Raw genomic sequence first — 115,262 nt, 5'->3', positions numbered from 1 at the left:
CTGTAGCTTGCCTGTCTGTCTTCATAGCTGGGGAGTGTAAACCTAATGTAGCACTTGTTAAAGTTTAAAGGCTGCTAGTAAATGTCTCTGTTGGACATTTTTCTAAAGGAATAAGCATAAGCCCAGGAGCAATTACACTGCAGCTAACCAAGTCTCTGTGTGGTGATTGCTATCATGCGTGCTAAATGAACAAAACAACCTCTAAGCACACAACAGTAATCTAGTGTTCTAAAGCTTTCAAGTGTGGTAGCTGATGTTTTCTCTTTCCTGAATAGGAACTGAGGCAGCAGCACAGGACAGGAAACGTGTCTGATGTTGCTGACATTAAAATGATAAACAACAACAATAATGATATGACTCGTACTGGTGTTTTCCTCTGCTGCTCTGTCATCTTAAAGCAGGCTTTTTAATTCACTTAGCATTTACTCTCTGCCTCCCAGCACAACAGAGTACATTATGTCAGCACGGAGCATGTATTTATTAGACGACCTGTAGAAACGCAGTGCACAAGCAAGCAAGTGGACCTAGATATTTTATCAAATTATGGACATTTCAATTTCTGGCTACTTTGTTAATGTCTTCCTGGCCTCATCAGACTTGTGGTATAAATACCTGAACCAAAGTACAGTGCTTTGCAGATTTATTTGTAAATTCTTTGGAGAATTGAAGAAGTATAAATCTGAGAGAGCTATCCAGAACAGTGATCGCAGAGTTTTAAGGCGTCAGCAAGCTCCTGCTGAAATACAGAGTTTATCTGTTTCCTGAAGGAGCAAGTGTCACCATGTGAAGTTTATTTCTCACTGGTAGTAGATAATAGATAAGAAGATCTGTTAATGGACCAATGAATGATGTAAGTTTCAAATTTGTATGGTATTGATATTAGGACTGCAACTAATTATTGATTTTATAATCGATTAATCTGCTGATTATAAAAAAAAAACCTCACATTGGAGAAGCTCGGAACCTTTAATGTTAATTTTTTTGCTTGAAAACTAACGTAAATGATGAATTGAATACTTGACAATTAATTTTCTGTCGATCGACTAATCGGTTAATCAACGACAACAATCGCTTCTGCTCCATGTCTAAACGTTGATATTACTATCTATAATAAAGAGAAAAAATTAATGAATTAATAATAATGAATGTCAAAGTAGGGTAGAAATTCATATATCTTACTATATCCTATACACAATAATAGAAAAGATCCAACAATCTCAAATGATGGAAACAAGCCTCAAGATGACTAGTCCTTTTGAGAATTTACAGTTAAACATATTGATCACAAAATGAGTGCCAAGCAGTATATGAATGTTAAATGTTTCATAAACAGGCAGGCCATTGTGTGCCTTCACAGAAGCTTCACAAGTTATTGTATGTTCTTGTATATATGTTCAGAAACTGACTTTAGTTTTACACTTCAGCTTTCCTTAAATGTTAAATGATGATGATCAAGTAACGTGAAAAGTTTGACCTCTAAATGCTTTTGAAACCCCAGTTGAATTAGCCAGGAAACACCATAAGGGAGTAGTTCAGGTAACCTAGGGTGTATCCAGATTTGTGCCATTGTTGATAATCTATGCTAAACTAGAAACTGAAAAGATAAGAGAACAATATTTTGTTTTTCTTCCAAGGTGAATCCTGTCTAAATGTGGGAAAAGGGTGAACATATTCCTCGCACTGAGCTCCTTTCAACATCCGTGTCTTGTGAGCTAAAACATAAATATGTGTTGTATCAGTGTCTCCAGAGATGTTGGTGCAATTATGTGGTGGATTTTGAGGCTGTAGTGATGCAATAACCAACCAGACCAACCAGTTCACCAAGATGTTGTTTATGTTCTGCACTTCATGGCTTTAGACTAATCCCTTTGTTGTATCAAATAGTCTTGCGATTAAAGTACTCACTTTTTTATATTTGTCTTGGTGAATATGTTATTTAAAGTCATATCAATTTGGTGATTTTCCAACATGTTTTGAGATAACATTTTATTTCTAATTTCCAGTGAAATCAATTAAGAATCTTCATTTTGAGCAGGATACTAAAATAATGATTCTAATGTGATTATATGAATCTCAATGTTGGCTCAGATCACAGTGTAAAGAAGAACATTTTCTTGTCAGAATATATCCCACAATGCTTGATCTCCTCTCTTGAATAAGGATGCATTTTAAGCTTGAAACACTTTTAAGTATCATCCAGCGCAGCCTGCAGAGATACAAAATCAAGGTGAGCTCTGACTGACAGCATAACTGATGATTGATGAGGAGAATCATAATGGTGTGCAAGTTTATTTCAAATTATTTGATAAGAGCTGCTGCACTACAGAGATATTCAACTATATATGCATTAATCTACTCCTTGAGCCCATGTTCTTTATAGCACTGATGATATCCCTTATTATCTCTGTTTGATCAAAGAGACAATTTTATTCTTTCACATCTCTCCCGGCTCTTGTTTCTGCTCTGAAATGATTATACGATCAAATCAAAAGCAGCTAGGATCTGAATAAAAAAAAAAAAACATAAACAGCTTATTACTCATCTTCCAGAAAATCTAAGGTAAGGTGTCATTATTCTATACATCTCTGATTACACACACAACCTCATTAAAGCAGCTAAACTACAGCATACCAGACAATACAAACTACAGGAAGTAGGCTGAACTCTAATTGACTGCAGACACTCATTAAATAATTGCTTAAGTAACACTGCTAGGTAGCAATATTATTGTGTGAGAGCAGCATTCACAGTATTGTTATCCGATTCTTCCTTATGACTTCCAGTCGCCTACTACTTCAGCTACAAAAACTATTCAAATATCAAAATGTTGAGCTCTTTAATGACATTTGTGCTTGTATTCAACTTTTCTTACCATTTATACTTTTTAAAATATTAAGTTTTTTTCTTTTAACACTGAAAGTCAATGGAGTAATCTTGAAATCCTCTTCAGGCTTCTTCCGCTTCGAAATGCTACTCCTCCCACATACTTTCAACACATCATTCACATCATTCAAACTTTAAACTATTCACAAAACCTTCAGCTATTAGAAAATGATTTAGCTTTTTAATATATTTTTGTGTGGAGTTTGCATGTTCTTCCAGACTTTATTTGACATACTATACTATGACTTTTTATGACATTTTTCAACATATACTATGACTTTTTTATCTCTTTTTTCAACATACTATACTATGACTTTTTTCGATATACTATACTATGACATTTTTCGATATAATATGACTATGACTTTTGCTGCTGCTCCCACGACCCGACCACGGATAAGTGGACGAAGATGGATGGATGACTTTTTTCGACATACTACACCATGACTTTTTATCACTTTCTTTCAACATTCTATATTATAACTATTTTCGACATACTATAGTATGACTGTTTTTATCACTTTTTTCAACATACTGTACTATGACTTTTTTCAATGTGCCTTTTTTATCACTTTTTTCGACATCAAATACTATGACTTTTTTTATTGGAAAAGCTGAAAATGATTTAGCTTTTTGATATATTTTACAGTTTTTGTGTTATCACTGTTTAAGGTTCATGCTTCTTTCAGGATTTTTCTGCATTTATAATGGATGTGTATTGTATTATACTTTTTTGTGTGGACTTTGCATGTTCTTCCAGACTTTCTTTGACATACTATGACTTTTTTCGACATACTACACTATGACTATTAATCACTTTTGTTTTAGACATGCTACTACTATACCATGACTGTGGCTCAGTGGTTAGCACTGCTCCAACAACCACTAGCAAAAAGAAACTGCAGACTATGACCCTTGGTTTGATCCCAGTCCAGGCTGGACATTTTTGTGTGGAATTTGCATGTTCTTGCAGACGTTTTGACATATTATACTGTGACTTTTTCATGACTTTTTTCAACAAACTATACTACAACTATTTATCACCTTTTTCAACATACTATACTATGACTTTTTATCAGTTGTTTCAATATACTATAACTTTTTCTGACATATTATACTATGCCTTTTTTATCACTTTTTTCAACATCAAATACTATGACTTTTTTATTAGAAAAGCTGAAAATGATTCAGCTTTTTGATATCTTTTACAGTTTTTGTGTTATCACTGTGCTTCTTTCAGGATTTTTCTGCATTTATAATGGATGTGTATTGCGTGACTTGCTACTTACTTTTTGTGTGGACTTTGCATGTTCTTCCAGACTTTCTTTGACATATAAAGTTATATTGTTGCCATGTAACCATAGCAAAATAAAAGACACTAGTCTGAGGAGGATGGGATTTGAACCCACACGTGCAGAACACAATGGATTAGCAATCTATCACCTTAACCACTCAGCCAACTTTACCTTTTTATCACTTTTTTTCGACATAGTATACTATGACTTTTTCGACATACTATATAATTACTTTTTTATCACTTATTCGATTTACTATACTATGACTTTTCGACATGCTAAACTATGACTTTTTTCTACATTTTATACCATGACCTTTTTATCACTTCTTTCGACATACTATTCTATGTCTTTTTTTTATCACTTTTTTGACATGCTATACTATGACTTTTTTTGACATAATATACTATGACTTTATCACTTTTAACAACATACTATACTATGACTTTTTATCCCTTTTTTGACATAATATACTATGACTTTTTATCACTTTCTTGATATACTATACTATGACTTTTTTCGACATACTATGCTTTATCACTATTAACAACATACTATACTATGACTTTTTATCCCCTTTTTTCAACATATTATACTAAAACTTTTTTATCACTTTTGTCGACATACTATACTATGTCTTTTTTGATATACTATACTATGACTTTTTTCGACATATTATACTATGACTTTTTTCGTCATACTATACTTTATCACTATTAACAACATACTATACTATGACTTTTTAGCCCCTTTTTACGACATATTATACGATGACTTTTTTATCACTTTTTTCGACATTGTATACCATGATTTTTTTTCGACACACTATACTAAGACTTTTTAATGGCTTTTTTGACATACTTTACCATGATTTTTTTGTATCACTTTTTTCGATATAAAATGCTATGACTTTTTTCGACATATTGTAATATGACTTTTTTATTACTTTTTTAGACATAGTATACTGTGACTTTTTTGACATGCTATACTATGACTTTTTGATGTTTTTTTCAACATACTATACTATGACTTTTTATCACTTTTTTTTATATAGTAAACTTTGACTTTTTTGCCATACTATACTATGATTTTTTTCAACATACTATACTAAAACAATATTAGGATGAGCATTTATCTGGGAGAAACTGATAACGTTGTTTGAATCACTTATTCGATTTACTATACTATGACTTTTCAACATGCTAAACTATGACTTTTTTCTACATATTATACCATGACCTTTTTATCACTTTTTTCGACATATTATACTAAAACTTCTTTATCACTTTTTGGTAATTTTATTCGGGAAAAAAATTGAAAAAGTGTATATCAGCCGAATCCTGGATTCGGTGCCAGGATTCGGCTTCGGCCCAATATTCGGTCGATATTCGGCTGATATTCGCCGAATCCAAAGCAGAATCCTGGCACCAAATCCAGGGAAGAGCCCCAAAAAAATAATCTTTAAAAAAAGAAACTGACAGAGCCGACTGTATGTATTTTTAAAGTTTGAATAGAGTTTCTTGAAAATTCTAAATAACCAAACACAAACTCCTCCTCCTATCATGGAGACTCTTATTACTTACTGTAGGCCGTGTTGTCCTCTCTTTTCTGGACATGTCAAACAGCAGATTTACTGTTAGCCAATGTTATTCGGATGTGCACCAAGTAGTAGGCACACACTGTCAAAATATCTTGCGGAGTTTTCTAGTACTACTTTTTCATCACTTTTTTGACATGCTATATTATGACTTTTTCGACATACTGTACTATGACTTTATCACTTTTAATGACAAACTACTATGACTTTTTATTCCTTTTTTGACATACTATACTATGACTTTTTATCAATCTTTTCGATATACTATGTCTTTTTCGACATATTATACTAAAACTTTTTTATCACTTTTTTCGACATACTATGACTTTTTTTAATCACTTTTTTCGTAGCCGGCATCACAAAGCTCTGTAGCGGTTTAAACAACTAGTAATTGCCGCTCGGCGTCATGGAGCTCGTAGCTGCCGGGACCAGCCGGTGGTCTCCTAGTTTCATTAGATATCTTACGTTTTGGTGTGCATACATTTTCGTACAATATACGGACCCATTCATGAGAATGCGTTGCATATCTAAACATTTCAACCCCTATTTATTAGGCTAGCTACTCTTTATTTTGCATCCTTCATCCCTTTCCCACTTTTGTAGCTATTTATACCGATTCAGCTGCTTTCCATGATTAATAAAGTCTTATTTACGGATTAGTTGCCAAGGAGGACACGGAGGATTAAAAAACATGATGGACTCTTTTGAAGAGGTAATTCTTCACTCTATTTTCTGCGCGCGAAAGTCGCCGGATGACACAATCTTCTGAGCCATACTGAGAAGGTTTTGTGGAGCTGATATAGTCTTGATTATCTTAACTCATATGGCTTGAATGTAACGGACGGATTAATCTTTAATTTAAGCCTTAAAATGTTCCACATCTTTCATTCATTGTAATTCTTTTCTTACTTTTTGAAACAAATGAACACAGCTGATAAGATTTCCTAATCTGACCCACCCATTTCCCATTTTACCAACTCATTCATTACTCTTTCAGTTCATCCAAATAAAAGCCGGCAACAGTCAAACTGATGTTTTTGTAAAAACTGATGCTAAACTAAATATGAATACAATATTGGGATTATTTGGCTTTTTAAGACACATTTTAACCAGCAATTCAGTATAGCTGCAGCTATGTATGCTGTCATCAGACAGCTCTCCCACAGAGGGTTGCGCAACAGCGGAAGTTCTGGGAACCAGGAACTGCAGGAAAAATACACGAAAACACGGCACTTATGGTGATGTTCTGGCGAAGTGCCGCCTGCTAACCAGAGTGTACAGCTATCCCACCCTGATACTGATACACACATTCAGGGAAACATGGGAGGCTCTCAAAGCGTCGACATACCGGGTGGAGGAACTGAAGGCTACCACGTCCTCAGAGTAAGAGCAGTTTTCATGTCCCGGTGAAACGCATCTTTTTTACTGCATGCGACCATCTGTTAGCTGCTGGGACAGATGAAGAGTAGGGCTCTGCAGCTAACATGTTAGCACACTCGTTTAGGTGTATTATTATAATTATATCTGTGAGAGCGTATTAGCTAATTTGTCAGGTTGTTTTGAAACTGCATAAATGCACATGACTCGACATAGTAGTTATTCAAGCGTACGCAGTCGTTATAACAACATCAGATGATTTCCTCTTTATAGCCTAACGTTAGCCAGAATAACAGCGAAGATGGGTGTGTATACCTTTATTTAGAAAACCCTTGTAGTTATTATTGAAACAAAAAGGCGATGAACTTGCCCCTTTCCCGTTTCCATAGATCTCATTTTCAACATTCAAGTGTTGCTAAAGTTTGGACCTAAACAGTCAAAACCTTAATATATTGATGCTATCATGGAAGAATAAGAAAGCCAGCATATATTCACATTTGAGAATCTGGAACCAGATTAACCGGTAAGGAAATTTAGGGACCCACTGATCCGGTAACGTTACACTAATTCTGACTTTATTAAGGGCATTAAAGCAGTGGTCTTCAATATTTTTAAGCCAAGGACCCCTTAACTGAAAGAGAGACAGAGCAGGGACCCCCCTACTACGTATATTGTATAAAATAAAGTTGCATTTTAAACTGGGCCTACAATATAGTGTAGGTCTGCCTAAAATCTTTATACATACCTTTTTTTTGCATAGAATACTAAGCTATTAAAATAGCCTAATAATTGTTTGATTTTATAAATAATCTTTTATGTTAAACATACATGTGGCACAGTGAATTGTTAAAGATTGCAAATATGACAGAAAGTTAGTTTTATAAGTCTTACCTACTGCATCTTTAAGAGTGTATCTGTGGATGGCGTTAGTGACTACCTAAACTCACCTATGTAAACAGTGGGGATTTATATTTGCTATTTTAAGACTTTTTAATTTTTGAAAAAACTTTCAAAAATGAACAATAATTTGGAGGCCCCCCTGCATTGACTCTGAGGAACCCCTAGGGGTCCCGGACCTGTTGAAGATCCCTACATTAAAGAGATTATGGGGCGATACCGTGCCTGTCAATGTCATTATAAGATTCTGTGTGTCATCATGACAGACCACCAACTCAATTTGTAGTACCACAACATAATCCCTCATGTTACGTTAGGCTACATAAAAACAATTTTAATGAGTTCCATGTAGCTACAGATCTTATACAGATCATTAATGTAGAATAAAGAGAGCACTAGTGAGTGTTGGATCAGTAACCTACTCTGTATTGGCAGATACCTTGAGTTGAGGTATTGGAATTGGCCTGTGAGTCAAGTCTGTTTTGAATAAGAAACTGAATAGGAGTCTTTAGCACATTTGTCCAGGATTTCAGAGGCAAAGACTATGGAGGGATTAAAGGGCCATAACTAAATAAATGAGTAAATAATGTATAATTATATGATTCATTTTCTAAATGTATACATTATACATTTATACTTTTATTTATAATTGTATTTACTTTTAAACTTATTTATACATTTATACATTTATTTATTTACTTATCCCCTTATACTATTTATCAATAGCGTAACTTGCTGCAGGATACAAAACAAATCTGTCAACTTCAGTCATCAAAAGTCAGGAGGCGGGTTAAAGCTTCTGATTGGTGAATGAACGTGTTACAGACCCAGCAGGCTCGACTAGTCGATCGAGCTCGCCGGGATCGAGCTGTGAGTTTGGTTTGCACTGTAATGCTACAATCCAAAAAATAGAGATTCAGCAGACACAAGGCATACAATTCAAAATATGTATATTATGTTCTTTTTTTATGATTATTATTTTATTATTATTTAGTAATATTGTTAATACTAGACATTACTCAACAAGTAGATCCGACCAGGCAATCTGATTGTTAAACTAGACATTTAGGACATGGTCAAATCAGCATTCCAGCACCCTGAGAGCCATTTGAGCACACCTTATATAAAGTGATTCATCGGATTAAACCACTTGTTACAACGCTCTGGACTTAACTGGAAATATTTGGATCACATCAGCCGGTGACTCGGTGCTATGTTAAAAATAGCTGCTACATGTGAAGTTCGCGGACATACAGGAGCTAAATCTGTCGATGGAAACATATTTTTTTCAGCAGATATCTTAGTTACAACACGATGGAGCTAGCAAAGCAGTTCTGTATGGGATTTCCACGATCTCTACAAAGCTAAGGAGGATGTAAGGAGTTGCTATGGCAACAAGTGACAGCTGTGGCTGACAAAGCTCAACAGCCCGACCAATAATCACTTATACAATTACAATTCGGCACATCTAAACAAAATCAACAATAACCATCAACAGTCATACTTTTTAGGACATTAGCAAATGTCAGTCAACAACTTGTTACAGATTAAAAGATAAGTCTGTTGGTTTCTTCACTGCAAGTTTGCTCTAACATCAGACATTGGTCCAACTGAACTAATTGGATCAGTATACAATACAAAATATAATTTGAAAATCCCAATAACAGTATTTCAAAAATAATAACAATAATTCACTCTCATACAACAAACATTAACTAATTTATTATATCATATATATGTACACACATCAGGATCCCAAAAATTACACAATATATTCACAAAATACAATATTCTAAATCACAAATTCCAGAATGAACTGTCTCACTCTATTTAATCCCTCCATAAAAGACAGATGGCTAATACTTCACTGATCATACAAAACACTTTCTTTATAATAGTAATCTCTTCAAATGAAAACAATTATACATTATACCTTCAAAGTATCTCGTGACCACTTGAGGGGTCCTGACCCCCAGGTTGGGAACCATTGCTCTCAACCATTTGATTTTTGAGAGACTGAGAATAGGGTTGATGTCCCGACATTTTCAATCACCAGAGAAATCGATATTCGTTAGACCAGAAAAATGCTTTTCCCACTGTGGTCTTCAGCTGCTGTAGCCATCCACTCCCAGGTCCCCGTGTTGTCGTTCAGAGATGCTCTTATACTGGCACTGTTGTAATGAGTTGCTGATTAGATATTATACGAGCAGATTTGCTGGTGTACCTATCAAAGTGGCCACTGAGTGTAAACATCCAGCAGATGATGGCATTCCAGCATTATGATCATTTTTTTACTCTTTGTGTTTCTTCCTTACCTGCCTGATTTGTTTCCTGATATTTCATTGACTTTAACTGATACCTTCTGACCATCAGCTGTAATTATTCATCCCCTAGCTACATCTCAGAATTAACAATTTCACATTAGTGTCTAACCATATTCACTGTTTGTAAGGCTTTATTGTCCTATCTTTATGATTATACAGGTGCAAGAGAATTCCCCCGGTCACCGTGCAGGACTGGAGCCATTCTTTGATTTCCTCATTTCCATTTGTGACACTAGACTGGTAAGTTTACTAATATGACATTAATAAAACTTGCTGCGGCTATTGGACCTGATTTGGTGTGTTATGACAGATGATGTAAATATTTTGATATCTGATAGAACAAGGACAATGACACCCTAAAAGAGTTGCTGAAGATGAACGTGGAGAAGCCCATCAAGATACTGTTATACAGTAGCAAGACACTGGCAGTGAGGGAGACAACAGTCACACCCAGCAACATGTGGGGTGGCCAGGGGCTTCTGGGAGTCAGCATTCGCTTCTGCAGCTTTGAAGGAGCCAATGAAAATGTTTGGCATGTCTTGGTGAGTGCAGTCTGATGAGGAATTATCATGAAAGGTTGATAAATACTGTATACTGAGCATTGCAGATTTTGCAAAACATACTTTACATGTTTTATATATCTGTATTTTATACATGTAATTGCAAATTGTTCATTAAAAGTAATAAGTAACAAAGTGTAAAATCACATTCAAAGATCAACATAAATAAGCTTTTTCAGAAGTTATTGCCATCACCTAATATGTTTATACGTGTTGTTGGAGTTCAGGAAGTGGAACCAAACTCTCCTGCAGCCCTGGCTGGTTTAAGGTCCCACACTGACTACATTATAGGAGCGGACACCATCATGAATGAGGTACTTGCTTTGCAGATCAGTAGTAACGTTGATTTAAAGTTTGCAACAGGTTGACCCGCCTTGTATCTCTACTCTTTCAATAGACTGAAGATCTGTTCTCCGTGGTTGAAACCCATGAAGGGAAGGAGTTGAAGCTGTATGTTTACAACACAGATACAGACAACAGCCGGGAGGTGGTCATCACTCCAAACTGTGACTGGGGTGGAGAGGGCAGGTATGACAGTCTGAATTTTACTTGTGTTGCCAGAAAGCCATGGATTGTTTTCTATCAGTTAGGAATATTTTGGCACTTATGAAACCCTTTAAGAACGCATTAAACAGTCCTTTTGGACTGGCTAAGGCACATACAGTATGATGAAATAATGTTCCAGGTACAAATCTAGCCCTCAAACTTTGCTTCATGACTAACACACACCTCCTAAACATCAACTTTATGTGGCAAAATTTGAACAGGTGTTGGTCAAAACACTTTTCACAACTTGAAAAAAGTAGTATTGGGTTTTCATGTTTAATTTGCAGATATTCTTCTGTTTCAGTCCAGAATTTGTCTTCAGTTTGGTAATTTTCTTTTAGTTTATTTTCGGTTCTTGATTGAATTGTTAATAATTAATTATGATTTTAATAATGCATTTATATAAAGTTCACATTTATTTACATACATTTTACAATTAGCATTTGGATATTTTGTTTTTTTTTCTTCTGCATTTTATATTTATATAAACTTGTCTTATTTTTCCAGTTTATGGAAATGTATGTTGCCTTATTTTAGTTTAAGAACCTCCTTGCTTTTCTGAGTAAATGTTGAATGGAAGCTTAAAATTAAATGTAAAGTGAAAGATTGCTCTGTTTAATGACATCTGGGAAAAAGACACTGACTGGACAGGGTTTTATATTGTAGCATGCTATTAACCCGACAAAATCAAATTGATTTGTTTTTTAAAGTCACGTCTTGTCATTTGGATCCCTCAGAATGGAACTTTTTTCCTTTTTATATAATCTTTAAAGCTATAGTGTGCAACTATTTTATATTATTGAACGTCCATTACATTCAAGCCATTGCCAAATTAGTTGATACAAAGTGATTAAGCCTAACAGCTCCACAAAACTCTCTCTCTCTCTGTATTTCTCAGTATGGCTATGTTTACAAAATGGTGTAGCCTGGCCACTTTCGTGCGCAGAAGCTCGAGTGATGCGTTTTACGTCATTGCTGAGAAAGAACAACAGCAGCATTCAGCTTTGGAGATGAAGAGGACATAAAAAATATAAGATAATTACCTCTTCTTAAGAGTCCATCATGTTTTTTTAATCCTCCGTGTGCATCTTGATTTGATGGGTTAATAGCTGTTAGCAACTGTGTGGAGGAAGGGTGGGGGTGGCATCATGTGAATGCGCCGATAGTATTGTTGTCATTACTTAGAATTCCTTATGGGGGCGACAGAAACTACGCACTATCGCTTTAAGGCTACTGTGAAGTATTTGGACATTTCCCCTCACTGTATTTTGGTCTCTTTAGTCTAGGATGTGGGATTGGCTATGGCTACCTCCACAGGATACCTATACTGCCATTTGGAGAGGGCAAGAATATCAGTTTCCCTGCACAGACTCCCAGTGAACCAACTAAAGATGGCTTCACAGAGGTAGCTTGGCATCTTAAACAAAGAAATAATTGCTTCCAGATTGTGTGAACATTTACTGAGAGACAATGTAATTTTGGTTACCAGGTCCATCTCTCTGCTGTTATTCCAACGGTTCCAGTTGCTGTGTCTTCTTCTGCTTCGACTGGATTAGAGCAGTCTCTCGCCGGCTTGTCAGTCAGCTCTAACCTGACCGCTGTCGTTAGCAATCTACAGACAGGTACACTATAATATCTGATTGATCAAAATATCCTGTTTGAAGTGAGGTTGACCTAGCTTTACAATACAAGTTTTGTTAAAAATGGTTTCAGGAGCTCCTACCGTTCCACTGTCCAGTCACAGCCCCTCCTCACAAAGCGCTCCCTTGTCTGTCAATCCTGCTGCCACACTAACAGGTTAGTAGAAATCATTTTGGGAGGTTATAGCCCCCCTGGTGTGGTGCCAAAGCCAGCTACTCTGAGGCCAAACTTTCACGTCATTAGCCTGCTAACCTATAATTGTCTATTATTTATATTTGTTGCACAGGTTTAATGCCCTTCCCTGGAGGTCTTCCCCCCTTTCCTCATTTACCAAATCTAAATATCACCTTGCCAGACATGGGCCACGTATTGCCACCTGGAGTTGGTGGTTTACAACATGCAGGTACTGTTTTGTTCTCTGGGATGTGCTTGGGTGAGTTGTAAATTATCTTAAAAGGATAAGTCTGGTGTTATTCTATTTTGTTATTGTCCATAAATCCCATGAAAAGACCAAAACCTAGGATACATTGATTGTACTAACAAGTAGTGCATGTGTAGAACAAAGCATGGTATAAATCAACAACTATCAAAAACACATCAGTGAGCTACACTGTTGCACAGTGACATTTTCCCTCATAGAGATATACATGGGCACTGTAGTTTATTTTGATTTAATACCCTATAAAGCATTCTGCAGCTGTGCTCAGTAAACTAAAGTAATTGGTATTGTTTTCTAAAAAGCACAATGTTCTTACCCGTTTTTAAAGATACTATGTCTTCAGTAGGAACAAATGGTCTTATGACCACATTTTTATGGGATTTGTTGGATGACAATCATAGAAATACATATTATCTGTAGCTAAGGCTTTTTCTACTGAGACATTGCATTGTCAGATTCGATCAGAAATTAGTTAATTTAACCTTTTACATCAGAGGTATGTCCTTTCTGGGAAATGTAGCATAGGAATGATGGCGATTTATAGTTGAAATAATACTAGGTAGTTAGCTACCACATCTAAACATAGACAAGAACAATCAAAGCTATCACTAAAAATGTGGAGTATTCTACTGTAATGACTTCAAAGTCACCTATGCAGTAGTAGATAACAGTTTCTGTTGTGCTCCACAGGTCTTCCACCGCTCACCCAGCCAGGTGTGGTCCCTGGTCTAACTCTGCCTCCGTCTGACTTTGTTCTTCCCCCAATCACTGCTAATGCAGTTCCTGCTGTTACACTGGATACAACATATCCCTTATCCACTATCCAAATGAACAGTTTACTGACGAGAACCCCTATCCCATCATCAGTGGCCTCTGAATCAATAAATATCACAATGACTGCAGACTCATCTTAGCAGAGAGCACTGTTTAAGGTTGTCAGTATACTCTCAAGTCTCAACAAAATATAGATGGTCTATTAGCTGCACCACTCAGTTGACAAATTGCTCCTACACACTGTTACGATTGTTGTACAAGCTTAAGTATTTTGAGGATACTGAAACCTTGTGCTGGCATTCTCACATGAAGCGTGAATGTGTGTCCAGCAGCAGCAGTCTTGCATCTTAAAGTGCTCATATTATGCTCATTTTCAGGTTCATAATTGTATTTAGAAGTTATATCAGAATAGGTTTACATGGTTTAATTTTCAAAAAACACCATATTGTTGTTGTACTGCACATTGCTGCAGCTCCTCTTTTCATCCTGTGTGTTGAGCTCTGTTTTAGCTACAGAGTGAGGCATCTTACTTCTAATGGAAGTAAAGGCTGGACTACAATAGAGCTGTTTGGAGCAGTTTGTGAACAGTGTTTTCTGTTGGAGATGGTAAGTTCCTTTGGGGTGGACTTGGGCTTTTTCACTTTGTAAACCTATAAAGTGCACAAAAAAGATATATAACACAATAAAGGAAAGGGAAAAAGCCAAAAAGCATAATATGAGCACTTTAAAGCAGCTTGTTGATGGCAGTAGAAGGAAAATTACAGGAAACATTAAAACCTCTCAGCAGAGTTCAAATATTCTGAACTGAACAATTTAAAAAAAGAATAGTTCATAATTCAAAAATAATAGGCCTTTTTTTTTTTTAGCTTGGCTCAAAAACAAAAAAAATATAAACATAATAAATAATACAATATGTGGAAAACCGGTTACTTACACTGTAAGTGTGCACGTCAGTATCTTTGCATTTTTTCTGTGATTAAACTACCGCGGAGCCCTTGAAGGGTCACAATAAGAATTATTTTTCCTGAACTACTTTTGCGCCCCCTTGCAATATTTTTTGCAGCCATTCTAATTTACAGGAACTGTTGTGTGTTGGTCTGGTCCAGTTCTAACACAGGGAAATATGCATGTTCTACAAAAAGGAGACATAATTGGCAATTTCTCCTTTTAAAAAGGTTGAGCTCCAACAGTATACAGCCTGGCTGTGGTGGTAACGGCCAAGGCTAGGTCATCCCACAGCTACAGTCAAAATCAGTCTCTCTCAATCAGCCTTGGCAGCAAGCGTTGGGAGCTAGCTCAACTAGCTCTGCTAGTTATCTATCCAGCTGCAATGATACAGACCTGTACCTGAGATACACACAGCTGAGGGTGCACACACAGAACCAGCGATGATCTACTACAGAATACTATATTCATAATGCAGCTCAGCCTCTCAAAAAAAATCCCACCGTGACCTTTCAGTGGCTCTGTAAACTACTGAAAGTCTTCAGGGGAACGCGGGGTAGTTCTACTACTGGGGATTTTCCTTTAGAAAAGCAGTTTGCTTGCTGCAACCATTAAAATATAAAACTTCTGATTTTGTACAAAAAAATGATTTGTAAAGTGATATTACCTTGATTAAACTGATTTTCTATCTCAGCCTCTGGTCCCCGCTTTGTATACTTATGATCATCTCTGAAATGGTTGAGAGCATCCTTTGTACACCCTGTAACAATGCAGTACCAAATACAGCCACAGAGTGTCAGCGTATTCTCAGAAAAGGGAGACAAATGCTGGCAGATTGCACCCTTAAACGTACAGTGTATTATCAGGCGAGTATGAATGTTGACTTTAGAATGAACAGACTGGTTTTACAGTAGCATTCACTGGAAGAGAAAAAGATTTCCTGGCATTTATTATTCACTCTTAGTAGAACTGTACAATTTGTACCCAAAGTGGAACACACAGCCCTTAAACAAGAGCAACAAAGCAGCAAAATTAAACACTCCAGGAAACTAGTTTTGCATGGGGAAATTTTAACTCTTTGTACACATTACTGCTGCAGTTCAACATTTGAAAATTCACCTGTACAGCATATACAGTTTCCAATTTACCTGTTAATTAATATTCCTGCATAGGATTTTATACTCATTTTTCTACATTTGGTTACTTTGTGCATTTAACATAAGTATGTGGCCCCAACCTACATGTCACTAGAGGCCACTTGTATGCTACACATTACATTCTCATGGCTAAGTAACTCAAATTAAAGCCTAATATTTGTGAAAAACAAAAAATGTTGCCAAATTAATAGACTAATCTTTGTAGTTCTACATAAAGATGAATGTCTTCTCCTCACAGTAAATTAACTTCTAGCAGCTGAATCATTTGCACCCTGGCAGGACCACGTTATTCGATCTAAATGGCGGGCTGCCAAGTCTCCCTTCAGCCCTTTAAGGCTTTATCCATCTGCAACATCTGAACAGAGCGTCCAGTCACATTTTCTTCAAGGTACTTCGTCAGTTTCAGTGCTTTTATCGGACCCTCAAAAGATCCTTTTATCCATGTCCTTTTAAAACATCACCTCACTGTCCCTCCATTGATCAAGCCCTCATAAACAAGTAGAAGCCTGGCACAGGTCAGAGGAGGCCAGGTGAGATCTCCCCACTAGTGTCCTGCTCCAGCTGTTGCCGGCTATTCCTCCTCCCACAAGCCAGAGCCTCTGAGAAGCTCTGCAGGCGTGGGAGCAACTTGGTCAGTTTGCCTTTTTGTCACAGTACAATGTCACAGCATGGCTGTCAGTATGAGATGATACTGGAGGAGGCAGGTCCTGAGCCAGCAGCATTCATCTGCAGATTTCCAGAGGAGCTTGACCTCCGCATGTGAGGGAGCAGGTATGGGTCACTTCCCATCTGGTGAACGTCGATCCGGTCCTCCTTCCTGTATGCCAGGCACCGCCTTATAAAGGCCTGGAAGGGGAGGAATAGTATAAAAAGATTTGCAGGTCAATCAGGTGTTCTATTTTTTCTTTGATAATAAAAAAAACATTTTAAAATGGCTGTATCCATTTTGTAAGCAAGTTCACATACCTTTGCTTCATTACTGGAAACGGGCTTGACAGGAAATTGAACGTCTGTAGCTTTCAGTATGGTGTTCTCCTGCAGGATGTCCTGTTGTGACTGATTGTGGCCAAAAGGCTGAAAAAGTAGGAGCAGTGCTTAAGCATGCAATAAATTACAGAAACATTTAAGGGTATAATCTGAATTGTCCTCCTTACCTTCCTTCCATACAGACACTGAAAAAAGATAACGCCCACAGACCACACATCCACCTTATTGGAGATCTTTGGAGGTTCTTTGCCAACCACAAAACATTCAGGAGGCAAGTACCTAACCAGAACAAAAAAAAGTTGTTTAGTGGAAAGTAACTCAGCACATTTACTCTCTTTGTACTGTGATTAAGTACAATTTTGAGGTACCTACCTACCTACCTACCTACCTACCTATATCTATATCTATATCTATATATATATATATATATAATTAAACTACCCCACAGTACATACAAGTTAAACTTGGCTGCATTACTACTACAGCATTCAATTACTGCTTACAGGTTAATATAACACTAAAGGGACCTCTTTGCTTAACCAGTACCTTTACTTCTGATACTTGTTGATAATATGCACTTTTACTTATGGAGTATTTTTATAGTGCAGTATTGCTACACTGCATGTATACTGTATGTGTTGATGTATATAAAGGACATTTCTTCTCACCAATAAGTCCCTGCACCCTGTGATGTCAGGTCCATCCCATCAACGCCATAGTTGTCATCATCCATAATCTTTGACAGACCAAAGTCAGTGATTTTGATTTCCCCACAGGCTGTGCCGTCCACCAACAAAATATTGCCTTAAAATCAGAGTAAATGAAGTCAGCACTAAAGAAGAAATGGTATACCATAAATTGGATGACTGTTTCAGCCAACTAGATAACTGACACTCAACTGGCAAAAATCCACTATAGACCTTTTCAGTGGAATTCCATTGCTAGGCAACAACCTGGCCCCTTGTTAACATCCTGTCAGTTGATGCCATTCACATACACTGCAACAGGAAATCAACTTGGGTCCATTTAGAATGTTTACATCTGTGAAAAGGTCTATAATTAGACAGCGGTGTGTTTGTTAGTGTTAACCGTCATGAGGACTGTTCAACAGATCGACATCATACTTTCCTTGGCTTACTGCTGGAGATCAAAGTCCTGTCCTGTCAAATTTTTATACCAAAAACATTTAATTTTACTGTTAAATACTTAGCAGTTTTACTTTTTGTTCATGTTTGCATCATGACTCAGTCCAAATCATCACTGTCAGAAAGTTGTGCCACAAAACAGAAAAGAAACTTCCAGAGAAGTCAGGTAAGATTTCTGAAGTATATTGCCGATTTGTCGTTTGGCCTTAGCTAACGTTAGCTCAGCGTTCGCGTTTTGTGATTCTTGCTTTCGGAGCACAAATTAGAAGTTATCCTTCAGGGCTTTATTGCTATTTAAACCTAAACCATGATTTGTTTCCCCTGAACCTACCTTCTCCCAATAGCGTGGCCTACACTGTGACGGCACACACCAGTACATATCCGCATATTGATGTCCAATCCAAGATATATAAAATTAACTGATGCTACATTTTTGTTTTCAACGAATGATTGTGTTCTTATTAGCAACTGCCTCATAGCTCACAACTTGATTATGCACGTAAAGCCTAAAGCCTGGGTTACACCCCCTACTTGAGCAGTGTGTGTGCAACGGTTGCCATGTTTTCAGATTGGAGCAAATGTAGCCCGCAAGCAGTTACTGCTGTTGAATCTGTCTCAACCTTTTGCTGCAGCGTTTTTTCAGCTCCCCCTGCGGCCCCCACCACCGCAGCCTAAACGCACTAACCCCATTCAAAATGAATGGAAGGACCTGTGTTTTTGCCAGAACGTCCGAGGACCACCGCAGTCTATGTGAACGCAGCCTCTATGTAGAAAGATTGGTTTGACAGCAGCACCACTGTCAGTTTGGACACCACGCGTGTGCCGCAGCAGTTCCGTGAGGGAGGTGGTGTGGTTTAGGCGTTACCCTTTCATGTGTGTCCACTATATGCATATACTATTTAGTCTCTGTAACGTATAACATTTTTTCAAGTGTAGTTTTCAGTGTATTGACTACATCAACGCATGGTGACGCAGCACTGGTTGTCTCATGTCACAACTATCAGAATTTTTGGCTAAGATCTGGAGGACAATCAGCAGAGAAAGAGGCTGACGAGGACACTGATGCTGCCCGAGGCTACAGGTGAATACTCATGCTTTCCTATAACCCTTTCCAGCTGCACATGTATTTTGTTACTGTTTATTTTCCTCTGTTTGACCCTTTGTTTTAAAATGTACAAATAATCATTAACATATTGCTGATTCACCATTTTTGTCATTGGAGCCGCCTGAGGTTACAGGTAAGCTTTTCTATTAAAGCTGCCATCTATGCATGTACAAAATGTAAAAATTGTATTTCTGATAAATAGTTTTTATGCCCTTAATATACAAATATACCATATTACAGCTTCTACACCACTGAACTCCACAAAACAATGTCCCCCCACCACCACAACATATTTTCCATACTGTAAATGAGGATATGTGCCATAATGCTATATAGTGCAATAATATATTTATAAGATGTAAATAGCATTTTGCAAAATGTACAAAATGCCACTTCTTTCAATCATTTTTTTTTTCAAACATCAAATTTATCTGTATAATGTGCAATGACAATAAACACATTCTATTATTACTGCACCATAATGTGAGAGTTGTGTGTGCTTTTTGAGATATGTGCCATACACCTTTCGTCACATCCCTTAATTCACAGTTTATTCTGCTTGGAGTTCAGCCCTTTGCACAGGATACTTTTAAGGGGTGGGGTGAGAGTCAAGGGAGATCAGGAGAGGTTGGGGGTTATAGCAATGAAGAGGGCTGGGGTACAGGGGCAAAAGTCTCAGGACTGAGTTAATGTAAAGTAACTGATATTTTGTTGAATTGATGGGATGACAGTCATCAGTTGTCCAAAAAGGTGTGTTTACCTGGCTTAAGGTCGTAATGGATGATGGGTGGTTTGATTTCATTCAGGTATCTTAGTGCGTTCACAATCTGCATGACTATAGATCGTGCTTCCTTCTCAGACATTAGCTTATGCTGTTTCAAGTAGAAATCCAAGTCGTTGCCTTCGCAGTACTCCATGACAGTGCAAAACCTATTGAATGGAAAAAAAGATTTTATAAGAATTACGGCCCACATCTAACAGAAACTGAAAAGTGCTGGAAATGAAAAGTGCTGAAAGTGCACTAACGTGTCTGTGTCCAGTGAGAAGTAGTCGTAAAGTTTCACGATTCGGGGGTGGTCCAGCTCCTTGTGTATTCTGTACTCTCGACATGCATGCCTGTGAAGAGGAAGGTAATTGTGCTTCTATTAGCAACCAAAGCAATATTGTACAGAGTACTGCACCCACACTGACAGCCTGGCATTTGGGCTTATGGAGGAACACAAATACACTGAAAGTAAAGGATACCAGAACAGTTTGTCTAAGTATGTCACAACATTTGAAGCACTAATTACAGTATACTGGAGGTGAGGTTACATATTTTCACATGTGCTAACATACTTGTGATAGTTCTCCTTTTTTTCTTCTCTCCAGTTCTTGTTAAGTTGGTGGATTTTCACAGCAGCATACCGTTGCTCAATCAAGTCAAAAGCCTGCAGAACATATACACAAAAAGTTGGCTCATAATTGAAAAGCAACACCTGCTAAGAATATTATTTCACTTTGACACCTATCACATTAACATTTAATGACTTACCTTGTAAACTTCACTAAAGCCCCCTCTTCCTAGAAGGTGTAGTAGCAGATACCGTTCGTTCAACGTTGGGTGATCTTTAAATCTTTGGATGGAAAAAACAACACAGAAGACAATCAAAATAACATATAGACTGGCTGGGTCGATTACGTAAATGCGTCGACAAATAATTTGCGTCGACGCGTCACGTGTATAAAAAAATAAAAAACATAGCTGCCTCCAGCAACAGCGCAAGTATGGCTTCCTCGCAAGTTCAACAACACGGTCTTCTAAAGTGTGGGAGTATTTTACTCTTAATGCCAACAACAACGTGGTAGTCTGTAGACGTTGTAAAATGCATTCCTGAGTCAGCAAAACACCGTAAGTTCTGCTCACCTTTTTGTCCCTTTCCCTCCCAAGTAGAGTTTAGTAAACTGTGCTAAATCGTGTCTCCCCCATCTCTAGCACTACCTTGGATAACCAGGAAAGATTGTTTCAGATATCTCACGATTCCTTTATAACGTCAGTTCTAACAGCCCACGTATTAAAAAATTGTCGGGTTAAAATCGGGCTCAGGCTCATAATTCCAGTTAATGTGTCGTGCCGGCCATGCCGTGCTCGGACACAACGTGCACGGGCTCGGGTAGGGTCAGGCTTGATTTTTTTGTGCCCTATCTAAGCTTTACTCCCAAGCATGTGCGATTATCAACATAGTGACACGGAATGTGTTCCCAGTAATAGCCCAACGGTACGTTAGTCCGTTGATTCGTTTTAATGCCCCGCTATGACTTAACATTAAGCATCATCAAACGCTGTCAGTCGGCAGAGTTATTCTTTTGGTTTCCCATCATCATGAGTGACTCAATCGATTACAGACTGTTATATTAGAAACTCTGCAACTTGCCTTATGTTGGATTTATTTGATACATCTGATTTCATATGTTGCTAAAATTGCACTTTTACTGTAAGATTAAAAAGGGAGAAGAGCTTGGATGTTAAACAAGAGCTTATTCATTATTTTACCTACTACTGTTAAAAAAAAAAAAAAAAAAAAAAAAAAAAACAAATACAGGCTACTCTTTTTGCACTTGCTCTGTTTACTTTAAGTTTTTATTTTTGTATTCCTCCTGAAAGTGACTTTATTTTGTTGTTGGATTGATAGCCTACATCTGGCTTCAGGTTGCACTACAAATTAATTTTACTTGAACAGTGCAGTGTTAAACAATTTTAATAAATAGAGATATGAACCTTATTGAAATGTGTTTTGTGTAAACTGTTAATAATTGAGCAATGGGAAAATAATCGCCAATTTAAAAATGAATCTTTAGATTAGTCGACTAATCAAAAAGATAATAGCTAGATTAATCGTTTAGAAATAAATCGTTTGGGACAGCCCTAACATAGACCTACACTATGCATCACTGACAAATTCTTCCACATTAGCTTTGCTGTGCCAATACATGCCCAATGTGAAAAAAGCTGAGAAAGCTTCATGCAGTGAGCAGTTACTTAATATCATCACTAGGGTTGGGTACCGAAACCCAGTGCTAATATGGCACCGGTGCCAAAACGACCGGTATCTACTGGACCGAATAGCAACCTGGATTTCGGGGCCTCATTTCGGTGCCACTTAAATGCCTGTGCTGCTCTCTGAAATGATGTTAGAGGCAACAGAAGCATCGCTGCATGGGACGCTAGTTAAAATTACACTTGGCAGCAGGTAACGTTAGCCTACCGTTAGCTAGTAGCTGGCTTAAACACTGTTAAAATGCTGACAACTAAACGGTGTAAAGTGTGACTGTATTTCACAGTAGGGGATTCCAACACAAGGACGTACAACAGTGTGCAGCTGTCGTTGTTGGAAAACAACACAGACAGTACCTCATGGTGCATTCAAAGTTATTGTAGAATACTAGGGCTGCCACCTCTTAGTCGACTAATCGGTCGTTTTGGTCTTAGTCGATTAAGATTTCTTTAGTTGATGAGTCATTTTTTATGCTTATTCATGCTTAATTACTCATTTCCAAGAAACTTATGAGCACATTTCTGGTAAACACAAGATTTAAAGTGGTGCTTTTGCATGATTAATTGTGAAGAAACTCAGTTTTACAGATGGTTCATTAATTACATTTATATATTGTGCTTTTCTAGTCTTAACCACCTCTCAAAGAGCACAGCTCTGTCGATTACATCAACTAATCGATTAATCGACAAAATTATATAAGTGTTAGTCGACTAAGAATTTCTTTAGTCGAGGACAGCCCTATAGAATACCCTTTTCCCATCTAGTGATTGTTTGTCGCTTTAATAGCAATTTACTGGTGAAATAAGTTATTACATTTTTAATAAATCATTTAATTTTGACCATATGGCCTTAGCAATAAAAAAAAAAACTCTGAAAACTAAGTCAGCGACTGTCGTTTTGTGCTCATCCTTTTCTTTTAAGTATCGGTTCAGGCACCGGCACCGTTACGATTAAACGATACCCAACCCTAATCACCACTATGGATAAGGATACTGGCCTCGTGTGAACATCATGCTCCAATGTCAATGCAGTAACTGTCAAAGAAATTGATTCAGACTCACTGTGAGCTGTCTTCATTATTTATTCTCTTCAGCTCTCGAATGTGAAGGTTGCGCACTCTCTCCAGACGCTCCAGCTCCGCCTGGATCTCAGCTTCTTCCTATAAATGATTCATGCACACAAACACACAAATGCACAGAAGGAACTTCAGATCTCTGACTACAAGAACAGGAGCTCATCAAAACCCACTTGTACACAGCTGACTAGTTCTGTATTAAATATTAACGGTTGACTTAGTACAGAGTCTGTCAAGGGCTGCCTGTGATGCTTATTCATTGGGAAAACAATGAATACGACAAACTATAGGCTCGCTACATCCTTAGGGCCCTGACACACCAACCAGACGGGCCGACCGTCGGCAGAAAAGGCAGTCGGACTGATCAGTCGGGTCCCCGAGGTCCAAAAAATGCCTCAGAACACACTGCGGCGACGCCTCAGATTTTGAGCGGCTCATCCGCTCCCCATTTCCGGGTGAGTCCCGACTGCCCTGTCTCCGACTGAACATGTCGGGTCGGCCCAAATGAAGGCCGACGGCTCCTCGGACGGCCGACGGCACGGGACACACCGAACAGACTCGAGTCACGGACCAGGCCAGACGCCCGATTATCGGGCTGGTGTGTTTTCTATCTTAGGGTGATTCAAACAAAAGGAACAGTGGTTCAACTCAGGAAGCAGGAGAATCAGGCTGAATATGTTCATTATCTTCATATTGAAGACAAAGATTTGCTACGTTTAATAAGATAATGAATCCACTAGGATTTTAAACTTCTAATCTGTGTAAAAGCACCCATTATCCTTGTTATACACTGGGGCCTGGATAAATTGAGTAACTTATGAAATTAATAATTATAATAATACATAAGGTAATGTGTCTGTACTGCACAGAAAGACTAATTCCCCACCAGATAAAAACAAAAAAATAAATAGTTTTTAATAAGTTGTTGCTGAAGGTTCAGCATTGGCAAACCTTCTTGAGATGTCCAAGACGCAGTTTAAAGATCTCTTCCTGTTCATGGTACTCTGCTAGTGTCAGCCTTTCCAGGGTGAGAGAGATAAGAAAAAACATTTGCTTTTGTCAACAGCATCTACATGTTTACTTCGATTACTACATTCAGTTTTACTTACTGTGCATACAGTCCTATTACACTTGCTTTACAAGACTATGCAAAATAATAAGCCAAAACTACACTGAATTTTATACACAGCATTTGCCTGGGGAATGGCTGGTCTGATATCTGTGATTTACACAAGGACTGAACTTACAGTTGAGGTAGGCTGGGTTTTAGAAAGGGATCACTTTCTGCTCCATTCACTGCCTTGGTTTTGCGTTGCTTTGGCTCCAAGTTTGTAGTTGGGGTTTGGGAGTTGCTGGACGATGGAGGTTTCCTCTTGGCTAAAAGTTTTCTCTGCCTCTCAATGTCCTCTCTCTGTTGGTTTATCCACTCTTGCTGTCTGCAAATGGAAAGCAGGGCTTTTTGTTAGACGAGATTGGTACCAATTCCATACCCGTGCTCCCATACGTTTGCAGTTTACATCCATGTCTGTCCAGACTTACAAAATATTATATATGTAGTAGAATATTTTGTGAAGGCAATTTCTTAAAAAAGGTATTAAGTGTTTGTTTTTTTTACTGCAAAACATGAATGCTTCACACACATCTTCAACCCGGCAACACAGAAGATCTATACAATCACCACAGTTTTAAGATAGGCATCCAATAATTAATTCAGTATCTGACCAAATGTCTCCCCTTCGGTGCCTGAGTATGGCTTTGAATAATGGCCAGAAAAGTGTTTTTCAGAACATTTTGTTGTCACAGTGAAGTTGACCTTTTGGATATAAAATATCAATACTTAATTTTATATTTTATCCTAATTAGGACAACATTGCGAATCAGTTCATCCTTCAGTCCAAGTTGACATTTGTGCCAAATGTGAAGACATTCCCTTGAGGGAATGTTGCCACCTGTTGCCGTCACAGAGGTATAAAAATGTGCTTCACTGTGACAAGAATGTTTCTGAAAGAGTGAGTTTCTCTAAGGATAAATAAAAATATACTAATAACAAACAAATGTGTAAAACAACTAGAAAATAACAACATGATCAATAAGACACAATTTCACTAAAAGCCTCTTACTTTACAAGGTTTTGGAAGGCATAGCCATCAGTCCACTGTTCTGTGAATGACGCTCCATGTCTCACTGTAGTGAAGTGGCCTAAACGAAGTCTATCCTGCATGCTTTTCTCCCGACAGGCCTGCTTCTCCTGGTTGCTCTGAAGAACAATGCAAAATATAGGTTTGCATGGAGTGTTGCAAACATATATGTTGAGTAGGGATGTCACGCTACCAGAAATTTAGAATTCGATACCAATAGAGGTAAAGTTTCGCGTTTCTCAATACCCAATTCATTACCACAGTAATTTACATGTAACCTGGAGAGAACGTCAGTCTTCTAGACCCACAGCCCACTGCTCCGAAGCCTGGTAATATCTTCCATGAGTTCACCTAGAACTCCCAAACAGCAAGTATGTTAAGCCTGTTTCTTTCTGACATTGTTTTTTCACATAGAACTGGGCTGGTTAAAGTTAACGGACGTTATGCAGCGTGCTAACAAGTGCTAATATCAGCTAGCGTTAACGTTGGGCTCTTTGTGAAAAACAGCAGAGAGAAAAAGACTTACTTGTGGTTTGGAAGTACCAGGTGAACTTGTGAAAGCTGTTGTCGTAGATGTACTGTAAAGCCAGAGGCTACTGCAGTCAAGTGTCAGAGTGTGCACACAAATGAGGAGCTATTCCGTGCTGATTGAAGTTCTCTTTGGCATTTAGCGGCAGACTACAACACTAGAACACGCGTATATGCTGCCCCCCTCAGGTCCGGAAGAATAGCATCCCCCAGTACATCCGATACCTATGGTACTATAGGAAAATGAGTACCAGCACGTTTTCAGAATTTTGGCATTGACTTGGTATCTAAGTACCGGTTCTTGTGACATCCCTAATTATAGCGTTTATAAAAAGGGTTAAGAAAAACAATACATTTACCTTTTCTATGAGCAACTTCTTGCTCATGGTGATGCATTTATTCAAGCGTTCCTTATACTTTTCAAGTAATTTTTGTTGTTCATCTATCTGTCTCCTGAGATCACAGTTGGCCTACGAAGCAGACAAAATTTCTTTTTTAAAAAAAGTCAAAAAAAAAATGTAACATGATTTGGCAAACATTGTCCAATTTGTTTTGCATTAAAGTAACATCACACTCGAGCCTTCCTGCAATTAAACAGGGTAAGACCTTCTCCTTACCCTTAGCAAATCGTCTATTCTGCCCTCCTTCTTCTCAAGGTCTAGATTCTTAGTGCTTTCAAGGGCAGCTAACTTCAACACTGTGAGGTCAGTCTAGAATAAATACAACAAAAAGAAGTTGTTTAAAAACTTGCCCAGAAAAGACAAGCACATTACAGCGATAACAAAGAGCTGGTTGTGCCCTCACCTGAACAAATTTGACTGCTAGTTGCTTTGGATAAGTCATGTGGTCCCCAAAAGACAGACTTGTAGGAGAAGAGCTATTTTGTCTAACCTGCAACAGAAGAGGGAGCATTTCTTTGATGACAGGGCAACACCAAACGGAGCAGCAAGAGATTTTGAGTACAAGTTTTGGCATAACTTACAGCAATACCCTGAGCGGAGTGGGAATGTGAGTTCTGGGGTGAACGAATCACTGGTGGGAGACCTCTCACAGGACTCGACCCATTTCCTCCCTGGAACTAAAAGGTTAAGAGAGGAAAGGTAACATCACTGCCAAACATTTGATAACAGCAGAGCCACTAGTGGCCTCAGTGGTTGAAAGACTAACTTAGCACACATTCACTCAACATTTCCTTTCAATGTATGAAACCTCTGACAAAAAAAACTGAAAACTTACATCAAAATAATCACTTATTTTGGGTCCTCGCACAATTGATTTCCCTGTAAAAGGGAAAAGAATGTTGTTATTTATTAAAATATGTCAGAAATTGTGTAAGCAAAAGTGGAAATGTAACCAGTTTAACACAAAAACACTCACCTTGGCTGCTCTCTGATTGGATCTCAGGTTTCCTTTTTCTGCCTCTGGCTGCTTCGGACTGTTTCTTCTCTGGGGTCTGAAAGATACATTTTGTTGAACAATGTTTTTTTAAAACACTACACAAACTGAAGCTACCTTTGGGGACAGTCTAAAAAAAAAAAAAAAAAAATGTTTTTCTTATCAAGTTGACAATAAACGGAAGCATTTATTTCAACATTGAATCAAATGACTGCAATACGAAAGTACTACTAAAAACTACCATAACAGATTTTAGTCATAACAATAACAGATTTTACTTTGACTTATGCAACTGCTCTCATTGTAGTTTCAAATACGGTTTGTCCGGTCTTTATAACCACAGTGGTGGAAGATAAACAACAGCTCTTATCAGAAGAACTTATTTTTAAGATTTTATTATATACCTACCGAATAAGCAGGAGAACTACCTCTTTTCACATCTGACCCCTATTAAGTGAGAAAGACAAGATTTTTAGACAAGCATAAAATAGAGCAGCAACTGGGTATAACCAGCAGATTCTGTTAGTAGAAACAAGACAGGTGAAAACCTTTTACTACATCAGTACTTACAAATACACTTGTTCAAAAGAAGAGGTCTACGAGTATTCTTAAAAGGGTGAAATAATTAACAGCAAATTTGTCACAATCCTAGATTACTTATCACATGGCCTAGTATTCCACACACTTTATGACCACTAAATCCAACCAAGGCATTAGTCAACAGGTGCTGGTCTGATCAGAGTTGTCTCTTGTTAGGAACAATGTCACAAGGGAGTGCTGAGCAACCACAGTTTCCAGTTATGTATAAATAGCAGTGTGTAAAGGTTAAAATTAAAAATGCTACAAAATGCTGCTAAAATATGTTATTGTAGCCTTAAAAAGGGCATTAAGACAAACAGTAGCATTACTGAAAAATAAGACCGTTATCGAGAGAGCAGACATCGTATATACAACTCAGTCACACTATGACACATACAACCGTTAACATGCTGGTCTACTGTCCAGCTAACAAAAACTCTGATCTGGTAAGCCATTGTCACTTAATAATTGCGATCAGTTCTTATGCAAGAATAACATATTTACTTATCAACCAACTTGTTTATAATAATGATTTGTAACTAGTTTGTGCCAATAGGTTAGTGTACCTCTGACTCCTTGTCGCTTGAGGATCCCAGGCTTCCAAAACTGTGATTTGAACATTCATTATTGGTCAGACCCTGAAAAAAAGAAATAATTTTGAGTTGAGATGTGGACACTTAAAACTGTATTTTGACCAATTATTATGTACAATCACTGACACAACTAAATATTCCCTCACTTTGGTTCCTCCGCTTGTGCTGCCAGTGCTGCCCCCTGTGCTGCCGCTGACCCCGCCCATAAAGCGTGCCTCTAGCAGCTCCTGTCTCCGGGGGTCCAGGCTGTGCAGCTCCTCCATGGTGCCTGGGAAGATTAGCAATTCACAATATGTCTCAGTTATTCAAGGATCAGCTTAATTGAAGCCTTTAAATGCACCCACTCTAGAGCAGATGGCACAGTAGAAATGAGCTTGAGAGCAGAATTGTAATATAGGGGATTTTACATATACAATCTCAAACTCTCACACGTAAATAATATTAGTATTAATTACTCGTATAGTCCAAAAAATCTATGCCCATCGAAGCATATCAAAGACAGGTTTCACTGTGTAGTACTGAGGAGTTAAGCAAGATTTTCTTATGTTTACTCCGGTTATCACAACCAGATCTAGAATAAAGTCACCAACAAACAATCCATGATAACTCAAAATACACAGTAAAAGTCCAGAAGAAACAGGCATCTCTATGCCACAAATACTATTATCCTGAGAGTCCAAGAGCAATGTTTCAACTGCTAGGTACTGATGAATACTGTGCTCCTGGGGGACTGTTATGTGAGCTGCTGGGGCTTTAGTGTTGCTGCTGACTCAGAGGGGTCTGCCCACCAGACCTGTGATTTAATGAGCCAACCATTTTGAATCTACATAGAAATCAATTTAAATGGAGAACACATTGAGAAATGTTTCCTAATAATAACTACAAAATCCAAGCAGCTGGGAGTAGGGCATCCTTGTGGTCAAAGATTAGTTAAATAATGAATGTGCACCAATAGACAAAAATGCTAACTCTTAACATCCGTTTAAAGCCACACACCAATCAACTATGACATCAGCAGATTAGAGAAGACATGCTCTGATACCATTTAATACTGTAGATATATGTGATACATAAGATATATGTGACTTCAGCTAATCACTATGGAGGGGGACATCTGTGCAGTTAAGCAGTGCTCCAGAAAACTGACACAGAAATGACAGATTATGAAAAAAAACACAATCTTTTAGAACTAGGGAAACAATAACTGTAATCAGAATGTGGTTGTCTGAATAGCTCATTTAATTACATGTTTATTAGAAAAAACAAGTGTTCCTTAGAACACTTGTGTACTTTTAACTTCTTTGTTGACGTATGGAAATAAAACCTTAGCAAGAACGACTAAACAGAAAAAGCCATTCATTATATCCACAAAAACACTGTCCGCTTTAAAGCTTTAAACACAGGCCCACTTTAGTGTGCAACATGAAGCCACTTGAGAAATGCATCGTAACAGGTATACAGACATGTCAATAAATAATAGACTTGTGACTATTTTCCAGATCAGCAGATGATCCAGTAGGTGTCCAAAAAAAGCACATAAATGGCTCACATTATTATTATAGATATTACAGGGTTTCTGCAGGATCAGCAAATCTCATTTCATGCTTTTTCATGCCACTTTAAACTAATTTCATGCCCATGTCCAACTGCAGATACTTTCACACACAAATTGTAAGCATTCGACAATGCCAATTTTTAATATTTGAAAATCCAAATTTAACGGTCAGATGGCTCACAAGACGGTTTACAGTCATTAAACGCAACACAAAGTGCTTCACAAAATAAGAACACAACAGAAATACAAATATTTAAAACACTGTTCACTGAGCAGCTCGCGTCTCTGCCCCGCAGATCTCAAAACAACATGCACCGATAATTAAAAGTAATGAACCTATACTGCTTACGGCAGTAGGCAAATTCGCCAAAATCATGTCAACCAGTCCCAAAAGTTAGACTAACTTCAAGAAAGCACCGCCATCTGAACTGAAAGCTGGTACTGAAACAGGGTGTAGCCAGACTTTGGTTTCTAAGGGGGAATACCCTCTGTCCATTGCATTTGCATCCATTTGCAATGGGATTGTACTCCGGGTTTACTGTCGACGGGCTTTAACCAGGTTCTGAATAGTTCATCCTCCAACCACTTCTGCTGAAACTTGCATTTTCCCATTTTTCCGTCATTTGATATTTCCTCCGTTCTTTCACCAGAGCGTACACTCACACCATAGACAGTAGACTCACACTCACCGCACGTTGCATTACTAGCATCCGGTGTCGCGACTTCGTGCACGAGCCATAAATAACAGCCAATTAAAAGGTTCCGCCTGTCAACCATTACGCTATACTTCCGATCAAAATTAGATTTAGATGTTTATATAATCAAAATAAATCGTGTTTTTATTCCATCAAGTTTACATAATTTTTAATGCCTTTGAACGTCAAAGTTCATGCTTTTTCATGCCAGTTCATGCCTGAATTTTCACAAAATCTATTTAATTACTTTTCATGCTTTTTAATGACCCGCGGAAACCCTGTATTATACATTATTGTTATACATCTAAATCACCTCGTCAGTAAATCAATGCCATCCACAAAACCAGCTGCAAAATATAGTTATTTAAATAGTTCTTGAACAAAAAATGTATAGCCTATTTTTATTACCAATCAGTGTGTTTATAATAATAATTAAACTAAACAAGCAAAGGCTTGTATCTGGCTCCAGCTAACAAGCAATAACCCACCAATTTATACAATGAGAATTCAAACAGCAGCAGAGATTTAAAACAGAAGCCTCCACATTTTAAATTACCACCATGGCGCTGGTTTTGGATAAATTTAAGATACATTTTAGGATTTTTTGATAGAATGTTTGACTGACCGACCTTTCGGTCACTCGTCTGTCTTCAGTTATAACCTAAACTGTGCTACATGGGATACAATTTGTTGCCAAATCTTGCGATTAATGTTAATGTGCCAGATTTAGTGATACAGTTATGATTACCATCATACTCTGTAAACCATGTGACGTATTGCACTGAAATGCAAAGAAGTGGCAAGACTAGCAGAATGATATTCAATTATCAGATGCATATAATTGTCTAAAGATAAGAAACATGCATCATAATTAAAATCTGCATGCAAGTTATAATTTAAAATAATGATGTGGTTTACTGAAAGACATTTCCCTGTATTAAGACGTTTTTGCTTGACTGCCAACCTAAATCGTTTATATTAACCCTCTTGTTTGTTATCCACCACTTAATACAGAAGGAGTTTGACCATTTAAACTAACTTTTGCCAGCACACTTTTCCCTGATAACATCCAAGATCACATTAACAGTCACTACCCTCCCGTGCTAAGAGACACTTAAGTAGGTTAAAAAAATATAATATAATAGGACAAACCTTAGTAACAATCCGGCAACAGGTCCATTTCTTCTTCCTAATGCAGAGTATAGGAAGAGAAAATTGACCTGTTGTCTGATTGTTACAAAGATGATGGGTCTGTGGCTTCTATTCAAATTTGCAGTCTGTTTTGGTAAGAAGTCATCTACCGCAGTCATCCGTCCCGTACAACTAGAGGAACGAACGAGCAAGTCTATTTTGCGTTTTGAGTATATACAGTGGTGCTAAATATTTAGCCCTGTAATCACCAAGACATGCATAGACAGGTTTTCTCACTTCATTTGCAACTATTCAAATGAATAGCACACTTTTCACCTTAACACAGTTTGACAGGCAAGTATAACTCATCTAGTGAATACATGATCGGTATGATCAGTGTTTGCAGTTTTATCATTCACTGCAATATTCACAAGAAGCAATTGTTCTAGGCATTTAATCGACCAATACAAACGATAGTATTTAGAAGTCTAGCTTTAAAACCCTTCCTACTGCTACTTTCATAACAATATTGGTCTAGCTGAGATGGCTCCATAACCATATCTCACTTCCCCCCCCGAATGTTTATGCCAGTTTCACATCATAACCACAAATCAGATGTGTGGTGTTCAAGGATTTCCCTTTGTTTCAAACATGAATGCCTCTGTGCATAACTATTATCTATATTCAAGCCCCTGCAGGAACAAGTGGTTGAACCCTTATAACTCTTGCTGTGGATGTCATTTAACTCTGTGCTGCTCAGCAGAGTGACCACCTGTTTATGGCAGACACTTGGAAAGTCTTAAACATTTCTGGCATAAACTGGGTTGGATTACTTCCACCTAGGTTCACTCATTGACAATTTAAAAAAAACAACACAGACAACAGTCTCCCAATTGTCTATATTTAGCAGTGTCAATACTGTAGGTAGCCATCCATTGAGTAATGTAAATCAATGCATGTAACACTGATAATACAAAAAAAATTAGAAGTTACCTCAATGTCCAAAGCTAAGTAAAAGTCCAACATCTTTACAGTGTTCAGTGAAAACTAACGAGGGTGCAAGAAGGCATAATTGACATAAGTCACAACTACATTGGGTCACCAAAAATGATCAAATAAGCATAAGTTAACGTTATCTGATTGTGTGTGGATTAGCATGCTGCACAGCCCAAAGCAGCCTGTGCTGGTGTCCCCCTCACTTGTGTAGGGGCATCTAGCGTTAGATGATGGTTTTACTCTAAGTAATACTAAAAGGTCAAACAAGGCTAACTTACTACCATCCAGTGCAGCAGCATCTCTAGCAAAGGGCTATGTTAAAGACAATGACTACACTTAATGTTAGATACCGACCGTCATGTTTAAAGCCGATCTAAGACCCTTCTGCACCGTTAGAAGATGATTAACTTCAGTACACATGCACAGATATTGTGACCACTGTTGGTAGGGAAACATCAGTCTACTCTACACAGAAACACAGTGCGATACACACCTAACTTATCCGGTGATATTACGTTAACCATCGTCAAAAAACGTTTGATGTCTCTTCTTGCATTTACTGATCCAGTTTACATCCATCTGTAACTTGACTAGTGTTTAACGTTACTCCTATAACAGCAGCATGCTTGAAGAAGGATGAGCCGACTAACGTTACAGCAGTAGCTAAGCTTTCTGTTCTCGCAAAGGTTTATCGACATTGTGCACGTATTTGTCTTAAGGTTAACATTACTGCACTGGCCTGACCACAGCAATACTGTCCTGTCTTCAGTGCTAACGTTTCTAGCTAGCCAAACAGGCTCAATTGACTTTGGAGCCGACTCGTTAGTGTAACGTTAGCTAGGAAGCTGGTTTCGCCACCAAGATTTGCGTGGTCGTTTTAATACGATTTCCTTTCGTTCTACATAATAATGACCTAAACCGCTAAGTAGAAAAGACATGTACGTCTTAATACGTTTAACAAACCTTCCTGGGCCTTCACCACTGCCGCGGTATGTTGCTGAAAACACGGTCCGTGTTGGGGACGTGGAGAGCTGGGACCAAAGATGGCGTCCCCTCCAAACTTCCAATACTTTGGACACTCATCAAGCTACTTTTCGTGTGTTCGTACTGCAGCGCACACGCTAAATCTTAAACACAGGCTGTGAAATTAACCGACTGATATACAACTGCTGTTTTTACATGGGCACAGCGACTACCACTTGAGTGAAAGTGTCTAATTATTATCTGTTTTTAGGGCACAAACCTCCTACACCTCAGCAGTGCGTCCTGGCTCGAGGGCCACCTCTCCGTCTTCAAGTGGTTGTTGCCTATGAAACGTCATGCATCGTGTTCCATAGATATCTATGTCGTGTGCAAAATTCTTATCGCGAGGGTGATACGTTTTTCTCAACGTCAATAAAAACATGAAGAAACAAGTCCAGACATAAAGACTACCTTTAAATGATATACATTGCACACATGCATACCGGTTACCACATAATTTGTACACGTTATAGACTGGTGGAAAATGACTGTCAATTATAATGTTCAAAACTTAAATAATTGGAAATATCAGACATTTTCCTTTAAACAAATTGTTGGACGATATCAAAAGGTCGTGGATGCCCATTTCAGCCAAGAAAAGTAGTCAAATTCTGAATGCAAAAGTGAAAATGACATAATTTTGACCTGTTTACAATTTAGTAGGCTACATTACAAGTTTGACCTATTAAGTCAAAAGTTTGACCTATTAAATCAAAAGTTTGACATACTATCTCATAGTGTTGACTTAGTAAGTCAAATACTTGATTTGTCAGAATTCTGACTTGTCATGATTATTTTTATCATGCAAAAACTATCTAGTTTTTCTCCTTGTAATATATAGCATAACTGAAAGATACAAATAAGGAAACGTTAATTTTATTCCAATCATAATCAAAGTTTTGCATGTTTAAAGTCTAATACATGTTCACTGTATTTCCCCCCCATGAAGCTAACACAGTTCTCTCAATCTAGTCAATATACTTATCTCGTGGATATTAATACAGTGATCTACAGGATATAAAACCAGTTAACACCACAGCTTTGTTTGACATGTTTTGTTAGTTTATTCGATACAGTTTTGTTGTACACATACTCCTTTGGTTCAGGATTAAATTAATAAGCAGCAAAATATAAAAAAGGCATATACTGTAGCTCCAAATTATATGGTGGGGTGTTAGGATGGTGAAAGTGGATATGATTTCCTGTACTTGCTCTGCATCCAAACCCGGTGCATTACAACTTTCTTCCCTCTGTTCACTTGGAGTCGTCTGTCCTCCAGATTCTGTATTTCTTCCAGTCCAGCATTGGAAAATAAATTATGAACCTCATCTGTAAAAATAAATACAAAAACCTAGTCAGTAACCAGAGCTGTAGCCAAGACTTTTTAAATACTGAGGACATAAGTCTGGGGACTTATGTCCTCAGTATTTAAAAAGTATTTTAAGTATTTAAAAAGTCTTTCCCCAGAAAAATTTGACCAGACACCCAAAAAAAAAAGAAATAAATTCTCAAATTGTTTTGTTTGGATTTTTTTCATAGAATAATTTTATTCATTTAGTCAACTGTTCAGATATACTGTATTATTTGTAGATTTTATTTCCCAAGCTGTTTTTAAAGCCCTTTGCTCACTGCCACAAGTGAAATACAAATGGGGAATATCATTGAAGATCTCATGATTCAGAAATACCTTTAGTGAAAAAGTATACGCATGTTCCATCTCCACGTGTGTAGAAATTCTCCGATAAGCACCGCCCTGAAAATGTCACAAAAATTCCACACAGAAGGGTATACAGAATATACAACAAATAAGGTAAATTAGATAAAATGGCTATATTCAGGTGTGCAAGGCTCACCCTTCTTAAACCTGAGTTGTGAGAAGTCATATCTCCCATAATCACGGAAGAGGAATATCCCTCCATGTTTCAGGTATGTAGATAGTCGGTTCAGAGTTCCTTGCATTCTGTCAATTAAATGTCAATTAATGGAACAATAATGGTGTATGGATGCTAATGGAAAAAATAAAGGCTGTATGGGAATTTATTAATTAACAAACTACTAAACAAGTAACGGATTAGAAGCTGACATTTCTCTGTATGTGGACAGTGCTAAGGTGCCAATGTAGGTGCATTTGGTAATACTACAGCCTACAAATTAAAACATGCTTCCATCCCTTGAATGTCAAGCAAACCTATACAGTTAATATGTTGTACTCAGTGACATAATACAGTTAGATTTATATGTTTTTTGTAATGACATTCAGGCAAAGCCTGGGACAAGTGAAGGTGAGTCAGGGGTGTTATAGGGGTTGTGGAGGCGTCCACAGAGGGGTCTGGCAGGTAAGAAATGATATCAGGCTGTCATCTGTCATTTAACCTTCACCTACCGCTCCGGATGAATGGAGGAGAGCACAAAGACTGCGAGAATAACATCCAGGCTCTGATGAGGGAAGGGAAAGGAGGCCATCTCCTCACAAATGTCATGGACAAAGGCATGACACACAGAGTCATTGTAGTCTGGATGGTCCTATATGAGGAAAATAAAGTAGGCTAGATCCCAAACTGTTTTATAGTCACACAAAGTACATTTCCAAATGGTAGCCTAGACACAGATTTTGGCAACTGTGTGCAACTATTTATAAGATATATTGATAAAACTGGTACAGTTTTTACACACATTAACACAGGCCTGAAACACACACACATGCTCAGGACCTATACATGCACTAATGGAGTGATGTCAGAGGAAGGCTGCCCATAAACAGGTGCCCTGACCAGTTGGGGGTTTGGTGCCTTGCTCAAGGGCACCTTGGCAGAGCCCAGGAGGTGCACTGGCAACTCTCCAGCTACCAGTCCACACTGCGTACTTTGGTCCATACTGGGACTTGAACCGGCGACCCTCGAGTTCACAACTCAACCCAACCCACTGGACCACTGCCACCCCCATAATATTTAATATTTTTATTATTTTTAATTTACAACTAATTTCCCCTTTCTCATTTGCCATAACTTCTCTATGATATTCAACATGTCTTAAATATTGCAAGGGCACTGAAACTTTGACCTTTGCACTCCTTCTGTTAAGTGGCTGCTTATAAGAAATGTACTGTACAGTATCATTTTGCATTAGTTTAAGTCAGATTAAAATATAAATGTACAGTATCACAATGACTGCTGCTATAAACAATCCAACAATCCAAATCCAATTACTTATCTTGAGATAATGACTTGGTATTTAATTTATTTATGAATTAAATATTTTAAGAAAGGGGCACCCTGGTAGCTTACCTGGTAGAGCGTGTGCCCCATGTACCAAGGCTCAGTCCTTATCACAGCGGCCCAGGGTTCGATTCCGACCTGTGGCCCTTTTCTGTCTTCCCTCTCTCTCTCCCCCTTTCCAGTCTACAACTGTCCTATCAATTAAAGGCCAAAATGCCCCAAAAAATAAATACATATTTTAAGAAAGTTTCTCATTATTTTGAGAAAGTTTCTCATGTTGAGATACTAAATCGTTATTTTGAGAAAGTTTTTCGTTATTCTAAGACACTAAGTCATTATTTTAAGGAAGTTTCTTATTATAATGACTTACAGGATTTTTTGTCATCACAAGGCCAAGCTTTCTTGTTTATTTTTTTACCGGTGGAAATGGGCTTCAATATAAAACAGATGATTAGTTTAAATTAGAGTAGTTATTTGCCAACCCCAAAATAAAGATAATTTACACTCAAATGACTTTAAAACCTGTGCAAAAAATATTATCTACAAATGACCAGATTCTCTTTCCTGCTCCTTCACATTTAAATTGATTGATTCAGCTGTATAGCTGAATCATAGGTAGAGCTTTGAGTTATTCTGCAGGACTTTGAAGTATGCACATTGTGTGTGGGAACAATGGTCTAACTACAAAATCTAATTCGAATTGTCATTCTGGAAAGCTCAAAGATTGACATTAACAACTCTTTACAGTGAATACATTAAATGTATTACTTCATCAAAAATGAATGTAATCTGTCTAAACATTTTAGCAGTCTATTATATGACTGTAATTACCTTTAACATATTGTCCACATGACCACAGTAAGTACTATAAACACATCACTGCTAGTTTGACTTTTTAAGTATAACTGATATTAGTCATTATTGCTTTAGAAATGTATTAACCTCATTACAGTATATATGTGCATGTTAGTACTAAGCAAATTTAGAAAATCTTACCTTGACCAGCTGAATGGCACATGCGGAGAAGTCACAACAGTATAAAAATGCGTCTGTTTCTCTGTGAAATAGAACAGCCAATTTAACAACCATCGACTAATTACAAATACAGTCCAACTGCACATTTATTTTCATGGAGCTCTTATCCGGATTATGCACTGAAGCCAATATTTTACCTTAATTATTGCCTATTGCCAAAAATTGTACAAATGCAATCTCTGCTTATACCTGGAAAAACTAATTATAAAGATATTGCAGAAACAGGAAGTATAACGTGTTAAAGGGCCTCCTCTGGTTCAAACTAAAGGCTGAGGTGCTTCCCAATACCAGCAAAATGTTACTCTTTTCCTTCAACACTGTCTTTACCCAGAAACTGATTTTAGTATACTGGCCATTATTGTGTGTCTTTAAAATGTTTTGCTTCTGTAAACATAGGTTGCACTGAAAATTGACCTATGATCCACACTGATGATGTTGAAATGGACTTTAATGGAATATATGGAAACATCTCAAATATTTACTCACTTTATGGAATTAACGATGGGAAATACACTGTTACCCACCCCACATCCAACCTGTGAAGAAGATTTGTTTTTAGTATAGCAGCTAACAGCATGCTACTTTTTATATCACAACTGTATATTGGTCCACATGCAACAATCTATATTAAAAAAAAAATTGAAATTGAAATAAATACATGTGAATTTTGAAAACCTCCAAGATCCTGAAAGATGCACGCTGGCCAGGGAAAGTAGTAGTCTGTATGGCATCTTCAATTGTTTCTAGTGCTGCTCCTTGACAGGACTCTGTCTGGGGATTTGAGGTGTCTGTATTTCTGTGATAGTGTGTGGGACCATTGTTTTGCTGGTGTCTGGTCTCATTGTCTATGCTGGATCCAGAAGGTTGTGGGTATGACGCCTGCTGATCATCCAGACACCTGTTCATGGCTTGACTTTTTGCACCGGAAGGAAGCAGTTCTGGGAACTCTAAAAACAGCCACTTGCGATCTTTAAAGAACTTATCCTGGTGCATCTCGTAAAACTTGTCCCAGTATTTGGAAGCCTCTGTGTCAAATTTACCTGTGTGGAGAGGATTTCAGGATAATTTTACAAAGGTTAGTCCCAATCAAATTAAAATCTAACTTAAAAAATATTTTTGCAGGAATAAATTCTTGCCTTGTTCCTCTAAAGGAATTTGTATAAAGGCATTTTCTTTTGCCTTCTGCTGTGCATTTTCTTTATCCTCTTCTGTCCATTGCACATGATCCCTAAAATATAAAGCATTACAAAAGCAAATTAAAGTAAATTTAACATATAAATCCATTGTTGCGTTTTAAAGTTAGAAAGCTCTCAACTGTAACCCCAAATTTCAGCTCAGTATCATTAAAAGTAGGCACACCTATTCTGTAATCCTACTATCCTACTGTCTCCATACAGATGTGTGACAACTACTACTGTACATCACTGACCACATGTTGTGCTTAAAGATGTCATCAGGATTGGTCAGAATCCGTGAACCCAGTGGAGCTGATGGTCTTCCTCCTGTGCCTTTTAGTCTTGACGACAATCTGCTGTAACCTTTAGCCAATTTGGCCACAGAGAAGCTCCGTAGTTTATGCATTTACTCTGTAAAAATGCAGGAAGAGTAATATATTTTACAATGCTTTGACAGTGCACCTATGGCTAATAAAGCTCATGGGAGCTGGTGCTGTGATATGCAAACAAAATAATTGAATTACTCTTCTAGCAATATTTTGCTGCTGGATATTGTCATCAACATCTTCACGTTTTTTTTTTTTTATTATATGCATTTTATTTTCAGGAACAATTTTCAGTTTATTAATATATTCAAGCAAAAATGACACAAAGAACCATATATTAAATAACATTTTTAATATGCTTTTTGCTTATGACAATCTATCAGAGCAGCATTTCTATGTTGTTTTTTTGTTGAGAACAAATTTCATTTTGTATTCCCCTGCCCCATATACAGCAACCTAAGGAGTTGCTATTCTAAAACATACAGTTTAGGAATCCTGATTTGTTTTGGTTGTCCGAAGGTAATGAATATGAAAGACTGAATACAATATATATATATATCTCCTGTTTATGTTTTGGCAAGATTAATATAAGATTAAGACAGAACTGCCTTTATCCTTGACTGTTTGCCTATATGAATTGGATCTTTTGAGATGTTTTTGAAATGACCTCAATGACCTGCTGGTCTCTCAGTTATTAACTACAAACTTAATTCTGGGGATCCCAAAGTTAGCTAACAAATATCAGGCTGAAATTTGAAAAAATGTGAATAAAATCATGCAATATTCATGTGGAATATTTATATTTGATGGAACTGTCCAGCCAAAGAAACAGTATTTTGTTTGAATATTTCAGTCGATGTGCTTCAATAGAGTTGGAAACTTGGAACAAGCCAATACAGCATATATTCATAATACAGTCAAACAGTGTGAAATAGAATTATTTTTTCGACCTTAAAGCTACTTCAGGGAAAATAAAACTAAATGTTGAGGGGTGGTTTTATAACATAACGTAACGTCAACGTACCAACGGTCGAGAAGAGGGCGCTAATGTTACAAGACGGATGCCGTAGAAGAAGAAGGGAGTGGAAGACTAGAAATATGGAGCGGCAGAGGCGGCCAGCTGCTAGCATGGGCAGCTGATGCGATATTATATTATTTGTCCGCTAACCTCTAACTGCTGACATCGATTATTTGTTTCACCCCGGGGCAACTAACGTTAACGTTACCCAGCTCTACCAACGCTAGCTCATATATAACGATCCTTGTACGACTTTTAAACGAAGTAAACGAGATATCGAGGTTGCTCTAGCTCAAAAGTGCTAACTTTAGTTAGCATTAACTGTTAGCTGTTAACTTTTCGTGTTAGCTAGCTAACGTTAAAGCCAGAGAAGAGTTTCAGTAGTCTCCGGAAGATGGAGCTCGGTGAAGGGTTCTAACTGTATCACTACCTCGGACTGGGAAACCACAACGTCCTTACCTGGCTCTGTAAGTTCTTGGGGGTCAGCAGCTCAGGTTGTTGTCTCCTGTCATGCTACCGGACAGTCAGCTTGTAGAAACAAAGTGCCACCTGCTGATGGCGCCGTACCGGAGAAAAGGAGCCGTAAATGCTACTGAGCTGTTGAACCGGAGGAGTAGAGGTATCAGCGATGCTGGGACTCTGATCAGACACAATATGAAGGTCCTTAGAGGTATCCTCCTCCAGGTAATAGTAAAAACGGTCTTTTAGATATTCACTGTAGCTAACTGATTTAAAGAAATGTTTTAGTTACTAACATATCTTCTTTATTATTGTTGTAGGACAACAGGGATTTCATTAAAGCATGGAGCAAGACCTCAAAATCCACAATAATGTATGAGAGTGGTAAAATCTATTTTGAAAATTACCAGAACTGCTACAGCTGGTGAGTATAAATAACTAACTTTAGTCTTCAGCACACATACAACAAATGCCTTATAGCAGATAACAGATAAAATGCAGCATCTTAAAAACTGGCATAAAATAGTCACATAGTAATACACTAATGTATCTCTGAAGAAATCAAAATCTGAGAATCACTGCAGGACAGCTGTGAGACGCATTTACTTTCTAAAAGAAAGTGATAATTCCACGCCATGATTTAATCTAAACCTTGCAATTCACGAACGATTGCCATCTTTTATGAATTTAGTGGCAGGCCTTGTCATTCGAGACTCAATACATAGCTTACCAGATACAATTTCACCCAGTTTATTAGTATCATCTACTAAATTAAAATTGGCGTTGTGTGATTAAAACAGCGTGAAAAACCTGAGTTTACATCGTCATGATGTTTATGTACATGTAGAGCTGGGCGATATAGAGAAAATCAAATATCACCATATTTTTGACCAAATTCATCAATGTCGATATTGCCGCAATATTGTAGGGTTGACTTTTGGTGGTTTCACAAAAAATGTACACAATAACATTTTAGTTAAATAATCATCAATAATGTGGATATAATGACTAATATACAATATAACGATATCCAAAATTTAAGATGATATCTAGTCTCATATATCAATGTCAATATAATATTGATATATTGCCCAGCCCTATGTACATGTATAGCTATGTGTGTATGTAAGGGACACAGAACAGAATAAAAGGTTTTACCCTACACACAATGAGTGATTTAAATCTTCTGGTTTCAGTGTTCATTCAGAGCCTCAACTTCTATACAAACTGCCTAAGAGATCAAAATTGGAGAAATTTGAAGATGCCTTGCTGTGTCAGAGCCCACTTGTAAGTGATATAAAACAAACTAAAGGTGAACTTTCAATAACCAGATTTTAACAACCCAGGTTCAGATTGTTGTTTAATTTGTCTCGTTGACAGGACAACACATTAACCTCCCCCTCTGATCATAAACCCAGCCTCTTGGCTTTGACGGCCAATAACTGGCTGTATCGCCTTTCAGCTGAAACGGGAGAAGAGCTGCAAAGAGTTTACCTCTCTTCAAACCATAAGTTCAGGTATTGTTAACGCTCTGAGTTCTATGTTCTCAAAAGGGAGATTAATTTCCTATTTTCGTTCATTTAAAAACTTTAACTTTACTCTGTTGTTTTTGGTAGGTATCTTGGCTGGGATGTTTCTCAAGAGATGTTTTATGTTAAATCTGTTCAAAACAAAGATACACTTTTAGCCCGACAGGTAAGTTTTGTGCCTTATTGAAGAGTGACAGGGCACTTTATTAAGGGTATTAAAGCATAGGATCTTGCTGTACATGGCTTTTTAGCAGTTCATGAATTTTAATTGTCGCATTGCATAAATCTAGGGAAATGGATATAAAATCTTGTAATGAGTCAGTGAAAGAATTTAGGTATCACTAGTTAATGATAATGATGCCAAAATGCCAATTACAATTTCTGCAAGGTGACATTTTTAAAACCACACTTTTAATTTGCTGGTTTTGTTCTAAACCCAAACTTGTTCAATTCACAATAATCAGGAAATCATAAAAAGCATTGAATCCTCACATTTTGAGAGGCTGGAACCAGGGAAAGTTTTTCATTTTTGCTTAATTAAATTACTAAATTGTTTCCCTTCATTGTTTTTGTGGATCGACTAGTCGACTGATTAACTAATGATTTTACTACTTGTCCAAAATCTCTGATGTGGAAAAGAGATGACAATAACATTTTCCTTTTCTTTTTTTATTTACAGGCAGGTATCACTCAGAACACGGTGATGCACCTGGCCATATTTCATGTCTTCCCCTTACAAGTTGTAGGCATGTTGGAGATCAACAAAAAGGTATGCAGATTTGATTGTAGTGTTTTTTTTTTTTTTCTTTTTTAAAGGTGCCCAGAGGATTGATATGTTATTATTAAAATGTATCTAAATTTTATTCTTTCAGGTATTTGGGAATAGTGTTACCGATGTTGTTCTGTCTCAAGGTGTCCTTGTGGTGTCTTACAGCAACAAGTCAGTGAAACTGTACAGCTTTAAGCACATTGTACAAAGGGTATGTATTTTTTAATCCTTAAGGTGCTGACACACCAACCCGATTATCGGCTGTCGGACAGTCTGGCGAGGTCAGTGACTCGAGTCTGTTCTGTGCCGTCGTCCGTTGGAGGAGCTGTCGGCCTTAATTTTGGCCGACCCGACATGCTCAGTCGGAGACAGGACAGTCGGGACTCACCCGGAAATGGCGAGCGGATGAGCCTCTCAAAATCTGACAAATCTTTTAAACTGACCTGTTGATCTGAAATGAAGACAGATTCAGCAACTGTATGGCCTATTTCTCGCTTAAAATGTTTTCAGAAACACGTTTCGGTGAATTATTTTAGTACAATATGAGATCGTTTTCTAAACAAGCCGCCATGACAGTCTGGCTGTGAATTTCTGGAGAAAAAAGACCCACGTGACGCGTTCGTTCTATCAGCTGCCGGTTTTCATTTTCTGGGAAACGATACATTTATATAGTAATTTTTTTGGACCTCGGGGACCCAACTGATCAGTCCGACTGCCTTTTCTGCCGACGGTCGGCCGTCTGGTTGGTGTGTAACAGCTATTAAACAGCACACTGTTGGGCACCTGGGTAGCTCACCTGGTAGAGAGGTTTACTCCTCAACGGTTCAATTCCGACCTGCACCCCTTTGCTGCATGTCATTCCCCCTTTCTCTCCCTTTTCATGTCTTCATCTGTCCTTTAAAAATAAAGGCCTAAAATGCCCAAAAAATAATCTTAAAAAAACTAAAACAGCACACTGTTGATCAAGATAAAGATTTGAATCAGATTGTATAACATTGCATCAGGAATACATTTGTTGATTATTGAATATGTGGGAATATTTGCATATTCAGTGTTTTATTATGCTTCTGGCTCATCCTGCTGCTTACAGCTCTGTGTATTTGATGAATATTTTCTTTGTTTTCAGTATTTGACAGAGAAGTTAACGCTTGGAAAGCAGAGTTCACTTCTTGGAGGCAAAACAGTGGGAGATGTTCCGTTTGGTATCCCAGTAAATATCCAGATCACAGGCAAGTCTGTTTTAAGGCTAGCAGGTGGTATCAGATTTTAGTAAATCTACTTGGCCACTGTAGGAAGGAATGTTTCTTTATTACAAAGTAAATGTGCTAGGTTTTTTTTTTTTGTCTTATTCCGTAGATTGTCCTCCAGTGCTTTTCGAGGTGTCATGCACTGATAACAGTGTCCAGATTGGAGGCTACCCGTGGCACTACATCTACACACCACTGCATAAAAATCACAAGGGCACTCACCACATCTGTTCACTCAAGGACAGCACTATGGTATGTTTAAAGAATCCTTTAAACTTCAAAAACACATACACTAAAATATAGAGAAATATCCCCAGTCTTGTTGTGTGATGGACTACCAAAGCCAGAGGTTATTGAAAGTGTCAGGGTAAGAAGGGCCACAGGTGTTTGTGACAGGCTTTGTATCTAGCTGCTAGACAGAGCAGAACCAAACCTATAATCACTATTCAAAAGCCTCAGACAATGGTCCAACTACTTTTGTGCAGATCTTTTCTGCATGTGTACTGTAACATAAGCCTATGTCGGTTTTGGTGTCTTTGATGACACTGCTCACATGTATTTCTTTCCAGAGACAATTGTCAGCAACTAAGGTGCATGTGTGAAAAAAAACATAAAATCACATTTAAAGGACAATTCTGCGCAAAATGAACCTAGGGGTTAATAACAGATGTGTACCCACTCTGTCATTCTCTGGGACATGTTTTCATGCTAAACGAATGTGTTTGTAGCTTGAAACAAGCTAGCGCGGACCGCTGATTAGCTTACAACGCTAGTATTCGGGGCACAGGGAAAGTAAAAACAAATCACTATTTATAACAGTAAAAAGGCTCAAAATATCACCAAACTTCGACGGTAGCATAAAGAGGATCCCTAAATGTTAACCGAAGCATTGAGAACTTTGTAAGCGTACAGACAGTTTATTGAAAAGAGATTATAAAGACACTCGCGTTCATGTTTACATACGGCCGCCGTCTTGAAAACCAGTCATGACTTACAGCTGGCGATGCAAACGTAAATCAAAAGCAATTTGCTCAATATATCTGAAATAATCACACCGATGTAAAACATAACTTGTCTAGTGTACTTACTCAGTGGATAACTGTCCATCTGGTCCCTCTCTCGTAGCCCTTTCATGGAGCTCCCGCAGCTCTTCGTTCAATAAACTGTCTGTACACTTACAAAGTTCTCAATGCTTCGGTTAACATTTAGGGACCCTCTTTATGCTACTGTTGAAGTTTGGTGATATTTTGAGCCTTTTTAGTGGTATAAATAGTGATTTGTTTTTACTTTCCCTGTGCCCCGAATACTAGCGTTGTAAGCTAATCAGTGGTCCGCGCTAGCTTCTTTCAAGCTACAAACACATTTGATTAGCATGAAAACATGTCCCAGAGAATGACGAGTGGATACACATCTGTTATTAACCCCTAGGTTCGTTTTGCGCCGGAATTGTCCTTTAAGCTGCCGCAGTTGCCAAAACACAACAAAAAAGAGAAAACCATTTGTGGTATTATTAAATGAAGTATAAGTGGTATATTTAAAATGAAAAAGTTTCTTTGAATTATTCTCAGCATCAGAAAACCCCCAAAAGTATGATACACACATTTTAGCAGACACCTAATTATTAAACTGATACAGTACCTGAAATTTGTATCTTAAGTATGGTTCAAATCCAGTTTCACGTCACAAAAACACTTGTTAGTAGATTTAATGTGGAAAAGAAATTATATTTGTCTTGCCTGCTAGATTTTCTTTTTGATTATTTTCAAGAGGAAACCTGGTTATAGTTATGTGCTCATGGTACTATGTGTAGTTTGCTATGCAATTAATAAAAGTAATAATAATGAATAATGCATGTCCTAGTTAATGTGATACTTTTTAATTTGATGACATTAGGCAACAAATGGAATTCAAAACATGAACTGCTACTCTCTGGAGAGTGATGGGATCTTCTTCCATCCTGATGACTCAGGAAGAATCATTCATGTTGGACCTGCCACCATAAAGTAAGTACTACAGTCAACTTTTACATAACAAAATGAAAACAGTGGTGAAGTATCTTGTGGTGGTTTTCCTTATCCCTTGTCACTAAAAGTAACAATAGTATGTTATTTGCTGCATATACATAAAGTATGATATATATATTTTTATTTTTTTATTTTCTTATTATACTGGACATGTCCATTGTTTGTTTTTTTTTCTTCAAGTGTCCTTAAAATATGTGGTGAACTAAACAATGGTTTGCCATCGAAGGTACTTGAGGATTTCTCTATGACAACTCATCGGAACAGCAATGTAAGTGTCATGCTGGCCTCACTACAGACTTAGTTTACCTTGCTCATGAATCAGCCTCATGTATGTATCAAGTGTATTGGTCAGTCAGTCTTGGTGCGGTCCAAATTAAATGTTTCTGTTTTACATCTACTTCAGCCTACCTCACAAGTCACTGTGACCTCATCAGGCCGCACAGTGAAAAAACGATTTCGTCAGCTGGATGATGACCCAGATCAAGAGGTGCCAAAGTGATTTCGCTTTTATTATTGGTCTTTTTTCTTTTTATAGGATTTATTTCCAATAACATAAGCATTATCCTTTTAAAATGCATAATTCTTCTGTGAGTAATATCCGAGACATCACAGCAACACAACACCGGATGTAACAAGTATTACAACTTGATTGAAGGCAAGAACAATTTAGAATTAAAGCTGCAAGCAGCGATGGACGGGCCCTCTCTCATCTGCGCGCGTCGGGGTCACCGGCGTTCGCCGCTCCTTGCGACCGTGCATTTGTGCGGCACTCAGACACCGCAAATCGTCACCAATGAAAAGGGAACTCCCTGCTGCGTTCAATGATACCTCACACAAGACTCTACCTTAGATGGGTCAGCATTTATGAAAGGGGGCGTGGCTTGAACATAGGGGGTGGGCCAAACCATCACCAATGAAGAAGTAACTGTCTGCTGAGTTCATTGATACCTCACACAATGGTCAACATTAAATCGTTCAAATGTTATGAAAGGGGGCGTGGCTTAAGCATAGGGGGCGGGCCAAACCATCACCAATGAAGAAGCAACTCTCTGCTGAGTTCATTGATACCTCACACTGGTCAACCTTAAATCGTTCAAATGTTATGAAAGGGGGCGTGGCTTAGCCATAGGGGGCGGGCCTAACCATCACCAATGAAGAAGCAACTCTCTGCTGAGTTCACTGATACCTCACACAATGGTCAACCTTAAATTGTTCAAATGTTATGAAAGGGGGCGTGGCCTAAGCATAGGGGGCGGGCCAAACCATCACCAATGAAGAAGCAACTCTCTGCTGAGTTCAATGACACCTCACACAAGACCCTACCTTAAACGGTTAAAATGTTATGAAAGGGGGCGTGGCTTTTTCATCTTTAAGGTGTTGGGATGATAGAGACCAAGTTGAAGTACATCGGATGAAATCTCTAGGAGGAGTTCGTTAAAGTATAGCACCTTGACTTTTTGGCCTACTTCCTGTTGCCACTAGGGGGCGCTATGACTTTAAGTAAATATCGGCCTTTATTTGTCCTCAGGGTTGGACTCTTATGAATCCTGAAAAGTTTCGAGCCAATCGGACAATGTACACTCGAGTTACACCCACTTCCTGTTTCGGCGGCGAAACGCACAAAATGGCCGCCCCGCCACGGCCATGCCCTATGACGAAAAGTTTTTCTTTTAACAACTTTTCATCTTTAATGTCTTCAGATGGCACAGACCAAATTTGAAGTTGATCGGATGAAATCTCTAGGAGGAGTTCGTTAAAGTACGACATGTGGAAATGGCCAAAATCGCACTAATTTCGAACTTTGAAATCAAAATGGCGGACTTCCTGTTGGGCTTAGGGTATGGCTTCAATGACGTTTTTTGTACATCTTGACATGATACATATGTGTACCAAGTTTTGTAAGTCTACGTTAAACGCACTGCAGGGGCTCAATTTTTTTAACTTTGTAGGGGGCGCTAGCGAGCCATTTTTGCGCGCCTATTCCCGAAACCCTTAAAATACGTAAATTTTCACCAGACTTGATGCGACCGCCAAATTTGGTGAGTTTTTGAATATGTTAAGCCCCTCAAAAAGCCAATTCATTTGCCGGGAAAAGAATAATAATAATTCCTTCAGTTTCAATAGGGCCTTCGCCGCTGTCGGCGCTCGGGCCCTAATAAAGGATAAGCAGAGGTACATTTTAGTCCATTAGCCAGCAGTTTTGTAACACTGTTACTCTTTGGCCTTTATAAATAACTTTCAAAGCAACTAGATGGGGTTGCCTGGGTAGCTTACCTGAGGCTCAGTCCTTGCCGCAGCAGCCACAGGTTCAATTCTGACCTGCGGCCCTTTGCTGCATGTCATTCCCTGTCTCTCTCCCCCTTTCCTATCTTGATGACCCAAGTTTCTAGGGTCATCCTCCCTTTTGAGTTTGACCAAAATCAGACCAGTGGTGACTGATACACCACCTGAGAAACCGATGACCGCAGTTAACAGTTAAATAACACAAGTTCAAAATGAAAAAGTCAAACATGATTGTTGTGTTTTTCAAACAGCACTGTTTTCATCAGACCAATTAAGGAGTGGTTTCCAAATGTGCATTTTATTCAATGTGCAGAAAGTTCAGGATGACAGCTTGATTTCTAAAATAAGTTTTATTGTGCTAACAACTTTCGAAAGAACTGTCTCCATCTTCCGGCCACATCGTTGTTGGCTGCACCTGTAACCACTACTATACGTTATACATTTATGTAGCAAGGTGAAGTTCAACTCGAGGTTAGTGAAGACTAGTGTAATAAAGTTCAAGACTGGTGATGCAGACTTCTCAGTTAGTGGCGCATGCATGCGTACAAGTTTCAGCTGCTGTAAATCTGCTCTTTGAATGCCTGATAAGTAGCAGGAAATGGGGTTACATACGTATTTGGCAAAGGTGCCCTTATGGATACATAGAACTTGGCACAGCTTCACAACAATGAGCCTTTCAATTTTACAGACTTTTCGTATGGTGGAATATGAGGATGAGCTGGACCTTTTGGCAGTGGTGGTAACTAATGGTGAGGAGGGAGAAGGCAGAGCTCACATCCGACTGCATGACAACCAGAGTGGGCAGTTACTGCGGACGGTTGATCTGGTGGAACCTTGGGACGAGGTGAGTGACCTGAGATGAATGTACCAACGTTAAACTGAAGTTTGTGTATATAGATTCATTGGTGCTCTTATATTTTGTTTCAGACTTATCGACATGAGTTATTCTTTGACAAAGACACAATTGTTCATATTGAACAAAAGAACTCCAACTTCTGTTGCCATGTTTACAAACTCAAGGCTGCCAGTAAATAAGTGACATTTACTTTGTAAGATTATGTAAATATTTGTTTCCAACTCATGTTTTTTGTTCAGCTATTCTGTGTGTAAAAACACATAATGCTGTTTTTTCATATTTGGATCACTGCCATATATTTTGTGTGAATTACATTTGATAATCATGGTTTGTAATTGATATCATTCTAAGTTTCTGAACTGTATATGAACATGTTCTGTCTTCCTACCTATTACCTACATATTACATTATTTACACTCTTAATCTTTCTCTTAAATTAAAATCTTTTATTTTTGTTACTGTGTATTTCTGCCTCCTTCTTTACGTCATGTCCATCCAAATATTAAGATATTCCAAAATTGCTTCTATGTAATATGTATGAGTTTATCATCTACTTGCTTTCACAACCCACAGTTCTAATATGTTAGTTTAAACCATAAATAAGGTGGTAAAACCTGGCTATTGATTTGAAATTGTAGGTTTTGTATCAAGCTACAGATATACCCAAATGTATGTTGAAGGCCCTGACAGTAACGTTGTGTAAGTTTTTTTTCTGCCAAAAAGTTGTTGTAAATAGCAAAAAGTAATACTAATAGGACCCCCCCCACCAAAATAAATAAACACATTAATTAATCAAGAGCCCTCTTTTATAAGTGTTCTGAGTTTAGAAAAATAAGTGATAAAAAAAGCAAATGTATTCAGTAATACAAGAAAATGGTCAAGAACATAGTAGTAGTAGTAGTAGTAGTAGTAGTAGTAGTAGTAGTAGTAGTAGTAATAGTAAAAACAACTTAAGTAAGAAAATGGCCAAGAACATAGTTTAGTAAAAATATAACTTGTAAGCAATACTCAAACGCATCAGCGTGTTAGTCAATAGCACTGATGCAAGAACATGCACTGCTAAAATGAGTCAATTTTGTCAGAGAAAGATGCAGCGCAAACAATTAAGGCGCTTCCTGGTCAGAAGAAAAAACTTGCACAACGTGCTTCCTCCACATAGTCACAGCTCTGGGTCATGTGACCGAGGACCCTCTCAATAGCAACCACTTGAAGTTTAGTTGTGAAAACAGCTGCTCCGGTCAAGTCGCTCCGTTCTGTTGCTGCTGTTGTGTTGTTGACACTGATAACGATGGAGAACTTGAAACAGTTCCTGGTCGCTCTGTCTGCCGCCGCCGCCGCCGGAATTGTCTCCATAATATTCGTGCTAATATGGGTTCTCAACTATAAAGAAGGTTTTGCCTGGGATGGAGGACTGGCTGAATTCAACTGGCATCCGGTCCTGATAGTTATCGGGTTTATTTTCTTCCAAGGAATAGGTGAGAGGAGTCTTTTCAACAAGGATAGAGGGAAAACGGAATGTGGATGTTGTTTTTAAGGAATGTAAACAACTGAAAGAAAGTATTGCTCAAGGCCAAGCTACACAAGGCTCGCTTTTCCGAGGATCTTATCTTAGGAGGAGGTTACTACGTGTGTAAGTGCGTAATAAATAGCCTACTGTAAAAGTGTGGTCCACCAACTAAACCCCCACTTAGCGGTCATTAGAAATTGTTAACTTATTGGATCGTATCGGCTAGTGTATTATAAGTTAGTCTGATAATAGCTACGGCTTAACATCTAGATAAGCAAATTGCTCTCAAGGACTACAGCAAGCATGCACCTAGAAAGTAATTTATATAATAGCAATAGTAGTGCTTTCTTAAAGTGGTTACCCACAACTACACCTTTTAACCTTTAAATTGTGCCTGTCATACATGCAAATATCACTTAAACAATGTAATGACAGGTTAGCCAACTTTTTAAGAGAAAAAAAGATGTTTAATATTGTCAAAATGTAAAAATATGCATATTTGCATTAAGAATTGTCTGAATGACACTGAGTTACCTTCTCTTGTCTAGCCATCATTGTCTACAGACTCCCCTGGACCTGGCAGTGCAGCAAACTGATGATGAAGTTCATCCATGCAGGCTTGCACTTACTAGCCTTCATTCTTGCTGTCATAGCTATGGTGGCTGTTTTTGACTTCCACAATGCTGCCAAAATCCCCAACATGTACAGTTTGCACAGCTGGCTGGGCCTGACAGCTCTGATACTCTTCTGTCTACAGGTAAATAAACCCCTTTTTATTTTAAAGTATTTAAAGTAATGGATAATAAACAAAGGCTCCTGGTTTTGTTTTGCAGTACTGATATTGCTACTTGTAGAAGGCTACATTATGTGAACTAAATGAGTTTTTTTTGTTGCATGTTTCAAACCACTGCACCTTTACCATCTTAATAATCTTTAATGGAGCTCTGGACTGGTTGTAAGACAATACATATAGTGTAGGGTGGTATGTCCCTAAAAAACAACATAGTCCTGGTGTTTCCAAAAACGCCAAGTCATAGTGAACAACAGCCTCATTTAGTACAATATCTGATAAGTGGATGTTTTTTTTTCTACTTCAATGAGCAGCTTGTTCTTGGAGTTGGCATATACTTGATACCAGTTACACCTGCATCCTGGAGAGCAGTGTTTATGCCCCTCCATGTCTATGGCGGTCTTTTACTCTTTACCAGTGTAATAGCTGTGGCACTCATGGGCATCACCGAGAAACTCATTTTTGGCCTGTAAGTATTAACAATAAAAATAAATAAAGGCTTGTAATAGCTTGTAAAAATGTACAAACCAGTTTTACAATGTTAATGTGCTGCTTAAGAGTGGGCATAACAGATTTTTTGTACTTCATTACTAAGGAGCAACCCGAAATATAAGGACTCTCCCCCAGAGGCAATTTTCGTGAATGTTCTGGGAGTCCTCCTAGTGGTTTTTGGAGCTCTTATCCTCTGGATTGCCACTCGAACATCTTGGAAACGCCCCAGTGACCAGGTCTTGCATACTCTGCATACCATTGGGGAAGGTGAGGACAGCAGCAAAGTCGGTCCAGTCATGTCTCAACTATCTGATGGAACTGATGCTGCGCCCTTTGGGGATGTCAGGAGGAGGAGTAGTAACAAATTAGATGATCAGGCTAACTGATTACAAATTAACTAACTAGGAGCAGATACTGTATCAAGTGTTGAATGCATGTACACCCAGTCTAAACTGGTCAGAGAAAGTAAAAATGAAGAAATCTATTTTTGCTGATCTTTTCCATACATAACTGTATCTCTTGCACCTTAAGTATTTAATTTTGTTGGCATTTTGTTGTTTGCCATTTATTGTAAGTGTATGTAAATAATGGTGAGCTACTTCATAACAAGATTCAGATAGACCTTTTGTATTGTGATATCTGGATTTTTAAAATATGTTCACAACCTATCTACATTTTACAATGAATATTTGCAACTTCTACCTTGCATCGTACAGTCCTTGAATATTTATGTGTAGAGAGAAGATGAAAAATATTCATACAATAGAACACAGTCAATAATAATAAAAAAAAAGTAATGAGCACCAATTTGTGGTTGTTTATCACATTTGACATTAGTGCTCTGGTTTCTTGTTCCTGTTCTATTAATGCCTCTCAAAGATAGATAGATGGATAGATATACTTTATTCATCCCGAGGGAATTTTTAGAACATAATAGTGTAACATTCATTCACAATATCAACCACTATCATTAGGTAATATGTCCAAAGACTTGTATAGACACTATTAGTGCTTCTTTTTGGCTCTTCCCAGCTCCCGTAGTTGTGTTGGCAGCCCGTTTGTTTTGGCTGTGGTTGTAGGCATTTGGTGTCAGGTCGAAAACCTGCTTTAAGGTTTGTAATCTACACATCAGTGTAATGTTAGCTGTAGTATCACACACTTGTAACATTGTTTTGTATTCGTCGCTGTGTTTGTAGCCCAACGTGCTTTATTCATTGTGCGGTCAGCGAAGTTGAAAGCGTATGACAACACTCCGGACCATGGTCCGGTTGACTGTTGTAACGTTAGCTAGCTGCTAACCCAATCAAGCTAACGCTTCATCTCTAACCATAAAGGAAAGATTGGATTGAGAAAGGCACATTTTTATGACCCGAAAACCCCTTTTTTATTTTTATTTTTTACTTTGAATTACGTCAAACTACGTGTGGTTGAATCACTAATTATCTAAATGTACAACGAGGATGGCTAAGCTAGCTATGTAGCCATTTATAACAAGGAAGGCTAGCTAGCAGCGGCACAGGCCGATTGAGTGCTAACGCTGCGTGTTTTCTATGAAACTACGGTGCGATTAGTAAAATTAAACATCATATTAACATGTAGAAGGCTTGTAGTTTGAACGCGTATACAGCAAGCTGATAAGGACCAGGGAGAAGTGGCTGAACCGGACAGGATAACCCCATGCTAAGCTAACCGGGTGTGCACAGTTGTAGGGTGGGGCTCTCTTGTTAGCCAGCTGACAATGACTGGTCAGCTGTGGCTGCTACATGTAGAGTATTAGAGTATCTATGTCCCCAAACAGCTAAACTCACTCAGCTGCAGAGAAGACAGAAAAGACTGTTGGATGGTCATTTTAACTGCTATAGAGGTGAGGTTGGGTAGCTAAAGTTAGCTGTCACCATTGCTGCGCAAGGTGGTACTGAAGCTGAGAGCATCAGCTGTCAGGTACCCATACCAGTGCGTTAAAAAATAGTATAATATTATTTTTAAACTATACTTATAAATAAAATGGATGTGATATGATTGCTAGCATTGTTGTATGACCTGGCTCAGGTAAACACTTTGTAAAACAAACAAATGCATACAGAGAATGGATGCCATAGAACTTCCTTTTATTATCTAGTTTGACAGTCAGCCATGACGGGAAAAGAACAAAATATAAACTAAAAAATTAAACTTTTTTTTTTTCAGGGCTAAATTAAGTGGTAGGGTTCGGTGCATGAACTCGCATTATTCGCGGATACCAGCATTTTAGGCATTATTGGAGGCATTTCCTATACTAGGATCGGTATCGGAAACACTCTAATACTTAAGTCTTAAAAATACGATTTTTTTCAATGTACTCTTATTGAATAAGAAAAATAAAAATATGTTTGTATACAGCTGTGGCATCATGTCTGACAAAAGTGAGCTGAAAGCAGAGCTTGAAAGGAAGAAGCAACGCTTGGCACAAATCAGAGAGGAGAAGAAAAGGAAGGAGGAGGAGCGCAAGAAGCAAGCGGTATGTTTAACATTTTGTAAATGCTTTAAATATTCTCTGATATTAAATACACAAATAAATATGGAGAGTAAACAGCATCAAAACCATTAATGGCTCAATGTGATAAATGATCTCCCCGCACTTAATTTGTTTGAGTATTGGTAGTCCATACGCTGCAAGTAGTCATTGAACATTGTACAATAATCATTGTACATATGTATGTGTAAATGCATGTGTGTATGTTATATGTATTTATACACTTTTTTATATAACTACTTCTATCTATACATAGTAGTCAAATGTTTATGCTTATCTTGTTCAGCTTTGTTGTCCTTGGTTTTAGCCGAATGTCTATTTCTGTGTATGTACTTTGAGAGCAACAAAAAGCTGGAGGTGCTATGCTCACACATACTTGGCCATTAAAGCTGATTCTGATTCTGATGGCCACTATTTGTATCTGAGTCAAATGCAGTGACAGACATACAAAACAGCTCTTACAAAGATTTAGGGTATAGATAATAAGTCATTTATAACAACTGGTTTGTATTTGTTAAATTCACTTGTAAATGAGATGCCGACCAGTTGACATTTTATTACAAAACTAGCTGTGAGATGTATACAACATTTAAAAATCTCTCTAATGACCCATGTTGTGTGCATGTTGAGATGCAAAGTAACATTAAACTTGTTTTAAATTCACGTTCTCAATATCATAATTTTGTCATCAAGGATTTCATATTTGGGCTGTTTTAATGTCATTTTTTTGTATAGCCAATACATTTTACATTGATCAGCTCCTTCATGCTGCACTTGGCATTTTCTATTCTTGGACACTAGTTAGGTATTCTGGCACTAAGTGCAATTAATACAAATTAGTCAGTTAATTAGTATGTTAAAATGTGCACAAGTCTGTCAGAGCTAGAAATCAGAAAACTTACAACAAGTTGAAGTTGTTAACAATTATGTTTCCAGGCGGACCAATTGAAAGATGCTGCGCAACACCAGGATGATTCTGACCTGGAGAAAAAAAGACGTGAGGCTGAGGCTCTTCTACAGAGTATGGGCATAACCTCAGAAGCTCCTGTTGGTATGTTTTACATAACCTGTTGGATTGTACACATTTACTTTAGAAGTTAAGCTTAGATTGTTAGAGCACTGACATGTTGCTAACAGCAGGGGGCAGAAGAGATCCATAAGAAAATCCTCATGAGTCTCACAGGATGCAGACAAACCAGAAACAGAAATGAAAAACATCAGTTTTTTCTGTATTTCTTAAGTAAACATTAACAGTAACATTAATTTAATAAAGACAAAGTTAGTGTAGTTGTGTTATTAAAGCTTCTTTGCATGTGCTGATCTTGCCACAGCTTAAGTTTGTTACATACAGACTGATGTGTATATTTAACTTGCTTAATGTCAAGGCTTTACACACATCACAGCATGGTAAATAACACGTAGCCATCAGGAAATCTACATTAAGATTGATAACATTCAGCATGGATGCATTTGTTCTCTGTTGTGAATATCTTGGTGTCTTCACACTGTAACAGATGATTATTTCCTGTCTCGCTATGTAGTCCCTCCTCCCATCTCTCCAACTACCAAATCGGCGGGCACACCAAGTGAGGCAGGGAGCCAAGACTCTGATGGAGCCGTGGGACCCAGGTACACACACACACACACACACACACACACACACACACACACACATACACACACACACACACACACACACACACACACACACACACACACACACACACACACTCTCTCTCTCTCTCCTCAGCAACAGTTTGTTTGAGTAACACAATTTCCCCCCGCTTCTAGTACAGTACATTACAAGTGTGGAAACAATGCCAACATCTCTATTTATGAAGAATTAATGACAATCGCTCCACCTAAGGCAAACATGTTTATCTGTTTTGTGCTTTATTGAGCTTTACATCTCTTCTCAAAACGTTTTTTTGTGTGCTCTGTATGTGCTTAGCTATGCTTATGCCAGGAAGAAAGTGATTTCAGCGTCCTTGTCACAGCCGCTCAAGCCACTTAAACTGCAGATGCGTTGTACAGCAAATTAGTTCGGAAGTATTTAGAATATTGCTTAGAAAAATGTCTCTTTTTGCTTTTATAAGCTTTGCATCACTTTCAACTCCAGACAAAGGCTGTGAATATATTTAAAGCATGATTACACTGAGCAAAAGCTAAAATCCTTTAGAAAGTCTCGTACCATTACAGTGAATAATGAAAAGTTCATGCCAACTGAGGGCATGTTTATTTAATTTGTGTGCCATTGAATTAGGACAATCCTAAATTAACAATAAAACAGCAGGCTGTTGTGATGCCTGGGGGACTTCTTAACCCCTAATTAGAGCCCCTTCCCTGGGCTGAAATTCAAGCTCCCCCAGTGTCCTATCAGGCTCAGGGAGCTGTTCCCCCTACGTGTTGACTCATTTCCCTCACCAGCATGGCCATTTCCTACACACATGGAGGTCATGTTTTCTCCCTGAGGCTTCTCTTTCTCCCTCCCTCTCTGTCTGCACAACACTCAGAGCCTTTGGTGTGACACAGTTCAGACTATATCAGCCCCACAGGCTGCACATTAGACCCTGTGTCATCTCACTCTGAGAGGCTGTGTGTCCATGCATTTTAAGCAGATACATTCTTCTATCTCTGAGCTTTGTGCAGGCTGATATTTTGCTTGAACTGAGAAAGATCCAGTTTTAAGTGTATTTTGATGACATGTAAATTTAACTGATTTGTGACTTAGGATCCAATCAGCATGTTGTGTGCCATAATGCTAACTTTTTTCCTCTCCTCATTTGTGCTGGCTTGTCTCTCTCTCACTAATGCTGCCTTGTTGCTGTGACACTAACCAGGACTCTGCACTGGGACTCTGACCCGTCCACTCTTCAACTTCACTCTGATTCTGAGCTGCGGTACTGGACACTCTCTTCTCTCCTTTCCTGGTCATTTTCCCTTCTCTCAATCTATGGCATGATTACTTTGTCTTCCAAAGTCATTATTCAGTTAATGCAGTCCAGGAAAACAGTCAAGTCGTGCATGCAAGAGTGGTCAGACAAAACCTTTGAATTGATTCACAATGGTTGTTAAACTAATCTGAAGTCTCTGCCATCCCATAAAACACTCATTTACTTACTTTGATTTCACTTGCAAGGAGATGAAAATTGTTACAGAAACAGATGAGCACAGTGATAGTAGAGTTAATGTTTTGTATATTTTTTTCTTTGTGTTAAAATCATTACATTTTTGTGGTGAAATTGAGCTGTGCAAAGTTTGAGTTGTTCTGTGCTTTTAGGCGTGGAACTCCAAAACTGGGAATGGCCAAAGTCACACAAGTGGACTTTCCTCCACGTGAGACTGTGTCCTACACAAAAGAGACCCAGACACCTGTCATGACTCAGCAAAAAGAAGGTGATTCTCACATATTACATAAGTAAACTATCAAAAACTGGACAAACCTCCTGTGTACATGAACCTAACTCATTGAATATATAGATGCATAAAGAATGTAGTGGTCCACTAAAATGTATAGCTTCTTTGCTAACAAAGTTTTGTTTTGCTGCAAGAATGGTACATCACTTATGGAGAATTCTTCATAACAGGGAAGGCTGTATCAGTGGGTAACGGAAGTGAACAACGAGTGGAAAAGATTTGATTTGAGATGAAAGTAAAGAAAAAATGAGGCCCAGGAAACATAAGAAGTCAAAGGAGAGATTAAAGTCAGACAAGCCCTGCTCCTCTGAACCTCACAACTAACTCCGCTTCGGTATAATTAATGAGCAGGATGAGAAAACCAGTGACAGGAAGGAGAAATGCGATTGAGGGGGAAGATATGAAGCGCTGCGCATACGACTGCTTACTGCCTCTGAAGCATGTCGACATGTATGTAATTGCTGCACTGGAGCTTTTATGCGGTTGGCCAAAGAGAATATTTACTACTAACACCACGTGTTGAACACATGCTCCATAAAATATGCAATACTTGTGAGTGTGCTGCTTGTTCTTGGTTGATTTATGTAATAACGTGGCCAATAATGTGCTCAACTGAAATCCTGATGAGGTTTTTGTTTTGTGTTCTTATTTTATTTTTATTTTTTTTTCCAAAGAAATATCAGAACAATCCTACATTACCTCCAACCGCAACTCTTGGAATGAGTCTGTCTTTTTAGCCATTTGCTCAATTTATTTGCATCAGCTAACACATCTTTTTAAGCATCCTTAAAAGCCTGGTTAGGATTTTAAACATTGTAGGGATTGTTTGTTGTTGTCCCATCAGGTGATGTTCAGTAAATCCGGAGGTGGCATGCAGCATGAGCAAGATGAAATTATGTGATTTTGTGGAAAACTATGAGCAGAACTAGTGAAGGATGAAGAGCATCCCCCTGTTCCTCATCGCTCTTTACTCTGGACTCTACTGGGCATTGTAAAACTGTGTTAAACAACAATGGTTTCTGCCAGCTGTTCAACACAAGGCCCCCTTCCCCTCTCTGCCACTATGTAATCATTTCATCAACTCCCTCGCTTCCCTGTCTTCTCCCTTCACCGAACAGGCACATAACAAAACACACTCAGTGACATTGTGCATTTTCACACCATCACTTCTGGCACTCGATGAGACGGCATCCCCTTCCCTGCTTGCTCCTCTCGGCGCATTTTTGATGTGTGGGGTGGCGTCAGACCTGTTCTCTGATTGAGCGATTTATCATGTTGTCAAAAGGAGGTAACGGCGCAGCACTCTCAAGGTCAGCAGGCGGTGGCATTAGAGGGAGCGGCTGCCGTGCCCCGGCTGCTGCAAACCGAGGGTTCCCACACTGTACGCAAGACATGTTGGAGAAGGGAGTTAAAGATTTTGAACATTACCTGTCCTATTGACCCAAAGAAAGCCGCCTGAACAGTCAAGAAGAACCCATCATCGGGTTATATGTGGTTTGTTATTAATGCGGACAGCATTGCGTAATTTTATCACATAAGATGAACTGGACAGTCTTTGAAATCTCCTCTCAGATATCTACGTCTATATCTATATATCTATGACAATTCTGACATTCATTTGCCTTAATCTTTATTTGGGACAACATAGATGCATTTTTTTCAATCAGTGCTATTCCATCTGTAGGTAGTTTGTTGATTTAGGCCACCAGATTGATGAATTTCTGTGCCACCGCTGCAATATTCCCAGACTGCACCAGTAGGTAATATGCAGCATCAGTATGCACTCCTCAACAAGAGGCTATAATTATGGAGTAAGATATGGTTGGAGGTTGGGGAGTGGTGTGTGTGTGTGTGTGTGTGTGTGTGTGTGTGTGGGTGGAGTGGTTGGTCTGCTGCAGCGTTTAAAAAGGCTTGTCAGGAATATGAGTATGTAGAGCAGTTTAGTAAATCTAATATTTAATTGAATGCGATTGTTTTAATCACTCTGAATTCAGAGGCAGGTCAAAACTTTTTTTTTTTTTTTTTATCACAAAAGCCCTTAATGGCCTTCTTGTTTGAAGTGCCACTTGTAATCTTGGTCAGCCTTTATGCACTTGATGATTAGTACTGTTAAATATCTATTGTATCCCTCTGTCATACAGTAGCTAATCATTTCAAATGGAACATTTAGAATATTCTTCTTTTTTCTGAGTGTATGTGAGTATTTGCACCTTTACAACCTGTTTTTGTTCTCAATCTCATTTAACAATATAATAAGTTTGTATATATCTGTGGCAGACGTTTTTCTTCAGTAGGAGAGTGCTGGTTTTGGATTTCTGCTTACCGTTGGGCTGCTTGTGGTCTTTAGACCTCCGTGTCATTAGAGACGTGTAACCATGCTGAAGACGTTGAAAAGAAAAGACTCCTGTTTCACAGATGACTAAGTCTCGAAGAGTGTTATCAGATTGACAGAAGTCTGAATGCAGATGTCTTTGTATTTATTTGCCTTGCAGCCTTTTTAAATTTGCTACACTACTACACAACAACAATGTTGATGCTGTGCCACATGGAAAATGGTTGATCACAGTTTTGAAGTGCATTCTGTAAACTGAGGCTGGAGGTACTCTGTTTTTGGAAACAAGAAATGGTAGTGCACATATTTGTGAGTGTGTGGGTGTATGTATCAATAGTGTTTTGTCTTCTGTGGTTGTTAGCCTTTGTACAGGCAGGCAGAGGATAAAAACCCTGCTGCACGTGCTGAAGTCAGACCCTTATTATGCAGGGACATATAGAAAGTGGAAGACACCTGCAGCGGAGAGCAAAGGTCATTTTATACTTTGTACATCACTGGCCGCATACCATGTTTGCATTAATATATTGTCCATTGACTAAGAACCGCCCGCCCCCCCCACCTCCCTCTCTCCTGTCTTGCTCCCCCCTAAAAAGCTTTTATTTCTTAAGTGATACAAAAGCCATAATTGAGCCTGCTTTGAGAGGAGGTGTCAGGGTATGGGACATCGGTGATCCGGGTGAATTCTGTTAAATGCAACCCCCCACCCCCACCCACTTCCACCACCACCCACCATCGCTAGGCGCAACTACCCCCCCTACACATCCCCAGCAGGGTCACCAGGATCACTAGCTTTTCTCCAAATGGCCATTTTGGCTGGCAGGTGCATTATACCCTTTATTTTCAGATTGTCTATCTGCTCCTAATGCCTGGCAGGTTGATTGCTCTGGCTGCCTCACCAGGGAAAGGGCTGACGAGCACAGCCGGGACTAGCTGAAAGACAGTGATTACTGTTTTCCTTTAAGCCTGATTGAGGCCCTTGAAAGGAAAGATTTTAACCTTCTCCTGTTGGTTGCAGAGTATGGCCGTACATTGAAATGGCTTGTGTCATCAACCCAGTTCTGTAAACTCATCAGTGTACCCAATAACCTTCTTCCCCAAACCTCCATCTGAGAAAGGGGATAAATCACTTTATGGACAAAGTGACAGATGACATTATCATTTAGATTATCCCAGTAGGAAGGAACTTCTGGCATGCGGTTCTGTCATCTTAGATTAACTATAAGGCTTATACCAAGATAAATGCTTGAAGGAACCAGGCGAGTATTTTCCCCTCTCCTTATGAATCTGTTTTGTCCTGCTTTTGCTATTATTGTTTACATTGAAGGCATAGGCCATATACAATCACTAAGAGATGTGTTTTGAAAAAGCGCGTTCATCTTCTTTGAGGTAGAACCGGTGTGCAGTTTGCCAGCTGGTCTGGCCTGTATTTTGTCGCACATTCTCTGAGGTTGAATAGGAGTTGCAGGACCTCCTGCTAGGATGGTAATTGCAGAGGCTTGCTGTTCAGTGAGAAGCTTGTCTCGGGGCAGCCAGGCGGAAAACCTCTGTGCCATCCCCATGCCACCTCTGAAGAGCACAAGACAATCCCAGCATCACCATCTGCTTTTGCACCATGCCGTCATCTGGCCAGACCAATGGAACTGGCCCGGGCAGCTGCTCCACACCCTCTGCCCCGCTGCCCTGTGGCCTAGAAGGGGGCAACCTGCTACTGGGACACAGAGGAAACTGCTACACTGACAGCTAGACTTTCTATTGAATGGCTAGAGTCTCATTAACAGTTGGGAAAGCTGGGGGTCCCTATGACAACAAGACACCCGCTGCGCTGTGTCCGTTTAACACAAATGACAAACTTCCCCGCTTTAGAGGAGCAGGTTCCTTTTTGAAAGGCAACATTGTGCTGACAAACCAAACAAATGCAAGGCAGAGATACAAAATCACTCTTTTGCTGTGCCTATTATCACTGGGTGGAGCTTTTATTGGAAAAAAGAGAAAATAATGGAGGTGAAAGATGTAGTGACCAAAAGGATGAAACGTTTGTATGGAGGCACAATCGTTCGTTACGCGAATTTTGTTACTTTAAATTTGATGTTTACATTTGAAGCTTGGTCAAAAATGTCTGCGTAGGAATATGTTGATTCAGAGACATGGTGTTTTCCTAACTCAGTGTATTTTCCAGTGTTTAACATAGTTCACTTTCTAAACAACAGAGGAGGAAGAAGAGGAAGAAATTGCTGCACCTCAACCAGTAGTGGAGACTCAGACAGAAAAACCGGACCAGAAAGAGGAGGAGGAAGGTACTTTACTACCACTGATGATACATAAGTTTACAATACAAATTGAGCCAATATATATTTTTCTATGGATTTTCTATTATAATTGTTGCAGCATACAAAGATATTTTTATTCCCGTAAAGCAGTCCATCAAATGCATTATCATAATTGCAATGAGCAGCAGGGATCTCTACTACATTTTAGTGTGTTTGTGTTTCTCTTAGTAGCACCCCCCCACGAGCTGACTGAGGAGGAAAAACTCCAGATCCTGCACTCCGAAGAGTTTGTGAATTTCTTCGACCACAGCACTCGCATTATTGAGCGGGCTCTATCAGAGCATGTGGACCTTTTTTTTGACTACAGCGGCCGTGACCTGGAGGAGAAGGAGGGGTAATAATTGGACAACTAAAAAACAAACATGGTCATTGGTTTTTGAAGTGTTTTTATTGATGTTTGGTGCTTTGTTTTCCCCCAGTGAAATCCAGGCCGGAACAAAGCTCTCCCTCAACAGGCAGTTCATGGATGAGCGCTGGTCCAAGCATCGTGTCGTCACCTGCCTGGACTGGTCCCTCCAGGTCTATTTTTTTTTTTTGTTTTTTTTTACAACTTTTTGTAATTAAGCCAACTGTTGAACACATTTCTCAGAGCAGCATTTGGAAGTTGTTCCCAATTATCAAAATGTCAATCCTAAAAAAAACAATTTATTGTGTTAGTAATATAGGCATAAGTGTTGCTAATTGGCTGTTGAAACAACTTAGCTTTGCACAGCCATAATGCTTTATGATTACATGGCTTGAGTTTGACAGCATTTACTTTACGCCACAAGTCCCTCAGGAAAAGTAAGTTATGTCCCACACATTGTCACTCAGTCGGGGGCCATAATGATTTGTTTCCTCTGGTGTCTAAGGTCATTTCATGCATGATTCTGCAATGACTTTTGACATTGATTGAACACCAACTCTTTGTTCACAGTATTTACCAGCTCGGAGCGATATCCATACCCCTGTGATTTGAAATTCTGAATTAACAAACTATAGATCTCAGATCAAGTATTATAAGCAGCAGAGGTTAATGGTTTGTTTACATCTGGGTAGTGTTTCTGTAGTCATTCTCTGCTTGTTTTTAATATGCGCTTCAGTGAGTTTTAGATTCTCAATTAGTTGCTCTGTTTTAGTCCACCGCTGTTCCTCTGAGCAATCTCAGAAACGTAGCTTTTTCTCCAAATTATGAAGGGAATTAAAAACCCAATTTACTAAAGTGCTTAAGGGGGGGTTGGGCTAATTAAACAAGCCATAAATCTTGAGGAAAGGTTACTCATTCTTTAAGGCATTCAGCAGCACCACACAGTGCAGGCGAGGCTTTTCCACATGGAGTCAAGCCTGGGGGGCATGTCTGCTTCCCCTCCGACATTCATTTGGGCTTATTTTTTTCTTTCTGTCACCAGTATCCTGAACTCCTGGTTGCCTCATACAACAACAACGAGGACGCTCCTCACGAGCCAGACGGCGTGGCCTTAGTATGGAACATGAAGTACAAGAAGGCCACACCGGAGTACGTCTTCCACTGTCAGGTACCCAAAGCCTCTCTGCTTCTTTCTCCCACCCCCTCCCCATGTCCTAACGGTTGTGTGTGGAACACCGCCAACCAACCCCTGTTTGCTCCCCCGTCTCTCCTACTCCCTGCCTTCATCCACATTGTGAGTTCACCATACTGGCATCCACCTCCACCACATCTTTCCGCAAACACATGTTCGTGAGGCGCCGGAGAAGACCTGTGGTGCAGGAGTTGAATGGAATCCAAGCGCTGCAGCAGGATTAAGTGTGTGGGGCAGGGCTAGTTATCATGTGAATCCAAACAAGGGCCCTGTGTTCAGACAAGCTAGCAGGGAGAGCAGCACAGCTCCTCCGTTCTGCCCAGCCTTATTATAATGCCTGCCCTGAGGCTCCTTCACCAAGACAAGTTGAGTAGAAACACATGTTGTTGCCGCCAGAGCGGATGTAGATGCAGGCGTATTGCTCAGATGAATAAAACTGAACAGAAGTGAGAATGCAGTTTTCTCCGTGCCTCAAAGTCGGCTCATAATGAGATATTCCTGAACCATGCGTCACAATTTTTGTCAAGAAAAGTCCCTTTAGAAAAAATATTGAGCTACGATTGTGATAGGTGAAGCGATGAATGAATACAGTTCTGCATTATGTGCATCTTCATTATTACACACTGACAGTTTATTAGGTTATCTTAACTGTCCTGCATGAAGGTTATAACATTTAGTTTTTGTTGCAACAGTCTTAGAGAGTTGTGCCTGCACAAATAAATGCAGTGGACACAAACTACATCCTTCAAAATGATCATACAGTTGAATCAACACCTATCTTGGGCCTGACATAACGGTATTTCTAAAGACCCATCGCCGGGCTGTCTCTCTATAAACATGTTCTTTTTCATCACTAGAGAAGCTAAACATTGCCTAACCCTTTCTCTATTTTAACCTCTTTCTGACAGTCTGCGGTTCTGTCGGCTGCGTTTGCCAAGTTCCACCCCAACGTTGTGGTGGGGGGCACATACTCAGGGCAGATTGTACTATGGGACAACAGGAGCAACAAGAGGACCCCGGTGCAGAGGACTCCCCTGTCAGCAGCAGCACACACGGTACACTAAACAACCAACACAGTGGGCTTATACTATATTCTAACACAGCAGAAGAGTAAAAATGTCTCCCTCATTCTCTTTGCAGCACCCAGTGTACTGTGTGAATGTAGTTGGCACCCAGAACGCCCACAACCTGATTAGCATCTCCACTGATGGCAAGATTTGTTCCTGGAGTCTGGACATGCTCTCTCAGCCACAGGTAATATGTGTGTGTGTGTGTGTGTGTGTGTGTGTGTGTGTGTGTGTGTGTGTGGGGTGGGGGGGTGGGGGTGGCTGGGGGGGGGGTACGTGGGTGTGTTCTCCTATGGGTGGTCAGAGGAATATTTCCAAATTACATAAACAACTCAGGGTTAAAGATTTAACCATACAATTGTGAATTGCTATGTTAATAATACATCACATTTTAAAGCTTTGAGTTTTTACATTTTGTGTACTTTCTGTCTCTTCAGTCTCACATTCTACACACTTCATGTCCCTCCCTTTCATACTAAATGGCAAACATTTTGGCTAGACCCCTTCTTTTTAGCATTCCAGTTTGGTATTTCCCCTGACTTTTTTTCTACAACTCATTTTTCACTATCAAGGAAATTAACTTTGCTAGCTGTGTCATTTCATCGGTGCTGCCAAAGACCTCAATGTCAGACTTCCATTTTTTATAAAGTGCTAGTTGAATTTAGATTATATATTAATAAGCTGTCAAGTGATTTTTATAGGTTGTGCTTGGCAGAGTGTGTGTTAACATAAAGCCTGAGCAGGGAGCTTGTTAAAGATGTTGTTCCATGTTGCCTCCCCTCCACAGGACAGCATGGAACTGGTGTTCAAGCAGTCCAAAGCTGTAGCTGTCACCTCCATGTCTTTCCCTCTCGGAGATGTCAACAATTTCGTGGTGGGCAGCGAGGACGGCTCAGTCTACATGTCGTGTCGTCATGGAAGGTGTGTTCATAAGCAAACCGCGGCCCCCTGGCGTCCCTCCCGAACACCGCCAGGAAACTAAGGCGTCTTGTTAGGCCCACGTCGGACTGAGTGTCAAATAAATATAGCCCACTCACTTCCCAGTGCAACGCAAATCCAACACTTGATCTCCTGCTGTTTGAGGTTTCACTCCTGCCCAGTCATCCTGTTTTTCTTTTCCGCTTGTCAGTTGTGTTTGTAAAGGTCGCTCAACATAAACAGGGCACACATGCAAGGGAAACAAATCATTTTTTCCCTGTCCTTTTTTTTCTCTTCTCAGTATGTTACTCTGGGTGAGAGAGTTTGTTTACAGTCAGCCTTCCCAGGGAGAATTAAAACTGCAGTTCATTCCACAATGTTCTCATTTAAGACACTGGGGCTCCTCTCATGGTGGTTGGCCCTCTGGTAAAGAAGCAAAGAAATGTGGCTTAAATCAGAGCTGCCACTGAGTAGCGTGTTAGCCCCACAGTAAATGTCCTGCAGTATGCCCAGAGACCACAGAGAGGGGATAGCTGCTAAGTTTTGCACAGCAGAATCACCTCTGTAATTGGGGGAATCATTTTCCACCTCATTTACAATGGTATGATACTCTCATCGCAGTTAATAATGCATAAGCATCACTCATGCTGAGTATTTACCTCTCTACGTTAATTATCAGGGCCTCAGTTGATGAACAGCTCTGCAACATGTGGTTGAGGGGTTGCAGGGCACTTTTGCCACCCTGCTGGTAATAACAAAATGATTAATGTGCATATGTCTGTCAGAGGTATCTGTGCCTTCTTCCATGCTTAATGTAATGCCCAAATTATTTAAACACAGGAGTATTAACTGTTTGGATTTTCTTTGTTTGTTCCCTTTATGCATTGTACAGGAATCTATATTCAAACTGAAGGTTGTTAGTCAACATCTGCTGCTTTTGAAAATTAAATTTCTCATGCTCAATTTAATCTGTCAGTACATTTACATTCACTTCTTACTTCATCTTCTGTGTGCTCCACAGCAAAGCAGGCATCAGTGAGATGTTTGAGGGCCACCATGGGCCCATCACAGGGATCCACTGCCACACAGCTGCAGGGCCTCTGGACTTCTCCCACCTGTTTGTTACCTCCTCTTTCGACTGGACTGTCAAGCTGTGGAGCACCAAGGTTAGAGCGAGATCTAGAAAACCTCAGGATTATTTGATTTGGCTAAAACCCATCTGTGTGTAAGAAAAAGTTTCCACCCTCTGTGTGTTTTGTGTCTCTACGAGGTTCCATATAATCCATCTTTTGTTCATTTTCAACTGCAGTATAGTTCAGGGTAGTTCAGATTTTAGACCCTGCTTATCCAAAATAACTAATTTGTTCCCTCTAATTTAACAAGCATAAGAGTATAACAGCATAACAGGCTATAGGAAGTACATCCCAGCTATCAGGACAATCTGGGCCTTCCATCATATTTAAGACTGCAGCCACTTTGTCCAATCCTTTATCATCCATTCCTAATAATGCTATGCATCAGACCTGCACTGCTTCTTCTGCACAGCCTGCTGTTAGTACAGAGGCTGCTGCCTCTGTACTAACAGCAGCCTCTGTACTAACAGCAGGCTGTTAGTACAGAGGCTGCTGCTGCCTGCACTCCATTTGAGCAGGTTAACGTGCCCTTACTGCTGTAGAGCACAGCCAATACTAACACGCTAATGTTTATCAGGTACTGTTTACCATCTTAATTTAGCAATTCAAATAGCATTCAAAACAAACTTTTTTTTACCTTTTATTTATCCAGGTAAGTCGATTGAGAACAAATTGTCATTTGCAACAACAACCTGTCACATTCACACAGTTACACATTCATACCTGGAAGCTGCCCAGTACAACCACAATCTGATCTGTTCCACTGGAGCGGTTGGGGTTAAGGGCCTTGCTCAAGGGCACCTCAGTGGTGGTAATGAGGGAGGGATAGGCGCTGCTCTTTCACTTTCCCCACCCAGATTTTATTGAACCGACGACCTCCCGGTCAAAAGCTCACTTCTTTAACCTTTAGGCCACCGCTGCCCACATAAACTACAGCTGATAAGAATGTCATTAGTTTTGCAGGTATTTGATCATAAAGCAAAAATATTTTACAGATTCTGACCTGATGGTGGCACAAAATGAAAAGTTTACAATTTATCTAGTGTGGAAGTTTTGTGCCAATCCATCAAATATTTGTCAAGATATTTCTATGTATCTATTCTTCTATTGAGAATGTGCCAGATGAATTAAAGCCATTTTAAAATAATTTTCTTAAAGATGAGTGTCTTGGGTTCTTCCTGGATGTCTGTCTGGATTTGTTCATGCCCCCTACCAAAGAGCACTGTCTTTTGTTCACTGACACTAATTCCAAGAAGCTCTCCAATCTCTTCCGTTCTTCATTATTTGTCATGATACTTTGACTCTGGACCAAATTGGTGCAGCCATCCCTTCAGCCTCATCGCTAGCATAGCTAAATAATTAGGCAGCTTGATAAAGTTTTAAAAATGTTATAACCTGAAAACATCATCAAATATAGTATTCACTTATTATATTTGATCATCTCTATATATCATATGGTGATATCTATGTTTAAATACATAGACCCATACAGAAAAAAATCTAAACTCTAAAATCATATTTTGCAGAACAACAAGCCGCTTTACTCATTTGAAGATAACTCGGATTACGTGTATGACGTCATGTGGTCTCCCACTCACCCTGCTCTGTTTGCTTGTGTGGACGGAGTTGGCCATCTCGACCTGTGGAACCTCAACAACGACACCGAGGTATTAACATTCTGACTGATGGCATACACGTATTTCACCACATTTAATTTTAGTTTTCCTTTACATCTTAAGAGGAGATGTGTTTTTTCCTGTAGGAGAGCCACACTCAGCATGTTTCCACTCTTCTAATTGGTGTTTTATGGCATTGTTGTTTTAGGTTCCTACCGCCAGCGTTACAGTGGAGGGTAACCCGGCGCTCAACAGGGTCAGATGGGCTCATTCTGGCAGAGAAATCGCTGTGGGAGACTCTGATGGACGAGTTCTCGTGTATGATGTTGGAGAGGTGAGCAGGCATGATTCTACTTTTTACCATCACATTTTTCTTGAGTGCTCTTTATTGTTTTTAGTCATAATCACTTGCATGTAGTTGCAGACATGATTCAGCCTCTTACCTGCTATAATTTGTCCTGTCGTGATTAGTGACTAATTGCACAGCATCAAGTGGCTTTAACTCAAAACGATTCTTTACGGCTTGAGTATGTTATAGAGCCATTGTCCATAAATAAGCGTACATGTGATCTTGTGCCACCGCAGAAATATTGTATTTGAGATTTTAGTCATGCCTCTGTTGTGCCCCTATCCCAGCAAACTGCGGTTCCACGAAACGACGAGTGGACCCGTTTTGTTCGCACGCTGGCAGAGATCAACGACAACAGAGATGATGCAGAGGAGCTGGCAGCTCAGCGCCTGGCTGCCTGATCCATTCGCCATGGAGGCGATATTTAAGGGACCAGTGGTGCACTTGTTAATATCAGCCCTGATTTTGATGGAAGGAAAAGATGTAATGACAACATGACTGGAGGAAATAGATGAAGTTTTGATCAGAAAGAAGTATGGATACCTTTTGATTTCTTAGACCTTTCTTATTTGGACAACTCTGCCTTCTCATATAGCTGGACCGTCACCAGTCTTTCTTGGATTAACACAAGCGACAAGGCTATCAACCTCAGACACTAACATGAGGTCATATTCACGAAACACAAACCAGTCGTCCTTTATTCAACCAGGTGCCTTAAACTTTTATTTTAATCTTTGATTGTAAAATTCTACCTGTCTTCATTTAGGGCATGTTAACATGAGCCTCAATTTTGAGTTTTTTGAACCAAATAGGTAACACTCATAGCTGAGCTCCATTTCCACCAAAGCTGTAGTAAAGCAATCACATCTTTAAACACCCAGGAATGTAAACTTATAACTGTAGAACCATGTTGTCATCTCCGTTCCTTTGAGACTTGATAACCTTAAATATTCACTTGTTTGTAAAATACTAATGTTTCTACTTTCTGTATTGTAATACTGCACGTTTTCACTTAATCAGTGCAGCTGGTTAGACTAGAGATAGTTGGAATATCCTCAATGCCTAAGAAGATGATCATGTATGCTGTAACTGCTCAGTAATGTATGTTGACAGGATCTGAATGGAGATCGTTTGTTTCCTGAAGAATCTCAAAGCTTGGTGAAAACTGAGAATATACTTTTCACACAGTAGAAACAAACAGTCTGAATGATTTATTTCAATAAAATACAATAAATACATTTAAATTATTTCCCGAGTCCCTGGTCATGATTTCAAAATAAACACTTTTGAAAACATCTGTACATCCTTGTGTCTCTTAAGTTTAACTGACACATGCACACCAAAGCTATTGCACACCAGAAAACGCAGTTACAATCCTTCGTCATGCCATAATGTCCCTCTGTGGAGAAGTACAATATGTACAATAAAGTTGTGCAAGCTATGCAAAGAAAATGCAATAAAGCCATACTCATGCAGCATTTAAAGTAAGACAACCGCTCAAATGTATTTAATTGAAACGTGGCTCAATAAAACCATTTTGAAGGAAACATAATGACCGGAGGAGCATGCAGCCCTCACAGCCACGATGAGTTAATACATTATGAAGCCTGTGGCTCCGTTTTGGGCACCGCTGGTTTGATTGTCCCCTCTCCAGGAGGCTTGAACTTGGGCAGGTGCAGACCAAACTTTCTCTCCACGCCAGCAAAGGTTGCAGCAGCCAGATGGTAGCCGCCTACATGGTCTGCAGTCACAGAGGGAAGGTCCATCAGGGGTTTCAGAGTGGGCTCAGACCCGGCAGGGCGACTGAGGAGAGAGTCAGATTAGGGTAAGATGCATTTCTTGACACTGACGAGAGGCACGTACTTGTGCAAACCGTGTTCAAGTACTTACTGTCCTCCGAAGTCCAAGTAGAACCATCTCTGTAACAGTTCATATGTCACCAGGGTTACACCAAACTGCGGTGAAGATCTGAAGACGCGAGCTAATGGAAGATAGTTTGAAAATTACAATGTGGGATTTAATATTCTTGTGGTGCTTTCTCGACAATTACAGCCACCACAGCGAGCCTCATTTCCCAGTGATGAAACAACTTAATGGACTGTTGAGTGTGTGTATATGTGTGCATTTACCTCCTGCACCCTTCCAAAACGCCCTGAAACCTTCCTCCTTGAGGATCTTCCTGAAGCAGTCAATGACTCCGCTGTATGTCGTCTGGCCTGCTCTGGCCGCCACCTGGAGCCTGGTCTTGATGACATCAGCAGGGGTCACCAGCGAAGCCGCCGGTACACCTTAGGAAATGTTTCACAACAGATAATGAAGTGCTTTCACTATGCACACATGGGTGCCACATCCTGACATCCCTGCTGCAGCACCATGCAGGGCTTGAAATGGAGATATATATATAAAATATAGCTGTATAGTGTGATATGACAAAAGCACTGTGTATATACAGCCAGGGTATTGTGAGATTCAACGGATGGAGAAAGCAAAAACGAGAGAAAACCAAAATGCATTTCTTGGAGCACAAAATGTGACACATGGGCGCCCAGATATTTCAGTTGGTAGAGCGGGCACCCATATATAGAGGTTTACGCGACGCAGCGGGCCGGGGTTCGACTCCGATCTGCGGCCCTTTGCTGCATGTCATTCCCCCTCTCTTTCCCCTTTCATGTCTTCAGATGTCCTGTCAATAAAGGCCTAAAACTGCCCAAAAATAATCTTAAGAAAAAAAGAAAATGTGACACATCACACGATTAATCTTGGATGTCCACAGACGCTGAGCTTTCCAGATGTTTGTTACCTGCAATAGCTCCAGCAGTGAGCAGCTGTAGTGCCCCAAGCCTTCCGTCCTCGTCTGCCAATTTCTCCTTGGTGTGGGCATAAACAGGAAAGTAGATGGCGGAGAAGGGGATGTCACGCAGGAAGCATGCTTTGGCTCCCTAACAGAAAAAAAGATACATTTGAAATATATATACACCATGACCACAGTCAGTCACGGGCAGAGGCAGTGGTTGAGGAGGTTTGTCTTGAGGATTAAGTGGTCTGGGAGCCGTCTTATTCAACCTACAGGGGGGCTTAAGTGTTGATGATGGAGCCAAAGAGCCCCTAGGCAAAGCTGCAGTGCTGGGCCTCTAGAAAGAGATCCATCACACATGCACGCACGCACGCACACACACACACACACACACACACACACACACACACACACACACACACACCATGGGCCCCAGTGTGCTAGGTTCTTCTGCCAAGAGGAAGTCAGCTTTTTTACTTTTTAACAAGCCACACACTGTCTGCTACTCATTAAAATATGGAGTATGAACACATGACTGGAGCAGTAAGTAAACCCACAAGGATCTGGAAAAGGAGCAGTAGCAAAGCGTAATCCCTCACTAATTTGCTGTTGGTTGTTGGCCGCAGCTCCTTTTTGCATGTTTAACGCTGTTTTGGAAAATTGCAAACAGTCAGCAAAAAGACTGTTTGATCTTCAAATTTGTGATTCTGACCTCCATTATGTCTATGTACACACACACACACACGTTTGTTCAAATACAATAGTATTTCATCTGTGCATCATTACAGGAAAATAAACATCAAATCATATGTAATATACAATTCTTGTACAAAGGTACTGTATTTTACTTTTATGTTACTTTACTCTTTTATTTAACTCCATGTAAGAGGGAAATATTTCACTTTTTACACTATATTTACTGTATTTGACCGCTACAGTGATTTGTTTTGCTGTTTATTATTTTTTTTTAAATGGTTATCTTTAAAAAAAGAAGCATTGTTAAAGATTAAAGTACCCCGGGCTCCCATATATAGAGGTTAACTCCTTGACGCAGCGGCTGCGGGATTCAACGCCGATCTGCGGCCCTTTGCTGCATGTCATTCCTCTTCTCTCTTCTAAGCTGTCCTGTCCAAATAAAGGCCTAAAATGCCCAAAAAATCATCTAAAAAAAAAAAAAAAGATTAAAGTACCCAACACTATAGCTAAAAGTAAGTCCTTAACCTATTACCACATTAAAATGCTTTTTTAAAGTCAATGCACCATTAATAATAATCCAATAAGTACTTTTACTTACGTACATTGTCCTGATAATACTTCTGTACTTGTTTAAAGTGTTTTTTTGCATGGAGGAACTTTACTTGAGATGAAGTGCCATTACATTGTGGTATTGCAACTCTTACTTAAAAGTAGAGCTCACATGTTTAGTTGATTAATCACAATCAAATTAATCTGCAATTATTTTGACGAATTGTAGTTAAAAGTAATTCCATTTTAATTGTGTGGATTTGCTGTTCTTTGTCTTTTGTGAAAGTAAATTTAATCTCTGTTTGGACAGCTGATTGGACCAAACAAAACATCTGAAGACGTCACCTTTGGCTTTAGGGAAATTGTGATGGGCATTTTTACCTTTTCTTATTTGTAAATTCATGTCTGAAAATGTCTTCCACCAAACTTTCAATAGTTACTATAAACACTGAGGTGAACAATACATAAACTCCCCATGTTTTTTTAGTATTGTGTCTCAGGAACATAAGAGCACCTTTCACTGCCCTTGTATGACAGTGAACAGAGGTTGATGCTGCAGACGTAACAGTGCTGCAGAGGTGCTGACCTACCTTGTAGAGGCCAAAGAAACCCAGGTCTCTCACAACACTCAGGGCTTTGACCCTGGGGCCGGTGGTGATCTCTCCAGCCACCTGCAGACGGATCTTAACAATCTCCAGAGGATTGGTGAAAATCACCTGGGAAGCTCCAGCCTGCAGGATGCAACAGGACAAAGAAACAGCTGATGAGGGTTTTTTTTCTTATGTGCAGATTTAGGTTTCTAAGATTGAGTGAGGTTACACATCTGAGGGGTGAACTTTGGGTGAACACATAATGATGTGTAAGCATTTCTCCTTAGTAGAAGTTTTCTAATTATCTCAGTAAACTTCAGCACAAAAGACACTTTTTCCCCCGATCTGATTTCATATAGTAAGAGAGTGGCCTTGACAGGAGGAGGAAAAAGCAGGCATTGATAGAGGAACAACTGGGGTCAGAGTAGAGCAGGCTTAGGGTGAGGAGAAGCCCCGGCTCATGGTTGGAAGGCTCTGACCCTGGCACCAGCCCTCTGCCCCCTTGCCTCCCCCGAGGCACCTCCTGTGGCAGGGTGAGCGGCCCAGCCTGGCCTCGCCCCGCACACTTCCCCAATTCACCCCCATTCCCAGGGGAGAGCGCTGAATCACCCGGACGGCTCAGGGTCCGGGCACGCAATGCCCTAAAGGCACGGCACCCTCTGACTCAAGCACATTTATCACCCTCCCCAAATCTAATCAGGCCCCAGGATGGCTGCTGGTGACATTCAGGGCAAGGGTCTTATCTGTAAACATCCGAGCAAAGGTCTAAAAAAAGCTCTAGCACATTTAGTCATTTTCAAAGTGGAGGGGGAATATCCGCTGCTGAAGATTGATGCATTGGTCCCGTCTCTTTTATCTTCTCCAGTTCTCTCCTCTGATGGGAGCAATAATTTAACAAGCTGTCAGATTAACCAGACTTTTAACTTTTATCAAACAACATGAGGATATCATCCAATTCATATAAACAAAATAAATCTACATGCAGGCCATAGAGGGGATGTATCCTGAGCAGGTAACATTCTGTATTGGAAACATCATCCTCGTTGTCCTGTGTGGGGACCTGCACTGTGACCACGCCTCAGGTATGTCCCGCCTTGTCAAACTCAATCACACTGAGCTAGACCCAGCTTCATTCAGGACCCTTCAGGGCCTCTTCCTACAATTACACCCTGACAGAGGTCACGACCCCGCAGACCCCGCTCCTCTGTGAGCAACCTGCGGGCTCTGCTGCAAAGCCGGCCTGTTTCACTTCACCACAGCCAGTGGAGAGGCAGAGTGAAGGAATTACATCTTTAATCTAGTGCTGCACTCAAAGGATGTTAGTACATTGTAATTTGGCCAAGATTTCTTTTAAAATGTCCAATTCAGAGGATTAAAGGATGAAAGTTAACTGTTAACGGTTAGTCATGTAGGATGCCAAAAACATTGTGACATAAGAAGCTGAATAATTATGATTTCTCACACAAACTAAATAAATAAGTGATTACTGATGGATTTTGTTAAAATGTGAAGCAAAAAGATTTTTTTTTTTTTTTTAAATTACCACAAAATAATCTGTTAAAATGTGTCTTTGGCTGAAACGCAAAAAATAAATTAGTTCAGTTCACCTGACCTGGTATGATTTTAGGGTGAAAACATACAAAACTTGTAAGTATTTTGTGTATATAGTCAGTGTAACTAAGTACATCTACTCAATTACTCAATGTGAGGTATTTGTGTATTTCCAATTCAAGCTATGTTATTACTTTACTATTATTACTCTACTACAATTCAGAAGAAAAGACAATTCCACTACACTTCAGTATACTTATCCTAGAGTTTTAGTTTCTACTTACATACAAAACATATGAAGAGCTTATAAATCATGATGAATATTGTTACAGATTAAACTACCCAGTACGTGAAATAGTGAAAACCTCGACCAACTACAACAATTAAATGCCACTTACACATTAATGCACCAGAAATAATCATCCAATAACATAATATATAATACTATAACACTCACAGGGGGATTTTCTTCTATGTTATGAGTACTTTTACTTTTGATACTTTAAGAACATTAAGCTAATAATACATAATAGTGACATTCTCATTGCAGTATTGCTACATTTACTTAAATAAAGGATCTGAATACGTCATCCACCGCTGTATGTAGTCATTTGATTTGCCTGTTAACAAACAGCTAACAAACCTGTAGGTACTTAAACATTTATATCAAAATGTTAAACATTCAACATCCAATATGCAGTATCTAAAATGCTTCCATGTAGTTTGATTTATCCTGTACTTCCTGATAAGCTAAAATAATTACCCATCTTATACTACAAGTGAACAAGCAAGTTGGTTGTACACAAACATTTCTATTACAATGTAGGAGTTAAATTAGTAGTAGCATTAAACTTGAACAATATAACAGTAAAAGACTAAAGATTAATAAAATAATAATTTCCACATTAATTACTTTAAATCATGTATATTTTTCATTAGTTGTAGGTGTTTTTTACTTGGCTTTGCGTTCATCTACAGACTGAATTTAAAAAGATCACTAAAGTAATGCTTACACATCCACCAGCGAGAATCTCTGCAGGCAGAGGGATGGTATTATCTTGTGTGGTGAACTTGTCTCTGATAAAATCATTCATCTGGAAAAAAAAAAGAGGGAAGAAGACATCAAGAAAAAAGGCAGATGAGACACAATCCCAATCTTGATACCAGGGCATTAATGTTAACTTGTGGTTGCAGTCACATCTTGATTGCAAAGAGTGTGTTTCTTCTGCACTCTATGCATGTTTTTTATTCACAGTGAATCATTTGGAGCAACTTTCTGAACACTCTGAGCTACACAGTGGAATGACTTGCCGTGAGTTTGATAGCTTTCTCCGGGGCAACGCCGATGAGCTGCGGGAGCAGACCTGCAAAATATTATTCATAGATACCATTAGAATACCTGACAGAGAGCGAGAGAGCCAGTCCAAATGAATGCACATGTTTTTATCTTTGCTGACTGAATACATCCACTGACAGCTAGAACAATGTAAGCTGTCGGGTTCTCGTGTGCGTAAAACAAACCCATAAATATTTACAGATGTGGCTGATACATTTGATGCACCATAACACAAAGGTTCCATTGAAAATGAACAAAAGTCCAAAAATATGACACTGCTGGTGCGTATGGGATCAGCATTGTTGAGGCCTGATCCCACTGTTAGTGGGGAACAGAGAGAGCTGTGTGGTCACAGACAAGATCGGGGGGGGGCTGGGTGCTACGGTGGCGATAACCGCCATACTGTTTCACCGTCTGTCCTTCATCAGGCCAGATAAACTTCTGAAGGAGCTGCTGAGTGACCGCTGCTGGTATGCAGCCAGAAAACAGCCGAGCGTGTCTGTCTCGGAGTCAATCACCCTCTTATCATGTGCAAGTAAGGAAGAAGGAAGGCAGAGGGAAGCAGATCAGAGCAACAAAGAGCTGCAGTGGTTGAGGTAGCAGTAGATGGCAGTCTTGACTTCCTTCATATGAGCAGACCGAGGGTAGAAGTGTTGTATATCACTAAGCCTTCAGCACCATTATCACTCTCCCGGGCAGAGGCACATCAGGCACTGCTACTACATGAATTCTGCTGGTCATTTTCCTCGGGGAGCTCTCCCAGGTATTGAGATAATGAAAACGCGACCCCTGAGTGTTGCTTTATTCACTGCTGAACAGGGAGGGCAAAGGTTTCTGGTATCAATTAGCAAACCATGCTGCTGATATTAGCACACTGACAACTCCTAATGCTTTCCCATCTGATGGTTTGTTTTGCACGAGAGCCATATGTTGGCCTGCACACAGATTTCCTTTTAAGCACTATAAAATCTGTAAAGAATTACCTCTGTAGAATCCGAAGAAGCCCTCATAACGGAGCACTTTCTTCGCACAGTCGAAGCTGTTCTTGTACATCAGTTCTCCTACAAAGGAGCCTGTGGAGCGTTGGTTCTGCATGCGCGTCTTCACCAGGTCGATGGGGTACACAGCCGTGGCACCGGTCGCTACAAGACACACATTTGTCACTGGTAAAAAATCTTGGTTTTCTAGAAACTTTAGGCAGCGTTTCTGAGCACGTTGATAACTTACAACTGTGAGGATTAAGGCCTGAACTAATAATTCTTTTTTATTTGTTGATTAATTGTTTTGTCTATTAAATGTCAGAAAAAAAGTTTTTTTAAAAAAGCCCATTAAATTTCACAGAACCCAAGATGGCATCTTTATCTTTATCATTATTTGTCCAACCAACAGTCCAAAGCTTAAAGATAATCAATTTAATATTATATATGAGAAAGAAAAGAAGAAAATCCTCACATTTGAGAAGCTGAAACTGGTGAATATTTGGCCTTTATACTTGAAGAATGACGATAAAGTTAATTTTTATATTAATTAATTTCCTGTTGCTCGACTAATAGATTTAATAATCTTTTCAGCTCTAAAATAGAATTTTTGAGCTCTTGGACAGTTCTCTTGGTGCATATAAGCCATCTTGTCACCCTAATTCATTTGTTATTGTCTTACACACTAGCGTTGTACCATGATAATTCTGCAGATATGTTTGGGGAGTGGTCATTTAATGATCACTAAGAAATAAATAGAGGTGTGTTTGTGTATAAACTATGAACAAACTGTTATTAAGCCAAGAGTAGGAAGTCTGGTAACTGTGGGAAAACTGTTTTGGGGAGGCAATGCTGCAGCAGATTGCACTAAACTCCTGCTCTCAGCTTTACTTGCCTTATCTTGTCTGACATCAAAGGCTGCTGTAATGACTATTCTCTCAAACATGCAAACAGCTCGGTCAGCACAGAGGCCGGGTGAGTAACAGCTCATTATCGGCAATTTCACCACCAGCCTCATAATATATACTGTGTGTCGTTTGGATCCTGCCTGAATTGGCCACTGGTGAAGAGGATTTCATGTTTGGGGAAAGCACACACACACACACACACACACACACACACACACACACACGGGGTCAGAGTGTGTTCCTATCTGAGGGGCAGTTATGTCAGACGTTCCTTGTATCAGTTCCTTCCAGTGTAATTAGACGGAGATTCCAGAGAGTGCGGTTCCGGAAGATTTGTGTCATTCCAAAGCTCCGACTCCAACGACAGCCTGGAGCCACCGGTGGCACGGCAGCACAATGCTGGAGCCTCACATCACAACCCCTCTCCCATGCAGCACAATGGCCGGCCCCGGGGCCTCAGAGCGGCAGTCTGGCCGGCTAAGGTTACCCCTCGGGCGGGCCGGGGGCTCTGCTGCAGACATGTCACTCACCTCCAGCGATTGAGCCCAGAGAAAACCTGTAGCCAGACTCTGCAGCCTGGAGCCAGATGGGCCGAGACGTTTCGTGAGCATGCTGTATAGGAGAAAAAGACACCAGTGGTCAAATTAATCTGGAGAAAGACGGGAGGGGGGGTGGGGGTGGGTGGGGTTCAAAACACTAACCATGAATCGGCTGGCTATTAAACTATAGCGAACCAGATACATTGTGGAAAGAAAAATTCTATAGTACTCAACATTGGAGGAAGGCGATGGAATGTCATATAACGTCTAATTCATCATCAGCCAGTATTAAATATCACGGACAGACCAGCTCTGATACAGTAAATGACTGTGTGAACCTGTAGCAGAGTTTTCCACAAATGCTGCATGTGGGAGGCTGCAAGCTAAAGGTTTTATTTTATTTTAACAACAAAGTATATTTTCTCTCTTATCTACTTGATCTCTGGATTGGTGTTTGATGTTGAAAGCGGAGCCCCTTTGTTTTCACTGTGGTGCAGGGGAACAAATTAGCCCCACTGGCCTTTTCCATGTACAGATAAGTATCTACATGAATAGTACACAGTCCGAGTGAGACTCTGTTAAAGTATGTGTGTGCATGTCGAGGTAGAGAGTAACTTCTCCCAGACCAGATGAGTAGAGCAGATCAGTCTTTTCCTCTTCCCAGATGCTTCCACCGAGGGTTGCATGCTAACGAGAACGAGGTCTTGATCAAAGGGTTTAAACAATTAGCCTACTTCCACTAAAGGGCAGGCCTGAGAATTGCAGCATCCCCCCAAAGGAATCAAGTTCCAGACCTCTGAGGGAGTCCCAGGAGCATGAGTGGACTGAAAGCTCTGACCACAGCCTGATACAGAGCCGTGTTATCCGGTGGAGGCAGGAACTATTTTGTTCTCCCACATCCACCTTGACTCCCACTCCCCTCCTGCCATTAGCAGACTTTTCTAAAGGCTCCTAAAACTCCTCAAGCCCCACACTGATAAAAGCCTCTTATTAGCGCCTAAGATGTGTGATTCAAGCTCATGTGTATGTGCAGCTATACTGAATAAAAGGGGGAGAGCCTTTCATGGAGAAGTGCAAGGCAACAATCCATTCCTCTTCTATAACTACAGTATAATTGGTGTACTTTTATCTGGGAGTTAAAGTAATGCACTTCACAAGGGAAGAAAAAACATGGGCACTCTGCTAATTCAGCAGTGGAACACTCCCTTTTCAGCACCTTTCTGAGAAGGAAGCAGAGAGAGAAGAGGAAAAGGCTTTGATAAAAGGCAGGAGGATGTGAGGTGTATTAGAGGAGTCAATCAGGCTACCTGTCTCTGGACCTCTGCTAGGTGGTATGGCATGGCTCCTTCCTCCAACGGGGCTATCCTCTCGATGTCTGCATGGTTCAGCCGCCTTAACACACAACAGCAGGGGAGGGAGGGAGTTAGGCCAGGAAAAAGCAGAGAGTTCTGCATCTCCTTTGAGCAGCAGCCAGTGATGTAACATTTTCCATGGGCTTTTTACTGGCATATAACTTGAAGTTACTGCAACTTTAATTTAAGATTATATAAACAACAGGCAAACAAAGCTGGATGAATCGGGATGAGTGCCCGTGGCCCAACAAGTAAATGAAAGAGTTTTGTTACTACATTTTTGAGACACAAATATTCCCCACTGGCATGATGCATCATAAAGTCTGTATCCATGTTTTATGTTTGTCTTGTAAATCAGCCAGTGGAGCCACTGTTGTTAAACCGAATGAGCAATAACTTTATCTTTACAGCCTATAAACAGACCTGCAATGTATTTATTCCATTCATGGTGGAATAAAAAAATAACACGGTTTTGTATAAACGTTTTGAATTGAATTTTGTGCCTTTTACACTGAAAGTCTACATATGCCTGTAATAAATATAAATATAAATAATTCAAATTTTTAAAAAATTCCTTTTAAAATATTTTATGGTCTACAGACATATATGAGACACTGTGTAAAAGCCCCACATCAGCACTTTCAACTGGCTCTCTCGGCTTCTTTCTACGTGATATATAAATAAAGCTATGTTACCTTAAATAAAACATGTTCAGTGTATTCACAGATAAAGGTACTTTATTGTCACATACACATACATGTAGCGAAATTCATTTTCTGCATTTAACCCATCCATCAAGGAAGCAGTGGGCAGCCATTTACAGCGCCAGGGGACCAACTCCAGATCTGAGCCAGTGCCTTGATCAAGGGCACTGACTGGAGAACCTAGTACATGTTTTTTGATGGTGGGGGAAACCAGAGCACCCAGAGGAAACCCACGCAAACATGGGGAGAACATACAAACTCCACACAGAAGGGCCCGGAACGACCTGGATTCAAACCTAGAACCCTCTTGCTGTGAGGCTACAGTTCTAACCATTGGGCCACCATGCTGGAGTTTGTCTGATTAACAGAGGGTTAAAACTTCTGGAGTGAATCAGAATCTTACCCAGAGTGAGAGTGGAGACCAACGAGCTGGTACAGGATGTCAATCTCCATCGGAGTGATTTGACCAAACTTATTTGCAACATGAACAAACTCCTCTACAATGCAATAAAGAGAAGAGAAAATTAAAGGATGCAAACAGGACGGGAAGCTTAGGGGTTAGCCATGTCAGGGATTTTCTACAGCAGGCTAGTATCAAATAATATTTGCAAACACTGTTGCTTGTTTTTTTTTAGTGTTATTGTGGATGCTTGCTGCTAAATAGGATATTTAAAGGGGATTACAGAAATATATTTAAAACCATTAACTCAATTCTATATGTGCCTGGAGTACACTAACTGAGCATGCACTCTCTCAGCAGCACCCTGTGCCACTCTTTTATATGTGTCTTTACTGTTGCCTGCTGAGAAGCTCCATTGCCATCAGGTGGTGTTTCTCAAAGCAAACCTAATGGTAGTTGTTGAAGGAGGGAAAGAGTTAGTTATTCACTTCCCCCACAAAACCTTCCTGTCAGGTCCAAGGATTGCAACCTTCGGTTACAAGCCTGCTTCTCTGATCTCAACTACTGCAATGATATACTTTTGTGTGACTGACAGATGACATGTGAGTTTTTGCTTTACACTCAATCTGATGTTTGGTAATACAAATAACAACAATTATTTGCAAATACTATTTGCCTCAAATCTTTTCTAGAAGGAGGTAAACTACAGGGAGAAAAAAGAGGAACAGTCTACAGTTTACATCTCAATGGGAAACACAGTTAGGAGCAGATGTGACTGACAGTACCACTATCAGTTACACAGGTCTACATGTAGGAGGTGATCTGATTACCAGGTTAAAAATGTTAATTTACCTTAGTAATTTAGTTCTACAGTAAATGTTCCCTGGGTGTTCTTTCACACCACTCTGTCAAGAAAGTTAAGACATCTTAGCACAGCTACATTTTATATTACATAGGAACATGACTCATTTCAGTGATGTAGGTCTCAGGTGTACCTTTGGTCACAAGTGTGTCTCTGTGAGTGCCGGCGAGGGTGCTGTAAATCTTGCGGACCAGCTCCATGTTGTTGAGGAGGGAGTTGAAGGCATTGAAGTAGGAGAAGCTCACCATGTGGGAGGTGCTGCCTCCTGCAGCCTGGAGAAAGATCCAAAGTATATCAATGCTTCTGTATGGGAAGACTTCGGCTGGATCGTATTATATTCTCTTTAATCCTCCTTGCTCTGCAAAATGGCTGCAGTGCTTGAAAATATAAATAACTAACATCACGGATGTCCAAGCTCACTGTAGACCCACTGGATCCTAATAAAAGCCCCTTAAGACAACATTGTTAATGTTACAACATTGTTACGGCGAACTTGTTAGCAAACAGTAACTTATTTATACATCCAGAAATAATGGGGCAACATTATCTTTATTATTCATTTGGAATTGTGTTTCAGGCCATTTGATGAACTCGCTACCCTTTTGGTCTCCACCAATTCCTGAGGGAAAAATCTGGCTCTTTAGCTGTTAAATGCGCCACTAAGTTCCCCAGATAGCGGCTAACTGTGTCTGTCTGTTGCTGAGCAGATAGTGTACCGTGGGTTTTTAGAGGTTTTTTAGCTGAAAAAAGCTGCCTGATGTGGCCAAAAACAATGTTATGAGAGCGGTGAGAGTGAAACAAAACACTAAAGTTGTGGGCCGGAGAGCTAAACAATGAGCTGAAACTTGCTATAAAGTTCTGTATTAGAATCGTTTTTGATTATAGCCGCTTCAAATGTTAGGTGTGTAGAATTTTTTCTTAAACTCACTGAAACCAGGTTCTCCTCTACAAATGGAGTCAGCATGTGGTGTCTAATGGTGGCCATGATGTCGCTGAAGTCCAAGGCAGTGATGGTGCCAATTTTCTTCTTGTCTTTTTGTGCAAATGCCTGGCGGGCATGCTCCAACTGCAGCTCCTGCAGCAACACACACAAAGAGAATAGGTCAAGCTGTTAGCTGACAAAAGAGGCAACAAATGTGTTTCTGTGATGAGGAGCATTGCATTACAAGGGAACAGAGAAATAGAACTTTCGAGGATGAAAGTGTAATAATGTCAGTGTTGGACAGATGTGAAAGTCATCAGATGTGACAGTGTTAGACACTGGGTTTTGTAATCACCACCGTCTCTCTGGAGACTAATGGAAACCATGTCCCGAGAAGTCTGATCCCGGAGCCGAGCCAAGTTGTTGGTGAGGCGGCCGGCAGGTGTGTCCGCAGGAAGATGATTTAATATGACAAGCATGCAATCAGATGGGGATGTGGGGGAAGGCTGACCTTGGGTCAATGTCTGCTGTCAAAGCTCATCATATACAACCAGAGGATCACAGAGCAACGTCACTGCAATATTCAGCTGATACTTCATCTTTACACTCTGGTTCTGATAACCTAATCAGTGGATTGTTGCTGGAAATTCATTCTCACAATGTTTGCCGATTATATTGTTGAAATTCAAAACTCATGATGATTTGTCTTACAAACATTATAGTTTTCAAGCCTACAAATGCTCTACCTTGTCTGCACTCACTGAAGTTTCACGTCCAGCCAAATACTGCAACAACCACAAGGTGGCAGAGCCAAGACTGAAAATCTAAAATCTAATCTACACATCTGATCTGTACTGTTTTGTATTTTAAGTAATGCTCAGTTACAAAAAATGAAATGTGTTTGGACATGACAGAAAAACAAGACAATAATAATGATTGATGTAAATTTAATCCTGCACACACAAGAGTCCTTGGTGTAACGGTGGGAAGCCCTAGTCAAGTATGATAAACCACAAAGTGCTCTGAGGGATCCCACACTGCAAAGCAGCCTGTCTAACTCTCGGACCACCCAGCTTCTGCCTAAGACCACAGCCCTCGACTCCAAATCTGGTTCCTCCCCGAACGTACTGCTGCTGCTCATTTAACAGCACAGAGGTCTCAGTGAGATAAAGCAAAACAACAACGTTAAGTGTCTTAATGGCACACTGGGCTACTGCAAACCACTAGAACAGCTGAGGAGATGAAACACTAAAGATGCAACACCACAACTCTGTTTATCTTAAGAAATCATATATGGCATGTAGTTCAAGTTACGTCATTACCATTTTGTCCCTCAGCAGGATGAAAATGCCTCACCACGGGATGAAGGTGATCATTATGAATGGTTTCACATTGCTTGTCTGTGACAATTGGCACAAGTTTGTCAAGCAGCTAAAACCGATGATTGTATAGATCAAATATATACCTGCAGAAACTGGGTGAACTCTGTGTAGCTGAGGTTCTTGTTTCTTTCATGGCCGAAGTGTAGCCTGATGAACTCACAGTCCCAGTTGAAGGGAATGTGGTGATGAACTGTGGTCTGGCTGAAGATGTCACGTACATTCTCTGGAAGAGTGAGACATGAGTGAGCAATAACATGACACAGAGGGAAAAACATGCAAGATGCAATTGTAACATCCATCTCACGTCATCATTCCATGTGTAGAGAACCTTGTTAAAGTAGAGGAAATAGTCCATTTGGACTGCAAAGTGAATAGGCTGTTTGACAGTCCCACTCCTTTTACATTTCAAGGGTTTTGAGTCCATCCAGGAAATTTTTTTTATAAGCACTGCCCTCAATTTCAGTCTCCTTTATGGAGGCCCATTGCACAGACAGAGTATAGCAGCATCTTCTTTGTAAGACTCTGTATCTCTTGGTTTATGACATGCTGGATTTATTTTTCTGCTTGTCAGATGGAGCTGGTTATAATGTGATGTTCCTCACAGCTCGCTTGCTGTCCTGCCTTGAGATGAGACTTGCTGCTAGCATTTGTAATAATGTTTAAACTACACTGTATGTATATAACATGATGCTTAGTCCCCTGCAGTTGAGCATGACATACAACCCCCACACCAGTGTTCATCTCCATGTGCAATACATACCAAATGAGATGTTCCCTGTGCCAGTCTTGTCAAACAACTGAAAGGCTACTATGAACAGGGCGTCCGGGGCACATAGGACTGACTCAAAGGCCTGAAACTCCTGGAAAGAGATCAGTCTGTTTGGACAAGAAAAAAAGAGTGCTATAAGAACAAAGTATCTTTGACACAATTACCAAAACCAAATTCTGAAAAAAAACTATAATTGATTAAAATACTGACTGACAAAAGGACAGCAAGCAAATGCAGTAATGTGACCATTCACCCTTTTTTCAGTTAAGCTGATTATTGATCTTGGAAACAGCATTGGACACATTCATTTCACCAACACCAACAAGGTCCATTTAGCAGCTCTTCTGGAGCTTTCAATCATATGATCTTCATCGGCATTACTGGATTTTAAATTGATCAGCTGTAGGTGTAAAACTGATAAAGATACCTATTTACTCTAATCACTTAAATAAATAAATCTATTTGGCACCTACTACACATGTTGGTGGCACACTGCTTCAGTTAATCTGAAGAATATTTAATCAATAGAGCACAACAGGTGGGCACTGGGAAGAACACTGATTATATACCGATTATAAGTGGGTGTCAAAGTGGCCATAAAGGTTAATTGCTGCTTGATCATGTGATATCCAGATGGCTTGTTCACTTGAAAGTACCTTAAGAACCTGGTGAAACAGGAACACACGGTTTGCTTTGTAGTAAATACCCACAAAAGCTAAATTCACCTGGTTCTAAATGGATGGAATCCCAGGGGCGCAAATTAGTTACAAGTTTATTGGTGCAATAAATGTACAGGAATTTATGACACAAGTTCAGGAAACAACATAACCTATAATGACATAATGTACATACATTAAACACAACATAATCCTCACATAACAGCAAAAAGACACTCCTGTGCACTTCCGTTAGTAAAGATTGACAAGCTTGTCGTGTTGTGTAATAATGCCCATTCATGTACTGTAGTATTGTGCTGACAGCATGTAATCTGCAAATTCCAGTTTCGCTTGGTTCTTACATTGCTCTCAAGACAACAAACTATGACGTGTAATATTTACTTTTATATACATTTAAATAGCAGCTACTACGAAACTGTCGCCACTGCTGGAGAAATGCCAAGATCATGTTGTTTACCAAAGGAGATGAAAAAATATGATGGTCAATGTACAAAGAAATACTAAGAGGCTGTTTTTGACCAAAACAATTTATTACAGCTGACACTGGGAATTTAAGTGTGAGGAAACCTGCACCCCAAAAATTCAAAACGAGGTCTACAAAACATTCTTTGAGGAAATACAGACATAAACAGGAATAATCTACATGTATTAACATACCTCTGCATCAACAGAGGATTTCCACAGCAACTTCCCTTACATCACTGTAGGCACTCACCCATCTTTAGTCGTGTCAGCCACTCCAGCTATCAGCTCCACAGTTTTGGGATTATGCTGAGGCTGTGCATGCAGACCCAGGTAACTCTGTACAAAGTCCCTGGGGGTCATGTAATGCTCTCCATCCTCCACCACTGTGGCATACTGCAGAGGAGACACAGACAGAGCTATAAACAATGTGGATGTCTCGTAACATATGTGAGTTTGGATTAGCAATCTGTAGGGTAGAACATCCATTGTGTGCATAGAGAATGATGTAGAATGCTGAATGCAAACAGAGATGAATCAACAAGTCTGTTTTTATGGCAGGTCTCTCGATTGGTATCTCTTTTCTTTGTGGCAAATAAAGTATTGTATACAGTTTTCTATGTCATTGCATATAGGTCTCAGTTTACTGGAGCTACACAGTATTTTAAATGTATACAATGCTTTCCTGTATCCAATCATGATAGAATGTATTAAAAAGTATCAGACTCTTTCAAATCATTGTCATCCTTTGACTTCATGTAGGGCAGAGATACATGTCTCCTTGCGCTAAATACGACCATATCCATGTCATTAACAGATGAAGGAGATTCACTATTACACTTAAAAAGACAAATATCAGATACACAACTTGATAGATAGTGCATGCTGTGCCCTGCACCTTTATAAATATGTCCTGCAATATATAACATGATTAGTGTTTTGATGATGGGGGAACAGTGTATAACTGTGTTTTAACATGTATTTATTCATGGAAGTACTACTCAGAGCCAGGCTTCCTTTTCCAGGAACAACCTGTTCACACTCACACAGTTACACACATTTATACCTGGAAGCTGTCCAGTACAATCTAATGGCTCCACTGGAGCATTTTGGGGTTCAGGGTCTTGCTGGAGGGCACCTCTGGGATGAGCAAGTGTTTCTCTTTCAGTTTCTTCACTCAAATTGTATCCTGAACCGGGACCCTCCGATCACAAGACCACTTATCTAACCTTTAGGCCCCCGCTACCAAACTATTTAAAATCAATATATATCATAATGCCATATGATATATATTGTGATATACTACATTTTCAGAAAATTAACTCATTATCCATTTGTGGATGCAGTCAGCAGATGAGAATGATTTTATTTGGCTAATCTAGTGATTTAAATGTCTGAAAAATCAAGATGCTTCATCGCATTAATGTAAAAATCCTGTGAGTCTAATATTAACGTAAATCAGTTATGCTCATTGATTTGCAATGACCTGAAACAACCAGAGACAGTAGCTCCTGTCGTGAAAGGATACTTAGGTATAAACGGTACAGAAACATTTCGGACAGTTAACAAATTTCAGTTGTCTCACAGTATATGATATCGTCATAACACCTGAACCAAATTTGAAATGATGAAAATGCATAACACACAGTAACAATAACTTAATCAATAAACATCAACTTGCAAGCTTTGTGTTGTGACTCTGTTTCACTTGACTGGAGCAAAAACATGCACAGCCAAGACAGCGCTGTGCTAAACCTGAGATCTCAGTCAGGCTTTAAGACATAAGGGCATTTATAGAGCCTGGGTTGGGTTTCAAGTCGGGAACAGAGATAGCTCTGGAAACACATGGGCCACATGAACTGGCAACAGAAAGGCCACGCTCATGGGAGTGTGAACTTAGATAGAGAGAGCATGAGATAAACAGAGAAAGGGTGTGGGAGGAGACCTTCATGTGTGTATTTAAGTGTTTTCAGGGCTACAATTCAATGCACTCTGCTGAATTAATGTTTTTTAGTGAAAATATTAATTCCAAGCAATTTATTGCCACATTACTCCATCACATGATTTTGTGTATCCATTTACCCTCACAGTAGGCATCAAGTAGTTCTTAATCAGATTATACAGGCAGGCAGAATGAGCTTACAGTAATTAACTCTTCCACCTGAATATGCATTACAAATTAAGCAGTCCTCTTATAGTGGAGTCAAGAGATGTGGAGGGACCATAAGCTGACTTGTACCTAAAACAAAGTCCCTACTTTCAGGAACAAGTTTATACTCCAAACAAGAGATTTTGAAGGGTAGTGGACAGAACGTGATGAGAAATCCAATGACATGCTGAAGATCAAAACACACATGAAGTCAAAGCGAGGGCGAGATTCTCTCTTGAAGCAGATCCAAAATTAGTAAAAGCATCTGTGTGACCTTTACTGAACTGTATCCCAATGGACACCACACAGAAACTACTCACTGACTGCAACATGTTAGTAGACTTGTAACACAGAGTTTCTGTATGTTCTGTGTTATCGGTTAATGCTCCAAATGTTTCGGTTTTTGTGAGTAATAGCTTACCTTCAGAAAAATAGTCTTCAAGTCATGGGGGTCGGCTCTTTTTGTTGCTTGCACCTATAACACACAAATTAGAATTTGCTGTAAAGAAAATTCAGAGTCAGATGATGCCTACAATTAAGGATAGCTTCTATACCATATGTTCAATCTGTTAATCAATAAACTGAAGTTCAGACTGTCACTGATTAGTTGTAAGCAAACGATCACTGACGACTGTAGCAACAACAACAGCAACAACACCATGCATGTGAAAATAACCGTAAATAAAACCGCTTCAAGTCAAGTCTCTCTCATTTACAAATGCAACAGAGGAAATAAATTACAGTTGTCTCTGCGAGGCCGGCAGTGATGCGCCTATGTAAACATGCAGAAATACAAGAATGGGGGACTCCGCTGCATTTAGCCAAGAGCTTACACCCACGCGTCCGCACAGACATGCTGTCCTCCATAGCCGACGGTCACATTACTGCCTTTAAAATTAATATCTGATAAGAAATATTGACGGAGTCACCTTGACCGCCATGCTGGGTGTGACGTCAGCTGCCGCGGACTAGCGCAGGCGCTGGGCAGGAGGATGACAGCGAGCATGACAGGACGGCCGAGGTCTGAGACACCAAATATATATTTAGCCAAGTATTGTCCTTTTCTGTCAGGGCGGTGTTTCGGACGAAGAGCTGCCGAGACACAGGCTCCGGACAGAGACTTGGTCATCAGATGTGTGTTACAGCGTTTCCTGTCTGCTCGGGTCACACGAGGACACGGCTCACTGATGCGTTCACTAAATGTGTTCCGAGTGATGTAACCTTAATGGTAAAAAAAGAAAAAGGATTTAACTTTTAAAAAACTACGAATATTTAGCTTCAGAAAATGAATTGTAGGACTGTGACTTATATTTCCATTAGGCTATCCATATCAGATTTTTTTATGTCGATCGTTGTTTCGTCCATAAAATGTCCAAAAAATAATTTGCCATAGTGACGTTTTCACTTGTAGCCTATTGTTTAACCAACAGTTCAACCGCCTAATAATTCGGTTTACGATAAAAGAGAGAAAAATAACTATCCTTATTGTTTCAACTCTAGTAGCAAATTTGTGTGATTAATAAATTCAGGTAGGCTGTTCGACACTATAACCAAAATATTTACGTCATGACTTAAAATACATTGATTTAATCGATTTGTTCCTTGTTATTTTGTTGTGAGCAGAAAGCAGAAATATGTTGGACATCAGTTTTGCTGAATCAGGCCAGGAATAGCTATTTGAAATTCAAAATATTTTTAAATTGTAGTCCTACTTAAATTTATAATGGTGTGTGTGTGTGTGTTTCTTTTCTCTTTTTTATATTTTCCTGAACTCAATTTTTATACTATTTATAGACTAGCAAATTTAAAACAAAGTAAAACAATGGCTAATCTGTTTATAACAGCTATCAGCTAATATAATGGAGTATAATGCACCATATTTCTGTTCGATATAGTCTCACAATGTAAAATACAAAATGGGCACCATGTGTTGAGTATGTTTGTTACTTTCCACCTCTGCTTACAAATTTTGGCTGTTACATTTAACCCCACTTACAGCATCGCACCACATCATATGCTCACTTGTGAAATGTGGAAGTGACAGTGTGTGTCTTTTCTTCTCTCACTACACAATATAACATTCATAACCACCAACCATATGATAAATGGCCAAACCATTCTACCACCTGAGCTACTGCAGCTGACCTGCATGTAGGGCTGGGTAACGGTACTCAATACCTTTAAGGTACCTTTAATGTATCAAGTACCTAATAACCCAGTACCAAATAGTATTGAATCTTCTCCAGTCAAACGACTTGCATGGGATCCTTTTTGTACCCGGATCTGGAAAAAAAATACTATTTGTATGGTTTCGCCCTCAGCCTATCACCACAAGCGTTCTTCTATTTAATGCGACATGTGATTGGCCCACTACTGCACGGTGTAGCCTATTTGATGGAGTTGCCAGTTCAGCTTGCAAAGATGCCACCAAAACGTTCGAAAGTATAGCTGGGAAGGAGTGGTGGTGGCATTGTACGCAACTGAATGTTTACATTCACATGATGGGTATTGAACGAAGTAGAAAAATAAGGTATCAAATGAAGTACTCTATTGGAATTGGTATCGGTATCACTTTAAGGGTACAGATATTGGTACTGGTATCGGCACTGGTATTGTGATTTGTTAAACGATACCCAGCCCTACCTGCATGTAACACATCCATGCGTCTGATCAAGCCAATTCAGACAAACAGCTCAAATTTATAGAAAATGTCTACCAGAGAATTGACTGCACCAAAACTGTTTTACACTACAACATTGTTTATTTACTTCCTCTCTTGTGTAATCTTCTAATTCCCTGCATTTGCAGAGAAAAAAATCCAAACAGCTGTAGTTTAAAGTTCAGAGATCAAGCAGCATGTATTGCCTCCATGCAGACACAATTTGTTGCCTAAGGATTGTAAAATGTATGGTATTGTTCAGGAAAGGGATAATCTAGTGCTGTCAATGTAGTAGAGGTGAAATTACAGTGGCTTAGACATGACTGGGTAGGTCATTTACTGGTGCACCTGGAGGACCGAATAGCTGATGATAGCAAAGCATCACCCAGGCTCAAAGGGATGTTCACTATTTCACTTTCCCCCAAAGAATCAATTTCTGTTTATTTTATTAAGATATCACTGTAGTCTAACCAAACTAGTTTCTGAATGAAGAGTTTCTTTATTCTCACTAACTTTTTCAAATGATGTGTGATTGTATCTAAATGTGTTGTTTATTGCACATTTGTATAACAATAGAAACTATATTGTAATTTCACTTTGTTTTTTAATTGCTATAAGGAAGGAAACACAACAAATCACTGCCCTGACTCAGCAAAAACAGATTTTCGCTATAGCTGTTGTCTGCTGCATCAAGCCAACACAAAAAAATGACTTATAACAAAAAAAATGTAATTCTGTATTTTAAGTACCAAACTTAACTGTATCTTAACTATACATTTTTTTAAATGACTTGTCTTTCTATGACCACAATGTCCCTAGCCTAAAGGTTTATTTGTTGCCTAAACACAATAGCCAAAAATAATTATGGATTTTTGGGTCTGATACAGATATTTGAGAATTTTGAAGTATCCCTTAAATTTGGTTATTAAATAATTTTGACCAAGATATCTAGGCTACTGAGTGACATTTTATAGTAATAAATAAATAAATAAAGTTATCAGTGCTCTCAAAACTTGAATCATGCTTTGTCTGGTCAGAGTAAAACTGGTTGAGCATCACCATAAAATCCTTTATGTTTGTATTATTTTCTATTTTATAATTGTATTTTGGTCTATTACATAGAGTAATGTAATTAGCTTTAACTATACCAATAATTTGCCTGAGTAATGACACTAAATGTAAGCTAGGCTTACATTTGTAAGGATGTATAACACAACTATTTAGCAAATAACACAATATTTTGTATTTTGTTTTAATGAATGGGGGTAATTAGTGTATAAGGGAGCCATAATTTGACGTGTTGGTGTTAGCCTACCATTCTTTCTTTGTCTAAATCATGTTAGCAAATCAATTAAAGAATCCCAAGATATCCCTGTTTAATCTATTTAAAATGTTGACATTTCAGTGTGTATTTCAGAAAACAAAGTGGGTTGATGACTAATTGCTAACAGTGGCGATAGCCTTATCGATTACTAATGTTAAGTCATATATTGAGCAAAAATACCAAAACATTCAATTTGCTACTCCATTTTATGTAGCTGTAGGCCTAATAGTTTTTGGCATGTCTACTGCAGTTTATTGTAAATTATCGGCCAACGTGTAGCAAGACAATATATTTGCAGTGAGTACATTTTGGCTTGTAGGCCTATATTGGCCTGGACGCTTTGTCAGTCTGAGGCTAGCTCTAGAAGATATCACTTTGGGCTGAATTGTTTTTCTGGTCTTAAAAACAAAACAGCTAGCTAAGCTAATTGATTAAGCTAGTCAAAAAGCTAACAGCTAACTTATGTTAACTCAATTTGTTTGTTGCTCTATTTGTCAACATTTCAAAGCTTTTATTCTTATTCTTTTTCCTCACTTCTTACTCCTCACCTCTACTTCTTACACATCGAAAACCTCCAGTCCACAGCGCCACACCGTAGCACACTCCTTCCACTACAAATCGTCGACGTCAATACATTTCTAAATTTGTTGACATAGATGTTAAATACACTTTTTGTGGAGCTGAGACGGAAACTGTCACTTCCCCGCTTCATGTGTTTTGGAGAGACATAGAGAAATGTGTTTATAAGTAGACTGGACACTCTATAACAATTATGCCTAATTATTACTTATTTGAATGAAGTACTTTTGAGTTACATGGACAAATCGTATACTTGTAGTTGGTAAACTGCACATAAGTCCTTCACTACAGTCATTGGTCCTTCCCAAATTTGTACATCGATACATTAACCCTTATGACAAAAAAAGTGAATGCAACGCAAACTGTTATATTTTAAAGAATTACTTTCTGTAGCCCCTAAGTAAGTTATATTGACTTATTTATGGCTTTGTTTATTTATTATGTTTAGATACCTTATGTTTTATATTTACTTTTTCATACATTATTTGATTAATATGTAGTTTTTTACACACTGGAATATTTAGGCCTTTAGTAGGATAAGAATACTTCTTTGTTCAAAAGTACCATTTTTATAACATTTTGTGTAGCAAGTCGTTTGAGCCGTTAACAAAAAAAACTACATCCTGTTTCCTCGGAAACACAAGGACCCGGAAGTCGCCCTGATTCCGCGCGTCTTTTGGGACAACACAGCTCCGCACAACAGTGTGTAGAAATGGCGGGTAAGTGGCTAAGCGTTTTCATGCTTTAATACTGCTGTCTTCGTTTTAGCGTTGTCCCCGCTTAACGCTCGCTGGAGTTGTAAACTGGCTTGTCATCAGTTCATAACATAGCTAGCTTAGCTAACGTTATATTGCAAAGCAGCAGTGGGGGCCTGCCTGCTAACGTTAGTAGCATGCTATCAGGCTGTCAAAGCATATTGTTTGTGTGTTTATAGAACGTTAACGCTTGGATGGAAAGTTGAATGTGTACCTTAGTGTATGGATGGATAGATGCTGGCATCACGTTACTTACGTTCGCTTTGATGCCTTTTCTCACATAACTACTCCTTCATTTTAAAAGGATCACTGGTAGTCCATCCTTGTAACGTAGAGTAGCTAAAATTGGCAGAACACAGGATCTAGCTAACGTTATACTTTTGCACGCCATTATGACCGCAACACGTTATGTTAAGTTACTCCATGCATGGAGTAACTTAACATAGAGTGCACAGATGAAGTGTAACTACAACTTGGGGTTACTGTCTATGGGTTAAGGGGGTTAAAGAGTCCACAAGTACTGTGATTGGTCAGCATGGGCTGCTTGTGTTTTCTCCTGCATATTTCCGATGACAGAATAATGTGTTGATAACATCAGGCATGAGTATCTCAGTCTTCTCCAGCAAAGCCATTTCTAATACTGTTAAAGTCAGGTTGAATCTACACAGTTACATAATAATAATTTCCTATACCAGAGTAGCCATTTATGGCACGTGTCATCAAATGTCAACTGTGTCTTCACTGTTTTATATTAATTATATCAGAATCTAAGTACAGTTGCATTTTCTGATAACATTTGTTGCAGAATGATCTCCTGCTAACTAAACTTTTGTGATGTCTTAAGCTTTAATTTGCTTTTCTTTTTAAGAAACTTGCACCACTGTTATTGTGCAGCAAGAAACACATTAAATAATTAAACTCTCAATATGTAATGGAGAAGTACAGAATGGTTCTTTTGAAACAACTAATGTTTAAAAACTGACAAAAAAACTATAATTATAAGATGGTTTGTGTGTTTCCTCAGGAGTAAATACTATGGAGAAGAAACTGGCTGAATACAAGTGTGACACAAATGAAGCTATATGCTTAAAGCTGGGTATGTTTATTTTTGCTTTTTTATGTTTTGTAAATTAATATTTTAATATGTATATGTAGAGTGACAATGTTTTGTGGAATTAGCTTCTAATTTTTCACTTAAATTGGATGAACCCTGTCTCCTCTCAGTTCGCTTTCCAGAGGATGTTGAGGATGATGGCATTACATTCCACCCCGAGTACAGCCACCAAAGTTATGGGGACGAGTGAGTATTTGTTGTCAAAACGTTTTTCGATTTGTCCTTTTTTTAATGATCACATAGCTTTCCCTGTGCAAAGAAGGAAATGCCTCATTTTACATTCATCCAAATATTATATACACATTTGAGCTGCTAGGTACACCCAGTTTAATTATTGGACTTTTAGCATACACCAGGAAGCAAAGTGGCTAATGTGCTTTGCCCAAGCCCACCTTCATGGTAGTTTTTGAAACTGTTTAAATTTGGCTGAAAAGAGTCATGTGTAAAATGTGATAGCGGTGTAATGTCAGTTTACAGTTCAGTTAAATACGTGATACATGACTCATAGTTCAATTCACACACAATACTTAAAAAAAAAGTTTGAATGAAAATAAGCTTTGACAGTAGAATAATTCATTCCTTAGGCATGAAATGGAAACAAAAGTTTTAATTTCAACTAATAAATAAACAATAGCAGATTTATTTAAGGTGCTGCATACTGAGCTGGTGTGGACAGTAGAGATGTTCCGATACTGGTATCAGTATCGGCTCCGATACTGCCTAAAACGCAGGTATCTGTATCGGGAAGTACTGGATTTTATGCACCGATCCGATACCATGTAATAAAGCCCTAAAGAAAATCTACGTTAAAGTAGTTTATTTATGTTCTTTTTCCGTTATAACTGACTGACAAACTGGATAATAAAAGAAAGTTCTCTGGCATTCATTGTTCATGTTTCAAAAAGAGTTTAACCTGAGCCAAACTGACAACAAAGATAGAAATCATATCACATTCATACAGGGATAGTAGTATACAGTTGTTAAAACATAATAAAATATATGATACACTGGTATCGGATCGGTACTCGGTATCGGCCAATACGCAAGTTCAGGTATCAGAATCGGTATCGGGAAGCAAAAAATGGTATCGGACCATCTCTAGTGGACGGTGATATTACGCAACTGCAGCCTAGGCGACTGTGTGCTGAGGGTCTGAGTGCCAAGCTGTACGCCTCCAAGATTTTGTAACAACGCGGACACCATGTTGTAATGATTGACTACAGAAGAGAAGTCTGTCCTTGGAGCGGCTCTGACCGCTTTGACTGCAATCAGTATGAACGACCAGACGGTTCGCTACAACCATGCGCGCAAGAAGCATGAAACCCGTTTAAGTGTGACCTGAATACTTAGAGAGAGAGTCCGACGCAGTCAGTCCACATAAAACACCCCGGGGCTACATTCATTTCCAGCTAACTTCATGGTGAACAATAAGGCCAAAACAGCATCATATGTATGTATGTATGTATGTATGTATATATATGATGCTGTTTTGCCCTTATTGTTCACCATGAAATTTTATTTTATTTATTTTTTATTATTATTTTTTTTAATTATTATTTTTTTTGGGCTTTTCTGCCTTTAATGGACAGGGCAGCTAGGTGAGAAAGGGGAGATAGAGGGGAAGACATGCAGGAAATCGTCACAGGTCGGACTCGAACCCTGGGCCTCTGCGTCGAGGTATAAACCTCCTATGTATATGTGCGCCTGCTCTGCCAACCTTGCCACTTACCTATCTATTTCAACCGAATATTCTTAGTCTAGCTCAGCAAAAAACACCGGATCCTGGTGAAGCAGGGAATTTGATTCAGTAACAGCAACAGAAACCAGCTTCTCTGACCTTTTTAAGCACCTTTCTGTCTCTGTAACCTGCTGAACCCATAGAGTATGTGCCATCATGTTTGTAATCCTCAGAGCAAGCCTGCCAACACTACAGATTTACAGAAATCATGTTTCACATATGCTTCAGCCTACTCGTGATTTTTTTCAGATGTGTTTTCTCAGCCCAGTTAAACCTGCCAATATCAATATCTGTTTCATAGTTAGTTTTGTAGAGGATGCAGGGAAGTTTAGCGTCAGGTATGCAAAGGTAAAAACGTGTGAACATTAACAAAGGTCTGTCTTGCATGTTATTTTTGTCCCACAAAAACTGTAAAAAGATTTGCATTATAACCCTAATGTGATGCACAAAGAGGCTTTGGTACTTACGACATTATTGGCAGTGACACCTGTGTCTGTGTGTAGGCTTACAGTAGCGTGTCGTTATGCTCTAAATTGCATTCCCAAATTAGTCAAAACTAGGATTGGTTATTTTTGCACTTGCTGCAATCAGCTCAAAGGGAACTCAGTAATTGGGCCATTAATTATTTCAGCAAGCGTAATTGCAAGTAAAGCTCAATCACACAGTTGCATAATGATGAAATCTATTTTGCCATAAACTGCCAGTGATGTAGTGGTGAAAGAAACAATGCAACACGGTGAAAAAAAGTGGCCAGACCTTCCGTAAGCATGTATTATTCACTCCAGGTGTATATTTAAAACATTTTATTAAATAGGAATACTCAGATGTTTGTTATTGTCACCCTAATATGAATATATCCTAGACTGCACACTAGATAAAAAGCTGTTCTGTTTACAAGTTAGTGTCCTATTCATAAAAACAGTAACCTTGCTGATTTTTAATGATTCAATTCACTTTGTCTGCAGTGAGGTCGCTTTTGGATACAAAGGTCTTCAGATACAGCTTTTCTACACTGCTGGAAACCTGAGCACCCTCTTCAAAGTGAAATATTCCTCAAAAGTCACGGAGGCATTTGATTGTGTGGAGGTATGACATGCATTTCTAGCACCCTTAAATGTGACTATTAGTGCTGTGGCGGGATCACTGCTTACTATACAGACATTTTCTTATTTAATGTTATTGTAATGATGATGGTTAACCATGTGGTGCTAATTGTCTACCACTATAAACAAAATATGCTTTAAAGGTCCAATAGATAGATAGATAGATAGATAGATAGATAGATAGATAGATAGATAGATAGTGTTGCAGCAGCAAAATATCAGACACACATCACACATACAGAATATACATGAAGTAAAATGATACATGAAATAATAATAGGATAGAATATAAGAACAAATAGTTTAAAATATCGACAAGTTGGGAATAAAAACTCTACAAATGTTTAACTAGTATTAATAAAGCTGTAGGTAAACAAACCTATTGTGCAAGTTGCAATTAGTGCAGTTGTGATGTCTGAGTCTTATCTGACACTCAGTGAAGAAGTGTTAGTATTATATAATAGTTTGATTGCCTGCAGCAGGAATGCTTTCTTGTAGCGGTCCGTGCAACATCGAAGCTGTCGGAGCCTCTTAGAGAAGGTGCTCCTCTGTTGGACCAGTGTGGAGTGGAGAGGGTGGTCGGGGTTATCCATGATGGCTAACAGTTTGTTCAGTGATCTCCTCTCCACCACAGCTTCAAATGTGTCCTGTTTGCAGCCAATAACGCAGCCAGCCTTCCAGATCAGTTTGTTCAGTCTGTTTGTGTCACTGGCTCCGATGCTGCTGCCCCAGCTAGCTATACTGACAGCTAGCGTTTAAAATGGTTACCGCAGTCCAAATTCAAAATACTGGATAGAGTCTTCTCCCCCGGCCCCTCCTCCCCAGTGTTAAAGTTCACGGGGGTTGCCAGGTTGCAAACGCTAAACCCAACGTCCCACAATGTCAATGTTAGCTAGATGCTAGTCTCGGATTGCCAGACTTTAACGTTACTCCACAGCACAGCGGAGTTGCTAGATGCTGCTATGTTCACGGCCACTGAACAGAAGCGGGGGGAGAATTTCGGCAGGGCGAGATTTTCGGTACTACTACTTTCCAGACCCCGTTATACAGCTTGTCTGTACACTGTACATTAAACATTATGGTTGCATGCCAGTTTTTAACAAAGTGGGAATCATACTGTCCAACATATAACCTTGAGGCTGGCGATGGTTACGTTAGCCACAAGAATGTTCCATAACGTTAGTTGTAACTAACTTGAGTACTCTATATAATTTAATAATTAATGAAGCTCAACGCTTATCTGTTTAGGAGGAAATTAGTGAACTGGGCATCCTTTTAGGCTCTAAGCTGTCTCCATCTTTTAAATGGATCTCCAATATTGACCCGTGTTTTACCACGTCTCTGGTTACACAACTGTTTAGAAAGATGCCGAGTTTTTTTTAGGTCGGGTAGAATGAATCTGTCTCTGTAAATCCAGTTTGTTTGGTTGCTGCTACTATCGCTGCAGCCAGTTGTTTTTGCTTGTTTGCGTTTCATGTCTGGGAACTCGGGTGTCAAAATGGGCAGTTGACAACAACACACAGGCCAAAACAAATACAGACATTCTGTCCTGGAATGGAAATTTCAAAGGAGAAAATACTGGCTTTAGCATTGTTGTCAGACAAGATAGTATTTCAACTTAGCATGTTTCCTTAATATCTGATGACACATTGTTGTCATTTTTTATTAAATACATTAAATATATTACATATTGGACCTTTTAAACATGCACAATAGGGTTGGATGATTGTTTCTATTTTAATATTGTCCAATCTTGGTTATTGGAGATCACTGATGGGCTATCCGACAGCCAGGGAGCGGCAGCGTGGCTCAGTGTCTGACTGAGCTTTGTAGTAATCAAAGCTGCAAGCGATACAGTTAAAATTACGTGAATAAACATTTATACATTTTAAAAAAAAAAAATCTATTTAATAGCAATGTCTTCTCTTTTCACACAAGCGCTCCCTTTCAAAAGTCTGTTCCGTTTAACAATAACTTATCTTTTAATATCATAATCCAAATCATATCCATAACGTTAACTACTCTTATGGAGCACAAAGCAAAGTTTTGGTGAGCAGGCATATAGAGAACGGAGATGTGGGAGGTCAGAAACGAATGGAAAAGAGACAGCAAATTCACTTGTCACTTGTACTGATTAACGAGGCTCTGCAGGTGGATATGCCGCTCCACCAGAAGCCATTTTCTCATATAAACTCCAGACCATGTCCAGAGAATCGGGTCCGCATATTGTCCAGAGTTGCCCTTTCACACATGTAGTCTCACTTAGGATTTAAAGTTCACTCGTCACGTTTGCTTTGTTAAAATGCCTTAATATCAGTGTAGAAAAAACAAACAAAAGTATATATATATATATATATATATATATATATATATATATATATATATATATATATATATATATATATATGAGATCTGATCACCAAGTGCTGTTAAATCATGAAGCTGGTACCAACTCAGTCTTTGTCAGGTGGTGATTGTGTGATATCACAAACTGGAAAACAAATTCTTTTTAGTTAAAGCCACATGACATGATGATGTGGTGCTGTTGAATTGTACTGCATTTAGGGTTGCACGATATTGGGAAAAAACTGACATTGATATTAATAATACATGCATGTTCCTTCCTCTAAATTTCAGGTTGCGGTCGACTAGCAGGGCCTGCTTTGGTTGTTTGATGAATTGATCAACATTGATTGTGATTGGTGGTTGGCTGTGCATGCAGAGCCTGCATGTTACGCACTAGCAACAAACTGTGTATCCAAGAACACTTAAATCAGTGTAAATTACGTTATATCAGACACAGACTGCTGTTGTAGATAAGTGTTAACGTTTCCAGCGTCGCGGCTCCGAACCATAATGTTAGTTGGGACAGAGCCATTGTTTCTTTAGGGTAACTTTATTAGCTTTAGCCTGGCTTGTAGCAGCTTTCTGCGGTGAAAAATGGCCGTGAGATGTCGTGATTACATTGCATTAATCAGGTGATTTAGTTTGTCTTTGCAGTGAACATAAAAAACTGACTACTGTAGCTTCACTACCCATGGAAAAGCATGTGCATCACTGCATCAGCGGCAGCTGCCGCTTACGGTACTTTTCTACACACGGAGAGCCTCACTTCCCTTAACAAACCCTGTCGGACTAACGTTACGTCACATACACACGTTGCCCACATGGCCACCTGTCTTAAAGGAGAAGGGTCGGCCGGTAAGCGATATTACGAATCCCACTATGGCCGCGCCATGTCAATAGCATTTATTGGCCAGGCGTCCATGCTTACGCAAGGTAACGTAACCCCATTTGTACAGGTCCTATCCCCTGACCAATCGGCTATCCTAACCTTAACCACTCAAGGTCAAATGCCTAACCCCAACCAATCGAGCTGCTTCGTAGGGCAGGTCTTGGCGTGACCATAGTGGGATTCGTAAATTTGCGGCCAGTAACAATCATGTAAAAGGAGAACGGTGAAAGTTTACTTTTTTATCAAGCAGCAAAGAAGTTGTAGCATCAACATCGCAACGTCCTGCGATGTGACTCTCGTGCATGTGCACATCACGATGTAGACGATGAAACAAAATATCGTGCAGACCTAACTGCATTATAATGAATGTTTATAATATTTACATTTATTTCATTTATACATGTATTTACATTTATATCTATAAGAATAGACAAATTATTAGAATATTAATGTAAAGATTTGTTTTTACTTTGAAAAAGTAAAATCTTTTTCTGATGACCACTATGATTCAGCATTGTGAATCAGTAAAAAATGGAAACAAAATCATTTGAGTGTAGTTGTGAAAATGCTAGTTTTAATATCCAGTGTCACATATGTGTGTTTTTGGTAAACTGACAGCGGGTGACGACCACAGTGAAAATGGAACAGGATTTTATTTTTATTTGTCAAAATGATTTGAAAAAACTCAACAGCACATGAAAGTACAGCAATAGACGTCCTTAATAATCTGAAGTTTAGTAAATCAAACTGTAACTTTGACAGACAAATACAAACCTAACCTAACCCTAATGTATGACCGCATGATTGTGCAATCAATTATTCTTTACGGGGAGTAGATGAACCTAAGGTAGTCTTTTTTTGTCTGCAGTTTTTGGTACCAGGATGTTGTTTCTTCACATACTAAAGTAACTTAGAGCCTCTGTGGGTGGTGACATTATTCTTCTAAGAGATCGCCTGTTTTGTTAGACTACATCTCAGCCCACTATAGCCCCCTGTGCCATTACACTAATCCTACTCCTCCCTGTCGGAGGAGAAGGGCTTTAAAAAGATTTTGTACGTGGGGTCTAACGTGAGGCATTGATTTTTAGTGGTTTGTGTGATTGAATCAGCAGGAGGAGTAATGTGACACGGTTGGATATCTTGTACATATATTTCCAGGAGCGAATTGTTGCTCAAGTCTTCAACAATTGAAATCGTTGAGGTTGAATATCTGTATACGGATCTTCAGTAGGTTTATGTGAGATTTTATATGTAATGATGAATGCATTAACTTTATTACTCTGCTAAGGACTTGACAATGAGTTGTTATGTTCTTGTGAAAGTTAAACTGCTTAGTATGTAAAACATTCTGCCTTTTTTTTAATTGCCACACATAATAATTTACATATCAACAGCCGGTATTTGGACAAAACGGACAGTAAAGCGAAATGCTTTAATGTCCTGGTAGCTCCTTCTAGAAGACTTCACAAAAGGCCGCTGCCAGCTTTGAATATTTCCTGAAGCTGTCAATGCGCACCAAACACGCAAAACGAATACAAGAATTAGCCAGGGCCCCTATTGAGGTCAGATGATTCAACTCTGGGACATCTGTCCTGTCTGGAAACAGCAGGGGCTCCCCCACTGGACAATGTGGCCTTTAACTGGTGGTAGTGGGAGCAACTTATAAACCCGCCTGGATTTTTTGTTTTCTGTGGATGCACTCAAATTATAAATAACCCCATGCAACAGCAACGGTTCCTTCCGCCAGGCATTCAACATAACTTTCATCTCTGGTATCTCCCAAAAAAATGCCATGGCAACCAATTGACTGTTTATAAACCGTAAAGAGAGCCATTAGACTTTTTGGGAACATAGTTTGAAGCTGATATTCAAACTAAAATGTGATGGCTGGCTTTACTGTGTGCCACTACTTTAGTGTTCAGCGTTGACCCCTGAGTGTTCACCTTGCTAAGGGTTTGAGTGCAGCTGGTGTAGAGGTAGCGAGTGAGGGGAGCAGCAGAGTTCAGGCTGCATCTGAAGAGCGTTTGTCTCTGAGTGCATGTGGACAGTCGGAGTGCGGTGCAGCTGGTGAGAGAAGAGAGCGGGAGGCAGAGATGGAGTTTATGCAGCTGCCACGTTGATACAAGACTCTCATCATCACATCACCTTGTCCCCTTTAAATCAGCCAAAAACACTGTACTGCTGGACCTCTCACAGAAAACACTGATTTTTAGTGCCAGACCTTTTGTACACATGGGCTGGAAACTGCTGAATGCTCGTAGTAGTTCTATGCCATTATTTCTATTACATTCTTAATCAATGTGGATGTCTAAATATGCTTTAACTTGAAAAATTATAAAATACTTTACAAATAATTCTAAACTAGACTGCAGATTTTGAATGTAGTATGGTCTTTGGAGTAGATTAAAGAGATGAAATAACACCAACACTACAAATTAGATAGTTTGTACTCCCTTTGTGCTTATTGTTAGAAATCAAAGACATTAACAAAATGTTCTAAAGGTACTTTGTTAAGTTATATTCATGCCAAACTAAGGCATTTATTCTGGAAGGCTCTGCAATTTAGTGTCTAGTATGTAGGAGAGTGCTCGGGACAAAGGGACTTGTTTGTCCATGGCCTTTTAAGTATGGTCCTTTTCCTTAGAAATGTGGCTGAACAATTACAATGGTTAAGAGGCATTCAGCTGCAGGTGCATTACTTCCAGTTAGATATTAGCTGATGTCTGGGGGTGGGGTGGGGGGAATTAGCAGTATGTTGTATTAGCCTTTTGTAGTGCATTTTGCTCAGACCTTCTTCATTTCCCAGTTTTCAATGCTGAGCAGCAAGGGTCTCTGTGCTGAAATAATGCCCATCACACATGTAAATGGTGTGAAAGGGCTGCTTAGCAAAGTGTTCTCATGTCAATCCTTGTGGAAATGGATACAATGCAAACATTACAGCTGAACTAACCACAGGTTGCACTGAGTAAAATGTCCAAGGGTAGGGCCCCTTTGTCTCTGAGGCTCTTTGAAAAACGCAGGGGCAAATTCATTTGATTGGGTTCATTTGGCAGGATTAGAGGAGAGGCCTCTATTATGGATGCCCCAAAGGTTTGTTAAGTTGGGATCAATTCATAAGATTTTATTTCCCAGTGAGAAGCAGAAATGCGTTATATTGTGGCAACTTCATCACATATTCATGGTTTAACATAAGTAGTAAATGTACTGATTTAAGTGGTCTTTTCACTGGGGAGGGGGGGAGAGCGCTGCTGTCGTATCTGTTCAGCTGACAGTTTTAATTGCCTAATGGTTTTCTTTTCATTGGTACAAAATGTATGCCTCCAGTTTTATTTTATAGGATGTTTTGCACTTTTTCACCTCTTTCCCAATTTAAGAATTTTTTTTTATGAACATACAATCTGTATACAAAACAAGAAGCATCTTTTTACATTTAAATACAATACCTCACATACCATACGTCTTTACGTATTAATGGAAATAAGTCTTAATAAGTCAACCTATGCTAGATTTTCTTGATCTGTTTGTTGCACAACTAAATTCATGCACATTGTGTCATCCAGCCGGATGATATCGAAGGGAAGATCCGGGAAATCGTTCCCGCTGGGTTCACCTGCAACACTGACGACTTCATTTCACTGCTGGAGAAGGAGGCCAATTTCAAGCCCTTCGGCACCCTGCTTCACACATACACAGTCCACAGCGAGGAGGCAGGAGAACTCACCTACCAGATTCACAAGGTACAGACATCACACTTACTGTCTCACCAAAGATTTTAATATCAGTTTCTAAGTTTTTATAGTTGCTGCTGCATGATTTAATGGCAGGGAAGAGGTTTAACTCTCAGCCATATCAGAAGTTTGTTTTTGCCTTATTTGCCCCAGGCTGATATTACCTGCCCAGGATTCCATGAGTATCACGAGCGCCTGCAGACCTTTCTCATGTGGTTCATAGAGACTGCCAGTTTCATCGATGCAGACGACGATCGCTGGGACTTCTTTCTTGTGTGAGTGCCCTCCTTAATTGACATCATACCCCCCTGCACCCTCCTCTACGCCCACCCCTAGCCTAAAGCCTTTATTGTGTCATTGAAAAACAAAGCCCCCCTTTGTGGCGCTTGTGACCAATTACCAGGCCAGTTTGATTATATTTCCTCCATAGGAGAATTGTTGATCAGGCAAGAGCTTCCTTTGTGCCAAAAGCCCTTTTCAAATTTTTCAGGGGCAAGAGCTGAATTGAATACTGTTGTCTTTTGAAACACTGAACAATGTCTTAACAGTAAAAAGAGCCTCTGCCAGTGTTTTCTTTACCCTGGCAACTATTAATACCGACAATGGGGAAAATGGACTGAAGTGATTTTGAGGAGCTCAGTCCCTCCTCCAACCCCTTCTCTTCCTCTAAGTTGCAGTACTCCAATTAAGTGCATAATGTATTCAGGTTGTAGCAGGTGTACCAATCGGGGCCTGGCTGCTCTAACATGCTGATGTCTGTGGGGTGAAGGGTGGGCACGAGAACAGAGGGGCTAAAATGGACACTGCATGGGAGTGTGCCTGTAATTGACCTGTTTGCCTTTGTGTTTCATCTGCAGATTTGAAAAGTACAATAAAGATGGGGAGACTCTCTACGCAACTGTTGGCTACATGACAGTTTATAATTACTACGTGTACCCAGACAAAACCCGACCACGTGTAAGGTAATTGCTGGGGCAGCACGTGCCTTCCCATTCTTTTGTATGAAAAAGGAGTGGAAAATTATACATTTCTTTATCCTCTTACCAAAGAACCCAAATTACTGGCTTATATAGCCAACCATTCAACCAGATTTTGTTTCATTACCAAACCGGGGTGATTTGTATCTGAAAACAACTTTATAGATAAGCTTTTGATGTGATTTGATTTGTTGCATTGATGGATCAGGATAACAATCTATTATTTCTTGCTTTGACTCAGAATTACCACTCAGATGCCACATAAATTTGTTTTGTGACTAATTTTGAACAAGCCTGTTTCCTCACTGGCTCTATGTTTGCATGGATGTCTGCCCTTTAACTAAACAGCCAAATGTTGATCCTGCCTCCATTCCAAGGAGAAGGCCATGGAGCTCAGCTTCTGGAAGCAGTTCACAGATTTTACTGCAGCCTGCCCAAAGTGCAAGACATCACAGGTGAGCATCTTGGTTTTTGTTTTTTAAACAGCATTATACTGTGTTGAAGAAGGCGTGGGTAAACATTTAATCTGAGTGAGAACCTTAATGTCTCCCACAAACAGTTTAAATGATTTTTCTCTGCAGTTGGTGGATCCAGGGGTTGAGTTAATTTAGAGGGCTGGAATGTATACCAGAATGTGCTAAGGCTTTATTCAAACTAGTTGGATTGAAAAAGTTTCTTTGCATGGACCCAGAGGATGAATACTAAAGAGGCATCCTTTGAGAGAGGAATCCCTTTCAAGAAAGAACTTAACATTTAGCTGTTGAATAGGCAGAACGTTCCTGCTAACAGTTTGTTTGGCCTCAAGTAATATTTATTCATTGTTGTTTGTAAGTAGCTTCTTGAAAATGTTTTTAAAAGATTTGAAATATTTCAGTTTTTGCCTTTTTTGTGTCGATTCAAAAATCCTTCACCTGCTCCTCCAATTTAATACGCTGACCTCAACAGGGCTCCAGACTAAGTTTTTGCCTTGGTCGCACTGGTGCGCCTAACTTTTTTTATTTAGGTGCACTAGCACAAAATTTAGGTGCACCCAAATTTTTCCTTGCGTCGCCATTAACGCCACAATTTCATGGTCACCTTTTTTTCACGCTCCATATACATTCATATATATATATATATATATATATATATATATATTATTATTATTATTATTATTATTATAATAATAATAATAATAATAATAATAATAATATATATATATATATATTATTATAATATATATATATTATTAATAATAAAAAATATATATTATTATTTTAAACAAGATTAAGTAGTTGGTACATTTTTTTTTTTTTAATTTGAAGCACAATTATACTGTAGGCTACTCAAAGTCTTATAGCGGGTCCCCCCTTGCTGTCAAATGCCCCTCAGATGGCCAACACCTGTAATTTGGCCTTCTTCCCCTTTGGCCTTGGCTAAACCAGCCTGCCACACTCCCTAGCATCAAAATTCTCCAAACTGGGCCCCTCCCATTCTTATCAGATCTTCCACTAGTCCAGGACTATAAATCATATCTCTGTATTTTTCGGCTGAATGGCGATACACAATATATATCTCTATCTCTAATGTATATATATTTTTACAAAGTGGGCTAAATGTTCAGTTTTAAGTCAAAGCCACTTTTCACAAGCTCTTTTATTAAAATAGATGTGATTAAAATAAAATGCAAAGACAGGGTTTCCTGCCCAATATGAAAATATACAGCTGCAACACATGTAAATTATCTGAAATAAATAGCCTGGGATATATTTAAAAAAATATATCTCTGAGAAAGCGCCTTCACTTGTTTTCAACAACAATAACAGACCCGGATAGCCCAGTAGCTCATATAGGGAGAAAGGGGGAGTACGATGGACTGAAGCGTATGCTACTCACAGAGTACGGTCCAGCACGGGTCGAATGCGCTTTGGCGGGTCAGCGGCGTTACATACATCTTGTGTATGAAATGTCTGTATCGTCCCTGGCTGCGCTGCATTTTTATGAACGTGGCTTGGTGGCATGATAATGTGGCCATGGGTCACATCTCTCGCCCAGGTCCAGCAGGCTCCGTCTCACACGCTATTACTCAACGAACTGAAGTTAGTTCCATTCAATAACTTCTTCTGTTTTTCGCCGTGGCGGCCGCAATAACAGAGAGTTACCAGCGGAAACACTGGTACCAATACAGGTTTCCCTCTCATACTTAATATACAGCTGTGTTATTAACAATTAAACTGTAGACAAATGTCAGCAGTTTGGACCGGTGGCGCTGTGCCTGTCTGCATGTCGCAGGTGGGCCGTGTGTGAGTGAATGGGGGCGGGGCTGTGCAGAGGAGAGATCCAAACACAGGCACGGCTTTACAGAAGAAATGGGTCACTTAACGCAACATTAAACCATATCGATATAAACGGCATCGCTTTGTTAGTGGAGAGGCAGCGGATGCGAGGACGTTAGGTGCACCGGTGCAACCTAGGAAAAATCTTAGTCGCACCCTTACAAATTTTGGTCGCACTCTAGAGTCCTGCCTCAATATTAACAGTGTTGAATCAAGCTATGTTTGTCAGGTTTATTGCAAACTGTTAACTGATTTTAATTGTGTGATGGTGTTTGTTATCAGCTGAAGATCCCTCTGAGAGCTACGTGAAGCTGAGAGACTATGTGCTGGTCAAGCTTTGTCAAGGCCTGCCATCCTTCGCTGTGGACAAGCTGCCCCTCGGCTTCTCAGCTGACATGGCCAAAGAGGCACAAGACAAGTTGAAAATTAACAAGGTGTTGTATGAGGCTGCAACCAATGATTATTTTTTTTCTGTGTTCAATAAATAGTTTTGTCTATAAAATGTTAGAAAATAGTAGAAAAACGCCATCACAGTTTTGTAAAACCCTAAGGCGACACCTTCAGACTTTGTGTTTTGCCCGGACAGCAGTCCAAAACCCCAAAATATTCATTGTACAGTGATTATAAAACAGAGAAAAGCTGAAAATCGTCACATTTAAGATGTTGAAACAGATTATGTTTGGCATGCTTGATAAATGACTCAAACAATTATGGATTATCAAAATTGTTGCCAGTCAACTAATCCATTAATTGACCATTAATCCAAATCGTGCTGAATAGCTTATGACTTCCTGTAGCCATTGTGCTGCAAAGTGTGTTAGGCTCCCGATGAGGCACACTGATGATTTGTATGTTTAAGAATAATTAAATCATTTTAATTATTGACTTTTTCTACAGAAACATGCCAGGCGAGTGTATGAAATTCTGCGCCTGAGAGCAACAGACATGAGTGATGAAGAAAAAGCAAGAGAGTACCGTTTGGAGGTGAAGAAGAGGCTATTTGGACCATACAGGGTGAGGTTTTAATCATCACAGCTTCAGAGTGGTTTACATGCCAGTGTGGAGAGGGTCAACAAAAGTGCGTGCAGATGATGTTCTGATGAAGTGATTTCCTGATTTATTCAGAAATCAATCTGAATGTCTACTCTGTAACTTTCAAACAAGAATCCAGTGTGCAGTCTTCTACCTTTTGTTAGCATATCATTACAGCTGGTAAGTGTAGGAAGCAAAGTGGCCCATGTGTGGCATACACTTGATTGGTTTACAGCTCTGTATTGTCACTGTTTATTATATCACCTTTTAAAACAGCAGGAAAAATTGATCTTCAGCCCCCTTTTCTGATAAGTGATAGATTACTAGTGCCGTATTGTTACAACCACAATAGGGCGCACCAGGCGTCTGTGGTTTTGCTGCTGCTGGAGCTCTATTCTATTCAGGCACATGCCATTAGTAAGGATTTACATTTCTTTGGGATCAATTTTTTTTTTTGTATCAAAGTGAGTTTGAAGCACTTTGTCAAATACTGGCTCTATTCAGAGTTCTGTAGCTTTACTATTGCAGTGCTTTTAGAACCTCACCAGGAAAACAGCAATTTTATAAAATCACTTTTGTTATTTTCTTATGTTATTCTGGGCAAGTTTTATTTGAGTTTCACAGATTTAGTGTAACACACTGAAGCCTGGTGAACAGAATATCCTAAGCTTCTCTGATGTTTCACCAGACTTGACAGTGGGAAACACTGAGTAGATCTGTGTGCACCAACATATGACACCCTACATCCTGTTTTCTTGTGACATTTTATGTTTGAGCTGCTCACTGAGACTTTGCATACCAGCCATTATAGAGTTTGCTGTCAGCAAGGTAACCACATGTTTTTAAAAAAATAAAAAAATAAAAAAGGCTGAATCTGACGTGGAAATGACTTATGTGGTGAAGCGGGAAGTAGGAATTCCTTAGGAGAGTGGCAAGGAAAGATCTGGTGGCCAGATGCACAGCGTTTTTCCTTCCCTGAGGAGATTTAGCATGTAGTTAGTTGAATGGCAGAAGCGGCTGCTCTATGAATGTGAGGGGGATTATACCTTTCTGCTCTTACCCTCTGCGACCACGTCTGCATGCATGTGCGTGCAGGATTTGTCAAGCAGCTGATTGCACTCAACTAAGTGAATGTGTAATTTGTCTGTCCATGTCCAGAACACCTTTCAGCATTCTGATTTCAATACAAATGTTAACACCACTGTCTAATAATGCCCTTTTCCAAGGGTACATAAACTGTTACCAATGGATTCATTAATTGTTAAAAAATAAATTATCAATGCTTTAAAGGTCAGTAATTATCCATTAATAACATTTAGTTGGCCTGGTACATTGCCTGGTCTATATCCTTATCTTGCATAACATACTATACATACTATATATATATAACATACATAAACATTTAATAAGGTCTTTAATTTAATATGCAGAAATTCCCTTAATGGAATCTTTTTTTATAGAAGGATAACACTGGTGATATTTCAATTTTCCCATAACCAGCAATACATTGAAACTACTGAACTGCTAAAAAAAAAAAAAACTGGGTGACATATTCCTTCATTACAGTGACCATGTGTGAACTGTAGTCAATCCCACATACACCCAATCTGCATCTGAAAATACTCTCCAACCACATAACGGTGTCGCTTAACAATGTAAACAATGGTAATACCACATAACCAGATATTATAACATGACAGACGTGTATCCATGATAAACACAAATCAAGTAAAACAACCCAACTGTAATGATTTGAGACTTCATATTGTCCATTTGTAACTGGTGATCTGTCCTGTTAGATAATCAAAACACTTAAACAAGGTGTTCACATGCTGGCTGTTATCTATCTGGCCAAATAAGATCCAAAAGCAGAAGTTAGAGATCAGATCAGATACAAAATCCATCAGGAATGATGATTATTCCCACCATAAGCAAGCACTATGAACATGGTACAATATACATCAATCTCAGTTCTGACATTGTTTATTGTTAAAAGGATCCCCATTAGCTGTCACCAAAATGGGATGAGCTAATCTTCCTGGGGTCCAACAAAAAGAAGGAAAAAAAATTATTACAGTATTACATTCATTATTACATTCATTCAGTAAATATGTCCATTCCCTACTCACAATTTTAAATAGTGCATTCTCAGATGGTACTTGAAAGAGACTTTGCTATTCATTTTACGTATATTCAGTGGGCAATTATTCCAATGATTGATGGCACGATAAATAACTGTTCTCTTTAAAGCATTTGATTTTGGGCGTCATAACATCATCTGGCCATCATCAGCTGACCTAGTCAAATGAGAATGAACCTGATCACACCTAACAATTTGGTTTTATAAGAAAACGGGTTGAGAGAAAAAGACAGTGTTTCTGAAAAATGTAGTTGTATTGAAAACCAGCCTGTTCTCTACCGTTAACCATGAGAGTCGACGTGCATGCTGATAGTGTTTGTTCTTATGGGACAATGTAATACTAACCTGGCAGCTCTGTTTTGAGCAGTTTGTAATTTCTTTAGTTGACCTTTAGATGTAGATAACCATACAGGTGCACATAAAATTAAAGATTTAGCCACCTGTCCCACGATGTGTGTAGGGACATAAGAAAGACATTTCCTCACCATAGACATCTTACCTAAATGCTATGATTTACTGAATTACTAAGCAGGTTTGTGTCTTTTTAGAGGAAGTGAGTGAACTGATTTAACGTGTGTGTGTGTGTGTGTGTGTGTGTGTGTGTGTGTGTGTGTGTGTGTTAATTTTGTGCAGAAAAATCAGAGGGAGCTGACAAAGATGAGGAAGTGCCTGCGGCCGGAGGAGCTGGTGTCCCACATGGATCAGATGGACACTCAGACGCAGCACGAGGAGCTGGAGAAGAGTTATCAGGTTGTTGTGGAAGACTACAGGAGAATTATTGAGAGGATTGCGGCACAGGCCTGATCAGACTCTGAGATGCTGCTGGCCTGGAGCCCATCCATCTCAAAAATACAGGTGGTCTGCCCTGTCTGTACAAAGCCCACACCACCACAGACTTTAGCTGCAACCAAGAACAAACAAAATCACTGTTTTAATTAAAGAGTGTTACAGATGTATTGTGGCTGAGTCAGTGGATAGATTGCAGTGGAGAAGACCTGTCTGTTTCCCAGCTGATGTTGATGTTGATACAGTAGAGGAGAATGGTGCAGCTGGAGGGTTGAGACTTCCTGTTTGTCCCATGAGTTTAATCACAATTAAACAATTGTGTGAGATTAACTGATGTAATATTTCACAGGTGATAGGAGGTCCACTACCCTGCAGAAAAACCCTGCTTCTTCTCCATAGTAGACATTTTCTAAAGATCTTTTGTCAAAACAATTCCATGTGTGTTTTGAAGCACTTCATACTGAAAATAAAAAATAAAAAGTTTTGTATATTGCTCAAATGGTGTGGTTCTTATTGTAGATAAAAGCATACAAATGAGCGATTCGTGCCTTTTTTCATTTATGTTTTTATTTGAACACTTTGACACTGTACAACCTTTCATTTTATAAAGTAATGTTAAAGCATGGATTTAATTGACGGAGGTATTTTGCTGGTGGTAACATAAGTTACAATTTGAGTTGCAAGGCAGAGTGGTGATCCTGACCTGTGGGATAGCCCTCATGCTCGTTGAGGGAAATGAAGAAAAGTTCAGTCGTAAGGTTAGTAGGCTATATCCACCAGTCAGAAACACACAAGTGAAATATGTATTAATTTCCAAATAGGCATATTAATCACCGGGAGCCCTCTGCAAAGACATGCTTGACTTGATGATAGTCGAAGCCCCGCCCCCACAGACGCACACAAGCCGCTGTTTTTTTCTCTCAACCTTTATTGAGCGGCCGCTTAGTTTCATTCATATTTACTAATAGTCAACGCTGTCCAAACTGCTCCAGATTCCAAACGCCAAGTTCATTGGGTACCCAGCAATACACCTGCCAAGTATGAGATAGATTGGACCAAAAGTTCTCGAGATATTTAAAAGACAACACACACACACACACACACACACACACACACACACACACACACACACAGGGGGTCCTTGCTTTATAGTTAGTTAGATGTACTATTTAATAATAGATGAAATCAACTTCTCATGCCATCGCTCTTCCTCAATCTCACTTTTATTAATTGCCGTATTAATCTCAGGCATAACCTTGTGTGAGTAGCCTATTACATATTCTTTTCATAAAATACAGATGCAGAATGCAATAAACTAGGAGAGTTTCATTTAAGTTCCCCTGTTCCCTGTTAAGCCCAACGACAGACCAATGGGCTCCTTAGCTGTAAATATTCCCACGTCCCCTTAATAAGTTGAATTGTTCTTTCCCTTCCTCAAGCACTTCAGTATATTTGAATTACTGCTATATATTACTGCTGTATTATTCTTTTTTTTATATATATATATATTTTCTTTAGCATTCGTGGGTATTCTTATGTCCTCCCTGATCTTAAACTGATAAATAACGTGAAATTGCTAAGAAAACGTCATCGATTTTTAACGATCAATCTTGACAGGGCTGTAGAAACTGAAAAGTTCAACACTTGAATGTCACCTTAATGAGGCCTAGTATATCAAGGAGAGAATGTATAGATATTCATATAGGATTTGGAATATTGTTAGTGCATAATCCAATGCTTTACATCCCAGCTGGTCTGATATGTATTTAAACCGTTTTAGGGATGTAATTTTGTCCTCTCACGGCTAAT

General features: G+C 39.2%; 8 protein-coding genes and 1 long non-coding RNA gene across 18 annotated transcripts; 6 read left to right on the top strand and 3 right to left on the bottom strand.

The window, feature by feature from the left end:
* Positions 1-6,940: 6,940 nt before the first annotated feature.
* LOC116048627 (Golgi reassembly-stacking protein 2) lies at positions 6,941-14,597 on the top strand. Its single transcript, XM_031297817.2, has 10 exons — positions 6,941-7,158; positions 10,533-10,613; positions 10,712-10,915; positions 11,161-11,247; positions 11,331-11,461; positions 12,761-12,884; positions 12,969-13,101; positions 13,193-13,276; positions 13,407-13,523; positions 14,250-14,597. Exons 1-10 carry the CDS (start codon positions 7,096-7,098, stop codon positions 14,471-14,473), a joined length of 1,248 nt encoding a protein of 415 aa, XP_031153677.1. The 5' UTR covers positions 6,941-7,095; the 3' UTR covers positions 14,474-14,597.
* A 1,597-nt stretch (positions 14,598-16,194) lies between these two features.
* Positions 16,195-34,699, bottom strand: tlk1a (tousled-like kinase 1a). The gene is given in 24 exon segments (XM_031297774.2): positions 16,195-17,281; positions 17,402-17,509; positions 17,590-17,701; positions 18,091-18,226; positions 20,433-20,602; positions 20,699-20,788; positions 21,011-21,102; positions 21,207-21,288; positions 23,769-23,866; positions 24,734-24,800; positions 25,030-25,218; positions 25,903-26,039; positions 26,808-26,918; positions 27,066-27,158; positions 27,253-27,339; positions 27,431-27,526; positions 27,685-27,728; positions 27,826-27,901; positions 28,252-28,290; positions 28,989-29,060; positions 29,162-29,283; positions 34,356-34,398; positions 34,400-34,432; positions 34,434-34,699. Coding segments are annotated over 24 exon segments (2,310 nt in total). The 5' UTR covers positions 34,476-34,699; the 3' UTR covers positions 16,195-17,110.
* A 734-nt stretch (positions 34,700-35,433) lies between these two features.
* On the bottom strand, positions 35,434-41,831 carry mettl8 (methyltransferase like 8). The gene is made up of 10 exons (XM_031297807.2): positions 41,644-41,831; positions 40,095-40,251; positions 39,802-39,893; positions 39,341-39,705; positions 39,152-39,201; positions 38,627-38,687; positions 36,799-36,938; positions 36,269-36,375; positions 36,103-36,168; positions 35,434-35,744 (listed from the first exon to the last, which is right to left on the bottom strand). The coding sequence occupies exons 2-10, from the start codon at positions 40,244-40,246 to the stop codon at positions 35,590-35,592; spliced, it is 1,188 nt and encodes a 395-aa protein (XP_031153667.1). The 5' UTR covers positions 40,247-40,251; positions 41,644-41,831; the 3' UTR covers positions 35,434-35,589.
* Positions 41,245-51,734, top strand: dcaf17 (ddb1 and cul4 associated factor 17). Of its 3 annotated transcripts, XM_031297785.2 has the most exons (15): positions 41,246-41,868; positions 41,964-42,067; positions 42,840-42,930; positions 43,024-43,160; positions 43,260-43,338; positions 43,852-43,941; positions 44,045-44,152; positions 45,068-45,170; positions 45,298-45,440; positions 47,082-47,191; positions 47,393-47,480; positions 47,616-47,699; positions 50,184-50,339; positions 50,423-50,529; positions 50,589-50,814. In XM_031297785.2, coding segments are annotated over exons 1-15 (1,575 nt in total). In that variant the 5' UTR covers positions 41,246-41,694; the 3' UTR covers positions 50,590-50,814. The 3 variants fall into 3 exon arrangements, with proteins under 3 accessions (XP_035860308.1, XP_031153645.1, XP_035860309.1); XM_036004415.1 differs by lacking the exons at positions 50,423-50,529; positions 50,589-50,814 and adding an exon at positions 51,511-51,734 and having other exon boundaries at positions 41,245-41,868; XM_036004416.1 differs by lacking the exon at positions 44,045-44,152.
* Positions 51,567-53,966, top strand: LOC116048586 (cytochrome b reductase 1). The gene is made up of 4 exons (XM_031297755.2): positions 51,567-51,826; positions 52,407-52,615; positions 52,963-53,117; positions 53,244-53,966. The coding sequence occupies exons 1-4, from the start codon at positions 51,640-51,642 to the stop codon at positions 53,524-53,526; spliced, it is 834 nt and encodes a 277-aa protein (XP_031153615.1). The 5' UTR covers positions 51,567-51,639; the 3' UTR covers positions 53,527-53,966.
* Positions 53,967-54,147: 181 nt separating this feature from the next.
* Positions 54,148-71,597, top strand: LOC116048556 (dynein, cytoplasmic 1, intermediate chain 2a). 7 transcript variants are annotated; one of them, XM_031297725.2, is made up of 17 exons: positions 54,148-54,252; positions 55,520-55,637; positions 56,589-56,703; positions 57,194-57,281; positions 58,493-58,552; positions 58,933-59,048; positions 63,609-63,695; positions 63,900-64,062; positions 64,148-64,247; positions 65,117-65,242; positions 66,175-66,321; positions 66,407-66,520; positions 67,121-67,254; positions 68,273-68,417; positions 69,911-70,051; positions 70,209-70,334; positions 70,637-71,597. In XM_031297725.2, exons 2-17 carry the CDS (start codon positions 55,530-55,532, stop codon positions 70,748-70,750), a joined length of 1,884 nt encoding a protein of 627 aa, XP_031153585.1. In that variant the 5' UTR covers positions 54,148-54,252; positions 55,520-55,529; the 3' UTR covers positions 70,751-71,597. The 7 variants fall into 7 exon arrangements, with proteins under 7 accessions (XP_031153585.1, XP_031153577.1, XP_031153568.1 ...); XM_031297717.2 differs by having other exon boundaries at positions 63,897-64,062; XM_031297708.2 differs by having other exon boundaries at positions 58,493-58,582.
* LOC116048547 (calcium-binding mitochondrial carrier protein Aralar1-like) lies at positions 71,546-91,164 on the bottom strand. Of its 2 annotated transcripts, none has more exons than XM_031297688.2 (18): positions 90,898-91,164; positions 90,390-90,443; positions 88,073-88,215; positions 86,672-86,787; positions 85,995-86,134; positions 84,536-84,682; positions 83,741-83,879; positions 82,749-82,842; positions 81,597-81,681; positions 80,281-80,362; positions 78,849-79,007; positions 77,841-77,893; positions 77,543-77,623; positions 74,979-75,119; positions 73,150-73,288; positions 72,479-72,637; positions 72,240-72,330; positions 71,546-72,152 (listed from the first exon to the last, which is right to left on the bottom strand). In XM_031297688.2, exons 1-18 carry the CDS (start codon positions 90,907-90,909, stop codon positions 71,948-71,950), a joined length of 2,040 nt encoding a protein of 679 aa, XP_031153548.1. In that variant the 5' UTR covers positions 90,910-91,164; the 3' UTR covers positions 71,546-71,947. The 2 variants fall into 2 exon arrangements, with proteins under 2 accessions (XP_031153548.1, XP_031153539.1); XM_031297679.1 differs by lacking the exon at positions 90,898-91,164 and adding an exon at positions 90,710-90,850.
* A 3,981-nt stretch (positions 91,165-95,145) lies between these two features.
* hat1 (histone acetyltransferase 1) lies at positions 95,146-113,952 on the top strand. The gene is made up of 11 exons (XM_031297668.1): positions 95,146-95,249; positions 96,310-96,381; positions 96,510-96,585; positions 99,103-99,223; positions 106,036-106,212; positions 106,357-106,478; positions 107,061-107,165; positions 107,529-107,635; positions 109,778-109,929; positions 110,393-110,509; positions 113,301-113,952. Exons 1-11 carry the CDS (start codon positions 95,243-95,245, stop codon positions 113,469-113,471), a joined length of 1,227 nt encoding a protein of 408 aa, XP_031153528.1. The 5' UTR covers positions 95,146-95,242; the 3' UTR covers positions 113,472-113,952.
* LOC118495637 lies at positions 101,997-102,799 on the top strand. Its single transcript, XR_004898123.1, has 2 exons — positions 101,997-102,441; positions 102,675-102,799. It is a non-coding gene; the product is annotated as an uncharacterized LOC118495637 (long non-coding RNA).
* Positions 113,953-115,262: the final 1,310 nt, after the last annotated feature.

The sequence above is a fragment of the Sander lucioperca genome, chromosome 8, assembly GCF_008315115.2.
Source record: "Sander lucioperca isolate FBNREF2018 chromosome 8, SLUC_FBN_1.2, whole genome shotgun sequence".
In the NCBI taxonomy this organism is placed as follows: Eukaryota; Metazoa; Chordata; class Actinopteri; order Perciformes; family Percidae; genus Sander; species Sander lucioperca.
This window is presented reverse-complemented; position numbering and strand designations above follow the sequence as displayed.

What these genes read in the sequence shown, in the direction of transcription:
- LOC116048627 (XM_031297817.2), top strand. Translation starts at nt 7,096, where the DNA reads ATGGGAGGCTCTCAAAGCGTCGACATACCGGGTGGAGGAACTGAAGGC. An exon ending in AAGGCTACCACGTCCTCAGA is followed by an intron (nt 7,159 to 10,532) that starts GTAAGAGCAGTT and finishes ATGATTATACAG; the next exon opens with GTGCAAGAGAATTCCCCCGG. An exon ending in CTAAAGATGGCTTCACAGAG is followed by an intron (nt 12,885 to 12,968) that starts GTAGCTTGGCAT and finishes TTTGGTTACCAG; the next exon opens with GTCCATCTCTCTGCTGTTAT.
- mettl8 (XM_031297807.2), bottom strand. Translation starts at nt 40,246, where the DNA reads ATGCATAAACTACGGAGCTTCTCTGTGGCCAAATTGGCTAAAGGTTAC. An exon ending in ATCTTTAAGCACAACATGTG is followed by an intron (nt 39,894 to 40,094) that starts GTCAGTGATGTA and finishes TTTATATTTTAG; the next exon opens with GGATCATGTGCAATGGACAG. An exon ending in CGTATACTTTTTCACTAAAG is followed by an intron (nt 35,745 to 36,102) that starts GTATTTCTGAAT and finishes TTATTTTTACAG; the next exon opens with ATGAGGTTCATAATTTATTT.
- dcaf17 (XM_031297785.2), top strand. Translation starts at nt 41,695, where the DNA reads ATGCTACCGGACAGTCAGCTTGTAGAAACAAAGTGCCACCTGCTGATG. An exon ending in ATACACTTTTAGCCCGACAG is followed by an intron (nt 43,339 to 43,851) that starts GTAAGTTTTGTG and finishes TTTTATTTACAG; the next exon opens with GCAGGTATCACTCAGAACAC. An exon ending in TGTTGGAGATCAACAAAAAG is followed by an intron (nt 43,942 to 44,044) that starts GTATGCAGATTT and finishes TTATTCTTTCAG; the next exon opens with GTATTTGGGAATAGTGTTAC.
- LOC116048586 (XM_031297755.2), top strand. Translation starts at nt 51,640, where the DNA reads ATGGAGAACTTGAAACAGTTCCTGGTCGCTCTGTCTGCCGCCGCCGCC. An exon ending in TATTTTCTTCCAAGGAATAG is followed by an intron (nt 51,827 to 52,406) that starts GTGAGAGGAGTC and finishes TCTCTTGTCTAG; the next exon opens with CCATCATTGTCTACAGACTC. An exon ending in TGATACTCTTCTGTCTACAG is followed by an intron (nt 52,616 to 52,962) that starts GTAAATAAACCC and finishes TTCAATGAGCAG; the next exon opens with CTTGTTCTTGGAGTTGGCAT.
- LOC116048556 (XM_031297701.2), top strand. Translation starts at nt 55,530, where the DNA reads ATGTCTGACAAAAGTGAGCTGAAAGCAGAGCTTGAAAGGAAGAAGCAA. An exon ending in CCAGAAAGAGGAGGAGGAAG is followed by an intron (nt 63,696 to 63,896) that starts GTACTTTACTAC and finishes TGTTTCTCTTAG; the next exon opens with TAGCACCCCCCCACGAGCTG. An exon ending in TCAAGCTGTGGAGCACCAAG is followed by an intron (nt 68,418 to 69,910) that starts GTTAGAGCGAGA and finishes CATATTTTGCAG; the next exon opens with AACAACAAGCCGCTTTACTC.
- LOC116048547 (XM_031297679.1), bottom strand. Translation starts at nt 90,835, where the DNA reads ATGGAGGACAGCATGTCTGTGCGGACGCGTGGGTGTAAGCTCTTGGCT. An exon ending in AGTTCACCCAGTTTCTGCAG is followed by an intron (nt 84,683 to 85,994) that starts GTATATATTTGA and finishes GTGTTGCTGCAG; the next exon opens with GAGCTGCAGTTGGAGCATGC. An exon ending in AGACACACTTGTGACCAAAG is followed by an intron (nt 82,843 to 83,740) that starts GTACACCTGAGA and finishes ATTGCATTGTAG; the next exon opens with AGGAGTTTGTTCATGTTGCA.
- hat1 (XM_031297668.1), top strand. An exon ending in AGGCATTTGATTGTGTGGAG is followed by an intron (nt 99,224 to 106,035) that starts GTATGACATGCA and finishes TGTGTCATCCAG; the next exon opens with CCGGATGATATCGAAGGGAA. An exon ending in ACAAGTTGAAAATTAACAAG is followed by an intron (nt 109,930 to 110,392) that starts GTGTTGTATGAG and finishes CTTTTTCTACAG; the next exon opens with AAACATGCCAGGCGAGTGTA.